Source organism: Vigna angularis, chromosome 1 (assembly GCF_016808095.1).
Source record: "Vigna angularis cultivar LongXiaoDou No.4 chromosome 1, ASM1680809v1, whole genome shotgun sequence".
Lineage (NCBI taxonomy): Eukaryota > Viridiplantae > Streptophyta > Magnoliopsida > Fabales > Fabaceae > Vigna > Vigna angularis.
In genome coordinates this window covers 61,024,759-61,155,634 of record NC_068970.1, presented here as the reverse complement: position 1 = coordinate 61,155,634, position 130,876 = coordinate 61,024,759, and the positions used below count along the sequence as shown (strand labels likewise).

General features: G+C 32.6%; 12 protein-coding genes and 3 long non-coding RNA genes across 39 annotated transcripts; 7 read left to right on the top strand and 8 right to left on the bottom strand.

The window, feature by feature from the left end:
• Positions 1-20,498: 20,498 nt before the first annotated feature.
• LOC128195023 (uncharacterized) lies at positions 20,499-27,755 on the bottom strand. Its single transcript, XR_008246571.1, has 3 exons — positions 27,693-27,755; positions 26,931-26,978; positions 20,499-22,967 (listed from the first exon to the last, which is right to left on the bottom strand). It is a non-coding gene; the product is annotated as an uncharacterized LOC128195023 (long non-coding RNA).
• Positions 27,756-28,055: 300 nt separating this feature from the next.
• LOC108346422 (uncharacterized) lies at positions 28,056-39,641 on the bottom strand. 18 transcript variants are annotated; one of them, XR_008246562.1, is made up of 6 exons: positions 33,709-38,307; positions 33,081-33,258; positions 29,165-32,512; positions 28,680-28,752; positions 28,438-28,542; positions 28,056-28,108 (listed from the first exon to the last, which is right to left on the bottom strand). It is a non-coding gene; the product is annotated as an uncharacterized LOC108346422 (long non-coding RNA). The 18 variants fall into 18 exon arrangements; XR_008246570.1 differs by having other exon boundaries at positions 28,057-28,108; positions 28,438-32,512; positions 33,709-34,343; positions 35,492-35,562; positions 36,392-38,307; XR_008246567.1 differs by having other exon boundaries at positions 28,057-28,108; positions 32,174-32,512; positions 33,709-38,298.
• Positions 39,642-47,100: 7,459 nt separating this feature from the next.
• Positions 47,101-50,186, top strand: LOC108346420 (remorin). Of its 2 annotated transcripts, XM_052869122.1 has the most exons (6): positions 47,101-47,343; positions 48,432-48,500; positions 49,316-49,360; positions 49,437-49,524; positions 49,630-49,711; positions 49,779-50,186. In XM_052869122.1, the coding sequence occupies exons 1-6, from the start codon at positions 47,253-47,255 to the stop codon at positions 49,977-49,979; spliced, it is 576 nt and encodes a 191-aa protein (XP_052725082.1). In that variant the 5' UTR covers positions 47,101-47,252; the 3' UTR covers positions 49,980-50,186. The 2 variants fall into 2 exon arrangements, with proteins under 2 accessions (XP_052725082.1, XP_052725084.1); XM_052869124.1 differs by lacking the exon at positions 48,432-48,500 and having other exon boundaries at positions 47,117-47,343.
• Positions 50,187-50,628: 442 nt separating this feature from the next.
• LOC108346419 (LIM domain-containing protein WLIM2a) lies at positions 50,629-52,489 on the top strand. The gene is made up of 5 exons (XM_017585502.2): positions 50,629-51,110; positions 51,260-51,359; positions 51,468-51,490; positions 51,611-51,700; positions 51,798-52,489. The coding sequence occupies exons 1-5, from the start codon at positions 50,976-50,978 to the stop codon at positions 52,164-52,166; spliced, it is 717 nt and encodes a 238-aa protein (XP_017440991.1). The 5' UTR covers positions 50,629-50,975; the 3' UTR covers positions 52,167-52,489.
• Positions 52,490-53,485: 996 nt separating this feature from the next.
• Positions 53,486-59,299, top strand: LOC108346203 (uncharacterized). The gene is made up of 14 exons (XM_017585210.2): positions 53,486-53,874; positions 53,986-54,606; positions 54,694-54,824; positions 54,904-55,021; positions 55,100-55,198; positions 55,303-55,602; positions 55,722-55,829; positions 55,935-56,006; positions 56,231-56,317; positions 57,188-57,259; positions 57,406-57,495; positions 58,123-58,230; positions 58,716-58,784; positions 58,971-59,299. The coding sequence occupies exons 1-14, from the start codon at positions 53,641-53,643 to the stop codon at positions 59,043-59,045; spliced, it is 2,184 nt and encodes a 727-aa protein (XP_017440699.1). The 5' UTR covers positions 53,486-53,640; the 3' UTR covers positions 59,046-59,299.
• A 2,258-nt stretch (positions 59,300-61,557) lies between these two features.
• On the top strand, positions 61,558-65,388 carry LOC108347067 (tetraspanin-10). The gene is made up of 11 exons (XM_017586183.2): positions 61,558-62,013; positions 62,678-62,790; positions 62,888-62,942; positions 63,052-63,107; positions 63,697-63,744; positions 63,866-63,914; positions 64,001-64,084; positions 64,180-64,247; positions 64,382-64,507; positions 64,599-64,674; positions 65,042-65,388. Exons 1-11 carry the CDS (start codon positions 61,960-61,962, stop codon positions 65,105-65,107), a joined length of 795 nt encoding a protein of 264 aa, XP_017441672.1. The 5' UTR covers positions 61,558-61,959; the 3' UTR covers positions 65,108-65,388.
• Positions 65,389-65,761: 373 nt separating this feature from the next.
• Positions 65,762-69,825, top strand: LOC108347734 (putative DEAD-box ATP-dependent RNA helicase 33). The gene is made up of 10 exons (XM_017587167.2): positions 65,762-66,590; positions 66,955-67,061; positions 67,272-67,327; positions 67,414-67,638; positions 67,834-68,040; positions 68,132-68,218; positions 68,410-68,505; positions 68,587-68,802; positions 69,076-69,258; positions 69,487-69,825. The coding sequence occupies exons 1-10, from the start codon at positions 65,833-65,835 to the stop codon at positions 69,715-69,717; spliced, it is 2,166 nt and encodes a 721-aa protein (XP_017442656.1). The 5' UTR covers positions 65,762-65,832; the 3' UTR covers positions 69,718-69,825.
• A 991-nt stretch (positions 69,826-70,816) lies between these two features.
• On the bottom strand, positions 70,817-88,499 carry LOC108347466 (uncharacterized). Of its 5 annotated transcripts, XM_052879156.1 has the most exons (13): positions 88,325-88,499; positions 88,137-88,215; positions 87,933-88,060; positions 87,665-87,804; positions 87,483-87,551; positions 87,122-87,260; positions 86,773-86,835; positions 86,645-86,688; positions 85,892-85,992; positions 85,761-85,813; positions 85,295-85,450; positions 85,158-85,210; positions 70,817-71,094 (listed from the first exon to the last, which is right to left on the bottom strand). In XM_052879156.1, the coding sequence occupies exons 1-9, from the start codon at positions 88,413-88,415 to the stop codon at positions 85,906-85,908; spliced, it is 840 nt and encodes a 279-aa protein (XP_052735116.1). In that variant the 5' UTR covers positions 88,416-88,499; the 3' UTR covers positions 70,817-71,094; positions 85,158-85,210; positions 85,295-85,450; positions 85,761-85,813; positions 85,892-85,905. The 5 variants fall into 5 exon arrangements, with proteins under 5 accessions (XP_052735116.1, XP_017442214.1, XP_052735121.1 ...); XM_017586725.2 differs by lacking the exon at positions 85,158-85,210; XM_052879161.1 differs by lacking the exon at positions 85,158-85,210 and having other exon boundaries at positions 70,817-71,085.
• Positions 88,500-89,272: 773 nt separating this feature from the next.
• LOC108346852 (uncharacterized) lies at positions 89,273-92,168 on the bottom strand. 2 transcript variants are annotated; one of them, XM_017585903.2, is made up of 5 exons: positions 92,049-92,168; positions 91,532-91,765; positions 90,797-90,928; positions 90,571-90,687; positions 89,273-89,862 (listed from the first exon to the last, which is right to left on the bottom strand). In XM_017585903.2, the coding sequence occupies exons 2-5, from the start codon at positions 91,763-91,765 to the stop codon at positions 89,521-89,523; spliced, it is 825 nt and encodes a 274-aa protein (XP_017441392.1). In that variant the 5' UTR covers positions 92,049-92,168; the 3' UTR covers positions 89,273-89,520. The 2 variants fall into 2 exon arrangements, with proteins under 2 accessions (XP_017441392.1, XP_017441393.1); XM_017585904.2 differs by having other exon boundaries at positions 91,896-92,055.
• Positions 92,169-95,120: 2,952 nt separating this feature from the next.
• On the top strand, positions 95,121-102,205 carry LOC108347408 (uncharacterized). Of its 2 annotated transcripts, XM_052875123.1 has the most exons (9): positions 95,121-95,274; positions 95,789-96,096; positions 96,198-96,299; positions 96,903-97,376; positions 98,031-98,126; positions 98,281-98,415; positions 98,802-98,865; positions 98,990-99,175; positions 99,236-102,205. In XM_052875123.1, exons 2-9 carry the CDS (start codon positions 96,016-96,018, stop codon positions 101,929-101,931), a joined length of 3,834 nt encoding a protein of 1,277 aa, XP_052731083.1. In that variant the 5' UTR covers positions 95,121-95,274; positions 95,789-96,015; the 3' UTR covers positions 101,932-102,205. The 2 variants fall into 2 exon arrangements, with proteins under 2 accessions (XP_052731083.1, XP_017442112.1); XM_017586623.2 differs by having other exon boundaries at positions 98,990-102,205.
• Positions 102,206-102,756: 551 nt separating this feature from the next.
• Positions 102,757-104,433, bottom strand: LOC108347327 (elicitor-responsive protein 3). The gene is made up of 5 exons (XM_017586496.2): positions 104,226-104,433; positions 104,026-104,091; positions 103,683-103,809; positions 103,422-103,536; positions 102,757-102,949 (listed from the first exon to the last, which is right to left on the bottom strand). Exons 1-5 carry the CDS (start codon positions 104,290-104,292, stop codon positions 102,884-102,886), a joined length of 441 nt encoding a protein of 146 aa, XP_017441985.1. The 5' UTR covers positions 104,293-104,433; the 3' UTR covers positions 102,757-102,883.
• Positions 104,434-112,068: 7,635 nt separating this feature from the next.
• Positions 112,069-114,948, top strand: LOC108346840 (bifunctional UDP-glucose 4-epimerase and UDP-xylose 4-epimerase 1). The gene is made up of 9 exons (XM_017585882.2): positions 112,069-112,367; positions 112,441-112,490; positions 112,583-112,718; positions 113,228-113,329; positions 113,509-113,736; positions 113,905-113,986; positions 114,118-114,200; positions 114,361-114,452; positions 114,665-114,948. The coding sequence occupies exons 1-9, from the start codon at positions 112,086-112,088 to the stop codon at positions 114,747-114,749; spliced, it is 1,140 nt and encodes a 379-aa protein (XP_017441371.1). The 5' UTR covers positions 112,069-112,085; the 3' UTR covers positions 114,750-114,948.
• A 1,812-nt stretch (positions 114,949-116,760) lies between these two features.
• On the bottom strand, positions 116,761-117,582 carry LOC108347118 (protein P21). The gene has a single exon (XM_017586251.2). The coding sequence runs from the start codon at positions 117,520-117,522 to the stop codon at positions 116,845-116,847; it is 678 nt and encodes a 225-aa protein (XP_017441740.1). The 5' UTR covers positions 117,523-117,582; the 3' UTR covers positions 116,761-116,844.
• A 5,199-nt stretch (positions 117,583-122,781) lies between these two features.
• LOC128194465 (uncharacterized) lies at positions 122,782-124,566 on the bottom strand. The gene is made up of 3 exons (XR_008245842.1): positions 124,481-124,566; positions 124,283-124,375; positions 122,782-122,806 (listed from the first exon to the last, which is right to left on the bottom strand). It is a non-coding gene; the product is annotated as an uncharacterized LOC128194465 (long non-coding RNA).
• A 2,586-nt stretch (positions 124,567-127,152) lies between these two features.
• LOC108346418 (uncharacterized) lies at positions 127,153-129,153 on the bottom strand. Its single transcript, XM_017585501.2, has 2 exons — positions 128,325-129,153; positions 127,153-128,015 (listed from the first exon to the last, which is right to left on the bottom strand). Exons 1-2 carry the CDS (start codon positions 129,151-129,153, stop codon positions 127,153-127,155), a joined length of 1,692 nt encoding a protein of 563 aa, XP_017440990.2.
• Between the last annotated feature and the right edge of the window lie 1,723 nt (positions 129,154-130,876).

Sequence of the window (130,876 nt, the reverse complement as noted above, 5' to 3'; positions counted from 1 at the left end):
CATAAATGAAAAAAAAGGAATAGTAGGAAATTAACATACAAATGAGAGACTGACCAACCAAAATGACATCACCACCCACGAACTTCAAAAAACTCACTCTAAACTTATATCCAGAAGGATAATATTGATATTTTAAAAGATATGGAGGTGGGGATAGAAAACATGTAGCTGCGAGAAGAATTTGTCTTGTTTTGGTTTCATTTGTATTTTTTGTTTGGGCTACTTAAATTTGATTCATCTCAAATTCTTTCTTCTCACACCTCTTTCTTATTTTTCATTTCTCCAACCGTCACAAAACCAAACCAATTTAATTTCTTTGGCTCTTTCTCTCTTCCAATGACAAACCACTAACATTATATGAAAAAAAAAAACTAAATGTACAATAATTTATTGATCTAATTCTCCAATCAAAATGAAATTTCATTTCATCATGTATAAATAAAGAGATATTCCAAACTCAATTAAAAAATATCTTAAATAATATTTACAATACCAAATCTGTCACTACTTTTTATTTAACAATCATCACCGAATTCAACAATGTACTATACAACAAATCTTCAAAAGGTAACACAAGACGTATTAGGAAATTATTTTTAGACCACATTGGATCATTATTTGCATTGTGGAAACAAATAAGTATAATACCTCCAAATTTATAAAGTCGATTCTTCAATATTTTAAGAATAAGAAAAATAAATTCTCTCTTGAGAAAAATTCTTCTGGATTAAACACACTAAAAAGTTTATTTTGACCTTTAAATTAAAGGTGAAACTGTTTTAACATTTTATTATAATAAATTTAAGTTTGTTTTTAATTTTATTATGATAGCTAACATGATAAATTTATGATAGTTATTTTTATCAAAAATTTAATTATAACGTAAATATATTGTATTTCTTAATTCAGTTTCCTAGAAAACAAATAATACACAATAAAATCATGAATAAATTTAGAACTAGAATTAATGTTAGTTGCTTTTATGATATTGAAAAAAAAAACAGACGGAAAGAAAATTTGTATAGTTGAAAAATTGAGGAAAAACAATTTTATTTATTATTACTTGATAATATTAATATGCTCTTAATTATTCACAATATGTAATTAGAACTCCTCTGTTTTTATAGTTTTCTAAATTACCATCAATTGTAACTATTTTTCTACAAACTATATAGTTATATAATGATGATTTTTTTATAATTTGCTTCGTTGAACTTTTATTATTTCCACATCACTTAATTCCAATGAACAGAGAAGGAAAACTAAGATACATTTTAAAATATTTATTTGTTATAATTTTCTACCTATAATATTTAATAAATTCACAAGAACATAACAAAATTTGTACTTTCATTAATTATCATAATTAAATATGGACAAAAAAATTATTATAAAAAACATGTATTTTTTTTTCCAGTTTTCCACACAAAATTCCCTTTCTTACATTTGTCAAGATATGTTTCTCACTTTGATCTTCATGCAGGAAACACATGTCATTGTGGACTCATAAGAAGGACATGGAACATTCAGCAAACTTTTTTGTTTTCTTAATAATATAAAATACAACCAAATATAATGTAATAAATAATTTTCCATTATTTAACTAAACTAATCTACCAACAAATATTTAAAATAATACAAGCTATTACTATAATCAAACAACAGTTAACATAAAATTAATTTATTCGGTCTAGAAGGAACTCATCACTTTTTCCAGGCAAAACAAAACTGCTGTTAACTCAAACAGAAACAGAGAAACAGAAAGAGGAGGAAAAAGTAGAACAGAAAGAAAGATGCAGCAATTAATTTGTCGGTTAATTAAGTTGAGGAATTAGAAGAAGTAATACAAGAAAAAGGTATGGTGATTAACTAAGCAGAGAGACAAGTGAAAACGAGGTTGTCGTCAACAAGAGAAAAGCCATTGGAGATTAAGGAAGAGTTAGGTGGATCAGAGACATTGGTGGTACTCCTATGCGAATGTGAGTTTAACCTTTTCCCATGGTCTGAAACCGAGGTGGTTCCTGCTTTTGCCTTTTTCTCGAGCCTTCGCTTTGTAACATAATCTTCTGGAATAAATACATCCATTGTTGACGAGGAGAAGGAATGAGGTTGCAGAAATTGGAAGAAGAAGTGCGAGGAATAAGGAATAAATGGTTGAAAGGGTTATTAATGTTGAGAGAGAAAGAGATACCATGGGCTATGGTCCCATGTTTTGAGTTAAACTGGCTTCTGCTTTTTTTCTGGGATTTTGGAAAGGGAGACAGGTGGAATTTCAGGGTTTCAAAAGAAGGGTTTTTTCACATGATTTTTCCTTTAATCCTCTCAATCTCTTATCACCCTTCATCTCATCACATTCTCATATCAACCATTATCTGATTTCAGATCAAAACAATCTCTACAATTTGTGTAGTTCCGACCACACCAATCCATCGGATCTGATCTAATTTACAAATTTTCTATTTTAAATTAATTGAAATTTGATCTGATTTATCTAATTTATGAATTTTAATTTCAAATAAACTATAATCAATTTTAGTTGCTTTGGTTTGATTTTATCGATTTCATTTAAAAGTTAAACATTTAAATTTATTTAATTATAGTAGGTGTTTAGGTCCAAGTCTTTATTACTGTCATTTTCTTAGATGAATTTCTAGGAGCCAGTTGTTTTCAAGGAATTCTTTTATTATATAACAATAATATCGCTTGAAGATTGTAAAAACAGTTTTTCAGATGTACTGTATTTTTATGAAAAGTACAGTACAATTTTTATTTCTATATTGGGAGGTAGATAAGTTATTTGCTACGAAAATGAAGAAAACTAATTTCTATTGTGAATTTTCATTTTTTTGTTCTTTTAGTTTCATAAAATTTAAAATTTAAAAATTATTTTAAAAAGTGGAATACCAACGTGTACTAGTAACCAAAAGCATCACAATTTTTTTACTTGTCATTTTTTTTAATCTTAGATAGTTTGTAATAAAAGTAAATTATATATGATTATAACAGTTTTTAATTAAAATAAACTATCCATAGTCAACGAAATAACGTTACAACTAAATATAATTTATGATCTTAGAAGACTTCTAATGATCCCATGACAAATTTGTAATTTTATATTATATTTTATGAAAGAATTATGATATTCCTTTATATTATTATTATTATAATAATTATTATTATTAAATTGTATTATAGAATAGTATAGTTTGTGCCCTTTATTATTATTATTATTATTATTATTATTATTATTATTATTTAAATTGTGAGATGGTTATGTGTGAGTTGTTAGGGTTAGATTGATAAAAAATCTTTACTTTTTACCCGTAGTATATAAAAATATATCCAAAATCATAGAGAAATAGAGTAATTATATGATATAACTTGTAATTTCTATCTTGGATAAAAAACTTATATTCACTTATAAGTTTTGGTAAACATTAAAATGGATTTTGTAAAATATATTTATACTCAATTCAATCTATAACTCTTAGAAAAATTATTGATTATAGAAAACAATCTAATATTTGACAGATTGGTTGGAAACCTGTGTTTTGGGGAGTGCATTCATAAGAATGAAACTAAAATAAATTAGAATCTGCACAAATAGTGAGCATGTAATTTAATCCGATGTAAAATAAATAATCTGGTTTCATATAACAACTATTATTTTTGTAATAATATGACATTATATAATTTTTTTTACACAAAACTACAAATATGCTCTATTTTGACATTAGGATGAAAGAAAATTCCTATACAGGACCAAATATGTTACAATCGACCACAAATGAAAGTTAAATAGATACATAAAAAGATGATAGCATGTTTGAGTTGTAAAAAATCACATGTTGGTCAAAAAATATAATCCTCATTTGTTAGTATGATGATACATATTTTTATTTTTATTTACAATTACTATAAAGAGAATTATCATATTAAAAAAGTTAAATTCTAAGTTTATTGGACCATTTTGGATCATTCAACATATTAGTCTAATAACTTACTACAAAAAATTTATAGAGTTATTGACGAAATTTTATTGACAAAAATAAATTCGTCAGTAAATTTAAATTATCAAATAAGTTTATCGATAAATTTTAAAATTTTAAATATTAGTGGATATTTTAAATTATTGATAGAATAATTTGTCGAAAAATCTATCGATAATACATATTTTATTTACTGGCAAATTTTATTGATAAATGAAATATGTATTATTGATAAAATAATCTTTTGATAAATTTATCCTACATAAGTTATTACTGACGGATTTACAAACAAAAAAATTCGTCAATAAAAGGAGTGACGAATTTCTCGCTCAAATCTCGTGTCACTGTCAACATATACTCTATTTTCTCCAACACGCATTCAATAACCATGACACCTGCATCTACTACGAATCTTGTAGGATCTTCTCTCACGACCACAACCCGCAACACCTCCAACCACCACCAGCAATGCAAACGAAGTTTTACCATACACTGACAACTCTTGCATCAAAACAAAAGCAACCCAGAACGTGATTAGATCGTACACCACACACTTGCCGAAAAAACCTCTATTACACAACTATTTAGTCATTATGGCGTAAACAAAAGCCACCACAAATTTGCTAGACCTAGAATCACGCCACCAACACAAATGCAGATCCAAGCATTTCACCATCGTTCGAACAACACCCATCTACATCTCCACCACTAGAACCAGTTCGCACACCACAAAACCTACACGAGGAAGAACCACAATGACTTGGCATATCTAATTTCATGTAGGTTTGGAATAGAAAATGGAACCATAGTCACCATGCACAAAGAAGAAGAAGAAGAAGTTGGCATATCTGATTTCATGTAGGCTTGGAATAGAAAATGGAACCATAGTCACCATGCACAAAGATAAATTTTATTGATAAACTAGATCACGGTATTTATCGATAAATTTTATTGACAAACTTTTTATCGTTAATTATCAACAATCGTCGATAATTATCAATGAATATTACCATAGATTTTTTTATCAATAATTATCGACAAACACAATCAAATTTTTTTATCGTTAATTATCAACAATAGTTGATAATTATCAATAACTATTATCGATAGATTTTTTTGTCAATAATTACCGACAAAACAATCAATAAATTTTACCAATATCAATTTATTGACATATTTTTTGTTGTTGATTTCGTCGATAATTTTAAGTTATCAAAATTTGTTTTAAAATAATTATTTTCTATTCTAAAATTTCTTTACCTTTTTTTAGTTATTATTTTGTAAGATTTGTGATAATGTTGTTGTTAACGCGATCAAATTAATAGTAATAAATTATAACAATTTTAGTATTACTAAAATAGTAATCGAGAAAATAGAAAAGGTGAAGTCAACACTATGTCGTCTTCCAATTAATAAATTAATTCTTATAAAATTTATACACTAAAAGAGTTGGTCAATTATAATAAAAATAATACAAGATAAAGATATACAAAACAAATAAGGGGTTAGATAACAAAATATTAAACGAAAGAAAGAAATACAATTAAAGAAAGGATAATAAAAAGAGATAAAAATAATAATAATAATAATAATAATAATAATAATAATAATAATAATAATAATAGATTAATTTTACTATGTTTTCAACATATAATTCCTTACTAGTTATTTAAATAATATTTTGTTATTGATTTCTTATCTAAGATTTCAAATTAATCAATATAACTTCTAAATTAATTTGTTGACATCTCCAAATCTAACTAAAGTAACTTCTCAAATTAAATATTACTATGTCTAATTATGTCTATTCCTTTATCTCTTATATATAGTAAAAAGCTAATTAACCAAAATAATTTTTTTATTAATTCTAATTAAGGTTTTCTTCTTTAATCAAGGTAATTTCTCAATTATTGGCAAAAACATATTCAATGATATGAAAATTTCTAACTTCAATAAAAGTAATTTCTCAATTAAAATTAAAAACCCTTGAACTCATATGATTGTTATGTTATGTAGTTTTAGCAGCGTGCTAACTAATTACAATATAAAAATCATTACTTTTACTTGATTAAAAAACAAAAGACATAGATAAAAATAAATCACAACAAGAAACAAAAAAACATAAATCACAAGAATCAAAAGAACAAACAAATTTATTCCATATAACCTTATAATTCATTTAAGAAATTATAGCATAATCGGTCTTTGGACTGACTTAACACTCCATAAAATGTATCAATAATATAAAAACAAAAGAGGAGAAGGTGGAGAACGTGAAAGTTGAGAGAGAGGATGAAATTAGACTCCCCTAAAGAGTTCCTAAGCTCTCTCAAGGTATTTTCTCAAGTCTCTTTATATGAAAATTGAGTTGGAATTTTTTTATTCTTGTAATCTTCTTTCTAATAATGTAATTTTTTTTATTGTTCTAGACGTCTACAAAGATTTGAGAAAATCTTGACATAAAAAAAATTGAAAAATATTATCTTTTGATATTTACTGATGTAGTTAAATAAGATAATTAGTTAAAAGTATCAAGTAAAATATCTAAAAGTATGTTTACTCCATATTATCTTTTATCATAAAGATTAATCAATTATCAAAACATTTTTATGAAAAAAGATAGAGAAAAATACAAGGTTCAATTTTTGTTATTCATTCCTTCTTCTTGGCTTAGCCAAATTTAGTTTGACGTAGCCAAATTTACTCACTTTTTTATGTTTTTTCTTGTCTTCTTCATACAATGTTTGACTTGAATTTTTTGTGATTTTGATAATTTGCTATTGTTGGCTTTATCTTTTAAGGTATCATTAAGATTTAACTAATTTATTTTCACACTTCCATGTAACTCAAAATATTCTAAGAATAATTATGTGAACCAAACTATAACCAATCCTAATTAAAACAATCTTTTAAAACATAAAATAATTAACAATCCAAAATTAAAGACTAAATGAAACATAAATAAATACTTATCAGTTCACATATTCAAACAATGAGAAATGTATCTTTCTTGTTAGTATTTTTATTACATTTTTAAACTTTTAGTAGTCAAATGGAGAATGAGTAAACTAGTGAAGAGGTTATTTGAAGAAAATAGTATAAATGGTAAATTAAAGATAGGTAGAATTGAATGTAGAGTTTATGACTTATTTTTAATTTTTTTAGTTTTAATTATTTCGGAGGTCTTTATTTCTGCAGAATCGTCTCAATGTCCTCGTATTTTCAAAGAGCTCAATTATGTTCCTGTTTTTGTAAAATTGGCTCAATTAGAACCTTGCCATTAATTAAAGTGGACAATGTTAAAATTTCTCTATCTTGACTTGCTGACTCTGCAATTTTTAATGATGTGGCATAGTGTTGTTGTCTTAGGTGGAATTTATGTTATTTTAAGTGTTAAATAAATTAAATTTAATCAAATCATAATGTTTTAACGTTTTATTAGGGACAACTTAGGATTTTGTGGTTTGATTGCTGAGTGTGTGCGAAATACAGTACAACTTCCCTTCGACCTACCTCAACTTCTTCCATTTTTCAACTCCACACAAAACCAAAACCTTCCTTCAGAATCAAACACTTCAATTTCTACCATATTTGAATCGATTACATTCCCAATAATGTCCCACACACCACTCCCTCGATTCCGAGGAGCCAACCCCTGCATCCACCGCTACTGCCGCCCAAACCCCCGACTCCCATGTCGTCACGCTTCTCCATCTTTCTTTCAACCAAGATTCAGGATGCTTCACCGCGACCACTAACCGCGACTTTCGCATCTACAATTGCGACCCTTTCTGGGAGATCTTCCGTCACGATTTCGGCCCCGACGGCGGTGTTGGCCTCGTCCACATGCTCTTTTGCTGCAACATACTCGCCTTTGTCAGTGGTCGTGCCGACCCATGCTAGCCCCTAACAAGGTTATGATCTAGGACGACTACCAGTCCCGCTGCATCTGCGAGCTATCCTTTCGCTCTGAGGTGAAGGGCGTCCGGCTCCGGCGCGACCGCATTGTGGTGGTCTTGGCGCACAAGATCTTTCTGTACAACTTCTCCGATCTCAAGGTGGTGCACCAAATTGAGACCATCACTAACCCTAAGGGCCTTTGGGACCTATCCCAAAATTTCCCTAAACACACTCAACAATCAAACCACAAAATCCCAAAGTTATCCTTAATAAAACATTGTGTTTTGATTAAATTTAACTTATTTAAAACTTAAAATAACATAAATTCCACCTAAGCCAACTACACTGCCACGTCATTAAAAATTGCACAGTCAGTAAGTCAAGATAGAGAAATTTTAACGTCGTCCACTCTAATTAACGTCAAGGTTCCAATTGAGTCAATTTTACAAAAACAGGGACCTAATTGAGCTCTTTAAAAATACGAGGACTTAATTGTGACGATTCTGCAGAAATAGAGACCTCCAAAATGATTAAACTATTTTTTTATTATTACCATTGAATTCAAATAAACTAATTTAGTGTTGTTTTAAATTGTTCTCAGTGTCAAATAGTCATAAATGACTTGAGGTGGTACACATGCACCTTAGAATGGAAAACTAGTTTATCTTGAGATTTAAAACTTGATAGGAGGGTTGAAAATGGTTATTTTGGATTATATGTATGTTGGTTGAATTTTTTAATTTTGCATGATTCATTTAATGTATGGAAATTTGCTCAATGAATCTAATTCATAAAGTACAAAATTAATTTCTAGACTTTTTATCTAACAAATTTCTTAAATTATCGTCCAACAAATCTCAATCGATGACAATTAAACAATTTATCAATTTGATTTGTTCAATGAAATTTGATTTACCCAATAAATCTACCTTTTAAAGAAAAAGAACTTATCTCTAATTTAAGATATCTACACATATTGCCTTTAATAGTTTTTATTTTGAAATTTAAATTCATTAGATTTGTTAAATATTAAATATGTTATTGTTCATTCTCATAAATCCAAGGATGTTATGATGTTATGGTAAATAATTATTAGAGTTATAATTTATGATAACTATATACTATATATAAGTATTGATAAAAACCAAAAACATACTACTAAGTTGATAGTTTTTGTGTGAATATTAAATTAGAAATTTTTATAGGATTTTAAGTTCTAATAATACATGAGTCAACCAGATAAATTACATGGTTAGAATTTATAAGATATTTTGACATTAAATTAGAGTGAATAATTACTAATATTTAAACTTTATAAGAAATTATTTTGTCATAATATAATAAATTATTAGGCGGGATGAATTTAAGAGTGATTAGATGGTTAGGTAGACAAAAATTAGTATATCTATCAGTCTCTAAATTTTAATAGAGTAGGTAATGGGAGTATTCTTAATGTAGTCAAACATGCTTTGTTATATTTTTTATGACCTTTAATAAATTCACATGTGATTAGAGCTCTCAAAATAGATCACAACCCAATTCGTGGGCTAATTCGGTCCATCACGGGTTTGAGCCGAGTTAGGTTTGAAAAAATTGTATTTTTTTTATGCGGGTTAGATTTCAATCCGGATCATTTAAATCCGACTCATGCGGATTGAACCCGTGGTGGATCGAGTTGGTCCACCAACCCACTTACCTAATTTTATTTTATTAAACTTTAATTTTAATTTTGTAAAAAAATATTTATTATTTTGTTTTTGTTTGAAATAATTATTTAAGTTTCTTATTTTCAAAATTAATTAAACATCCATGTTGAAAGTGAAATTTGTTTAGATTTGAATTATAGAAAGTTTGTAATTTTTTTTTATTTTAAAAAAATTGTAATTAAATGAGCTAGTGAGTCAACCCGTTTACCCATCAACCCATGGTGGGTCGGGCCGGGTTTGAATTTTTCTGACTCACTAATAAATGAGTCGGGTTGGATTGACTCACTAAAGGATCAACCCGTGCTGAGCCGGACCGGTAACCTGTTTTGATAGCTCTAATTGTGATTATCTATATTTTGATGTTATTTATTATATATTATTTAAATAATTAACTTGTTCCTATATTTTTTATATGTTTATAATTTACACACACACAGCAAAAGGCCAGTCCTTCTTTACCTGTAAGATAATAAATACATACGCACACATATTACATTAAACCTAATAGTTTTGAATGGTTACATGAAAGGAATTTTATATATTTTATTACTAATCCTTCTTTACCTGTAGGATAATAAATACATATGATTATTGTTTAATATATAATAAAAAGTATATACAATTGTTTAAAAATAACATTTTATAAAGAAAAGTAATATACATATCAAAATTTATAATTTTTTTATAGTAAAGTTATTAAATTATTTTATATTTTAAATAATTGTACACGATATATTAAAATTATATCTAATCTTTTTTTTTCTTTTTATCCTTACAAAAAAATCAAAAGGATGCAAAAATATTTCACTTATACATAATATATTAAATATATCTTATTATTAATTCTTCGTATAAAATAATACAGGCACATTTTTTTATTTTATTATTAGTCCTTCATGTAAAAAGAAACAACTATTTAAATTTATAGTATAAAAATCACAAATTATAATATGTTAAAAATTTATATAAAATTACAAATCTCAATTATTAGTTGGTACCATGGTTATATAAATTAGTAAATGTATCACTCAATTAAATTACATAATTAAAAATAATATAATTAAAATGATTTAAAATATATTTTTATTATTTAAGTACGTTTTCAAGTATAGATTTAAAGTCGTGTGGTGTATTTAAGTCTAAATTTAATATGATTCATTTATTACATATTTAAGAACGTAACGTTTAGTTGATTTCTTTTAATAACATCTAAAACTTGACGAAGTCATATGTGTGGTATATTTAAGCTTAAATTTAATATATGTTGAAGATAACTAGTGTTGATATAAATTAGAGACTTTGTTTTTCGAAGTTTTAAAAGAAATATATTTTAATTTACTTTAATTTACTTTTGTCTGTAATTATAAAATCACTATACTAAAGTTAGTGAAAACATGTTTATTTTTTTTATGATAATAAAATTTTTATCGTTGTTATTATTATAATTATATAATTAAATATAAATAATTTTTATAATTTTATTGTAAATAGTTTTTATAATTCTCATCATAAATTCAATATAAAAATCAAGTAATTCACAAATTTCATGAGAAATCAATTTCACAAACAGTCATATGCTAAAAAACAATATTTATTATCCATAAATTCAATATAAAGCCCACATTATAATTCATATTTCTAAACGAAATGAGTATCACAAACTGTCATACTATTCTCAAAAACAATTTTTGTTATCCATAAATTCAATATAAATCCGCACATTGTAATCCATCAAATCCACATGAAAGCCGTCAAACTACGCTCAAAAGCAATATTTGATATCCATTAAATAAATATAAAGCCCACATTTTATTCCATCAATTCCACATAAAATGAGTCTCACAAAACTTTACATTATACTCATAAGCAATCTTTGTTATCCATAAAATCAATATAAAACTCACATTGTAATATATCAATTCCACATGAATTGAGTCTCACAGACCATCACACTATGCTAAAAAACAATCTTTGTTATCCATAAATTCAATATAAAACCCACAATGTAATTCATATTTCCAAACGAAATGAGTCTCACAAATTGTCATACTATGCTCAAAAGCAGTCTTGTTATCCATAAATTCAATATAAAGCCCAAATTATAATCCATCAATTCCATACGAAATGAGCCACATAAACCGCCATATTATTCTCAAAAGCAATCTTTGTTATCCAACAATTCAATATAAATCTTACATTGTAATTCATCAATTTCACACGAAATAAGTCTCAGAAGCTGTCATACTAATCTCTAAAGCAATCTTTGTTATCTTTAAATTAATTATAAAACTCACATTGTAATCCACCAATTCCACACAAAATGAGCCTCATAAACTGTCATACTATGCCCAAAAAGAATCTTTGTTATCCATAAATTAAATATAAAGCTCACATTGTAAACCATAAATTTCACACGAAATGAGCCTCACAAACAACCATACTATGCTCATAAGCATATTTTGTTAATCATAAATTCAATATAAAGCTCATATTCTAATCCATCAATTTCACACGAAATGTTGGAAGTCCCACATCGACTAGAGATAAGGCCAAATGATAATATATAAGTGAGGTGCAAACCTCACCTTACAAGCCGGTTTTGTGGGGTTTGCACCTCACTTATATATTATCATTTGGCCTTATCTCTAGTCGATGTGGGACTTCCAACACACCCCCTTCACGCCGAGGTATAGACATCTCGTGCGTGATAGTAGAAATTGGGTGGTCCGATAGCGGCCCGATTGCGGGTGGAAGAGAAGAATAGAATGCCCACTTAGAACTCGCTAGGATAGGCTCTAACCATGGCTCTGATACCATATTAGAAAGTGAGTTTATGCCTAACTCATCCCCACAAAACCGGCTTGTAAGGTGAGGTTTGCACCTCAATTATATATTATCATTTGGCCTTATCTCTAGTCGATGTGGGACTTCCAACACGAAATGAGGCTCATAAACTGTCATATTATGCTGAAAAACAATTTTTGTTATCCAAAAATTAAATATAAAACCCTATTTCAATTCATCAATTCCACACGAAATGAGTCTCACAAACAGTTATACTATGCTCAAAATCAATCTTTGTTATCCATAAATTCAATATAAAGCCCATATTGTAATACATCAATTGCACACGACATGAGTCTCACAAATCGTCCTACTATGCTAAAAAATAATCTTTGTTATCCATAATTTCAACATAAAGTCCACCTTATAGTTCATATTGTCAAACGAAGTGAGCCTCTGTCATACTATGCTTAAAGACAATATTTGTTATTCATAAATTCAATATAAAACCCACATTCTAATGCATCAATTCTATACGAAATAAGCCTTACAAACCGTTATACTATACTTAAAATTAATCTTTGTTATCCACAAATTCAATATGAAGCCTACATTTTAATCCTTTAATTCCACCAAAATGAGCCTAACAAATCGTCATACTATGCTAAAAAATTATTTTTGTTATCCATAAATCCAATCTAAAACCCACATTGTAATCCATCAATTTCACACGAAATGAACCTCATAAATTGTCATACTATGTCCAAAAACAATCTTTGATATCCATAAATTCAATATAAAACCTACATTTTAATCCATTAATTATACATGAAATGAGACTCACAAAACACCATATTATTCTCATAAGCAATCTTTCTTATCCATAAATTCAATATAAAACCCACATTATAATTCATCAATTTCACCAGAAAGAAACCCCACGAACCGTCATACTATGGAAAAAACAATCTTTGTTATCCATAAATTCAATATAAAGCTCACATTGTAATTCATATTTTTTCGAAACAAAATGAGGATAAAAAACTCTCATACTATTCTCAAAAGCAATCCCTTTTATCCATAAAATAAATATAAAACCCACATTTTATTCCATCAATTCCACACTAAACGAGTCTCACAAACCGTCATACTATGTTTAAAAAGCAATCTTTGCTATCCATAAATTCAATATAAACCCACATTTTAATCCATTAATTCAACACGAAATAAGCCTCACAAAACTAAATATTATGCTCGTAAACAATCTTCATTATCCATAAATTGAATATAAAACTCACATTGTAATCCATCAATTCCACATGAAATGAGTCTCATAAACCATCATACTATGCTCAAAACCCTTCTTTGTTATTCATAAATTCAATATAAAACCCACATTTAATTCATATTTCCAAACAAAATGAGTCTCAAAATCTCATAATATGCTCAAAAACAATATTTGTTATCCATAAATTCAATATAAAAACCACATTGTAATAATTAATTCCACACGAAATGAGACTCCTAAATTGTCGTACTATGGTCAAAAATAATATTTGTTATCCATAAATTCAATCTAAAGCTCACATTGTAAACCATAAATTCCACACGAAGTGAGCCCCACAAACTGTCATATTATGCTCATAATCAATGCTTGTTATTTATAAATACAATATAAAATACACATTCTAATCCATCAATTTCACACGAAAGGAGGCTTATAAATTGGCATACTACGCTGAAAAACAATATTTGTTACCCATAAATTAAATATAAAACCCACATTGTATTCCATCAATTCCACACGACATGAGTCTCCTAAACTGTCATGCTACGCTCAAAACCAATCTTTGTTATTCATAAATTCAATATAAAACCCCCATTCTAACTCATCAATTCCACACGAAACTAGTCTTACAAATCGCCATTCTACACTCAAAAGAAATCTTTGTTATCCATACATTCAATATAAAGCCCATATTTTAATCCATTAATTCCACATTAAATGAGTCTCACAAAAGGTCATACTATGCTAAAAATTAATCTTTATTATCCATAATTTAAATATCAAGCCCACATTTTAATCCATTAATTGCACACAAAATCAATCTTTGTTATCCATAAATTCAATATAAAGTCCACAATGTAATCTATCAATTCCATACAAAATGAGCCACACAAACTGTCATATTGTGCTCAAAAGCAATTTTATTATCCATAAATTTAACATAAATCCTATGTTGTAATCCATCAATTCAACATCAAATAAAGCTCACAAACTGTCACACTATACTCAAAGCAATATTTGTTATGAATAAATTTAATATAAAACCCACATTGTAATCTATCAATTTCATACGAAATGAATCGCACAAACTGTCATATTATACTCAAAAGTAATCTTTGTTATCCATAAATTCAATATAAAGCCCCCATTCCATTTCATCAATTCCACACGAAATAAGCCTCGCAAACCGTCGTGTTATGTTCAAAAGCAATCTTTGTTAACCATGAATTGAATATAAAGCCCACGATTTAATCCATTAATTCCACATGAAATGAGCTTCACAAAACCTCATACTATGCTCATTGTTACCAAAAATTCAATGTAAAACCCACATTATAATCCATCAATTCCATACGAAATGAGTCACACAAACTGTCACACTATTCTTAAATCCATAAAATATATACAAAGCCCACATGATCAATTCCACACGAAACGAGTCTCACAACCCGTCATGCTTTGTTCAAAAATAATATTTATTATCTTAAATTCAATATAAAATGTACATTGTAATCCATTATTTCCACAGAAAATGAGTCTCACATAACTTCATCTTATTATTATAAATAATCATTGTTATCCATAAATTCAATATAAAATCTCAATTATAATTCGTCAATTCCACATAAAATGAGTCTCACAAACCATCATATTATGCTAAAAAATAATCTTTGTTATTCATAATTTCAATATAAAACCCACATTGTAATTCAAATTTCCAAACGAAATGAGCCTCACTATCATACTTTGTTCAAAAACAATTTTTGTTGTCTATAAATTCAAAATAAAACCAACACTGTAATTCATCAATTCCATACGAAATGAGCCACACAAACCGTCACAATACGCTTAAAAGCAATCTTTGTTATCCATAAATTCAATAAAAAAACCCATATTATAATCCATTAATTGCACATGAAATGAGCCACAAATCGTCATACTATGTTCAAAAACCATCTTTATTACCCACAATTTCAATATAAAGCGCACCTTATAATTCATATTGCCAATCGAAACGAGTCTCACAAACTGTCATATTATGCTCAATGTTAATCTTTGTTATCCATAAATTCGATATAAAGCCCACATTTTAATGCATCAATTTCATACAAAATTAACCTCACAATCAGTCATACTATGCTCAAAAAAAATCTTTGTAATCCATAAATTCAATATAAAGCTCACATTGTAATCCATTAATTCCACCCAAAATAAGTCTCCAGAACTGTCATTCTACGCTCATACACAACTTTTATTATCCATAAATTCAATATAAAGTTCATATTCTAATCAATCAATTTCACACGAAAAGAGTCTTATAAATCATCAAACTATGCACAAAAGCAATATTTGTTCGCCATAAATTATATATAAAGTCTACATTGTATTCCATCAACTCCACCCGAAATGAGCATTACATACCGTCATATTATGCTCAAAAACAATCTTTGTTATTCATAAATTAAATATAAAGCCCACATTCTAAATCATCAATTTCACACAAAATAAACCTCATAAACCGTCACACTATGCTCAGACATATTTTTTATCCATAACTTCTATATAAGCTTACATTTTAATCCATTTATTTCACACGAAAGAGCTTGACAAAATGTCATATTATGCTCACGAAATATTTCTTATCCATAAATATGAATTTCACATTGTAATTTATCAATTCTAAGAGAAATAAACCTCACAAACGGTCATTCTATGTTAAAAAGCAATCTTTATTATCCATAAATTGAAAATAAAGCCCATATTGTAATTCATATTTCCAAACGAAATAAGGACCACAAACTGTCATACCATTATTGTAATTCATATTTCCAAACGAAATAAGGACCACAAACTGTCATACCATTCTCAAAAGAAATCCTTGTTATCCATAAATTCAATATAAAGACTGTCAGAATATGTGAATTATTGTGCAATTAATATAGCAATTATGTGTAATCCCTAAAATTAAGGGATTAGGATTAGTAATTATTGGGCAGATTTTCTTTTATCAAGATCAGGTATTATTGGGTAGATATCTCCTAATTTAGAGACTTTATTTCAGGAGATATTTTACCTTAATTAGACAATAGTTTCTTTCTTTTTAAACACTTATGTATTGTTTCAAAAGCATGAATGAGAGAATAATTAATTCCAGCATCCTACTACTGTTTTACAACATGGTATCAGAGCTCTAGGTTTTTCCTAGAGTCCTGGTCTTTGTTTTTTGTCTCACGGCCTTCATTGTCGTTCCTCAACTATTGCTGGCCTTCATTGCCATTCTCGTCCAAAAAAAAAAAGGGGCAGCCTTAATTACTGCTGTTATTCTTTCCGCTGTGTTAACCTAACATCTGATTACAATGTCTGGTGCTACATCAAGTAGAGAAGTCTCCAGTCCTTCACACAAAAATGGAGAACTCCAAGGTCTCCGAGCGTCATACAGGTTGGATGGAAAAAATTTTCTCAAATGGTCCCAGTTTGTTTGAACCTATCTCAAGGAAAAAGGATGCCTGGTTTATCTCCTTGAAAATGGTCCAAGCATGGAGGATCCAGCTTTTGCAGCATGGGATGAAAAAGATTCTATGATTATGTCTTGGTTGTGGGACTCCATGGAAGCTACCATCAGCGACACTTGTATGTTTCTTAATACAGCTAAAGATATTTGGGACTCCATAAACCGCACATATTCTAAAGCCAATGATATTGCCCAAGTATATGAAATCAAAATAAAAACTGCAGCCACAAAACAGGGAAGCAAAGGAATCACAGAATATGCGACAATGTTGCAGAATCTATGGCAGGAATTTGATCACTACAGAGTTTTTGAAATGAAGTGTGCTGAAGATGCAATCCTCTTGAAGAATTTCATAGAGAAGGATCGTGTGTATGATTTTCTTGCAGGACTAAATCCTGAATTTGATCAAGTTAGAGTGCAAATTCTAGGGAGAAAGGATACTCCTTCTCTAGAAGAAACCATCTCTATTGTTCGTGCAAAAGAAAGTCAGAGGAGTGTAATGCTTGAGTCTCAACCAATAAATGGGTCTGCTCTACTTACCAAACCTGAACGAGTGGCAGAAAGGAAAAATGGGCATTTACTCAATATAACTCGGGCTCTTCTTTTTCAAGGGAATGTTCCAAAAAATTATTAGGGAGAAGTTGTTCTTACTGCATCATATCTTATTAATAGACTTCCCTCTCATGGCCTAAGTAATAAGAGTCCAATAGAAGTCCTAAATAATTTCTTTCCTCACTTTAAGAAATCAAATGGACTGATTCCTAGAATATTTGGATGTACAGCCTTTGCACATGTCCCTGTTCAAGCTAGAGATAAACTGGATCCCATGGCTGTCAAATGTATTTTTTTAGGATATTCAGCCACACAAAAAGGGTATAAATGTTATGAGCCTATCATTAAAAAATGGTATATCTCAGCTGATGTTACTTTTCTTGAAACTAAACCTTTTTTTAACAAAACCAATCCTACAAAACAATGTCTAGAAGACCCTCATGAAAATACTGAGTTCTTAACTCTGCCATATATCACAACCAACAGATCTGAGCCTCCAACTATGCAACATAATTCTGAACGAGGATAAGAAGCTATGGATACAAATTTCCCCATTGAAGCAACTCGAATAAAAGCTGACAATCCTCCGAGATTTAACAATGTTTACACCAGGAGAAAGCAAATTCCAAAGATGATGCAAGTCCATGAATCCAATCCAAGTTCTGCACCAGAAAATGAAGAAATACCTGAACCAGAAAATGAGATTGACCTTCCAATAGCCATCTGAAAAGGTACTAGAAATTGCACTAAAAAACCTCTCTATCCTCTCTCAAATTATGTTTCTTATGATAGATTATCAGCTAACCATAAAAGCTTTATTGTAAACTTGAATTATGTGGTTATACCAAATAATATTATTGAAGCACTAGCAAAGAAAGAGTGGAGAGATGCTATGCAAGTGGAAATGACAGCATTAGAGAAGAATAACACTTTGGAAATTGTGGATAAACCCAAAGAAAAGAATATTGTTGACTGTAAGTGGATATTCACAGTAAAATATAATGCTAATGGGTCACTTGAACGATACAAAGCAAGATTGGTGGCCAAAGGATACACTCAAGCATATGGAATAGACTATGAAGAAATGTTTGCACCAGTTGCTAAAATGAATACTCTAAGGATTCTTCTATCCTTAGCTGCTCATTTTGATTGGAAACAACTACAGTATGATGTTAAAAATGTCTTTCTTCATGGAGACCTAGAGGAAGAAATCTACATGAACATCCCACAGGGGGTTGAAGGAGATAGACAAAATAAGGTGTGCAGACTTAAGAAGGCACTATATGGACTGAAACAATCTCCTAGAGCATGGTTTGGGAGGTTCTCAAAAGTTATGAAGGGATTTGGCTACAAACAAAGCCAAGGAGACCACACGTTGTTCATAAAACATTCAGAAAAGGGGAAGGTAACAGTTCTTTTGGTGTATGTGGATGATATCATAGTAACTGGGAATGATGAGAAAAAGAAAAATTGAAACAAAGACTAGTCCAAGAATTTGATCTCAAAGAGCTTGAAAAACTGAAATATTTTCTAGGAATTGAAGTAGCATACTCTACCCAAGGAATCTTTATATCCCAACAAAAATACATAACTAATTTATTGGCTGAGACAAAGACTATTGGATGCAGACCCGCAATAACTCCAATGGACCCCAATCACAAACTGAGTAAATCTGAAGATGAACCAGAAGTAAAAAAAAGGATGTACCAGAGGCTGATGGAAAATTAATATATTTGGCGCATACCCGACCAGATATTGCCCATTCGATAAGTGTAATAAGTCAGTTTATACATGAACCAAAGGAGTCTCACCTTCAAGCTGCCTACAGGATTCTACATTACTTAAAAGGCACTCCTGAAAAGGGAATCCTATTCAAGAAGAATGAAAAATTGAACCTTGAAGCCTACACCGACACAGAATATGCAGGATCTCTAATTGATAAAAGATCGACTACTGGATATTGTACTTTCCTGAGTGGAAATTTAGTAACTTGGAGAAGTAAAAAACAGAATGTATGTCTAGATCATTAGCTGAATCAGAGTTCAGAGCACTTGCTCAAGGAATATGTGAATTATTATGGATAAAAATTATTCTGGATGATTTGAAAGTTGATTTGAAGGGTCCCATGAAACTGTACTGTGATAATAAATCAGCAATAGAAATTGCACATAATCCGGTTCAACATGACCGGACAAAACACGTTGAAATAGATAGACACTTCATCAAAGAAATATTAGACAAAGGTCTATAATGTATGGCATATGTCCGATCCAGGCAACAAGTAGTTGATGTGTTAACAAAAGGTCTCAATAGCCCTATCTTCCAAGATCTTATAAGCAAACTGGGAATGACCAATATCTATTCCTCAGCTTGAGGGGGGTGTCAGAATATGTGAATTATTGTGCAATTAATATAGCAATTATGTGTAATCCTGTAATTATGTGTAATCCCTAAAATTAAGGGATTAGGATTAGTAATTATTGGGCATATTTCCTTTTATTAAGATCAGGTATTATTGGGTAGATATCTCCTGATTTAGAGACTTTATTTCAGGAGATTTTTTACCTTAATTAGACAATAGTTTATTTCCTTTTAAACACTTATGTATTGTTTCAAAAGCATGAATGAGAGAATAATTAATTCCAGCATCCTACTAATGTTTTACAACAAAGGCCACATTATAATCCAACATCAAGTAATGGAAGAAATGACTAATCCCAACTGGTCAAAACAATGTTCTAGACTGATAAAAAAGTAACAGACCAATCTGATAAAAAATTATGCATTTAATTCATTCAGTCAGATAACCAGAATTGGCAGTTAAAACAATGTTGAGACAAAAATGGAAAAGCTCAAAACTCAATCCGAACAGCCTTTATAACTTCCTAGCTCTTGTACCAAGTTCATAGCTCTTCTACCAGTTTCAAAGAGATCTTATCAAATCAAAATAAGCAGGAACACACAACATCAATGATAATTTATTCATGAAGAAACCAATTAACACAGAGAAAAACCACAACCAAGAGTGTAGCATGGTCCAAGTCCGTCAACATTTAGTTTTTCAATTAGAAAAGCAAGTGCCCTTCCTTTTCTAGCAACTTGGGGTAATACATCCAAAGCAATACCATTGCTATAAATTATTTTCAATAAAATATTAGATCAAGACAAATCCAATCAACTAGATATCGATGTATACTTATCAGTTGTTTGTTTTTACAAATGAGAAAGGATGGCAAGAGAGTCTTACCAACCTATCAAAAAAATTATTTGCAGGCAAAGCTTTCAAATGAAGTAGACAAATTTCTACCATTATGAACTATAATCACACCCCATGTTTCTCTAGACATTTTGAGAGAGCTTTGACGACATTTGGGGCCTTCCTTTTCCCAAATAAAAGCTAACCTTTGTGAGGCCATTGTTCTGTTTCTGACTACAATTACTCCAGAAATTTCAAAGAAAACAAGTTGATAAAAGAATATCAACGCTTCTATATAATAGCTAATACCAAAATTCATTTAAGGCCATTCTCCTGAGCATGATTCAACATATAAAAATTCTGATAAGTATCTTATTTTTTAAAATTAAAAGATTACAAGGCAGTTACATACTTGCACAGTTAGTTCAGGAAACTTGGTTGTTTCCTCCAAAACCACGTCTGTGTCCCACCATGAGATGAAATTTTTTAATATAAAGCCCACATTTTAATCCATCAATTCCACAAGAAATGAGCTTCACAAACCGTCACACTATGCTCAAAAAAAATCTTTGTTATCAATAAATTCAATATAAAGCCCACATTTTAATCCATCAATTTCACACAAAATGAGTCTCACAAACCGTCATACTATGCTCAAAAGCAATCTTTGTAATCCGTAAATTCAATATAAAACTCACATTGTAATCCATCAATTCCACACGAAATGAGCCTTACAAACCGTCATTTTATGTTTAAAAGCAATCTTTGTTATCTATAAATTTAATATAAAGCCCACTTTTTGGTCCATCAATTCCACACGAAATGAGCCCCACAAAACGTCATATTATGCTCGTAAGCAATTTTTGTTATCCATAAAATCAATATAAAACCCACATTGTAATCCATCACAAACCGTCATACTATGCTCAAAAGCAATCTTTGTTATCCGTAAATTCAATATAAAACTCACATTGTAATCCATCAATTCCACACGAAATGAGCCTTACAAACCGTCATTTTATGTTTAAAAGCAATCTTTGTTATCTATAAATTTAATATAAAGCCCACTTTTTGATCCATCAATTCCACACGAAATGAGCCCCACAAAACGTCATATTATGCTCATAAGCAATTTTTGTTATCCATAAAATCAATATAAAACCCACATTGTAATCCATCACAAACCGTCATACTATGCTCAAAAGCAATCTTTGTTATCCATAAATTCAATATAAAGCCCACATTGTAATTCATCAATTCCACACGAAATGAACCTCACAAACCGTCATTTTATGCTCAAAAGCAATTTTTGTTATCCATAAATTCAATATAAAGCCCACTTTTTAATCCATCAATTCCACACAAAATGAGTCCCACAAAACGTCATATTATGCTCATAAGCAATTTTTTTATCCATAAAATCAATATAAAACCAACATTGTAATCCATCAATTCCACACGAACTGAGCCTCACAAACCGTCATACTATGCTCAAAAACAATCTTTGTTATCCATAAATTCAATATAAAGCCCACATTGAAATTCATATTTCCACACGAAATGAGCCTCACAAATTGTCATACTGTGCTCAAAAGCAATTTTTGTTTTTCATAAATTCAATATAAAGTCAACATTGAAATCCATCAATTCCACATGAATAAATTTCATAAGCATCTGAATTTTGTACTCTGAATAAAAGGAATTTTCTAGGGCTTTCAAAAATACAATATATTTATAGGTGGTCAAATCAATACAAGGTTCAAAAATATATTTGTAGGCAACAACTCATAAGCATCTAAAATTTGCATTGGGAATAAAAGAATCTTAAGGGATGCTAAAATCGGTGACCAAGCTCAATCACTAAAAGCCTATTGAAATCAAATAGGACAAATTTTCAATCTGATGTAAAATTTAAAAAAGAAAAAAGGCACATTGTTAAAAATAAGTGTGGCAAGAGGAGTCAATGTTACCTAGCTTGAAGATGATACAACAACAAGAAGAAGGCTACAACAACGGGACTGCAAATACAAGGAGTTTGGAACTGCAAAGAGGCGACATCATCAAGAAGGCCATAACAGAACAATAAACAACTAAAGTTTTAACATGCAAATGGTATAAAATGATAAGATTAACCAAAATACACAATTAAAAGTCAATTCGTTAAATGATTAATCTTGCACAAGTAAGAAACACTTATCATATCTCTCGCATTAAATTGACACGAGCAATGTAATGTAAAGATCAAACCATCAAAGTAGATTTTTCTTTATGAAAATCATATTTAAGCTAGGTACGTATATATTTAAGAAAATCAAATATAAACACTACATCCAAATATAACATAACCCAAGCAAGTTTATAGATTCTAACTAAGAAGTAAATTGATTCAGAGACAGATTAAGAAGTAAATTATATTTAAGAAAATCAAATATAAACACGACATCCAAATATAACATAACCCAAGCAAGTTTATAGATTCTAACTAAGAAGTAAATTGATTCAGAGACAGATTAAGAAGTAAATTTCTCAAAATCTGATTCGACCTAAAAAGATAACCTAATTTTTCCCTGCAAAGACAATCAAGTGCTATTCAATCACTATATATATTCCTCAACAAGCAAAAGAAACCAAAATATAAATTTCTTAAATCACTTATCACAAAAGCACTAATTTTTCAAGAAAACTTATTCATGACTAAAACTACATGTTAATGATAGAGCCAAAAAAATTGGACCAAAGTGATTAAGTGTAAAGAACCATACTGAAAAATGGAATCAACAACCCCTAATATGACAGGGAAAAGGATTTAAAGAATAAAAAAATACACAAATTCCCAACAAAAAATAAATAACATTTTCTTTTTCACAAACCTGCGTAAAAAATCAAGAAACACGAGATTTTCGAGAATAAAGCAAGACACAAGAACGAAAAACAGAAGACCCAGATGGATTAAAAGGCTTATCCAAGCAACAGAATCATCAAAAAAAAAACTTGTACAAGAGAAAGCAAGATGGTACTAGAGAGAGGAAAAGTTGTGCTCAGAAAGACTTGTGAAGAAAAAGAGAGTTTCTATAAGAAAAGCTTTATTAAAAATGAATGAGTCCGAAATGAATGTGAATTTTAGGGCTTTTATTTTTTTAGTGACGGAGAGAGAAAAAATTTTGAAGTTTTATTTTTACTTTTATTTTTTAATATTTAATTTTAAAAATTCGTATACAAGATGTGTACGTAATTTTTTAAATTACATTTAAAACGGATAATATTTTAAAAAAATCATTTTAACGCGCAAAAATTACATTTGAAAGAGTGTTGTAACGGGAGAAAATATTTATAGAATTTTTTTAATTAAAAAAATAAATATATGATTTTCTAGATTATTTTCTAGTACATTTTTTTTATTTTCCTTTTTTAGAAGATTAAATTACTACAAATAAAAATAAAAAAAATGTAATTGTTACGAATAAAATCATTTTCTTTTCAAGTAATATAATTTGCATGTAAATTATGGGTTGTTAATTATTCTATGCACCTAGGTGTTTTCTTTATTATCAATTCTTGATTCTCTGCACAATGAAACATGCAGCCAAAAAAAAAAAAACAGTTAGATGAAAACTGATTTTCTCTCTCAATTTACCAAAGGAAATAGGCCAAGTCAGCCTCACAAAGCTCTCACAACACTCAGGTTTCTCTCTAGAAGCTTTACACACTCAAAGGATAGGTTTAAAGAGAAATTTCAGTCTAGGCCAGAGAATCCTGTGGATCACCACTACCTAAGATGCTACATTCACACTTACCTTCTTTTCAAATCCCAAAATCCAGAGTGAAATCAGATTCTCAATCAGGAAATGGCTAGGCTAAACATGACCAGAAATCAGGATTCACTAGACTAATGATAAAGTGATGAATAAAACAGGACAGACATTAACCCAATCAAGCCTCAAGGTCATGACAATGACAGCACAACCGAGTAACTGACTCAAGATCAGATTAAGAAAGCAAAGAAAAGATCCAATAATCAACAGCAGAAATGATTTCACATGTGATGTAGACAAGACCAAGCAGCCAACAAGACAATCAAGAAACAAAGTTATTGATCAATGTAAGCACTCAAATAGAACCTAAGGAATAGAACTAGAACAGATTAATAAAGCAAGAAAAACCACAACAAGTCGAAACTGAAATCAAATTCAACTTCCACGACTGAATTTTCAAAACTGTTAAAGGACATGCCACAAAGAAACCAGTCTGTATGTTTAAATCTGATTTTCTATTTCGAAAACTGGTTTTAACTGGATTGTACAGGTCTGAAGCTTTTTACACTGAATATATCATCTTCATGTTGTTTTTTATTTTAACATCACAGATCCTAGCTTTTGCTACAATCAAATGCTTATGAAAAGATCCAGTTCGCAAAATTAAGCACTGTGTCTCCACTTGCACACACAAAATGAACTTAAGACGGTGGTTTCAAAAGGTGAAATTGCACAAAGGTTGATATAATTCGAATTAAACTATCTCAGCATATTTAAAACATCAAAACAAACTGGTTTTGTACTCAGATTGGATGCAAAGCACAGTAATTCGAAAATACAACTTGCAATATCCAATTATGCAATCAAACAGCTCAACCTCACCACCAATTTTAAGTTTTAATGATTCAATTGACAAATTAATGATGAGAATGGCTTTGAAACAGCAATTGAAACTTCATAAAGACTCTAAGAATGTACTACCAGAAGTCCAGCAATGATTCTAACGCTCAACCACATTAAAACAATTCAAATGACTCAACTAAGGTCGGGCAGATCGGTCAACTGCAAGTTTGATCACTGCTGGAGTTTTCAGTGCCACCAAGCTATTTGCTTCAGCAAATTCATGGCTCAGAAATCAAAAACAGCTTTGAACACAGAATTTATGACATTTGAAGCAATTAAACATGACTGTAAACATGACAGGACATGATTCATCAATTAAAATGACTCAAGACAAGAAATAGACCGAATAAAATGAGCAAAAATAATGAATCAAAGCACAGCTCACAAACACAGAAAAACCTAATAGTAAATGCAATGGAATCAACCAAAAACAGAATTAAACCACAAGACATTGAAGAACTTGTAACAAACAACCGGGAAGATTGAAGACGCAAAAATCAAAATAAGACTCGAGAATACTTATCTGTTGAAGACGCACAGACAAAACAAACCAAATCATGAAAGGAACCAGGCTCTAATACCACATGATGACCCCCTAGTTATGGCAGATTGGAGAAGGTGTCAATGTTAACTGGCTTGAAGATGGTACAACAACGAGAAGAAGCTACACCAAGGAAACGAAAATAAAAGGAGGATGGAACAGCAATGAGGTGACATCATCAAGAAGGCCGCAGCAAAAACAATAAACAAGTAAAATTTCAACAGGCCAATGGTTTAAACCGTTAAAAAGTCAATTCGTTAAAACGATTAATCCTGAATTTCTTGCACCTGTAATTAACATTTGCCATATGTCGAGCATTAAATTGACACAAACAAACTTAATATAAAGATCAAACAGTTAAAGAGAAAGATAGATGTGTATTAAAAACTAACTTGCTTGAAGAACACAATTGTTTGTTCCACTTCTCTTTCCTGTTTTATTCTTTGCATCACAATAATTCTACTCAATAATCCATTTCTAAGATCAAGAATTCATAATTAATTCATATAATTCGAGGCACAATATTTACTCAAATTTAAAATTGGAGGGACATTCTCATCTAAGTTTTATAGTATCCATAAGACTATATTTATAGGTTGTCAAATCAATATAAGGCTCAAAAACATATTTTTAAGCAATAACTCACATAAGCATCTAAAATTTACTTAAGAGATACCAAAATTGGTGACCAAGCTCAATCCCTGAAAGCCTATTATAATAAAATACGACAAATTTTCAAACTGATGTAAAATTGCAAAAAAACAGGCATATCACTGAAAAGAATTGTAGCAAAACGAGTCAATGTTACCTAGCTTAAAGATGGTACAACAATGAGAAGACGACTACACCAAGGGAACTGCAAATACAAGGAGTGTGGAACAACAATGAGGCGACATCATCAAGAAGGCCACATCAGAATAATAAACAACTAAAATTTCAACAAACAATTAGTATAAACAGTTAAAAATAAACCAAAATAAACAGTTAAAAAGTCAATTCGTTAAAATGATTAATCCTGAATTTCTAGCACATGTAATAAACATTTGTAATATCTTTGGCATTAAATTGACATGAGAAAACATAACATAAAGATCAATCTGTTAAAGAGATAGATAGATGTGTATTCAAAACTAACTTGCCAGAAGAACATAAATTTTTGTTCCACTTCTCTTAACTTTTCTATTCTTCTCACCACAATAATTCTTCTCAATAATTCATTTCTAATATCAAGAATGCATAATTAATTCATATAATTGGAGGCACACTATTTACTCAGATTTAAAATTGGAGGGATATTCTCATCTTAGTTTTATAGTATGCATAAAACAATATATTTGTAGGTTGTCAAATCAATACAGGGCTCAAAATATATTTCTAAGCAATAACTCACATAAGCATCCGTAATTTGTATTGTGAATAAATGGAATCTTAAGAGATACCAAAATTGGTGACCTATCTCAATCCCTAAATGCCAATTGTAATAAAATACGATAAATTTCCAAACTGATTTAAAATTACAAAAAATAGGCATGTCACTGAAAAGAATAGCGCCAAAAGAAGTCAATGTTACCTGGCTTGAAGATGGTGAAGATGGTACAACAATGAGAAGAAGGCTACCCCAAAGGTACTGCAAATACAAGGAGGATGGAATAGCAATGGAGTGACATCATCAAGAAGGTCGTAGCAAGAAGGTCGTAGCAAGAAGGTCGTAGCAGAACAATAAAACACTAAAATTTGAACAGACTAATGGTATAAACAGTTAAAAATAAACCAAAATAAACAGTTAAAAAGTCAATTCATTAAAATGATTAATCCTGAATTTCTAGCACATGTAATATACATTTATCATATTTAAGGCCTTAAATTGACTCGAACAACATAATATAAAGATCAAACAATAAAAGAGAAACATAAATGTGTTTTAAAAACTAACTTGCCTGAAGAACACGATTGTTTGTTCAACTTCTCTTTCCCTCTTGATTCTTCCTAATAGTCCAATGCCAAGATCAAGAATTCATTTAATTCAGAAAATTAGAGTCACAACATTTACAAAGATATAAATTGGACGAACATCCTCATCTCAGTTTTATAATGTCCATAAAACAATATATTTATAGTTTTTCTAATCAATATATGGCGCAAAAACATATTTGTAAGCCATAACTTATATAAGCATATGAAATTAGCATTGTGAATAAAAGGAATCTTAAGAGATACCAAAATTGGTGACCAAGCTCAATCCCTAAAAGCCTATTGTAATAAAATATGACAAATTTTCAAACTGATGTAAAATTACAAAAAAACACGCATGTTACCTGGCTGGAAGATGGTATAACAACAAGAAGAAGGCTACACCAAGGGGACTGCAAATACAAAGAAGTTGGAATGGCAAACTGCTGAAATCGTCAAGAAGACCGTGCCTGCACAATCAAACACTAAAATTTCAACCGGCTACGGTTGTAAATCATTAAAAACAAACCAAGAAAATCGTTCAAAAGCTCCCTCGTCTTTTGTGTATGCTACTGTGATGTTCTGTTATTTTGGAATTCGAAAATACCTGGAAGTCCCATGTCACTCCTCTAATCATGAGAGTAACTGGTGTCATCATCCGCAAGTTACTTTTAGTGGAACTACCAAGAAAGAAAGAGCAACACAAACAACAATTACTACCCAGATATTTCCATCATAAAGTCCCATACGCAAAAGCCAACTAAATTCTCTTAACAAGATATTTCTCTATTGCTTCATCACAAAGCTCAATTTCCCAGTTCCTTTCTTCATAGGTTACATCAATAAAAATATCATTTATCTCCTTTTTCTGCAACAAAGCCTCGAGTTCTCATCTCCTCAAATAGCTTCTTAGCTTGCACAATATTTCTTCCTCTTACAGAAACATTTATAAGAGCATTACAGGAAGCAACAGTTAGACTAAATCCCTATTCAACCATTTCTTTATGCAAAAAGAATGCCTCTTTCACATGTTATTTCGAATACAATACTGCTTCAAGAGAAAAATGAATGTTGTGGAATTCCGCCTTATACCTTTTTCGAAAATCCATTTAATTAGTCTTTCACCATCTTCAAACATTCCTTACCTGAAAACCCATTCATTAGCACATTGTATGTAACAATTGTAGGATGAAGTCTTTTACCAAGCATAACCCACGGCATTTCACAAGCCTTGGCCATTTCACCCATCTTACAATAAGCGTCCTTGAGCGTATATGTAATGGTGTCAGGATAAAACCCTGCCAGATCCGTTTCTTCCATAATCTTTATTGCTTGCTCTATATTTCCAACCGTACAAAGACCATTGATTAGTGCATTATATGTGCGGACATTTGGTTGAAGGCACAGGCCATCAACCAACGTTGTACAAGTGACAACATTAGGAGTCAAACCCTAATCAACCATCTGGTTGTGAAGAGAGAATGTATCTTTCATCTCTCCAGCCTTGCAATGACAATATAAGAGCAGTATAAGTAACTTCATTTGGTTCCAAACCTTTTCTAAATATTACACCAAATGTGTGCTCCCACAACCTTTCCAGCTTCCCAAAGCCCATTAATCATGGAAGTATAAGTCAGGAAATCAAGAACTATTTTCTTATGTCTCATTTCATCAAACAGTTTGTATGCAGCTGAAACATTCCAGACTTGCCGAATCCACAGATGAGAGTTGTATACACAACTTTATCAGGAAAAATCCTCTGGTTTATCATCTCCCTCAGGACTTGCTCGACTTCAACTACTCTACCAATCTTACAAAGAAGGGAAATTACGCTTGTGTATGTGTATTGATTTGGCTTACACCCCTTTCCCTTCAACTCTTCCAGGAGCTTCAAGACCTTTCTTACTTCAAGACCTTTCTTATCTTTTCAACCTGACAGTATCCATTAGTTATAACACTATAACTTACAACATAAGGAAAGCTCCCCACAAACTCCATTCGTAAGAGCAGATTATGCATTTCTTTTAACCTACCCAATTGACAAAGAGAATGGAGAATAATATTATATGACATGGTGTTCCAACAAACACCCACTTCCGGATACTCTCTCAACATATTAATTGTCATCTTTTTCCCATCAAAACTGTTGAATAGCCTAGCTAGAAACAAATTACAAGAATCTACAAAAACAAGAACGTCGTTGTTTACCAATTTATCAAATAGAATTTATGAACCTCTAGAAGCCACCCGCTTTATCAAGAACTTGGAACAACACATCAAACACAAAGGGATGTGCACCCGAGTCTTTGACCTCTTGGTAAATTGAGTAAACGAGTTACTAACATCCAAAAGAGGTTTTTCCCATAACTCGAAAAACCAGTCTATGAGGTGTCCTAAAGTCCTTAGAACCCACACCAATCTGAACAACAATGCAAAGGGCTTCCAAAGAAGGCTGCGCATCCAGTTGAAGAAATCCAACACCAGTTTATAACCATCATTGATGTTCATAAGAATGCACGCCAACTCATATTCATAAAATTAATATATATGAAGTCAAATTATAATCCGCAATCCTTCCAATTTGGCCCAACAAACCATCAAAAGATATACAAATAATTCATCAACTGTCTGAATAGGAGCAACTCAAAATTAAGAAAGTCAGACTACACTTTGACAACTCTATTTATGATGGGAGTGCTAAAAATATATCCATATGGAATTTGCAAAGTGAATCAAGAAAATTAAAGCGCAATTTGAGATTTCCGTGTGGGAAAACTCAAAATATTCCCTTATGGAACTTGCACTGTGAACCAAAAAAATCAATGTGTTATCCAATAGTTCCCTTAAGGGTGAATGCCCACCTCAAGTTATAGGGCTTTCAAAATTGCAACCACACCATCAACTCATACAAAGCTTATATGTAAGTAAGGGTGGGCAAAGTGCACTATACTGCACACTATACTGCACTGCACTATAAAATAATTTAGGAAAACTGAACTAAACTAAAAAATAGTTCAGAGTAACTGAACTGAACTATTTTTTTAGTTCACTTATAGTATAGTGCAGTCCAGTGAACTATTTTTTAATTTACTATTCAGTCCAGTGAACTATTTTTTAATTTACTATTAGTGCAGTTCAGTTAACTATAGTTCAGTTTCATGCAAAGCAAATCCAGTTACAAATGCATCTTGCTTTTCAAAAGCCTTAGTTCAAAGGTGCTCCAGAAGCAACTAAAGATCTGTCCAAAAAAAGTACAACAACGATATAAACAGTGATTAAATAAAATATTTATACAAGCTTCTTTCAAACTAGTAAGTTATGCTATGATCTCATACCCAGATGTAGAATAAACACATTTTCCATAGCCTAAAGAGAAAAGAAAAACAGAAGTTCAGGATGATTTCTCTTTCAACATCGGTATGAACAACATTATCAGCATACACTAATATTAAAATTCCGCTCATTTCAAAATTATTGATGTTTCCACATTCAAATATTCTACACTTAATTTCCCGAAAACATTCTGTAAAGCATTATGCAAATACTGCGTAACATGTACTCATTATGATGACATCAGGAATATAATCCAAAGTATGAAGCTACTTTACTATATATATACTATATATAACAACTTAGCATAATTGCTTATTCAAAAGTAAGCGTTCTGGTATCTTCTAAAAGAATATCACATCTCATAGTTACAAAAACCTGTAGCAGTTTTTCAAAGAAAACAAACTAATTTGATCTTATGCAAATGCATAAAAAGAAAGCACCCATACAAAAAGTAAATGGTTTGATTGGATGGAATTGCAGTTGCTTAAGTTAAGCACCTGTCTTTTCAACACCTCACAACATTCTCAGGCAAAAAGTTCCATAAATCTTTGACATTATTCATCAGCATATGAAAGTGTATTTATATTTATATATTTATATTTATCAATCACACAAGTACTGTTATTCATTATTACACTCTAAATCACTATGGTACCAAAAGTGAAAGGATGCTACGTAGATAATTAACCTGAAACACTCTAAATCACTATCAGAACATCTCAAAACACTTAACATAATTAACCTAACGAGATAAAAATTTTGACTTACTAGGGTCACGTTTGGTCAAAGCAGCAATGCCTCCAAAATTGTATGCAATATCGGAATTTCCATTTGTCTGATAGTAGCTATTGAAAGCATAGGAAGCATGAGAAACAAGTGTGCCTGGTTCAAAACATGGTCCACCTTGCTGGATAGCTTTGCAATTTGCCATTCCAAGTCCACAAGCCCAATCAAGAGCATTTTGCATGTCATTTTCAGAAGCACCAAGACGAGCCACACACCAAGTTGTGCCATCAATGAATGTAGTGTTTCCTTCAGGTGGTGACATTGTTGTCACTGGGATAGCAGCATCTGATTTCTGTTGCACCACGATTTCCCTTGCCATGGCTAAATATTTTTTCCAAAGTCATGGAATCAAGAAAAACATAATAGTATTAGTTATTAAATAAATAAATAAATCAGCAATGACTAAATATAGTGAAAATCATGTGGCAGCATCAACCTCTGATCCACCAATAACAACACAAGAAAAAGAACTACTGAATAAGAGAAAAAAGGGGCACCATAATCTAGGCCAAAAATATAAGTATAACTCTAAGCCACCAAATGACCTTTGTAACAATCAAATGTACCATCAAGTGTGATCTTCACAGTATAAACACAACAACTCCTAATGATGGTTTTGCTAGCATCCAAAGCAGCCATGTAGAATTAAGAATGGACACAAAGTTCAAAGACGAAATCAACTAAAAAATAGGAAGGGGATAAACCGGCACAATTTAGAGCAAAGGCACAAAGGTTAGAATAAAGAGTAGACATAATACCTTTGCAAATTCCAATGGGAGGTTCAACTATAGGCAACATTGGTGGAAGAGTGGTTTGAGCAAGAGAATTAAAGATGCCAATTGAAGAATAGAACTTAAGACTAATGAATTAAAGTTAAGAAAAATCTCACCAGATATCTCCCACTTGTCGAATTTGACCAGCCACAAACCCAAATTAACCTCCGCAACGTCAACCCACACTCGATATTATTGATCCTTCTTGTCACCAAAAGCCTTTTCTAAGGTACCTATAAATTGGTGTATAGGCTGATCAACTCCTGAATGATGGACACAGTTTCCTGTATAATGCTAAAAATAAACAAAAAAGAAAATTGAGAAAAGAATAGCATCAGATTCTCTTCAGATTAACAAATATACATAAAAAGCCCCTCGGGTTTCATATAAATGGACAGAAAATAAATGGCGATATGAAAGTCTAAATTTCATAGATCCTATATCAACAGAAACTTCATGTCTTGTGATTCTCCTTTCACTATTTATGATAAAACAACGTCTTTTCAAATCCACCATTTCTTTTCTCATGCAATTTAACCTTGTGTCTGGTTTCTTTTAATACTCTAACGGTTCTAGGTATTCCAATTCCAAATATCATTCATTGTTCATGTACTCAAAAGATTCAGCTCTGATTAAGCTTAGATATGGATTTGCAGCTGAGTAAAATTTTACAATTGGATCAAACTTACAAAGACTGCTTTAAAATTGTGCATATACTGCTTAAGATTCTAAACTTCACCACACCTCTCTCAAAATATGTAGAACATCACTACTTCATGGCTAGGATCAAGAACTTTTCCGCTCGACATGCAATCTCCAATATCTCTTGGAGACACATTCTTTCAGTTGGCTTGAGAGAAGTCACTGATGGCTTGCAGAATGCCAGCTGCACATCTTTCAGTTGCATGAATTATTTGGGGATTGCTCCTTGCATTTTCTGTATACCAATGAAGCAATTATTCCTGTGCATTGCTGACCTTCAAACTCAGGAAATGACGACATTTGGGGCCTTCCTTTTCCCAAATAAAAGCTAACCTTTGTGAGGCCATTGTTCTGTTTCTGACTGCAATTACTCCAGAAATTTCAAAGAAAACAAGTTGATAAAAGAATATCAACGCTTCTATATAATAGCTAATACCAAAATTCATTTAAGGCCATTCTCCTGAGCATGATTCAACATATAAAAATTCTGATAAGTATCTTATTTTTTAAAATTAAAAGATTACAAGGCAGTTACATACTTGCACAGTTAGTTCAGGAAACTTGGTTGTTTCCTCCAAAACCACGTCTGTGTCCCACCATGAGATGAAATTTTTTAATATAAAGTCCACATTTTAATCCATCAATTCCACAAGAAATGAGCTTCACAAACCGTCACACTATGCTCAAAAAAAATCTTTGTTATCAATAAATTCAATATAAAGCCCACATTTTAATCCATCAATTTCACACAAAATGAGTCTCACAAACCGTCATACTATGCTCAAAAGCAATCTTTGTTATCCGTAAATTCAATATAAAACTCACATTGTAATCCATCAATTCCACACGAAATGAGCCTTACAAACCGTCATTTTATGTTTAAAAGCAATCTTTGTTATCTATAAATTTAATATAAAGCCCACTTTTTGATCCATCAATTCCACACGAAATGAGCCCCACAAAACGTCATATTATGCTCATAAGCAATTTTTGTTATCCATAAAATCAATATAAAACCCACATTGTAATCCATCACAAACCGTCATACTATGCTCAAAAGCAATCTTTGTTATCCATAAATTCAATATAAAACCCACATTGTAATTCATCAATTCCACACGAAATGAACCTCACAAACCGTCATTTTATGCTCAAAAGCAATTTTTGTTATCCATAAATTCAATATAAAGCCCACTTTTTAATCCATCAATTCCACACAAAATGAGTCCCACAAAACGTCATATTATGCTCATAAGCAATTTTTTTATCCATAAAATCAATATAAAACCAACATTGTAATCCATCAATTCCACACGAACTGAGCCTCACAAACCGTCATACTATGCTCAAAAACAATCTTTGTTATCCATAAATTCAATATAAAGCCCACATTGAAATTCATATTTCCACACGAAATGAGCCTCACAAATTGTCATACTGTGCTCAAAAGCAATTTTTGTTTTTCATAAATTCAATATAAAGTCAACATTGAAATCCATCAATTCCACATGAATAAATTTCATAAGCATCTGAATTTTGTACTCTGAATAAAAGGAATTTTCTAGGGCTTTCAAAAATACAATATATTTATAGGTGGTCAAATCAATACAAGGTTCAAAAATATATTTGTAGGCAACAACTCATAAGCATCTAAAATTTGCATTGGGAATAAAAGAATCTTAAGGGATGCTAAAATCGGTGACCAAGCTCAATCACTAAAAGCCTATTGAAATCAAATAGGACAAATTTTCAATCTGATGTAAAATTTAAAAAAGAAAAAAGGCACATTGTTAAAAATAAGTGTGGCAAGAGGAGTCAATGTTACCTAGCTTGAAGATGATACAACAACAAGAAGAAGGCTACAACAACGGGACTGCAAATACAAGGAGTTTGGAACTGCAAAGAGGCGACATCATCAAGAAGGCCATAACAGAACAATAAACAACTAAAGTTTTAACATGCAAATGGTATAAAATGATAAGATTAACCAAAATACACAATTAAAAGTCAATTCGTTAAATGATTAATCTTGCACAAGTAAGAAACACTTATCATATCTCTCGCATTAAATTGACACGAGCAATGTAATGTAAAGATCAAACCATCAAAGTAGATTTTTCTTTATGAAAATCATATTTAAGCTAGGTACGTATATATTTAAGAAAATCAAATATAAACACTACATCCAAATATAACATAACCCAAGCAAGTTTATAGATTCTAACTAAGAAGTAAATTGATTCAGAGACAGATTAAGAAGTAAATTATATTTAAGAAAATCAAATATAAACACGACATCCAAATATAACATAACCCAAGCAAGTTTATAGATTCTAACTAAGAAGTAAATTGATTCAGAGACAGATTAAGAAGTAAATTTCTCAAAATCTGATTCGACCTAAAAAGATAACCTAATTTTTCCCTGCAAAGACAATCAAGTGCTATTCAATCACTATATATATTCCTCAACAAGCAAAAGAAACCAAAATATAAATTTCTTAAATCACTTATCACAAAAGCACTAATTTTTCAAGAAAACTTATTCATGACTAAAACTACATGTTAATGATAGAGCCAAAAAAATTGGACCAAAGTGATTAAGTGTAAAGAACCATACTGAAAAATGGAATCAACAACCCCTAATATGACAGGGAAAAGGATTTAAAGAATAAAAAAATACACAAATTCCCAACAAAAAATAAATAACATTTTCTTTTTCACAAACCTGCGTAAAAAATCAAGAAACACGAGATTTTCGAGAATAAAGCAAGACACAAGAACGAAAAACAGAAGACCCAGATGGATTAAAAGGCTTATCCAAGCAACAGAATCATCAAAAAAAAAACTTGTACAAGAGAAAGCAAGATGGTACTAGAGAGAGGAAAAGTTGTGCTCAGAAAGACTTGTGAAGAAAAAGAGAGTTTCTATAAGAAAAGCTTTATTAAAAATGAATGAGTCCGAAATGAATGTGAATTTTAGGGCTTTTATTTTTTTAGTGACGGAGAGAGAAAAAATTTTGAAGTTTTATTTTTACTTTTATTTTTTAATATTTAATTTTAAAAATTCGTATACAAGATGTGTACGTAATTTTTTAAATTACATTTAAAACGGATAATATTTTAAAAAAATCATTTTAACGCGCAAAAATTACATTTGAAAGAGTGTTGTAACGGGAGAAAATATTTATAGAATTTTTTTAATTAAAAAAATAAATATATGATTTTCTAGATTATTTTCTAGTACATTTTTTTTATTTTCCTTTTTTAGAAGATTAAATTACTACAAATAAAAATAAAAAAAATGTAATTGTTACGAATAAAATCATTTTCTTTTCAAGTAATATAATTTGCATGTAAATTATGGGTTGTTAATTATTCTATGCACCTAGGTGTTTTCTTTATTATCAATTCTTGATTCTCTGCACAATGAAACATGCAGCCAAAAAAAAAAAAACAGTTAGATGAAAACTGATTTTCTCTCTCAATTTACCAAAGGAAATAGGCCAAGTCAGCCTCACAAAGCTCTCACAACACTCAGGTTTCTCTCTAGAAGCTTTACACACTCAAAGGATAGGTTTAAAGAGAAATTTCAGTCTAGGCCAGAGAATCCTGTGGATCACCACTACCTAAGATGCTACATTCACACTTACCTTCTTTTCAAATCCCAAAATCCAGAGTGAAATCAGATTCTCAATCAGGAAATGGCTAGGCTAAACATGACCAGAAATCAGGATTCACTAGACTAATGATAAAGTGATGAATAAAACAGGACAGACATTAACCCAATCAAGCCTCAAGGTCATGACAATGACAGCACAACCGAGTAACTGACTCAAGATCAGATTAAGAAAGCAAAGAAAAGATCCAATAATCAACAGCAGAAATGATTTCACATGTGAAGTAGACAAGACCAAGCAGCCAACAAGACAATCAAGAAACAAAGTTATTGATCAATGTAAGCACTCAAATAGAACCTAAGGAATAGAACTAGAACAGATTAATAAAGCAAGAAAAACCACAACAAGTCGAAACTGAAATCAAATTCAACTTCCACGACTGAATTTTCAAAACTGTTAAAGGACATGACACAAAGAAACCAGTTTGTATGTTTAAATCTGATTTTCTATTTCGAAAACTGGTTTTAACTGGATTGTACAGGTCTGAAGCTTTTTACACTGAATATATCATCTTCATGTTGTTTTTTATTTTAACATCACAGATCCTAGCTTTTGCTACAATCAAATGCTTATGAAAAGATCCAGTTCGCAAAATTAAGCACTGTGTCTCCACTTGCACACACAAAATGAACTTAAGATGGTGGTTTCAAAAGGTGAAATTGCACAAAGGTTGATATAATTCGAATTAAACTATCTCAGCATATTTAAAACATCAAAACAAACTGGTTTTGTACTCAGATTGGATGCAAAGCACAGTAATTCGAAAATACAACTTGCAATATCCAATTATGCAATCAAACAGCTCAACCTCACCACCAATTTTAAGTTTTAATGATTCAATTGACAAATTAATGATGAGAATGGCTTTGAAACAGCAATTGAAACTTCATAAAGACTCTAAGAATGTACTACCAGAAGTCCAGCAATGATTCTAACGCTCAACCACATTAAAACAATTCAAATGACTCAACTAAGGTCGGGCAGATCAGTCAACTGCAAGTTTGATCACTGCTGGAGTTTTCAGTGCCACCAAGCTATTTGCTTCAGCAATTCATGGCTTAAGTGGTGTGCTCCTGTTACTAACTCACTCGTGCAGATGGCAGAATTAATGTATATTGATCTTGATAAGAAACTCAAAACAATTTATACTTCACGAGCACTTTAAATCTGAGATTAAGGTCACTATCATGCACCCGAGCTCACAATGAATGTGTCATAGCTTATATGGTGTGCATCAACTGAGCAATTTATCCAAAACTTCAAAAACCTCAGAGACATCAAAAACAGCTTTGAACACAGAATTTATGACATTTGAAGCAATTAAACATGACTGTAAACATGACAGGACATGATTCATCAATCACTACCAAAAAACTGAATTTTATTAGGGATTATTTTAGTCAATACCGGAGGTTTTAACTCCCAAAAAATTCACTTCCCACGGTTGAGAAAACCGATGGAAAATCCAGCATCGGTAGTGATTGTATGCGGTTTTCCGTCCCTAATCTAATCAAATCCTAAAAATAAATATAAAAACGTTTTTTTTCTTCCTGGAAAACTAGCAAGCATCCATTTTCCTCAAATCAAACCCTCAACACACGAATAAACATTCAATTAACAACTCCAAAAAATTGAATCCAGTGAAAAATACAAGCAATTTCATGGGAAGAGATTCGAGCGTGGATACAAAAAGGGAATCAAGGTGAGGGCTTTTGGGGCTCCACGAAACTTTTCGTGACTAACCAAATTGACAGGGAAGCATCGTAGGACTCTTATCGACATTCTCTTCATGGTCCTTTGCTCTCTTCCTGGCATGCAACACCGCCACCCTTTTCTTCCAAGTGCAGCAACATTTTTCCACAGCAAAAGCCAAACCTGAAGGCTTGGAGCAGCGAAGCTGAGCAGAGTCTTGGGCGACACTTTACCCATTCTCTCGTTCCGCACGTTCAACCCAGCCGGAAAAAAGAAAAATTGAAAAAAAATCAAGAAGAAGAAAAGAGAAAGAGAAAGGTTAGTAAATGGTGATGGTTGTGAGATGAAAGGTTAAAATAGAAATAGAAACAGAGAGAATGAAAGTCATTCCCTTCCGGCCAAAGTCAGCCGCCGTCACCCATTCCCATCCAGCAAGAGTTGTTGGTCGCAACGCAGGTCCTCTTTTCCTTCCTCGCCGCTTCCGCCGCCAGTAAACAGTGGTCTTCTCTTCGTCTGTGGGCACAATCTGAAAGCACGGGCTACCATCCCATTTCGACGAACCAAAGCGGCTAGGGATTTTTGCTTTGTTAGGAGATTTGGCGGTAAGTTAAAAACACAAAATTTTAAAATATGAATTAAAGATCACGGGATGCAATATTTATTATTTAAATAAATAATTAATAAATGTTAGTTGCGGTTTATAACAGTAAGAAAATTTTAAAAATAAAATAAAAATAATACATAACTGCAGATTTTCATCTGCCTAGAGTTATATGGGTTTTCAAATTCGGAAGAAAACCACTTCTATAATATATTATTCCTGTACTGAATTAAAATGACTCTAGACAAGAAATAGACCCAATAAAATGAGCAAAAATAATGACTCAAAGCACAGCTCACAAACACAGAAAAACCTAATCATAAAATGAAATGGAATCAACCAAAAACAGATTAGTTATTATAATAGAATAAAATGAAATTAGTACAATTTTGTTCTAATTGTACTACTTCTATTTTGTTTTCAATTTTAATCTGGTTTAGTTTTTACCACTGGTTGCTATATTAAGTCCAAAATATGGATATCATTTTATTTTTATAATAGAAAATATATATTAATATGGATATCATTTTATTAAAAACATAAATTAAGTAATTACCATTTAGTAAAAATATGATTATACTAAATATTTATTAAACCATGGTATGTCCTTTTATTAAAAAAAAATACAAGAAAAGTGGGTATTTATTTTAACACTGCAAAAAAATTATTAAATAGTAACTAATTTTAAAAATAAAAAATAATTAGTTATTATCAGGTTAAGTAATATTATATAAATTAAAAGTTATTGACATTTAAATTATAAATAAAAAATTATAATTGTTTTATGAATTAAAATTTAAGTTAGTGACTACAGTTTTAGTTACTAATCAATAATAATAAATATCAATAAATTAATGTTTAAATTAGTCTTTAATTTAAAATTAGATACTATTTTAAAATTAATAATAATAATTAGTTAAAACTTTGATAGTTAAATTAAAAATCAATTTACATTGTCATTCAGAAATTAATTATATATTTTTTATTTATAATAAAGATATTAAAAAACTCAGTTTTTATTTTATAAAATGATATTTAATATAATAATTAATTATTTCTTTTTATAAAATTTATTGCAATACATAAATTTTGAAGACACGTGACGTTAGTAAAAATGAAGAACTGGTGTGGAGTTTCTTATTGAAATTAAATTTTAAAATCAAGTCTTATTTAATTATGGTCTCAAACGAAAAAGAAGAAGAGAGTTTCTATAAGAAGTTGGTAAAGCCATGGTGGACGAATGGTGGCTTGCGGTGGCCTAAGATGGTTCCCGTTGGCTTGTGAGCAAGCAAATAATGGCTCACAGAGTCCTAAATCCCGTAAATGTTCAAGTTTCTTTTAAAATGAATGTGAGAGAGTCCAAAATGAATGTGATTTTTAGGGTTTTTATTTTTTTTAGGGACAGAAAGAGAACAAATTTGAAATTTTATTTTTACTTATATTTTTTAATAATTAATTTTAAAAATTCGTATACAAGTATGTAATTTTTTAAATTACATATAATATCCTTAAAAAAAATCCCATTTTAACGCACAAAAGTTACATATTTATATTCATATAATCTCTGAAGAATGTTAAGAGAGGAAATATTTATAGAATATTTTTAGTTAAAAAAAATATTTATAGAATTTTTTTATTTAAAAAAAATATTTATGGAATCTTTCTAATTAAAAATAAATAAATATATGATTTCTAGATTATTTTTTAATTCATATTTTTTTATTTTTCTTTATTAAAATATTAGATTGTTACACATAAAAATAAAGAGAATATAATTGTTTATGAATGAAAATCATTTTCTTTTTCTTCGACTGATATTATTTGCATGTAAATTATGGTTTGTTAATTATTCTATGCACCTAGGTTTTTTTCTTTATTATCATTTTTCTCTATCTTATCTTCCAACAATGTTACTATGCAAGAATAGTGACGAGAGGGGACAAACGAATTCATTGTGAGTGAGTCTTATATCAAGTTATAAATGTGCATGTAATCTTGTTAAGGATTTAGCGGAAAATCCAAGTTTAAATATTGTAAAATCCTATGAAATCAAGAAATTGGGAATCAGAAAAGTACAATATAGAGAGAGGAAGGGAGAGCAAATGTACAGTGCAGATTGTACAGTAAAACCATCAAAATCCAATCAAGCAAGTGATTGTGCTTTAAGTGTTTTATCCTTGTTGGCTTCCATTTAGAAATTATAACCTCATTTCCATGTCTATTACCAATTTTAGAACAAAGAAATCAAGTATTTTAATTTTAAAACTCAAATCACTTTCATCTAAAATCCAAATAACCCAACTCAAACATTTTAATGAAATTAAAAAGGCACAAACACCAATTAATTGAAACACAATTTTCAATTTATACAGACAAATATTGTTTCACTTTAGACCGATAGAAGTCGTATATTATGCGATTTAGGCTTCAGCGAGTTAGTAAATTCAAAATGTTACTATTCCACACATCTTTGCTAGTGGGCGTGCGAGTCGACTCGCTTGGATTGTCTTGCTTTATCATCTCTAATTTATATATATTAACATTTTTCTACATTATTATTGAAGTTTTCTTTGTATACATTTTGTGATTAATAATATAATTGAAAAAAAAATTGAGATTCACTAGATTATTTTTTTTGTTTGTGTTAATCTTATTCGAGATAATATTGTCTTTTTACTTTTGTTTCTTTGGTTGTATGCTAATAAAAACTTTCAAATTTTGTGAGGTTAATTAGTAAGAGCAACTCTTGAAATAAAGTAAACCCATATAAAAATTTATTTTTTTAATGTTTCTCTATGTTTATCATTCATTTATTGATATAATTTAGTATTGTTTTTATGCATAAATTTGAAAACAACTATATCTTAAGGCTTTATTCACTTGGATGAATTTGGGAAAGAGTGATTAAATGGATCTCAAAGAATTTGAAGGTAAATTTTTTGATATTTACCTTCAAATCCAGTCTCACTTACCTCCAAATCTACTTAAATAAATAACAAAAAGTTTACCTTCAAATCCTCTTAAATTCATTCAATCACTCTTTCCCAAATCGATTCAAGTATGTAAGTTCATAAATTTGACAAGATTCTTATTCTAAATTTTGAAAAAATTGGTGATAGTTCAACTCATTTTACCTTTTGAACTCAACCCTTTAAAACTAACATGACATCACAAATAAATTTTTGGTCCAACTCTCTAGCAGAATGAATGACAACCAATATGGTTTAATTTCCATTATAGTTTCAGATTGGGTTGACAAAAGTATTTCAGATAATAACTTTTAATAAATGTATATTGAGAAGAAAAAAAAAAGGACAATAAGAGGCAGCTCTTATAATTTGAGGCATGCATTTAATAGTTCAATGACACACAGAGAAAGGCCACATAATTTTAATGTTTAAATAAATAAACTAACTCTAAATAAATACATTTTATATCGTGAAGATTGTCATTTTTTTCCTTTGAGCCACTAATTTATTTTACTCTTTATTAGTATTTTATTAACAAAAATTGTATATTTTCAGGCTCTTTATGGTTACTGCAATATTACAAAATTTTAAAGACAATATAAAAGTAAACAGAGATGAACTTTAAAAGAAAATTCATATTTTCGTAAAGTGAAACATGTTTGAGTTGTGCTGAAATTACAGCTGCGTTAACTTCTTTTTCTTCTCTCCATTTCTTTTTCATTTTCAATTGTCTCAAATTACACATTCTGTGTTTATTTACGAATTTTAAAAAGAAAAACTTTCCAAGACTCTTCTTTTCTCACCTCCTCTATCAACCTCTTCTTCTCATCTTTTCCAAAGCTCCTCTAATGGATCTCACGGTTGGGTACAACTGCTCACGTAGTCACAAACTTCATAAGCTACACTTTTTTTTATCATACATTATTTCTTATGTCTAAAATAATAAAAATGAGTTAAACATTCATTCAATACAAAAAAAATTGTACTCAGCGTCTAGTTAATTATCACTATTCATTAAACATTCATCATTTTTACAAAAAAAAAAATCATGGAAACTTATTTGAAATTTACAAAAATGATTAAACTTGAAAAGAAATTTCATAAATTGGTAAGTTGCCTTTGGAAACATAAAACTGCATCACTTTTAAAAATAAATAGAGAGGAATGGCAAGGATTAAGAGAGTTATTATAGCGTTTAATCAACGTAGACGCTTCATAAACGAGGAATGGTGCGGTGATAAGCATAAGAAGGGATAATTAATGGGAGAGGTAGAGTGATGGAAATCTTCTTCAAGAAATTTGAAGGAGACTAAATGCATAGGAATATCTAGAAGTGGAAGCAAATGATGATAAAAGATATGAGGTGGGAAGAGTGATATGGAAATGCATCTAGAAGGAGATTTGACCAACCATAAAGGGAAAAGGGTTAGGAGAAGTTAAGTAGAAGAATGTTTCTCAAACTCGTTTTGACGATATAACACAAGTTCACGAAGAATGTTCGTTGTTGATTGGTTGAGTGTTGGAAGTTCAGTAAAAACGTTCCTCAAACTTGCTTCTGCGATGCAACAAGAGCTCACTAAGAATATCTTTCTTATTGATCGGTTTAGAGGTTGTTGGAAGTTCACCAAGAACGTTCCCCATGCAACCTCCATCGGACGGGCTTGACTTGATCACTTGCACACGAGAGAATAGCTGGAAATCCTGATTTTATTGATTTGCAAAAGGAGATTATGTTTGAGATTTCAACTAAAATAAAATTTAAGGTAGAAGGCGTTCCATGTATTAGGGAAGATTGTATCGTCCAAGTGTGTCAACGGTAAGCCCCATTCTTCAGATCTTCAACAATTTTGAATGGTCCTTCCCAATTTGTTGTCGATTTTCCATGGGCGGGCTTCTTATGAGCTTCACTTGTTTTTCTCCATACTAAGTCCCCTTCATGAAAGTTCCTCGACTTTACTTTAACGTTATACCTCCTTGCAATCACTCGTTTGTACGCCTTTATCCGCACAATCTACTTCTATTCTTTCTTGTAGGGTGTCCAACTCTACTATCAATTCAAGCTCGTTAACCTCCATGTCTTCTAGCTATCGCCTAAGAAAAGGTTCGCCCACTTTAACCGAGAGCATGACGTTAGTATCATACGTGAGGTTGAATGGTGTTTCACCCATGGTACCATGCGACGAAAAACGATAACCCCACAAGACCTTTGGTAGCTCATCTACCCAAACTCCCTTAGCGTCCCCTAGACGACGTTTGAGCTCGGCTACAATGGTCTTGTTGATAGCTTCGGCTTGATCGTTCGTTTGGAAGTGCTCCACCAAACTCGTCACATGCTTGATGTCCAAGTTTTTGTAAAACTCGGCTAATTTCTTATTGATGAACTATCGTTCACTATCAGTAATGACCATGGGGAGGCCGAAGTGGCAAATAAGTTTCCACATGAACTTTTGCATTTATTGTGTCGTTATTGTTGCTATAGGTTTTGCCTTCACCCACTTGGTAAAATAATTTATCACCACAAAGAGGAACTTCTTCTAAGTACGACCTATTGAGAAGGGACCTACAATGTCCATTCCCCACTAGGCGAATGGTCAGGGCCTGTGGGCCTCCATGATAATAGTGGTAAAAGGTAATAAACTGGTTGTCTGCACCGTTTGCATTTTAAGAGCTCCCTTGCTTGCTCCTGTATTGGCTTCTTGGACCATCTTGGTTGGTCCCTCTGTCGACTTGTTTGCATTTGACAGACCATTCTCGTCCAGTACAAAGTGTTGAGTAGCTTGCTCTTGACGCACAACTGTGTTCTCCACCCTCAACGCTATTAATTATATGCCTCGTGTTTCGCTTGAATCTCTAGCATTTTTCGTTGCATCTCCCTTATTAGCTCCATAGGGTCTTGTTGGTCGCCCATGTTCCTAATGGTCACTATTGGGTTTTCTTCATCCTCGAGCTCCACGGTAGGTGTCAAAATGTTTCGATTTATAGGATCCAGGTTATAAATCTCCCAAGTTCCGTTAGTCTAACCACTTATCCTAATCACCGTTTTGCCTTCACTTTGTTTGGTTGCACTGGGAGTTTACATGTAGAAGGCACTGTGATATTAGTCAGAAGAGATTCCACAATCTTAGCAATAAATGCTCATTAAATGGATCCAACTTACCTCGATACCTCAAACTTGTATTTATAGCTTTCGGAATAAGTTTCATATTAGCGTCGATCTAATTACAACCCAACTGATAATGATTGTGCTGTGACTTAAATTAATCATCATTAATCCTAATTGTTTAAGACTGACCACTCAATTCATATTGTTCGACCGACTGATTTACTATATATTCCTAATTGGTGGATTTGTCTAGTTCTAAACTGATGAGACAATTATACAATATATAATCCATCCGAAAAAGAGTTCTAAAAAATATTTTCTTGAAGTTTTCTTTTTGTACATTTTGTGATTAATAATATAATTGGAAAAAATAGAGGTTTGCTTGGTTATTTCTTTTTGTTTGTGTTAATCTTATTCGAGGTAATATTGTTTTCATTTTCTGACTTCAATTTTAGTTAATAGAATTTTTTAAGATAGTGTTTATAAGTATAGTTTAGTAATAGGGTTTCTTAGGGGAGTAATAAACTCTTACCCTGTTCAAAATTTAATTTATTGAATTCTTTACTTTTATTGTTTGGTCATATTGGGGGTTTACCTACAGAAGGTACTCTGATGTCAAAATCAGCAAAGATTCGACAATCTTAGCAATAAATGCGCATTAACATCCAATTTACCTCGATACTTCAAACTTGTGTTTATAGTTTTAAGAATGAGTCTTGAATTATCATCGGTCTAATTACGAACCAACTGGTAATGATTGTGTTTTAATTTAAGTTAATCATCATCAATCCTAATTATGTTTTATAGCTGAGCGCTTGATTCATATTGTCCAATCATCCGATTTACTGAATATTTCTGACTAATGAGATCGTGACCTGATGGTCATACAATACATAATCCATATGAAGTACATGCAATAAAACATATATATATATATATATATATATATATATATATATATATATATATATATATATATATATATATATACACAAAAAAGCATAATTGGTGGGTGCATCAACGTATTCAAATCCTCACATCTGTCTCTTCCAGAAGAGCCAAGGTTAACACCATCATCATTCATTCGAAAGTAAACACAGATAATTATAATAGTAACTTTTCACACCATATAATATATACAAGGGTTATTAATCCCGATTTAATTCTAGACTTGGGGGAGGAGATACCTTGCAGAAGCAGTTAAGTTTATTAACTATTATTTTCGTTTATTCCAGCTAACTTCACCATAACTTTTCATTAATCTCATATGCTATACAGTTCATTACAATAAGCTTTGGAAAATCTTCCACGAAAGCATTTCAGGTTCTGACCAAAATATGTGATTGGAACATAACACCAACGATGTTATAACAAGTAAAAATATGTGAGTGGACCCTACTTTTAAACTTCCCCATGTCTCTTGCATGCACCAACGAGGCCATCATCGTTGAACACCATAACAAAGAGTGTTGCTATATATTATAGTTTCGTAGGGTATATGTAGTGCATGCCATAACCTCTGCTATTATACTGAGTCTGAGGGTTATGGAAGAAACTGGGAAGCAACGTGGAAAAGAAGTGAACGAAGGCACCTCAAACACTTATAAAGAACGTCCCATTTCTCCACTTGATCTAGGTATGTCACTCAATTGGACTACAAAAAAAACTCATATATATGTATATATATAATCTGTAAGTATTCACCAAGAACATATCGCTTTTTATGTGCCTCACAAATTCTAATCTTCTCTGTTCTGTTGTAGTGAGTAAAAGTTTTATGATTGTAGAAACATAATTTCTTTGAAATTGAACATCTTTTATGTATTACTGTTTAAGAAAGATATTTTCGTATGTTATAGAACATTCACGTGAAACCTTTATGTAAATTGGATTATGTAAGCTCAACTTAGCTACTTTTAAAGTGATATTTCTTTTGATGAATTTCACATCTGGATAATCCTCGATATTTTTGGTTTAATTATATTTTGAATCCTTACTCTGTTTTGATATGATGCATTTATAGTTATGTTGACCCTTGGTAATGTTAAAAGATTTTCATATTTGTTTGAGAATAAAAAATTTCACCAAAAACAATTGAAAACCAACCATGAAAATCATGTTAGAGTGTGGTAGATATATAATAATGAATATGTTCAAATTATCACATGTTTATATAGGTTTAAAACGTCTAATAATGCTTAATTGTTTAAATATTATATTCTATAGGGGATATTTTTTGTTTTTTATATTTAGTCGTTTCGAATTAATAATATAGCTCTTTATTTTTTTTATTTATGATTAATAAAGACCGAAATATTTAAAGAACTAATGATTTTCATATTATTATGGTTATTAATTTATTAAAAACAATGAATTTTCTTAATATAAATGAGTAGGCTAGTAGTTAGTTTCTATAAGAAAATAATAAAGATTGTAAAAAATATGCTTAAAGAAAATTAAAATAATATCTCATTTTGATATTTTTCTGAAACTCTTTGACTCCCTCGTTAATAAGAACTTCTACAATACAACGGTGAATTGGTCTTTTAATATTTAAAGGCAAATCCAGTATTTTTATTTAATATAACATAAAATGCATCGTAATGTTAATTAATTCAAGAGTGAAAATTTTCTATTTACTCAGACAATCTCACTAAAATTTTTTCCTTTAATTTTTTTCCCTCACGAAACTTTGATTTTTTTGTCTATGTTTCTACTTTCTAGGTTTGTTCGACAAATGGAATCGATTTCGTAGTTTCTTAGTGATTTTGTCCAAAAGGGTCAAAAAGAAAGGTGAGTTATTTTTAGGTTTTAAGATCGAATTTGGTTAAATCAAGGGAAAGAGAGAAGAAGGAAACCAAACCCCAATTAAACCTTTTACTACTTTATAAATAAATAAAATAGCAAATGTATTTTATTTTCTGAAATTTAAATGTGGTTTTAACATATAGCTTGAATTAAAAAAATGTTTTGAAAATATAAAATATATTTAACAGTTATCACATAAAGAAAATATGATGATCAATAGAGAAACGTTTTGGGCGGATTTTTTTTTCTCCTAAAAAGTTTTAAACAAGAAGTTTCTTTTCCATGAAATCTCTCTCTCTCTCTCTCTTATTTTCTATTATCTTCCAATCTAAATATTATGTAAAAACTCAATTCAGTTGATAATTGTTAGTTACACTGAATAGATAAATTAAATTATTATCGACCCAAGCAATCATTATTCTTTTAGGTATTTTAATTTATAATGTTTAGAGATAACTATTTATAGTATGAAATATTAATACCAAAATACATTTAAAATATTTTCATTAGGATTTGGATAATAATTGGTTTAGGTTAACCTTCCTCCATATTTATTGCTATTACTTATTGATGAAAATTTTAATCATTACATGTATATCTAAAATAATAGTAAGTATATATATTCTTTTAATTGATGAATAAAATGACTTAATCTTTTATGTTAGTTGCTATTCAAATAATCTAGTTTTAAATTTTTATTATCTAGATGCAGAATTACATGAATAATACGTAAATGATTTTGCACACGTTTCGATCAATTGTACTTTATTTACTCAACCTTCATGTAATTGTGTTTGCAGTTCCCCCTTTTACTAGATCGGATACAAAGGATTCAATTGACAGAGGTTCTTTTCTAATTTTTTTTGTATTTATCGAACAACAAAAAAACATTTCAGATGAGTAACCTATGTTTTTCCACAGATGCTGTGCTTGCAAGGGTTGAATCAGAGAAAAGAGTAGCTTTAATCAAAGCCTGGGAAGAAAGTGAAAAAACAAAAGCAGAAAACAGGTGAACAAAAAACATGACTTATGTTTTAATAAATTGGTTAAATGATATGTCGAAGAGAGTGTATTGCAGAAAGTAAAATTGACTGATGTGGAAAATGTGAAACAGAGCATATAAAAGGCACAATGCCGTTGTGTTGTGGGAGAATAGTAAGAAAGCATCAGCGGAGGCACATCTGAAGAGAATTGAGGTACTGGTTTTTTGTGTTATACGATGAATGAGGTTAATGTTGTATTGAAAACCTTTGCATTGGACAGGAAAAATTGGACAGAAACAAGGCGAAGTGTGTGGAGAAGATGCAAAATAAAGTTGCAGAAATTCACCGAACAGCAGAAGAGAAAAGGGCAATGATAGAAGCGTACAAGGGAGAAGAATTTCTGGAAATAGAGGAGAAAGCTGCAAAGTTTCGAACTCGTGGATATTCTCCCAGGAAATTTCTTCCATGCTTTGGCAGTTAAAGCTCAACATCTTCTCCTTTTCTTGTTAAAGGTTCAAAATTCGCTCTTTGTTTGTTCTTCCTTTGTAATAAGAGCAGCAATTCGCTTGTTACACAAACAAGGGATCATGTTATCTGGTAAGGACGAGAGATCGAGTCATTCAAAAATATATAAAAACAATTTGAGCCATTATTTTAAAATAAAATTCATTTCAAAATTTTGTAAAAATATTGATTCCAAAAGGGATTCATCCTGTTAATGCTATAAGGATTTGAGGTCAACACAATGATCTCGTATATGAGATGAAAATGAGATTCTAAATCGATGAAAATGAAAATAAGATTATAAATATAAATCTGAGTATATATATATATATATATATATATATATATATATATATATATAAATTAATATTTGCATGCTATTTTAATTAAAAATTAGAATAAATTTTTTTAAAAATATATACACGAATAAAACTGTTGTTTTGACAAAAATCTTACACGTTTAAAATAAAAAAAAAATTATATAAAGGGAACTACCGAAACAAAATTTTCAAACGTACAATATATACAACAGTATATTAATAAAGTAAAAGAAAATGATATTTTGACCCGCTGAACCTCTTACTCATTTTTGACAAGGTGGCAGCCACGTGGAAATTAATTTTGGTTTTTGAAAAAACTTTCGGTCTGACACGTTGGCAGCATATATATAGAGTTTACTGTAATAGAGGTGTGATGTTCTCCAGAAATGGGTGGAGTTCTATAATTAGAAAACAAAATTTGTGTAGAAGCGTATTACAAAACGAAAAGATGTTTGATATCCACACATTGGATGTTTGTTACGCTAATTTCGCAGGGGACATCAACAATAAAAGGTGTTGTGTTCCTTTGGTGTTCAAGCTGAGCCCTCACCACTTCCATCTTTCGTGCTAGCTAGCTTATTTCCACCATTTCTTTCCCAGGTAATAATCTGACTAGCTAGTGCGACGAATAAATAAAAGACAAAAATAAAATAATGGCTTTCAGCGGTACCCAACAGAAGTGCAAGGCTTGCGATAAAATTGTTCACTTCGTCGAAAGCTTATCTGCCGATGGGATCTCCTATCACAAAAACTGCTTTAGATGCAGCCATTGCAATGGCCTTCTCGCGGTACATTCACTTGTTTCTTTTTACATTTTTTTATAATCACAAAACCACTTTTTCATAATAGATTATTCTACGAATTGAACAAATGTAGCATGTTGTCTGAAACCACAAGCTTTTGTTGTTTTAATACGTTGTGGTGTTTTTCGTTGCAGATAAGCAACTACTGCTCTGGCGATGGAATTTTATACTGCAAGGTGCATTATGAGCAGCTTTTCAAGGAAACTGGCTCCTACCCCAAGAAAGTCCAGTCCTGTAAAATCCTTATTTTTAACTCTGCTACCCAAATTTGTCATTAAAGGTTTTTTCTTTTTGTGATAATTCTGGGACTAATCATAATCTTGTTTCATTATTTTCAATCAGCTCCAAAGCCACCAACCGAGCTGGTATGTATTATTCTATGAAGCAATATCCTTTCTGTATATATATTTTGAAGTCGGTCATTTTATTACGGCTGCAAACAATGTCCATTTACATGGTTTTCATCGTTGTTTTATCTACCACAGAATAGGACACCAAGCAAAATTTCTGCCTTCTTCTCTGGGACTCAAGAAAAATGCTCAAAATGCAAGAAAACAGTCTATCCGTTGGAAAAGGTTTGAAAGACAAATCAATGGTGCTTTGTGAGGATTATACATGCTTCTGAGTTCTGAGTTGTGACCCTTAATTTGTTTGGTACTTTTTGTGAAACAGTTGACAGTGGAAGGTGAGTTTTACCACAAATCATGCTTCAGGTGCGCCCACGGAGGGTGTTTCCTGACTCCTTCAACCTATGCCGCTCTTGATGGCTACCTATACTGCAAGCCACACTTCTCTCAGTTGTTCAAGGAGAAGGGCAGCTACAGTTATCTGTCCAAGCAAGCTTCATTGAAGAGAACTGAAATGCTACAAGAGCAAGAGGCTGCGTCTGCGGAGAATAAGAAGACTGATGGTAATCGCTCAGAGTCGGAAGCAGAAACAGAGACAAAACCAGAGACAGAAACAGCAGAGGTAGAAGCAGAGACAGAGGCAGAGACAGAGAAAAACGAAGCTGATGAGGAACCAAACTCTGACAAAGAGTAGTAGATAAAGTGTCAGTTCAACTTGGGGACTTCACTGCTAAGTGTTTCTTTTCATGATTTGATCTTTCTGGCTATAACACAACCCCAAAACCCGAATATTTTGGGCATTTTGTTGATGCAAGGGGTTGGCTTGTCTGATTTGGGAACATTCCCACATAAGGGCTATTACAAAAGTATAATCACAAATTTGCAAACAGTTAGTGTAGACTGTAAATCGTTAAGCCTTCTGTTTTTTGGGGCATGTAGATGCCTTTATATTCGTGCCGCAGTCATTTCCTTTAATTCTGTGTTAAGAAACAGACACCAGAATAGACCAATATATTTTTATCATCTCAGTTGATCATCAATTACCATACCAATCTCTTTTTCTATACTTCATACACTACTCACCCTTTACGCTTTTACCTAATTAACCAAACCAACTATCTTTCATCAACAAACATTTCAACATTGATGTAAAAATAAGTTGCAATTTGAAGTTATCTAGTCTTAGATTATATAATATAATTTATATAATAAAAAATATTTATTATCATAGAAAAAAAAATACTTATTTCACAAGCTAGAATACAGGTTTATAATATTGAAGTAAAGTAACCTATTATATAAACACACATGATTTAAAGAACTTAATTTCATTCTCTAGTATATATTAAAATACATCATCCATAAAGTTTTATTTGCTCAATTAGACATTTTAAATAGTCTCTCTTCTCTCTTCTATTATTAAATAAATGATGGTGGGTAAAATGTTTCACTCTGCTTCTTTAAATGGTATATGTATTAAATTGGTTCATTTTATTTTATTTAAATCACTAATTCTTTTATTTTATTTTTAATTTAATTAAGTTTCAAATCTTGATAAACTTAATGTATTTAACTAAGTTTCAAATTTATTTCAAAATTCAAAATTTTCAATCAAATATTTCTTAAATTTTATTGAATGCATGTTGGCGTAATTATCATCATAACTTGTCATTTTTTTAGTAGTATTATTCACGTATTATGAAATTTAAAATTTTGTTATTAATATAAAATAATACTAATGTATGTAAAACAAGAAAAAAAACATTTTAATGCAAAAGATATTAATAAAATAATATAAATATCATATTTTTAATTTACAAGAATAATTAAATAAAATAATAAGATAAAAATTATAATCACATCATCTATTAAAAAAAATTAATAAAAAAGTATAAAAATATCGGTTCCATCGACTCACTTTAAAATACCAAATTTAAGAATATTTAAAAGTTAATTGTGGGTAAATTCATTTATTTTTAAAAATATCGTAGTATTTTATTTATTGTGTGTGGGATAACTCATTACTCCTCCTTGGCCGTTTATCCAAACCCAGTTTCCAGTGTCTCCAACTGTGAGAAGCCAAGAAGCGATTACTCATACCCTTTTCAATTCTGATGATAACAATAGTAACAGCAACCGCTGTGAACTGAAAATCAGAGCAAAATCAAATGGGTTCTCTTCCTCTCACCGGTAGTAAACCCTTCTTCACCAATCTTCATTGGTCTTCGTCACGCACAAGAACACCAACAAGAACCATTTCTCTGAAGCAGAGAATCAAGGTTTTCGCTTCACGGTCTCCAAATGAAGAAGAAAAACAATCCCCTAAACTTGACAGTTACGACCTCATGGAACTCAAGTTTGGTCGGTTAATGGGAGAAGACCCCAAGCTCACCCTTGCCAAGGTATCCTTCTTTTCAAATTTTATTTATTTTTGTATTATTATTGCGCGTAACAATGTTTATAGTTTAATCTTGTAATTGGTTCCGTGCACCATGTTATGCCTGTTGGTTTAGATAATGGGAAGAAAGGCGAATCCGGATGCTTCTTATCTTGATATTGAGAAAGCCTTTTATAAGAATGGTGGTAAAGTTGTGGAAGTAGAGGAAGTTCCATTTGAGGGCTCTAAGGGAGGGAAGTCATCAAGGAAACTGGATGACCTTGGTTTGGTGCGTCCTGTTCCTGTTAAGGGATTCCAGTTCAAATCGGATGATAACAAACCGGCATTGGAGATAAAGAAACCTGTCCGGACTGAAAATGTGGAGGGGAGTGATAGGAAGAGTAGTGTTCCCAATGTTATTCTGAGGAAGCCGACCGTGTTTAAAGATGATGACGATGCGGAAACGTTGACGTCAAGGTTGAGAATGAGGCCCAATCTGTCATTGAACATGCGGGATGAGCAAGTGAAGGAGAAGTTTAGCGACATGACGCTATTGAGGAAGCCTGAAGCACCGGTTGCCAAGAGTACTGATACGGTTGAAGAGCCTTCGTCTAATGTGGACCAAGGGAACGATGATGGTGAGTTAAATATGTTGAATGAAGAGCCGGGTTTTACATTGTTGGAGCGGCCTCACAAACCAAGCGTGAAAAAAGAAGAGGAGGAGTTTGGAGAATGGAATGCCATGGTACCAAATGATGTAGGTGTAACCTTTGTTGCTACTTGCAATATAAACTTTTTGTGATGTAAGCCTGGTTTTCTACTATTTTTTTGCTTGACTGATTAGGAATTGGAGCAGCATGAGCAGCTGGAGTTACATTGGGCGCCAAATGATTTAAATGAATCATTAGATGTAAAGTCAGTTGATTCTAGATTGGAGTTGCATGTGGATGCTGCACTGCAGGCAAAGCCAAAAAGGTATATCAAAATAGTTTAACGGTTAAGTTTATGGTTGTGATTTCAGTTTTGGTTAATTACTTGAATGCATTTTATATAGATTAGATCAATATGTTGAACAAACCTCGAAATTTGTTGAAGAGGGCACTTTCCTTGATCTTGGAGGTCAAACAAGCAATGATAATTTAGGGAATTCTGTTGATATGTCAGATTTCCAGGTCAGATTTTATGGATTATACGAGTTATTTACTTATTTCCTGACTTTGTGTTAACCTTTGTGCTCTTCAATTTTGTAGGAAAGTGAGGATGCTGATTGGACCAAGGCAGAAGGTTTGATTAAGACCGGAGACAGAGGAGATGTGGAACTAGTAAGCTGCAACACCAAAGGTTTCATTGTAAGTACTTAGGAAGCAGTATGACGGACTTTAATTTCTAAATAAAAAAACAGTTTCTTAGTCTTAGATTGGTTTTTTAATAACTCAGTGAAACCATTTTACAGGTTTCTTTTGGTTCCTTGGTAGGATTTCTGCCATACCGTAATCTTAGTTCGAAATGGAAGTTCTTAGCTTTTGAGACTTGGTTAAAACAGAAGGGCTTGGATCCATCAATATACAAGCAAAACTCAGGCACTATTACAAGTTTTGATACTGATATTAAGATTTTTTCTCCGGATTCTCCTCCATCTCTGGAGATTGATGGTAAAGTTGAAGATAAAATTTCACCAGATATGAAATTGGAAGATCTGCTAAGGATTTATGACCAGGAGAAAAATAGGTTCTTATCATCGTTTATTGGACAGGTTTGGTGTTTAAACATACATGCACTGCCCAAATATGTTCCTCAAATTTTATGTTAAGAGACGGAAGTTGAATGTTGCCTGATCTTATTTTTAAGATATCAATAGTTTGTGTTTTGCAGAAACTTAAGGCAAATGTGTTAGTGGCAGACAGAAAAATAAGAAAGCTCATATTCTCTCTAAGGCGGAAAGAGAGTGAAGAATTAGTTGAGAAGAAGAGAAATCTCATGGTAAATGCTTTAGTAAGAATAGCATTCTTAAATTAGCATGGAGCATGCTTGCTTATTCAATGAAATGAAGTGTTATTCTGATTTATTCTATGTTTCTTATGACAGGCTAGACTTCAAGTTGGGGATATAGTGAAATGCCGCATCCAGAAAATAGCTTACTTTGGAATTTTTGTTGAGGTATATACAACATTTAAAGTCGTTATGTTAGTATTTTGGAGTTCAGTTTCACTAGCATATTTAGCTTTACATCACTTATTCCAGTGGAATTGCCTTGTTTGGCCTGTTTATTGAGCCAAGCAGTAAGCACCTGGATACTCTTTTTAGCCCTTTCATAGAATCGGAGTTTATAATGGTGATGAAAAAATTCTAAATATTGATGTGATTATTACTTATTACTGTAGGTTGAAGGAGTTTCTGCACTAATTCATCAGTCTGAATTATCCTGGGATGCCACTGTGAACCCTGCATCGTATTTTAGGATTGGTCAGGTATTTTCCTTCCTACTTGACAATTTGACAAATTAATAAAGTAGGGAATGGTTTTCAACAACTAAATAATAATTATGTGTGCCTCCACCAACATGTTTACTTTTTTTCTTCCGGACATTGCAGTCTATTTTCAATGCTTTCAAAATAGATGCATGAATAAACTATTCAACGGTGCAAGTTGTTGGTGGATGTACAAAGATAATTTGATTGTATCTGTTTGCAGTGTTAATTAGCAGGTGGTATACTGGATTGGGTCTAGATATAATACAAACCCACCCCATCCCACCAATTGATCAAATATAATCCAACGCTATCGATGGTAGATTAGATCTAATAATAAAAAAGGCAGAAATCCAACCTAATTCAAACCGAGATTTTTTGTTGAATTGAGGGATTGGTCTGTCCAAACTCAACCCGGCATGATCCTTGTTGGGTTTACACGTGACTGACAAGTAATGCCAAGGAGAAAGAGGGTGGTAGTGATGTTGAATATACTTTTAAAGATAAACTCATGGTTATAATCTTTATGTACACACACACTACTCAAAAGAGAACATTTTTTTACAATGACAAGTTGTAAATATAAGTATTTATACTTACAATGTAAACATGCAATGTTATTAGAAATAACATAGCTAGAAAAAAAAAAACTAAATATAGATGGTGCTAACTTTTTCAACATTTTTCATCAACATCATCTCCCTTCTTTCTAACTTTGTTTAATTAAGAGCAGAACTTTCCAAATTTGCTAGCAAACAAACTACATGAATGGTTTTATATCTAATAGATGAAGTTGATAAAAGTACCCTTGATATTTGAACTGTTTATAGTTTTACTTTGTATTTATTTTAACCTTACTTTTTGTTCCAGGTTCTGGAGGCAAAAGTTCACCAATTAAACTTTTCTCTTGAGCGCATACTTTTATCATTAAAGGAGGTCACGGTAATTTTCTTTATCTATTTTGTTATTTACACAAGGTCTCCCTTGCATTAGGGAAAAATTATGGAGATTATTTTGACAAAGTCCTCTTAGATCAAACAGTATTTATACACTTTATTATTTATCAAATCATTGTCTTCTTATGACAGCCTGATCCATTAATCAATTCCTTAGAGGCTATAATTGGGGATCATGACCCCTTAGATGGGAGATTGGAAGCAGCTCAAACAGATGTAGAGGTAATCTTCATATGAAATAGTAGAAGTCATTTTAATTACCAAAGTATGCCCGTTATATTGATTGAATAGTTGCTGTGCTCTAGGACTTTATTTGTCAGTAGTTTAGCAGCTAACAACAGGCTTCAAATAATTCTATTTACAGGTGTTGATATTATAGTATCTTAAATCTCCTTGTTGGCTTTTGAAGTTTACTTTATGTCGATTGCTTGTGCTCTGGTCCTCATGTGACAAAACTCAAGTCAAAACTTCCTTCACAACAATGTGACAAAATAAATAATATAGAAGATAAGAATGAACTATATTGTTTTTCTTGTAGTAGGAATCATTCAGACATTCTTAGAGATTATATCTGCTGGCTAATAATAAGTATCCTACTATTCTTTTTCTGTTATGACATAATTCAATCAATCAAGCTGACGGTAGTGACTGTCCAAGGTTTTAAAATCTAGATTGAGTTCTTGCAATTATGTTTTATATGCATAATAATTTCATTTCAGTCACATGAGAGAAAGAATAATGCTTGCCATACAATGAAACTTAAATACGTATGTTATGTTTGTTTTATTGTCCAGATGGATTATTTGGCTTGACATGACTAATCATCAAATTATACTCATTTTTTGACAGTGGCCTGAAGTGGAATCCCTTGTTGAAGAATTGCAAAAGATTGAGGGAGTCCAGTCTGTTTCAAAAGGCCGTTTTTTCAGAAGCCCCGGTTTGGCTCCAACTTTTCAGGTATGGATACATATATTCGACCTTTGAATAATGTTCTTTATTATTTTCTTTAAAATGAGTTTTAGCTCAGTATTTGATCTGTCAGAACTCCACAGAAGTTACAATTTGCATTATGGATTTTGCATGTTGTTTGTGGAAGGCCAATAAAGATTCAAATTATCAATCAACAGACAGAATTTTCTTTTGGCTATATTATTAGGTTCTTTGTTGATAATGTAATAATGACGTCTGGTATTCAGCTAGAAGGTCGTTCTGGAAAAAAAGAAATCCCATTTAGTTTCCTTTTTCATTTTCCTTAGTCATGCGATTGCTTGTTATTGTTTTTGAGCAGCTGGTAGACATTCTTGTATACAGACAAGACAAATGCTTAGTTCTCCCAAACCTATTACCAGCTATATTTTTATTAATAGTTTGTTCTCGACGCTGTTTAATAATTTTTAGCTAACTCAAGTTGTTTATCTGTATGGAAACCAATACCGTACCAGGTTTATATGGCATCCATATTTGAGGATCAATACAAGTTACTAGCTCGATCGGGAAATAAAGTACAAGAGGTAATGAATGATGTCGGTTTTGTTTTAATATCTCGTTAAAAAGGTTTTTGCTGTATATGTTTCTTCTGGTCTCTCTTTTTCTTTCTTTTCTCTATATTGTTCTAGATGCAGATGAATTACTTAAGACACTCATCTAGACATATTCACAGTATAGTCTAACCCTGATCAACGAATAATTTTGGGCAGGTGATAGTTCAAACATCTTTGGATAAAGAAAGGATGAAATCAGCTGTTCTGACATGTGCAAACAGAGTGGAATAATTGTGGATTAATTTGTGACAGCAAGCCTTTTTTGGTTGCTTGCATTTTTATGATTGTACGTTCTTCTGGGGTGTGCAGGCTGCAATTTAAGGAGCATTTCAAGATACTACTCTATACAAAAGCATTGGTGGAAGGATAGTAATTTTATTTCTTGTAAAAAAGTAGTGATAAAGGCATATTCCTACCTTTTTGGTGGTGAGAAGAAGTGGTTGGTCAACGATAAAGGAAATATAAATCCTTTTTCTCTTGGCTCAGTGGTATCATTTCATGATTGCTTTTTGCTACCGCGACCACTTGAGAAATTGTTGATAATTGATTTAATTAAAAATTAAAATAAAAATTGATTTAAAAAATTAATGTTTTTGTATTTTATTTTTTAACTGGTAAATATGTAATAGTATTGGAACTTAAATTATTATATTTATAAATTAATTTTTGTTATTAATTATAATAAAACAATTTAACATATAAGTAAAATAATTATTATCATTTATATAATTAAAAAAATTAATTAATTAATTAAAAGTTTGTAAAATATTTACAGGATTAAATATATTTTTAATATTATTTATATATAAATAAATTAAAAATTAAGAAAAATTTGGGGCTTGTTTGTCACTTCGTCAACCTATCCTTTTGACCTGTTTTTTACGGATTAACGACTGATGGAACAAAATTGAGTTGGATTAGTTTGTTTTATCACTATTATAATTATTAAACATTATATTTTCATAAATTATATTTTTATAAATATGATAACCACTGTGTTATCATTAGATCATAAAATGATTTTAATATGTTTATGAGAAAATTATTTTCTTGTTCAAGATAAAAATAAAATAAAATGAGGTATTAATGCTTTTCTACATTGAAACCTAAAAATAATTTTGAAAACTCAACATTTGAATACCATATTTTTAAATATGCATTCTCAAAAAATGTTTTTTTAGAACTTTATTTTAACCTCATGAGATCAATAACTTACCGGATATTACTAATAGTCTTTATAAATTTTATTATTTAAAACAATTTCTATTAGTATTTTTAATGATACGGCACATGCTGGGTAATCTTAAAATCGTCAATAACACTTACCAAAAGCATAGTAAAAACAATAGTAATGGGACATAATTAAATACATGTTACAGCATAATGGAGTAAAAAATGGATATACCTTTTAAAAATTAAAATTTGTAAGTAATAAATTCAAAAGAATACACGCAGAAGCTAAATTAATTTTGATTATATTTAAAATTAGGTAAAGCGTAGTTTGATTCCTTTTTAATTCTTTTTAATTCCCGATTACGGTCTTTCTAATTTTAAGAAAAGTAACAATTTCAATCTAATCTTCCATTGATTATAGTTTACTTTGTTTTATGTTTAACTTAATTAAATGTTTTTTTATAGTATAACTAATAAAACATGTTACGTTTAAGTTCGATTGGATAAAAGTTAACAAAACAAAACAAGTGAAGTTATGAATTTGACAGGGTTGTAAATTTTCTAAAGCAAACTAAAATAATGAAAAAGAAAAACAGAAGGATCAAAATATGGGATAGAAAAAATTAAAGAGAGCCAAATCTGTAATTTCCCTTTTGCAAGAAAGAAAATGTTTAAATTCATTAGAAATATGAAATTCGGAAAATAGCTTTTGTGATGTTTGGTTTACTTTCCAAAACTAACAGTCCCTCAAAAATGGTATTTAGTCAAGTTTTTTCTCAACGGAGTTCTGTTCTAATTTTTTATAAATTAAAATGTAAATTTTATTGGAAATTATTAAATCACACGTGATGACAGTACTCTTAGGAATATTTTCCGGTAATGAAACAAATACTTTGTAATATTTAAGAATTTTCATTTTAAGATTTATAATTAGAAAAATCATGAAAAAATTTATATTAAAGAAAACTTATCTTTAAAGTATCTTTTTGCGGAAAGATAAAAAAATGAATGGAAACAGAAAAAATAAATACAAACATGTGAAAAATAAAATGAAAGTAAGAGTGCTTATTAAAAAAAAAAAGAAAAAGTAGATAAGTGAATAATAAGTAAGAGAAAAATGAAAATAAGATATAAAATCTATTTTTTTCCCTTTCAAGCAAATACATCAACATTTTCTTTCAACCAGTTTTTTTTTTATTATTTCTCTTCTAACAATTAATAATGGTTAACAAATTATGAAAAAAATTCATAGCAATTAAGAATTCTAATATTTATTTAAACTTAAATAAACAAGTGAAATTCAAATTTCCGACTTGCCAAATACTGGAACATGTCTGTCTTATTCCACTGAAGTAATCCTCGAGATTTTAACAATATTTTAACCACAGTCCCACAAATTTATCCTGGTTAGAACAATGATAATTTTATTAGTTTAGTTACTGGTCAACAAAACTGAATTATGTCTTGAAAAGAACGAATTAGACAGTGCCTTATATGCACCTGGTTCCAGGGTTTTGAACAAACAGCATGCATGGGTGACCGTTGTACTGGGAATGTGTGACCACAAGTTTGAATTCTCTCCATAACTATAGACAGCTTTCATTTCTTTTCATTTTTAATTAGAAAATAAAAAAGACAGCTTTTTTTGGTGTGGTTTGGGACAGCGTTGTGTTGTGTTTGGTGTGAATAACATAGCATCGGGTATCGTGTCGTAAAGTGTTGGGTTTCTTAGCGTACACCGTGTGCCGCATCTTCATCGCACATAATGCACCTGCTTCTCCATTATGCTTCATCATTTGAATGAACCCTTTTTCTCCATACCATTCGCTTCCCTTTTGTTACCCTTAGTGAATGATTTCTCTTTGTTTCCACAACTTGTAGAAACAAAAACTGAATTCTTTTGAATAAAGTACAAATTCTAAGATAGACCAAGAATATTCAGACACTCCAAGTTTTCCCTCTTCGGAAGAAAATGGGAATGGGAACTAGCACCTTTGTTACTAGATGGATCAACTTTCTCACCATGGTAATGCTGTTTGATTCCTACTGCGATTGAGTTTTCCTGTTCATTTTTTTTTCAGTTCAATTTTTGGGTTTGTCTGTTCCTTTTTTTCTCTTACTTTCACTTTGTGTACTGTCTTATATTCACGTGCTTTTTACTGTTGTTCTTGCATACCCTTCGTTAGTTTTCTCTTGAACTTGTTCCAAAGATACGATTTTTAGCTGTCGACTTTGCCTGCTGTTCACAGTTACTGCTTTATTTCCCTAGCTGTTTATTTGTGTACTGAAGATGAAAAACACAACTGAGACCCAAATGCAACTTATTTCTGTTTTATAAAAGCTGCTTTTAGTTTTCAAAATGCAACTAAATAATATTGTTTAACCAAATGGTGTAGGATGCAAGGCTCAAAGCAGTGTGTAATCGGGGAAGATGAAAACAGAAAAAGATGAGAAAACATCTCCAGCTGTTTTTATTTTCTGGTTTGCTAAAGAACTTGTTTTGGAAACAATTTTCAAAACATAATAGATTTTATATGAGAATCTGATTGATTTGTGGTATGGAAATGTTGTTGAAAACAATTTTCAAACCTAAAAAGTGAGAAGGGAATCAAACAGGCTGCAAGTATTTTATTATCATTGCTTTTACGATTTGTGATTGTTTATGCTGATTTCTTGTTCACCTTGCGCAGCTTTTGGCCATTGTTGTGATAATTTTTGGAGTGTGGATGAGCACTCATCATGATGGCTGCAGAAAGTCTCTCACTTTGCCTGTGATAGGCCTCGGAGCAGTTATTTTCTTGATGTCAGCTTTGCATTCTATATGATTTTGATGCCTTTATTTCTCTTTTGAATATTTTCTGCTAATGCGTTGTCTTCTCTCATGTTTCTTTGTTGTGCAGATCTGTAGTTGGCTTTTTGGGTGCCCTGAAAGACATTTCCATACTCTTATGGGTTGTATCCTTATTTCTTATTAGATGCACTATTTTTAAGATGGTTACATCAGATAATAATAATAGAAATAAATTTTGGATTCTGGGTAACATCCTTGACAATGTACTTGCAGTATCTGATTTCGCTGTTCATTGTCTTGGTGGGAATCCTGGTCTTCACAGTATTGGTGTAAGTATGCAGTTTGGTTGACAATGCGATTTTGTTCTCATTATCATTTGTCGTTTTTTTTTTGTTAAATATAAGCTGTCTTTGTCATGTTTATGTTTAGAGGCTCATATACTGGCCGTAAAAAGTCTTTAACATATTTGTATTTCAGCTCTTCTTTGCTTTATTGGTATGTTCATTAGGCCAATTTGTTCTTTGAATTTAATACCTTGGCAGTTCATGGTACATATATGCGACATTATCCTTATTGTTTTAGCAGCAGTAGGTTACTTAGAATCTGTGTAACATATCAGTATCATTTGCAATTAATTTTGTAAAAGAAACTGTGAAAACGCTCAAGGCTCATGCCTCCACTAACAAAATCTAACACATCAAGAACTAAGATTTGTTGATAGAAAAGACATTTGCTCTAGTAACTAAGTTTGTAGATGAGTTGTTTGATGTTTCATTGATGGTTATCCTTCTTTGTTTGTTCCACTGGTGACATGAGTGGCATTTCAAAACTTGCATTTTTCTTAAGCAAGCTTCACTGTCTCTTCTTGTGTGGATAGACGTTTAGATCTTATGTAACGCTCTGCCATTATTATGTCAGGTTCATCGTCACCAACAATGGATCAGGTCATAGCGTGACTGGCTTGAGGTAAGGAATCAAGTATTTCATTTATGTAGATATATTATGATCCTTGATATTTGAAATGGTGACAATTCCATGATATATGTGATGTGATGAAAGATCAATGACAACCTTCTTATCTGCTTAGGTATAAGGAGTATCAGCTTCAGGATTTTAGTTCTTGGTTTCTCAAAGAGGTAAACACTTTTGTCAACATGGAGAACTGTTGTGCACAGTAACACCTCAACATCCAAAAGCTTGAAGTTTCTATCTTTTGTTTTAGTTAAACAATTCTCATAATTGGGAGAGATTGAAGGTTTGTCTTGTCAAATCTGAAGACTGCAATAACCTATCCAAAAAATATAAGGTGTGACCTATACTATTCCATTGAATTTAAATCTTCTACAACAAAAAGAAAAAAAAAACTGTGATTAATACCTTTTCAATTTTCCTGTTATGCAGACTCTTAAACAATATAAATCAGCTAAATTGACGCCAATTGAAGCTGGTTGCTGCCGTCCACCTTCTCAGTAGGTTCTATTCTCGGACTGTTTGTTTCATAGCTTACTCAAATGCATTTCAATAGGGTATAGTTTATTTTTCAGATAAGAAAATGAGTGCATATTTCTGATATGGTTTTAAGTTGGGGTTTTTTCTAACTCAGGTGTGGATATCCTGCTGCAAATGCATCCTACTATGACTTGACTTTTCATCCAGTTAGCCCCAACAATGACTGCAAGCGATACAAAAATTCTCGAGCCATCAAATGCTATGACTGTGACTCTTGCAAGTAAGCATGACCATCCTCCATTTCTGCTTTTCTAGATCAGTAAAATATTGTCTCACTGCCATTTTTTGTTTGTCCTCAATCTTCAATCCAGGGCTGGTGTAGCACAATACATGAAAACCGAGTGGCGAGTTGTTGCTATATTTAATGTTGTTTTATTTGTTGTCTTGGTAAGGCAAACATTCTTACCCTTTTCTCTAATAACACGACAATCAGAGAAGGTGTTCAATTCGATCCACTTTTGTTATGTCATTTTTCAAACCTTGGATAAACTTTTCTATAAACATGTATGTTGAGTTTTTTTATAAATCAAAATAAACTTTTTAACTAACTTCACTTCTGGAAAAGTTAAATGAGAAAAAAAGAACTTATAACTTAATTGTTTTAGAAGTTAGTTTTAGTTTACGTTGGAAACTCGATTCATTTGACCTTGTTTTTCTTGTTTTAGGAATGTTAATAGAGAAAATTGTTCAGTTTTATACCTCAAATAAGGTAAACAATTTTGAAGTGTAATGGCGTTGTTTTGGTGCAATGCAGTCAATTGTATACTTTGTGGGATGCTGCGCGAGACGAAATGCAGCCAGAAGGCATTCTAAAGCTTGAATGGAACCCGCATGAAGCCATCATCATAATGCTTTTTCAATTTTGAAGGAGAAAATCAGTGAAACTTCCTAAATTCGTGTTATCTTTACAGGACCCCTTGATGGGATTCGTGTTAGCTTGAATGTGAACACCATCACTTCAATTGTTAATATCTTTGATGTTATTATTTGATTTGATGTGAATAGAAAATCCAAAATTATCAAACATTGAGGTGGTTACGATGTCTTGTTCGTTTGCTTATTAGATAATAAGAGAAGACAAATAACCTTTTATCTATTCAACGTATTTCACAGCAGCATAAGATTCGTGTTAAGGAAATTAAATTACGTTTAAATCCCATCTTACGATTGGTTGTATAAGATTAAATTACGTTTAAATCCCATCTTTCAAACGGTGATGGCTGATTCCTGCAACATTAGTTTTAGTTGTTAAAAAAATGAACATAAATATGGTAAAAATATAACAAGTGTGACTTATTTGTGTTTGTTTAAAACTTTATTCTGTTAATAATTTCCTATATTTATTTATCATATTGTATTATATTATTTAGAATATTAGGATTTTTTTTTATCTTGAAATTAATATAAATAATTCGATACCATGCTTGGTTTGATTTAGGATTTAATCATATTCTTTATAAACCCTTTATCAAAGAAATAAAACCCCAGTTTGGTTTGGCTGCTGAAACTAAAACCTTGTAGTGGTCGTGCTTGTTTCTTCCAGCGATGTGGGCTTGGATGCTTGGTGAAGGGCGTAGGGCGGTGTCCGAGGTGGCGTGCACCTACAACTGGGTGGCGCTCCGACACATGGGTGGCGGTCCGAGAACCTTTCCAGGCGGCGTGAACAAGTGGAAGTGGAAGCGCATGCACGCGAAACGCGCAGGAGACAAACAAAAGAGACTCATCGAGCAAGAGAAGCAGCTCTACGAGGCTCGCATTCGCTCCCACATCCGTTCCACCCTCTCCCCCGACCACCACTCTGCCGCCGCCGCCACCCATCGCCCTTTATCCCCTAACGACCACGTCAAAGCCCTCGCGGACCGCTTCGTCAAAGAAGGGGCCCAAGATCTCTGGAACACTAACGACGGTCCCCTGACTCCGAACCCGACACCGAACCCAACACCGAACCCAATATCGAACCCAAACCTTAATTTTCGCCCCAAACATTCTAGGGCCTACCGTTCAGTTCCCGAGGTTAGGAACAACCGTGTCGGGGCCCACAAGTATAGGTTTTGGCGGAAAGGTAGTGACGATTCTTCTTCCGGTGAGAGCGAGAGTGAGAATGAGAATGAATTGAGTTTGAAGACGGGTAGTAGTGCTTCTTTGGGGGAGTATGATGTGAAGAGAGAGAAGAGAGTGGTGCCTAAGAAATCTGAAGAAGTTGAGTTTATTAGACATGAACTTATTAAGCGGAAGTTGAGACAGATTGAGGAGCAAGAGATTGAGAAACAACACAGCTATGAAAGTATTCTAAGCAACACAAGGTGGTCTTACTTTGCTAGTATGGATTTTTCTTTACGCTGATAATAGAAAGCCAATTTTCTTTGAGTATTTATGATTGATTAGAGCATACACACCTATAGATTGTGGGACGGATGGTAATGCAAATTGAACAGGGTATTGATAGATGCATGCAAGTTTTAAAGTTTTAATTTAATTGTGATTATTGACATTGCTGGAAATTACGGATATAGCTACAATGGTGGTTTTAGACACCCCACAAACCTTGACATTGGGACAAAAACCAGGCCATTTTAAATCCTGGGATCGGTATAAAATGGTTGGTTGTTTTGTCGGACAGCAGTACTGCAATGGGTAATTTAGATGTTTTGTATTTTTTTTTTGTAGATTTGATGAGTGCGGTATATCACCGCAAACTGTCAAGGCACTTTCTTCAGCTGGTTATGTTCATATGACACGGGTACAAGAGGCTAGCCTCTCGATTTGCCTTGAGGGTATGTTGCCTTTTTCTTCCAGATTTGATTTTCGCAGCTGGGTGGTCAATCCACTTTCTATTTTCCATTTATAGTTGTTGTTATGACTATCTCTTGTTCATCTTACTAGAGTTGTGTACGTTAATGTTCCAGTTCGAGTCTTTTGCTTGTTATTGTAAGATGACTATTTTATTTGATTTCGATCATGATTTTAGCTATGTTGAACTGCAGGCCTGGATGCTTTAGTCAAATCTAAAACTGGCACAGGAAAAAGTGTAGCTTTTTTGGTATACCCTACATTTTTAATATTGTTTTATCATACTATGTTTTGTTTTGAATTTTTTTTTCTATCAATGATGTTGAGTGCAAACAGCTTCCTGCTATTGAAACAGTTCTGAAAGCTATGAGTAGCAGTACATCTCAACGGGTCCCCCCAATATATGTTCTTATTCTCTGCCCTACAAGAGAACTTGCTAGTCAAATTGCCGCTGTAGCGAAAGTTTTGCTGAAATATCAAGATGGCATTGGGGTGCAGACTCTTGTTGGAGGCATACGATTTAAAGTTGACCAAAAACGCCTCGAATCAGATCCATGCCAGGTTTTATGTTATATATAAAATTATTTATGTTTCCTATTATCTGGCTTCTGGCCTAGTGTAGGTGTTTTCTTGGTGGGCAAGGGTAGGGGGGAAAGGAAAAAACAGAAGAGAAGAGATGTTACTGATTGTGTAATAAAATCGTCATTCAAAGTACAAAAACAATGCATTTTACATTCCTTGTATCAATTTTTGCAGATACTTGTTGCTACACCTGGTAGGTTGCTGGATCATATTGAGAATAAGTCTGGAATATCTCTGCGATTAATGGGCTTGCGGATGCTTGTACTTGATGAAGCTGATCATTTACTCGACCTGGGATTTAGAAAGGATGTAGAAAAAATTGTGGATTGTCTGCCCCGTCAAAGGCAATCTTTACTGTTTTCTGCAACCATACCAAAGGAGGTTAGGTTAGATTTTTTTATTTTTATAATTAATCTTTAATCTTAGGTTCTTTGTTCTGTCAACAGTGATGCTGATGCTTAAAAATATTTAGGTACGTCGCATATCCCAGCTTGTTTTGAAAAGGGAACACAAGTATGTTGATACAGTTGGAATGGGTTGCGTGGAAACTCCTGTTAAGGCAAGTTACAACAACCATTGTCACACTCTAAAAATTGCACATGTAAATTAGATATTTAAATGACTTCAAGAGCCTCAGGTTATATACATTTTTTCTTGTTGGGGAAGAGGGGGTTACCATTATAATTTTTGAATTTTTTAAAACTGTTATTGATTTAATGATTGTATGGTTGTTCTGGTTTGCCATCACAGGTGAAGCAATCTTATCTCGTTGCTCCTCATGAGTCACATTTTCAATTAGTGCATCATATTCTGAAGGAGCATATCTTGCAAACACCTGATTATAAGGTTAGTAATACATATGCTGTTTCAGATTTTGAATTGTTTTGTTATATACTTTATGATTTTGACTCATAGATTTGCCTACAGGTTATTGTATTCTGTATAACTGGAATGGTGACCTCACTCATGTATAACCTTCTTCGGGAAATGAAAATGAATGTGAGGGAGATGCATTCTCGAAAACCTCAGCTCTATCGTACTCGTATATCAGATGAGTTCAAGGAATCCAAACAATTGATTCTTGTCTCATCTGATGTTTCATCACGGGGAATGAATTATCCTGATGTCACCTTAGTCATACAGGTATACTTACATACTTTACTCGCGTTTTTCTGTACTTGGGATGTTTGAAATTTTCTTCCTTTTTTTCTCATTTTTGATTTGTGAGGGTAAATTAACTACTGAAACAAAGTTCCTTATGAGACTGTCAATTGTTTCTTGCTGAAAATATCAAGCGAAAGGTAGATTTCTAGCCAATGATTCCATCAGGAACTACTTATTGGTTCATGTGTGAAATCTAGGTGGATGTAGTGCACACTTCACTTTTTATTAATAGTGTGTCTAAATGGAATCCAGGTGGGAATTCCTTCTGACCGTGAACAATACATACACCGCCTTGGAAGAACAGGTCGAGAAGACAAAGAAGGGGAAGGCATATTGTTGATTGCTCCATGGGAAAAGTACTTTTTAGAAGAAATTAAGGATCTACCTTTACAGGAATTTCCCTTACCTGACATACATCCACAGGCAAAACTTAAGGTACATTTCTTGCTGTTGTTCTCATTCTCATGTATACAAAATTTTGGTTTTTATGCCATATATATATACACACACACACACGCATATATATGTTTTGTTCCACAAAATTCATACTGTGTCCTGACATAATTTTGATTACTCCATGTTTATTTTGAGCATGGCTTTGCACGGGCACTATCTAGAATATGTACATAAGTTAACCGGAATTTTTGTCTATGATCGTTGCAGATTGAGAATTCGATGGCAAAGATTGATAATGACATCAAAGAAGCTGCTTATCATGCTTGGCTTGGTTATTACAACTCTATCAGGGAAATTGGGAGGGAAAAGAGCACTGTAGCTGAGCTGGCAAACCGATTTTCTGAATCAATTGGTTTACAGAGGCCTCCTGCTCTCTTCCGAAAAACTGCTATAAAAATGGGTTTGAAAGACATTCCTGGTATTAGAATTCGTAAATAGTTCAGCTGTCGGCATAAATTGGAAAGTTATAGAGATATACTAGCGGCATGGGACAATGTCGTTGAATTTTGTTTCCTGATTATTCAATTTGTACTAATTATTTAGTAATGGCTCGAAAGCTCATTTATCAACACACATCAGGCCTATGTGCAACTTTTTTTAAGTAAAAATAAAACGGATTCATAGATCTGAAGGTGAAAAAAAGTATAATTTTATATTCATTAATTTATAACTAAGAAAAAAATTTCAATTATGTAATTTAGAATGTATTTTTGGATTGTATAATTTAAAATTTCATATATAATTACATAACATTAAAAAAGCATTGAAAAAAAATTGAATTGTGTACTCTAGAATATAATTTTTTTTCATTATTGAATGTGTAATTTGAAGTCTTTTCAATAAAATTTATCAAATAATATTTGACATTTTTCACATCTATAAAAGTACATGAAAAAACTATAAAGACAAAGAAAACCAAGGACCTCATAAAGTGACTAGTTTGCAACAGAATGGAATAGAGTTCTGCGCATAAAACTAAAAACATTGGTGAAAAAGAGTTTAATGGCCATGTACGTCAATGTAAAACATGATAAATCAGAAATCGTACTTTATAAAAAGTAAACGAACTTATAATGTGATTGGATGATACTTCAAAATTTTCGTTATTAGTGCATGTGATTTATTCTAATAGTTTTTCATACTTAGACAGACTTAAAATTTTAATAACATTATAAACGACAAGTTTCACCTATTCTAGAATGATTTGTACAACATGACAGGAAAATTCTTCAGCAGAACATTATTAACAATTCCATTCTTGTTAGTTTACTTTACTATGTAAATTTACAGCTGAGTAGAATTAAATCTTTTTACATCGTGTGCAGTATTATATTATAAACTTGAATCTAGCAAGATAACTGTATTTACTCTTTTACACTTAATCATGTGTCTTTCTTAATTTGGCATATCTTCAAGTTTTTGCATTAAACCAATATTTTCCTTAATTGTTTATTTAATAAGCATCTTTTTAATATTTTATTTATATTTAAAATCCCCATTAGATTGATACTTGGTAGTTTGATACCTTGCCAGGGTGTGAAGTAGTTTTGTTCAAAATAGAGATTGTCAACATCAACAACAGAAAAAGAATGTTAAATTATCTGTTTTTGACGTTTGTCCTGCATCCCCACAAGTACTATTATGGGACCATTATATTGTTCCACACGAAATCACCTTGACCTTAATAACCGTGGCCATATTAAACGGATCCTGGGTCCACCGTGTTAATCAGGAGTCAAATTGGTATCCCGTCAGGATGCAACAAGAGACATGTAATAGCACAGCATAATCACAATCAAACTCCACCTGCAAGAACTAAAAACCCAGAGATGTGATCATGGTGATTGAGGAAAAGTTAACAGTAATCAAGAAGAATCAAATGGCCTTTTGTACAAATTGAGTATTTAAGTCATAAATCACGATAATTAAGCAAGATAATCAAGCTGCCTATTTATTCAGCACCAACCTAATGGAAGTGCCTGCTTGCTTTTCTATTAACCCAGAAAATGAGTCATTCAACTTGGGTCAATTGAAGTCTGAACAGGCAAAACTTGTTCGGACAAATATCTTGTCCTGTCCCAATATAAGTGCATTATATAGCTGAACTCAAGCATTAAAATTATAGTTAAAATAAAAGGAACCCTTAGAACTGGAGTAACAAAGATAGAAGCAGCTTATTGAGCACATAGGTCTGGGTTCCGTCCAAAAAGAGTGAGTACTAAGATATATCATCATTCATCATGACCTTTAAACTTGAACATATATGTGTGTAACGTCTAAGTCCTAACCACTGGCTGGCAAGATTCAACTTCTACCGTCGGTGCATGTTTATACTTGTACACCCATCAAAGAGACAGATGATTGAGAATGACCCTAGTTTTATTTATTTATTTGTTTAATGCACAATGAAATTCCAGCCCCAATAAGTTTAGTCAATTAGAACAGGCGCCAAACGGGCCCTCATTCATGTGGTTTTATCCACGACCTTCTGTGCAAAACAGTTGCTACACTCATAAGCATTAACTTATGACACAACCCATTTATCTCTTTCATTGACACGAAGGTAGCCAACTTTACAAGTAATGGGGTTCGAAAGAATACCTACTAGAGATATAACAGATGAGGATAAAAAGATTGAGACAAGGAATTCAACAGTTCGCTCATAATGGAGACCACGAAATGACTTGGAAGGGCAAGAGCAAGCAGACAGCTGCTTTTGCATCAGTACCATGATTTTGGTATTGACTGAATGAGGTAACTGAGAAAACCAATAGAAGGGTCACGAATTAAAAAGTAGATAAATATCGCATCAGATTACCAATAAGACTAGATTAGTGGCCAGGGCAGACGAGGAAAGACAAAATTTAAATCGGAAAATAGGCACCAACACTACTTGTCATTCTGATCCAAGGACAGGGTGTATATGAAAGCATGCACAAGTCTTCTCAATTATTATCACACGATTAAATTATCAAAACTCTGAATGAGCGGCATAATACAAACCCAATTGATAGAAAAGTCAACTGTCTCATCCTTTTTCTAAGCAGTATTTTTATTTGGCACTCCACCAGAGTAAAAGGACCAAAGAGGACTCCTGCTTTCTTCAACAATAATTTAAAAGCGCAGCTTTTATTCATCATGAGTTCAAGTTTAATGCAGTAATATCTAATTATATCCTTCCGGCTATTATCAAAGTTATTTGAATAATCAGAGTAACATTCCAACAAAACGACCTGAATCAAAATAAGTGAACACCAGCAACTGTGCCTAAACAAGCACAACTGCTTAATCCTCATTCTGTTTCGTCATCTAGTCAAGCCAATGGTCGACAGCAAATCCATTTATGATCAGTGGGCAGTTCGGCCATTTCACTAATATTAATTTAGTTTTGGCTCTATCTTCTCTAATTCTTCCCTGACCTCGTATAAAGGGACAACAAACTGTCCCGCATAAGAGAATAAACTAAATTCAGCCTTTAGTATTTTTAAGTTTCTCACAAGACTGCAGTGATGGCAGTTCAATATTCAAGGCTCTCACTTCTGATCTTAATGACGATACTGATGCTTAGCCAGCTCTCAAGTTGCTGCAAGGCCGGCAGATGGATGAGTAAGGAAATCAAGCAAAAAGAAAAAAGCACCTCTTCTCAACGGCTATCAATCTCATGGCATCTCTATGCAAAGACACAACAGGGACCTAGCACAGAAAAGGTCCACCCAATTTATGGAGTTTCTCTACGAGATGTTCCAGGGGGTCCAAACCCCCTTCATAACTGATCAACTATCTATCACTCTGCTGCTTGTCAAGTTATACAAGTTTTTGCAGGCTTCTGGTGTAAAACATTTTAGTTTCCCATTAAAGATGTAGAATGAATAGTTCGTGAGGATCATCGTCCATGTCTTCTAATGACAGAAATTGTACTTTGATTCAATGGAAAAATAATGAAATATGCAGACATTTACCCGAAGAATAAAGTTTGTTCTTGAAAATTTGCAAACAAAAATTATGCTTAATATCTTTATGACCTGTGTAATTCTCGGGTTGGGTATCTGAATAATTTATACTAGAAGGTATGCTAAAAGGAACTTCTGACTAAAATGTGAACAATGAAAGAAAGAGAAATAATAAGGTGACTGTAAAAGGGATGATGACTAGATCTCATTTTTCTTTCATGCTTGATATTTTATCAAAACTTAGATTTCAGTAATTTCCCTCATTTTCTTTCACTCACATGCTTGTAAATAATATTAAAAGAAGTCTCCGTAATAAGATTGTAGGACTTTGACAATAAAGGTTTCACATACACTGTCCATATGTAACAGAAGTAAAACTATTATATTTAATTATTTAGTCAACAGATAGAAGATCGTTGTTGTAAAAGTAATAAAATCCCCAAAACAAGTCAAATTCTAGTATGTCTACACATTACTTACTTAGTTGGCTTAATTATACCATTAGTGACAGGAATAATGGTGTAGATGTGATCCTTTTATTAAATTTAGGTAAACAATATGGAGTAACTTTGTTTGTGTTTTTAAACAGCTACAAGATAGATGATACCCTGATGTGGGAAATGTGATTAATGCCTGTTATACCTACATATTATAGAATTATCATAAACTTTGTTTTAATAAAATATTAAGGTAACCTAAATATTAATTAGCAGTAGATTCTTTAACTTCTTAAGCATATTACTACACATTGATATTCTTTTTGTAGAAAAAAAAGGAAGAATTCAAAAAATTAAAAGTAAAGCTTTTGAAAGGTAAAGTCAAACTCACAGAGGAAACAAATTAAGTTTTCAAAGTCATCCTTAAGTGTTAGCATTCTAAAGCTCAATCTGGACAACTCAGGCTGATAAACCTTTTGAAGTGTATGTTACGAAAAAAGTTAAAAATTAGAAGTTATAGAACAGTTGTCAGGGGTTGGACGGTTTATGAGTAGTTAGAGGAGGTTAGAGGGAGTGATTTCGTTTAGTATGGGTTTCTTTTAAGGGGGAAACAGTGTTGAAAACAGAAGTAGGATGCTGGAAATAATAATTCTCTCGTTCATACTTTTGAAACAATACATAGGTGTTTAAAAAGAAACAAACCATTGTCTAAATAAGGTAAAAAATCTCCTGAAATAAAGTCTATAAATCAGGAGATATCTACCCAATAATACCTAATCTTAATAAAAGGAAATCTGCCCAATAATTACTAATCCTAATCCCTTAATTTTAGGGATTACACATAATTGCTATATTAATTGTTATATTTATTGTGTAATAAATTCACATATTCTGACATACCCCTCAAGCTGATGAATAGATATTGGTCATTCCCAGCTTGCTTATAAGATCTTGGAAGATAGGGCTATTGAGACCTTTTGTTAACACATCAGCTACTTGTTGCCTGGATGGGACATATGCCATGCATATTAAACCTTCGTCTACTTTTTCTTTGATGAAGTGTTTATCTATTTCAACGTGTTTTTTCCGGTCATATTGAATGGGATTATGTGCAATTTCTATTGCTGATTTATTATCACAGTACAGTTTCATGGGACCCTTCAAATCAACTTTCAAATCATCCAAAATATTTTTTATCCATAATAATTCACATATTCCTTGAGCAAGTGCTCTGAACTCTGATTCGGCTGAGGATCTAGACACTACATTTTGTTTTTTACTTCTCCACATTACTAAATTTCCACCCAGGAAAGTACAATATCCAGTAGTCGATCTTCTATCAATTAGAGATCTTGCATAGTCTGCGTCGATGTAGGCTTCAAGGTTCAATCTTTCATTCTTCTTGAACAGGATTCCCTTCCGGGAGTGCCTTTTAAGTAATGTAGAATCATGTAGGCAGCTTGAAGGTGAGACTCCTTTGGTTCATGCATAAATTGACTTATTACACTTACCGAATGAGCAATATTTGGTCCGGTATGCGCCAAATATATTAATTTTCCAACCAGCCTGTGGTACATCCTTTTTTCTACTTTAGGTTCATCTCCAGATTTACTCAGTTTGTGATTAGGGTCCATTGGAGTGGTTGCAGGTCTGCATCCAATAGTCTTTGTCTCAGCCAACAAATCGGTTATGTATTTTTGTTGGGATATAAAGATTCCTTGGTTAGAGTATGCTACTTCAATTCCTAGAAAATATTTCAGTGTTCCAAGCTCTTTGAGATCAAATTCTTGGACTAGTCTTTGTTTCAAGTTTTCCTTTTCTTTTTCATCATTCCCAGTTACTATGATACCATCCACATACACCAAAAGAACTGTTACCTTCCCCTTTTCTGAATGTTCTACGAACAACGTGTGGTCTCCTTGGCTTTGTTTGTAGCCAAATCCCTTCATAACTTTTTAGAACCTCCCAAACCATGCTCTAGGAGATTGTTTCAGTCCATATAGTGCCTTCTTAAGTCTGCACACCTTATTTTGTCTATCTCCTTCAACCCCCTGTGGGATATTCATGTAGATTTCTTTCTCTAGGTCTCCATGAAGAAAGGCATTTTTAACATTATACTATAGTAGTTTCCAATCAAAATGAGCAGCTAAGGATAGAAGAATCCTTAGAGTATTCATTTTAGCAACTGGTGCAAACGTCTCTTCATAGTGTATTCCATATGCTTGAGTGTATCCTTTGGCCACCAATCTTGCTTTGTATCGTTCAAGTGACCCACAACATTATATATTACTGTGAATAACCACTTAAAGTCAACAATATTCTTTTCTTTGGGTTTATCCACAATTTCCCAAGTGTTATTCTTCTCTAATGTTGTCATTTCCACTTGCATAGCATCTCTCCACTCTTTCTTTGCTAGTGCTTTAGTAATATTATTTGGTATAACCACAGAATTCAAGTTTACAATAAAGCTTTTATGGTTAGCTGATAATCTATCATAAGAAACATAATTTGAGAGAGGATAGAGAGGTTTTTTAGTGCAATTTCTAGTACCTTTTCGGATGGCTATTGGAAGGTCAATCTCATTTTTTGGTTTAGGTATTTCTACATTTTCTGGTGCGGAACTTGGATTGGATTCATGGACTTGCATCATATCTGGAATTTTCTTTCTCCAGGTGTACACCTTGTTAAATTTCGGAGGATTGTCAACTTCTATTCAAGTTGCTTCAATGGGGAAATATGTATCCATTTCAGCTTCTGATCCTCGTTCAAAATTATGTTGTGTAGTTGTAGGCTCAGATCTGTTGGTTGTGATATATGGCAGAGTTAAGAACTCAGTATTTTCATGAGGGTCTTCTAGACATTGTTCTGTAGGATTGGTTTTGTTAAAAAAAGGTTTAGTTTCAAGAAAAGTAACATCAGTTGAGATATACCATTTTTTAATGATAGGATCATAACATTTATACCCTTTTTGTGTGGCTGAATATCCTAAAAAAATACATTTAACAGCCCTGGGATCCAGTTTATCTCTAGCTTGAACAGGGACATGTGCAAAGGATGTACATTCAAATATTCTAGGAATCAGTCCATTTGATTTCTTAAAGTGAGGAAAGAAATTATTTAGGACTTCTATTGGACTCTTATTACTTAGGCCATGTGAGGGAAGTCTATTAATAAGATATGATGCAATAAGAACAGCTTCTCCCCAATAATTTTTTGGAACATTCCCTTGAAAAAGAAGTGTCCGAGTTATATTGAGTAAATGCTCATTTTTCCTTTCTGCCACTCCATTTTGTTGTGCGGTATAAACACATGAAGAATCATGGATGATCCCATTAGATTGGAAATACGAGGATATGGTTTGGTTGAAATAATCTTTAGCATTATTGGTCCTAAACTTCTTAATATTAACTCCAAATTGAGTTCTAATCATTGAGTGAAATATGGGAATGATAGTGCTTACATCAGATTATTATTTAAGCCAATATGGCCAAGTAACCCTAGTGCAATCATCAATAAATGTTACAAACCAACGGGCCCCATAAATATTAGGTACCATAGATGGTCCCCATATATCATTATGAATCAATTGAAAAGGTTGAGAGCTTCTATTATTGTTGTTAGGAAAAGATGCACGAGTATGCTTGGCTAACTCACAAGTTTCACAATGAAGTTTTGAGATATCTAAGTTTTCATAAAAATGTGGAAACATAAACTGTAGCACCTTAAATGATAGATATCCTAGACGATAGTGATACAACCATAGTTCATCCTTATTTGTTATACTGTGAAGGGATTTTGCTTGGTTGGTTTGGGATTCTTGAGATACTTCCAAGTAGTAAAGACCATCTTTTTCTTTAGCAAGTCCAGTCCTCCTCTATGAGTCTTGTTCCTGAAAAACACATAGAGATGGGAAAAAATTGCAGAGCAATTGAGATCGGAGGTTAGTTTCTCTATGGAGAGAAGACTGGCTGAGAGTTTGGGAACATGGAGGAAATTTTTAAGCATAAGGTTGGGATTTACTTGGATATTACCATATCCTGCAAGAGTAGCTACTAACCCATTGGCAACAATAATTTTTCTATTACTTGGTGAGGGTGTATAAGAATGAAACAAGTGGAATAAGTGTGTCATATGATATGTAGCTCCCGAATCCACAATCCAAGAGTTCACATTATATGAGGTATTCATAGAAGAAGTTTTTTCTCTTTATAAGAGAACATGATCTAGAGGGTTCCTCCATATTCTCTAATAGCTTCTTCAGTTTCTCTATTTCTTCCATATTGAAACTGTCTACTGCTGGAGATTCTTTAATCTCTATTTGTGTTACATGCACTTGGGACTTTTGTTGTCCTCCACGATTCACCCACTCCTTTCCTGGAGGTTTGCCATGCAATTTCCAACATTTCTCCCTTGTGTGTCTCGGTTTCTGACAATAGGTGCACCATAAATCATCTTTGTTTCCTTTCCATAGAGAATTAGTATTTTGCTCATTTCCTTTCTGCACCAGTTCAAGTTTGGTAAGTAGAGCAGACCCATCTATTGGTTGAGACTCAAGCATTACACTCCTTCGACTCTCTTCTGCACGAACAATAGAGATGGTTTCTTCTAGTGAAGGAGTATCCTTTCTCCCTAGAATTTGCACTCTAACCTGATCAAATTCAGGATTTAGTCCTGCTAGAAAATCATACACACAATCCTTCTCTATGAAATTCTTCTAGAGGATTGCATCCTCAGCACACTTCATTTCAAAAATTTTGTAGTGATCAAGTTTCTGCAATAGATTCTGCAACAGTGCCGCATATTCTGTGATTCCTCTGCTCCCTGTTTTGTGGCTGCAATTTTTATTTTGATTTCATATACTTGGCAGCGTCATTGGCTTTAGAATATGTGTGGTTTATGGAGTCCCTAATATCTTTAGCTGTATTAAGAAACATACAAGTGTCACTGATGGTAGCTTCCATGGGGTCCCACAACCAAGACATAATCATGGAATCTTTTTCATCCCATGTTGCGAATGCTGGATCCTCCATGCTTGAACCATTTTCAAGGAGATGAACCAAGCATCCTTTTCCCTTGAGATAGGTTCTAACAAACTAGGACCATTTGAGAAATTTTTTTCCATCCAGCCTATATGAAGCTCGGAGACCTTGGAGTTCTCCATTTTTGTGTGAAGAACTAGAGATTTCTCTACTTGATGTAGCAATTGTAATCGGAGGTTAGGTTAACACAACGGAAAGAATAACAACAACAATTAAGGCTGCCCCTTTTTTTTTTACGATAATGGCAATGAAGGCCAGCAATAGTTGAGGAACGACAATGAAGGCCGTGAGACAAAAAAATAAAGACCAAGGCTCCAGGAAAAAACTTAGAGCTATGATACCATGTTGAAAACAGAAGTAGGATGCTGGAAATAATAATTCTCTCGTTCATACTTTTGAACCAATACATAGGTGTTTAAAAAGAAACAAACCATTGTCTACATAAGGTAAAAAATCTCCTGAAATAAAGTCTCTAAATTGGGAGATATCTACCCAATAATACCTAATCTTAATAAAAGGAAATTTGCCCAATAATTACTAATCCTAATCACTTAATTTTAGGGATTACACATAATTGCTATATTAATTGTTATATTTATTGTGTAATAAATTCACATATTCTGAGAAACGGTTCCTTCTATAGGGGTGGTTTTTTTATTGTTGTTTCAGAACAGGTGCTAACCTGTGTGAAGGGAACTCTTCCCTTGGACGCTATTGAATGTTTTTAGACTTGTAATCTTGTAAATCTATCTATGTAATTGTTGAATGTTTAGTTTGAGTGTTACTGCAGTATTAATCATATAATTTGAATTCTTGAACTCAAGAATTTCTAACAATTTGGTTCGACCTGCCGGATCAGTCAAACACCATGGAGAGTAGAATGAGTACATTAGAGAGAGCTTTTGAGGAGAATAGAGAGGAAACTAGGGCCAACTTTCAAAGGTTTGGAGAAAGGAAGGAGGATATCTTGCAAAGACTCAAGAACACGGAAAGAGAGTTAGATGGAAGTAGAGTTCTGTGTATGGAGATAGAGTGGGAAGAAGAGAAGAGGTTGAGGAGGAATGGGAGGAAGATAAAAGGGAGAGCCAGCAAGGATGGATGAAAAGGGTGGAACTTCCTTCTTTTGAAAGAGGGGATCCCATTGGGTGGATAAGTAGGGCTGAAATTTTTTTTTAAGTGCAGGAGGTTTCACCTCGGGAGAGAATCAAGTTGGCCTTTATCGGTATGGAAGGCAAAGCTAATCATTCGTTCAGTTTTTGGAGGAAGAAAACCAAAACACCGACGTGGGAAGAATTGAAGGAAGCATTGATAAGAAGGTTTGGAGGAAGGGATAGATCTTCAGTATTTGAACAATTGGCTGCTGTCAGACAACAAGGAGAAGTGGAAGACTATATACAGGAATTTGAGATGTTAGCAGGCCAAGCAACAGACCTGACAGATGAACAATTGTTGGGGTATTTTTTTGCAAGCTTGCATATTAATATTCGAAATCAGATCCAGCCACACAATCCCAAGGATTTATTGAGAGCCATGAAGATCGCTAGAGATGTGGAAGGAGTTTCTAGTGAGATAAGGTCAAGGGAGAGAACTACAACTAGAGGTAATTTGTATCCTAGCCGTTTTCAAGGGATTGGAGGAATAGTTTCTCGGGTAGAAACGGTGAAGGAAAACCGGACTGAACCAGGAACTTCCAGTCATGTTAGCACGGCTAAAAGAAATGGCGGGGGAGTAACCATGGAGTCTAAGGTGGGCGGTACACATACAGGAGAAAACAAAACTAGGGGATGGCGAAATTTACCTTATCCTAAATATGTCAAGCGACGGGAAGAGGGCAGATGCTTTCAATGTGGAGGACCATACAGTCCTAGCCATAAATGTCCTGACAAGAATCTACGAGTGTTAATTTTGGGAGAGAATGACAAAGAGGAGCTTGAAGAAGGAGAAGATGAAGACCAGAAACAAATGGAGTTATCTGTTTTTTCGGCAGGAGGTTTGTCACAGACAAACACTATGAAGTTACAAGGATGGTTTGCAAGGAAGAAAGGTCCTGATTTTGATTGACAGTGGTGCTAGTCATAATTTTATTTCAGATCAATTAGTGGCAGAATTGGGTTTGGCAGTGGACAAAACTATTCCTTAGAAAGTTAGTTTGGGAGATGGCCATCAAAAGACCACTAGTGGGATGTGTAAAAATTTACATTTACAATTGGAGGGGTTGGAGGTGCAGGAAGGTTTTTACCTCTTTGAATTAGGCGGAGTGGATTTAATTTTAGGAATTGCTTGGTTAGCTACATTGGGGGAAGTCAAAATTAACTGGAAGGATTTAACTATGCGCTTCATTCAAGCAGGGAAGGAAGTTTCTGTAAAGGGGGATCCTTCTTTAACCAAGAGGGTGATTACTCCAGCAACCTTATTCAAAGAAACAGAAATTGCAGTGGCGACTTTGGCTTGGGAAATGGGTTGTACTGAATTGAAGGCAGAAATTGAGGGACAGAATCAGTTATCAACAAGACAAAATAAAGAGTTATAGGAAATTCTGGGGATTTTGAGGAAATATTCAATATGCCACAGGAATTTCCACCCAAAAGGCATTTAAACCATCAAATTCCAATTAAAGCTGGAGTAGATCCAATTAATGTGAGACCTTATAGGTACCCACATCTACTAAAGGTAGAAATTGAGAAACAAGTTACTGAGATGTTGAAAACAGGAATTATCAGGCCCAGTAATAGCCCCTACTCAAGTCCGGTGATTTTGGTTAAGAAGAAAGATGGAAGTTGGCGTTTCTGCATTGATTATCGAGCTTTAAATAAGGCTACAATTCCAAATAAATTTCCTATCCTAGTGATAGAGGAGTTGTTGGATGAACTGTATGGTGCTAGTTACTTCTCCAAAATCGATTTGCGGGCAGGGTATCATCAGATAAGGATGGAGGAGACTGATATCCCTAAAACGGCGTTTAGAACACATCAAGGGCACTATGAATTTTTGGTGATGCCCTTTGGGCTGTCGAATGTTGCTACATTTCAGAGTGTCATAAATACCATTCTTAAGGAATTTCTACGAAAGAGTGTGCTTGTTTTTTTTTATGATATATTGGTTTATAGCAAAACTTAGGAGGAACATAAAGAACATCTGCACCAAGTTCTTAATACCTTATGGCAGCAACAGTTGTTTGCCAACTGAAAAAAATGTGATTTTGGAAAGAAGCAGATCAAGTATTTGGGTCATGTTTCAAGTCAGGGGGTAGAGATGGACCCATAGAAGGTGATTGTTGTTTGGGACTGGCCTGTTCCACGATCTATTAAGGCGCTAAGAGGTTTCTTAGGTCTTACGAGGCATTATAGACGCTTTATTAAAGATTACGGGAAAATAGCGAGGCCTTTGACTGATTTATTAAAAAAAGGGCAATTTGCATGGTCCTTTCAAAGCACAGAAGCTATGAATCTGTTACGGTATAAGGTAGGGGGTAATAATAAGGTTTAGAAAGTATATGAGAAGGAGAAGAAAGGTAGGAGGGAAGTGAGGCCGAACGGTATTGACGGTTTAGGCCGAACGGTGGAAGGCGTGGAGAGGTCTAGCCGAACGATGGTGAAGAGCGGGAGCCGAACGGTAGGAGGCATGGGGGAAGCAAGCCGAACAGAGGAAGGCGAGGAGCGAGCAGGCCGAACGGTGGAAGGCAAGAAGCGAGTAGGCCGAACGGTGGACAAGGGAGAGCAACAAGGACGAACGGTGGAAAGCAACGAAGGACCTGAGTCGAGCGGTTGAAGAGCTACCATCCTAACTGTCATAGCGGTTAGGATGAGCGGAAACTAATTACAGTAAAGGAAGTTATATTTGAGGAGAATATTTAGTATAAGATAATTAGAGTAAATAAATATATGCTCCAGGGAAATATACAATATAAGATATTTATAATTAATGATATATGCTAGGGAAATATTTACATTAAATATAAGGATATTTATATTAAATATAGATATATTCTAGGGAGATATTTAGTATGTGATGAGGGGGAAATAATTAGTATAAATAAAGCTAGAGTCTAGGGTTAAGGATATGCTTTTGATTATTGAGTTTGGTTGACAGGCGACTATGTGTCCTGTGAGAGAGGTTATGCTCCCAAGTAATTGAAGGAGGTTATGCTCCCAATTATTGTTTACTTTTGTTATTCAGATATCACCATCAATAAAAGAAATTCTTTAGTTCAGTTCCATTCTTTCATTATTATTTTGCTTACTTTGAGTGTGTGAGGGATTGTTCTGGTTACGTTTCCTACTCAGATACTTAACAACATAGGTTAGCACATGTTCTGCAACAATAAAAAAACCACCCCTGTTCTGCAACAATACTTTGAGTGGTTTTTTTATTGTTGCAGAACAGGTGCTAACCTATGTTGTTACATATTCGAGTAGAAAACGTAACCAGAACAATCCCTCACACACTCAAAGTAAGCAAAATAATAATGAAAGAATGGAACTGAACTAAAGAATTTCTTTTATTGATAGTGATATCTGAATAACAAAAGTAAACAATAATTGGGAGCATAACCTCCTTCAATTACTTGGGAGCATAACCTCTCTCTAAGGACACATAGTCGCCGGTCAACCAAACTCAATAATCAAAAGCATATCCTTACCCCTAGACTCTAGCTTTATTTATACTAATTATTTCCCCCTCATCACATACTAAATATCTCCCTAGAATATATCTATATTTAATATAAATATCCCTATATTTAATGTAAATATTCCCCGTATATTTCCCTAGCATATATCATTAATTATAAATATCTTATATTGTATATTTCCCTGAACATATATTTATTTACTCTAATTATCTTATACTAAATATTCTCCTCAAATATAGCTTCCTTTACTGTAATTAGTTCCTACCCATCCTAACCGCTATGACAGTTAGGATGGTAGCTCTTCAACCGCTCGGCTCAGGTCCTTCGCTGCTTCCCACTGTTCGTCCTAGTCGCTCCCCCTTGTCCACCGTTCGGCCTACTCGCTCTTTGCCTTCCACCGTTCGACCTACTCGCTCCTCGCCTTCCTCTGTTCGGCTTGCTTCCCCCTGCCTCCTACCGTTTGGCTCCCGCTCTTCACCACCTTCCATTGTTCGGCCTTTACCGTCAATATCGTTCGGCCTCACTTCCCTCTCCTTCTCATATACTTTCCAAACCTTATTATTACCCCTACCTTATACCGTAACATATGTGAAGGGAACTCTTCCCTTGGACACTGTTGAATGTTTTTAGACTTGTAATCCCGTAAATCTATCCATGTAATTGTTGAATGTCTAATTTGAGTGTTACTGCAGTATTAATCCTATTTTAGTGCTTAGACAGGTGGGTCCCGTCACTTTTCGCCTTCAACTGCCAGAGACGGCCCGGATTCATCCTGTTTTTCATGTCTCCCAACTTAAGCTAGCTATTGGCAGTCATCCAGTCAAACAGAACCTTCCAACTGAACTTCACATACTAGAACTCAATTGTTTTCCCTTTAAAGTCTTAGATCACAGGGTGCAGCAGTATCATGGTATCTCAATTCCTCAACTCCTTATTTAGTGGCAAACAGGAGGACCTGAAGGTTCTACATGGAAAGATGAAGGAACCATTCGTGATCAATATCCAGATTTCCACCATGAGGACAAGGTTGTTCAGAATCCGGGGAGTATTGATAAGCCTTTTAAAGTGTATGTTAGGAAAAAAGTTAAAAATTAGAAGGTATAGAACAGTTGTCAGGGGTTGGACGATTTATGGGTAGTTAGAGGAGGTTAGAGAGAGTGATTTCGTTTAGTATGGTTGTCTTTTAAGGGGGAAACGGTTCCTTCTACAGGGGTGGTTTTTTGATTGTTGTTTCATAACAGGTGTTAACCTGTGTGAAGGGAACTCTTCCCTTGGACACTGTTGAATGTTTTTAGACTTGTAATCCCGTAAATCTATCCATGTAATTGTTGAATGTTTAATTTGAGTGTTACTGCAGTATTAATCCTATAATTTGAATTCTTGAACTCAAGAATTCCTAACACAGGCGTTGAGAGCAAGCTAGCATGAGCTTGAGATTTCCTGAGGTTGAATGTAGAAGTCCAGATTACAACCCAAATTCTCATTCCTTTTAAGCTCAACATGGAGAAATGCAAGAGTATGGTGTTCAGTGAAATCCAACCCAACATTTCCATATTTTTTGCAGGAGCCTCGCTATTACTTGTCTTTATTATTTTAGCTCTTAGTGACTCTTGAAAAGTCATTAATCTCTATTATAACAACCTTTCATAAATGAATTAGTCTAGGTAGTCAGAAATTGTAAATTTTGCTAATTATTGAGCAAGTCTCCTAACAAAAGGATACTAGAACTTTTCATTTTAGTGCTTATTAGATTTGATGTGATTGCCAAGGATGTAAAAAAATGATAAGTGCTACCAGCGAAGGTAAAAGTAGGTAGACATACATGAATACTAGCTCAATCTTTGCCAACAACTTAATCTCGCTAGATTAGATTGACTACACGGATTACACAATATTATTAGCTCGGTTGAAAATCAAACCTTGTCAACAATAATGAAAAAAATTGAAATCGAGAAGTACCATATAGTTATAAATTGATAAAAAGGACATCTTTTAGTGCGGTTGCAGGCGAAAAATAAAGCATCTCCTGCATAGACTCTTATCTCAAGATCACCCATCCAAGTCCTCTCCTCACAGGGAGGTTCATTACTGTTGTCTTTGACCGTTGTGGTTGAACTGATAGATAGCTATTAGTTTAGCATATGTCCATAAATCAGTATTGAAAAATTATGCAACACTCTTTTTACCGGGGAAAAAGATGTACTATGTAGGGCTAATTTTGACATTAACTTACAGCAATATTTTACCAAAGTAATATAAAGATGGAAGGTCCAGGAAAAATGTACAATTTCACATGCAAATGTATAAGTAAACAAAAAACTGAGGCAATTATGTTTTAGAATGTCACAGATCACAAAACAAGTGTACTATTGTACTCAATTCATGGCAAAAAAACAAAGGGAAAAATAACAAAGCAGGAAATAACCTTCTTCCTTGTTTCTAAAAAGAGGAAACCGAGTCGCGTCTCTTGTTGACAACCTGCAAACATTTGGCATAAAATATGTTAAATATGTATCCCTTCCACATAAGCCAAGTGAGTGAATTGTAAGAACTTACCATAAACATCCTCACTACATAATTTCAGTTCCCACAGGATCAACAGAAAAATGAAGAGACAACGATTTGTGAGCAATAGGCTGGAACTTAGAATGCCATACCTATTTTTCAATACAAAGATAACTTAGAACCTTGCTGTACATGTTCCCAAGATATGGTTACAGTGGTAATAGTTTAGATTTGTAAAGATACTTATATCATGAGTTATATGAAAATTTGCTCATTAGAAGTTCATCTTAATAAGTTGATATGATAAAAATGGAAAAACTCAAAGGACATATTTAGCATGGGGTTTTGGAAGAAAAAGGAGGAGCAGGATAATTTTTCATTTTTAAATTAAGAGAAATACATAATGTTTACTAAAATAAGCGAATGGTAAAAGAAAAATTACACTAATCTATCATTTTATGTCTTTTACCTTAAAAAGAGTACTAAATTAGAAATGAAAATTTTAACCTCTTCCTCTCCCCCACAAGAAAACCCATTCTCATAGAAACCTAAAAATGACCGCCACCCAACAAATTAGAATTAACATTTATCCAGAGAAAACGACAACACAAACCCAAATAAAATTTAGAATTATATTGTTTACAGAAAAAGGACACATTCAGAAACGTTTTCCATTAAAAATGTGGCAAGGAGATGAAATTATAATCGTCAATAAAATACAATACACACTACTGTAGACCAAAATTTGTAAGAAAAATAACAGCCAAAATTCCATTGTGCAAGAAACAATAAAAGGTTTCTTACATTTTTGTACTCTTTGCTGTTTATAAATATCTCAAATGCCTCAACTGCAATAGAAATACCATCATCAACCAGTACCAGTGTTACAGTGAAAGGAAATCAGATGCTAAAGATAACGAGACTTAGGTTACCTGATCGAAATCGTATGACAATTCCATGAGTATACTCCTTAGAGCTTGGACTAAAATTCAAACCTGGGAATATAGTAATAACCCAGTTAGGCAGTTACAAAATAAAAAATCAGTGAAAAGGATATGCTTCATAACCTACTGCACTCCCACCAAGTGAGGTCAACCACACAGGTTGTTTTCAATATTTGAACTCGTGATCTCCTAGTTATTAGGCAGCAACCTTTCCATTGTGCCAAAAGCTCACCCTAACTTCCATACTATTCTTTTGTGAAAATTTTCAACTTTTGATGAGACAGCAGACCCAGAAAAATAAGGAAACAATTGTATAAGTGATGGTGGAACTGGATACCTTGAGTGAATTGGACTATCAAGGAAGGAGATTCCGACATCATCAATGCCAGAGAGGCCAATGCATCCTCTGCCTGGTTTCTCAGTGCAGACTCATTAAATGATATCAGAAGCAGAAACTCCACTCCATGGTTGAACTCCTGGCATATACATTGCAAGAATCAGAAACAGGACGTGACATACGTAATGAGATATGAAGAAAAAAGTGACATCTAAATCTAAAATGTACAAGAACAAATATTGAGAGCATTGATGCATTAATGCCCGTTTTCTTTCAAAGTTTCTAATGTGAATAGAATTCGTGGCCCTGGCTTATGGTCAAATGAACATGTAATGAGCAAGTCTTCAATTTATAGTCCAACCTCTCCTTTGCGAAATATAGAAAGCATCTCATCATCCACTTCCGATTCAAAATCCACATTGACCAATCCCTGAAACAGAAATCAAATGAAAACCAAGTTAAACTGCTCACACGCAGAGGTTCACGCAGCAACAGCCGAAGAATAAAGAAACAGAGAATCGGTGTTTACATGTTGGTGCATACATGGCAGTAAGTCAGTACATGGTCCTTGAGAACCTTCAAGTAAAAGGGATTCTCATAAAACTTTTCAAGATTTTGCTTCTTCTGAAACCGCATAAACAGCGCATGCGTGTAACGCTCTGGATTTGGGGCAGAAACGCGCCCTAAAGAATCAACAAGGTCAATGGCAACAAAAGGAACTAACACTAGATTACATGTAGGGGAATTAATTTAAAGCACCGATAGATAAAGGTACGTAATTAGGGAATGCATATGATGAAGGCCGCTCCACCTAATGAAATTGCAATAACACCACCCATCTGGTACTGCGTAGTGTACAAGTAATCGAGCATGTCGTTCTCTTCCTCTTCTGATAAATCCTGCTTTGCTTTGAGAAGACAAACGTGTTCCACGATTTTTCTACAAGAAATTGAAACAGTCATATTCATATTTAAGAGATGAAAATCGGAAATGCAACAATAAAAAGAACAGAGACCTTTTCTTATCAGAACCTAGGTTGGAACTTCGCCGGTCCGACCCACAAAGAACCGTTATCCTCTGATTCTTTCGCGCAGCTGGAAGGGAAATTCGAATTGATGTGAAAACGGTGATGTTACGTTAAAGAAAATGTAGATGAATGAATTTGGATAAGGAGTTGAGAGTTGAAGGAGTAAACTCAAAGACCGTGAAAAGATAGAGGGGCTTGGGGGAACCGATGAGGGGCAGAAATAGAAATACAAGAGCAATAGCTTGAGCATTGCATCGCGAAACCCATTTTCTGCAGCTTTGCGCTTCTCTTCTCCGATGAAAGCGAGAGTGAGTTTTATTTTATCACAAAAGCAAGAAATTTGCTGGAAAAAGAAAATGGGTGGACTGGGAAAAACCAACGCCTTTCATTTAAATACCACGCAAAATTGGCGCCTTACATTTTAAGTGAACTACACTTACAGCTGTTCACTCCACGCACATTTATTATTCACTACTGCATATTTAAGATATTTTAAAATCACTTTTGATCCAAAAATTTAAAAATTAGTTTATGAATTTTTATACATTTTTTTATCTCACTTGACTCCATTCAAATATTTCACAAACACGAGCCTTCTACTTATATAAAACACTTTACAGACATTATTATCATTGTACATAAAACCTTTCAAGATCAAAAAAAATATTTCCTTTTAATTTCATACTTGTATTTTCTTTCAATTACTACTATGGAGCAATAACTTTTTTTAATGATAATATTTACAATCATTGTTATTATTATTATTGTAGTTATTTTACACATAACTTCACTACCATTATTCTATCATAATTCACCATCCATTTTTTTAATTAATCTCCCTCCTTTTTCTCTTAATTCAACGGCGGAGTTTACTTCTGCGAGCACATAAATTAGCATTCATAGTCTATATTTCCATTCATTTCTACGTGGGCTGACACGAAAAAAATAATAATAAACAGAATACATATTTTGTTGGTTTGTTTTGGTACCGGTGTTTAAGTATTTACACGTTTTGAAACACTGGCTAGGTTACTGTCTCAAGTTGATCGAAGCGATGCTTTGTTTCACTTGTTGAGTTGAATAAAGGAATTGAACTTTCGATCTACTAATTAATGTACAGAAAGTTACAAGACTAAGAAAATTAATATAACATGGTTTAATATACAAGGATTCACAAATTATTACGAGTTGTTACAGATCACAACAGACCATTAGCTACAGCCTTGATGTATAAAATAAAAAATAAAAATTGTAAACAAATAAGACTAGGACAGAGCAGCAAGAACCTCCTGACTATTTCAGTCTACTAATCTAGTTTAGTCTGTCTGATACATTATCTATTTGAACTAATCCAACACTAGTTGAGAGCTAATCAGGAATTGTTCAGGTTTTGAAAAAGCTCTGGAAGATGAGCATTGGTCAGCTTCGTTCTCTTGTTGATTTCACTCTTCTTCTTCTTAGGCTTGGGCTTGGAAGAAATGCCTTGAATTTGTGCTGCACTCCTCCTCTTTGCAGTGTTGGTGGCGGGCTTCATTCCATTCTTTTGAAGATCCTTCTCTATATCAATCATATCACGAGGCAATTCAATACTCCGGAAAAGCTGTTTTAGATCATCATCCACCTTAATGTGCAATTTGGGGTCGTTAGGGTAGGCAATGTCTTCCTGTGAATCAAAGTTGGACAGTAGCCAAATCTGCCCCGCAGCTTTCAAAGCCTAGAAACCGAAAACTCTATAAGGTCCTATTCCATGAGAAAAACATTTATTTGCATTATTTTTACTCTGCAATTTGTGCAAAAACATTAACTAGCACTACAAGTTATCTAACTGAAGTCATTTTAATTCAACTTCATCAGATGGATGTATTCTTATTTACATATTTCAGCATCATTTAAACCTCAATAAGAAAATAAGCAAAGTAGGTCTTGGAAAGGAGGAAAGACCAAACAGATGCAGATAAGTGAAAGGAGGAAAATTTCAATGGACTTTCTTCTACTACTAGGCAGGATGCCCTTCAAATTGAACTCATGCAGTAAGAACACTTGAAATTCTGCCCGTTAATACAGCTCCAAAGTCCAACTCGATTATGTGTATCAGGAAAGGCTGAACTGCACTGAAGCTAGCAGCACCTTAACAGCAAGATTTTCTAATGACTGCTTAATAAAGTGTTTTGATTTCCTCGGTGCTAACCTAAATGCTATAGTGTAAATGTTAGGAGAAAATGGCAAAAAATATTTTCAAAACAGACCAATGTGCACTCATGTTTCTCCAAAAACAAACATTATGTAGACATGAGTCCAATGTAAAAGAAATTATTACATACATCTAGTCTAGGAACAAAACAACCAATGTCCCGGAAAATCAATGCCAAGAAATGCTCAATATTGGGGGGGCGGGGGGGATGGCTAATAAAAGTAATCTTACCTGCAAGTCTTCCATCACAGTGGGGTAAGCATCCTTTAAGTCAATAACAGCAAGGCCCTCAGGATACTTACGTATCAGTTGAAGAAGTTCTGTTTTGTCCTTAAGCCCGTACTTTGACTATAGACCAAAAGCAAACAAAAAATGTAGAACGTGTTATTTTCTAAAGAACCATCCGCATAAATGAATGTTAAGAACTACAGATATATCATGTGGTATGAATAAAAACCTTGTAAGAGAATCGTTGGCCATCATAATTCACTTTCGGGTTTTTCCTAAGATTCTCAAAGACATCTTTGTTAGCCTTTATGTCAACATAGCACGACTGGTTTATCTGCTCCGGTGTTAAAGCTTGTCTTGTCTGTCGCAAACACATGAAGATAAGAGTATGATAAAACAAATCGATCAATCTTACACTATATCAATCACCATTTCATTTCAGATTCATTAGCCACAAATTAACTTCAACAAGGCTGAAACAAAAGCATGGTTATACATGTTGTGTGGATTTTTATGGTTATATTATACACACCCCGTAGACTATTACAGAAAAAAAAAAAAATCTACCCTCGGTGATTTAGGAACACAGTTTTGTTATTTAAAACTGAAACCTTATTTAGATAAATTTCTTAATGAACACTAGTAGACATTATAAAGAAAAAGATAAAATTGGACAATAAGTTAAAATCAACTTGTACGTTTTTAAATTTATCCAAGCAAGACCTAAGTGTTAGTGTTTTTTGAGAAGCTTAATTGAACATGCCCAAATGTCTGTTGAAATCTTTATCCAAACAGGAGTTAAGATGCTGACAACCCAAAGCATGTAAGTGACAAGCAAAACTCCATTCTTAATTCTTCTACCATGCTGGTGACTATCTATCACTGGTACCATAAAAAAATGAGAATAAAATTCAAACCCGATGAAACAAAGACTAATATAGTTGAAGGCAATTTGGATAGGTACCTCTAGTAGGAGATCAATAACACGCTTCATCTGAGCACCCACGGGGGCTTTACGTATGCTGTTAATATGCTGGAGCCTCTCCGTGTCGTTCGAAAACTTAACCGCAGAGGGCACGTTTTTTCCATTGGCCGAACCATGTGAGGCAGATTTTTGGCTTGCTGCAATGCTTGACAGTGTCGCTTGGCACTTCTCTTGCTGTTTCTTGAACTTGTCTAACCTATCCTGCAACGCCATCTGAAAAGCGGAACATAAGAACTGTGATTAAGTTACTCCCTTTGAAATTCCCAGTACTGAAAGTGTAAAACTGGAGTTGAGTGTGCAAATTGAGAGGGACAAATTTGGGATTTCGGAAGAAAAAACAAACCCTAATAACGAGAAAGTAATAGCCTCCGGTGAAGGAAGTGGGAAAGAAGCCAGAGACTTTGGAGGATTAGTAAGTATTGAGTTTTGAATGCCCTAATCTTGCAAGGAAAGTCGAAAATTGAGAAAATTGAGAGATAAAGAGAGAGAAGCTAACCGTGAATGGAAGCAAACAACTTTTTGCTTACTGACTGGGCTTTGGTTTGGTTGGACTGGATTAGAGTCTGTACTCTTTAGAACTACTGTACTGTCTAGAACTACCACATATACCACTTGTAGTGAATATGTTAAGAATAGCAATTTTCAGAAAATAATTTCATTTTTTTATTAAAACTAATGAGAATCACGTGCAATTTTGTGTCCGAATTAGTTACCTACTATTTTTATATTAATATTAATATCGTTATTAATTTTAAGTTTATTTAAATTAATTTCTCTTTGTTATCTATATTATTATTACATATATAGATACCTAATTTAAGTAAATTTTTAGAATTATTTAACTGTTGATTTTATCATTTTTTTTTTAAATTTAATCATTTTTTTAAATTAAAATATTTTTTTAAGTTAAAAAATTATCACAACAAATAAAAATTATCTATAAAAAAATTATATAAAAATTATATATATTTATTTTTATAACTATAATAATAATAATTTTATTACTTTTTGTTATAATAAAAAAAAAACGAATACTTGTAATGCATGTGTTTTTCCTAGTACTATATCTAAAGTGATTTTTTTTTCACATTTGTCTTTTTTCAAACTTAACTACTTTTTTAATTAAAAAATTGTTTACAAAGAATATTTCTCTCTCACTTTTATTTTTCAATTTTACACTTTAAATAATTTTTAAAATTAAAATAAATATTTTATAAATACTACCTTTCAAGTCACCCTTTGTTTAATTTAAATCATTTTTTTATTTGACCTTTTTTCAAACTTAAATAATAATCGTATTTTTTATTATCATAAAAAATAAACACACAGCCGTAGTGCTTATATTTTCACTAATACATTATAACATTATTTTTTTATTTTAGTGTCATTTATAATTATTTTGATGCAAAAGAAGTAATGTAAATGTATAATTATTTTAATATATCTAATTATAATTTTAGAAAATATTTTATAGGATTAAATATATTTGTAATGTTATATAAACAAATTTCTAAAAACATATATTTGATAAATTGAAAATTAATTAAAATAAACTAAAAATAAAAAAGGTAATGGACAAACCCAATCGAATACATTGTGAGTAGGACAAATTATCAATATCAAATCGATTTTGTTCCATAAGTTAGTCTGACGCACATTTTTTAGAACTAACAATGGATTAGACTAGTACGTTTTACCCCTTCTATATTAATTTATGAGAAAAAAAATATGCATATACTATAGAGTAATAGAAATAAATATTTATTTTAATTAAAAAAATATCTTTAGTGTTGCAATGCATACCTAAAAGACTACAGATACTATTTTATGTAAGAAAGAGTAATTTTTTTTTTCATCAATTAACTCAAAGAGAGAAAAATAATACTTCTTAATATACTTTTGTATTAGTGCTTACATTTATTTGTGATTTTACTTTTAAAAATGTAAAAAATATTTTTGTGTTTAATTACTATTTTCTAATATAGTGTGTTATTTAGTAAAGGAGTGAAGAGAAAATATTCACTTTATATGAAATTGGATAGTATGTGATTGAATTTCATATAAAAATTAGATAAAAAATTAAAAAATAACTAATTTTAATTTTAACATGACATATTATTAAAATTATAAATTAGAATTTATATTCAATTTATATATTAGTTTTAAATTTAATTTAATCACACAAAATAATTTATATAATAAATTTACTTTTATTTTTTATTATGAATTCATTTTATATTTAATTAAGATGAGACTTCAAACATAAATTATTTAGTTGAGCATAAAAAAAGTTAAATAAAAGTTAAATAAAGATAAATTATTAACATCATACCTGTACTTTTCTTTCCTGACAAAAAAAACATATAAATGTTTTCTTTTTTGTTCACATTATCTCATCTTGCAAAACAAGCACGCAACCTTCTCTTAATTAATTTCATACAGGTCAACAATCAATCCAAAAAACAAACACAATCCAAATATCTCTTTCGAAACATAATTCAAAATATTTAAATATTTAATATATGTCATTAGGTATTTTTATACCTATGTTTTAACCCTTGAAAATATTTTTTACTAAATAAAACAAAGAGGACTTGTTATTGAATCAATGTACTATCTTTCTCATCATTTAGGACAAACTTCAAGTGAAGTTTTTTCTTCATATTATTGAAATTTTCATATGTTAATCTCTGTGATTTTTTTTTTAAACTTTAAAATATAATTTAGAACTCTTATTTACTTTTTAGTCAAATTTTAAATATAAAAACTAAATTGAACAGAAAATATCAATACATGACACTCATAATCTATCAAATACTAGTATTATTTTACTACAAAAGATTAACAAAATACTTTCTTTATTATTGTTTATACAAAAAAATAATAATAAAAAGTATGATCAAATTTGAATTTTTGTATAATATTAATAATAAAAGGAAAGAAGTGTAAATTTATTTATTTATGCATAGTAAGAGAGTAAATATTACTGAAAAAGTTAACTTCGATGAAAGAAAAAAATTGTTTCTGTATTCCAACTAAAAATAAATGCAACAAGTTTTATTTATTAGAACCATCCCATCTTTTATTACCTCAATCTTCTCTGTCATTTACACCATTTCATATAAATTATGTCATAGATATTTTATGTTATAGAATTAATTATATTTTAAGTACTATTATAGACAATAATAAATAAATACACGTAATTATTATTTAATTTAAGTAATTTTTTTTACTTACCTTTTATCACTCAATCAATAAACTAATACTTTTTTTTTCTTTTGTTATGATTTTAAAGTATTTCTGAAAGTCAGTATGATGAATTTATTTTGGAAAATGAGATTAAAAAGAAGAGAAAGAAGAATGTGAAAGTGGAAGGATGCATGGAAGTAAAAGGAAGATGCGTGAGTGAGCGAGTAACTGACCTAACCCATACTGTGTTATGGAAGCCAATTTTATTTAATTTAAGTAAAATAAAAATATTTTTTGGAAGAAACAAGAAGTGTGTTGCATTTCAATCTTTCATTAGAACACGTGGGTTGGAAGGCCAATTCGTGGACTCAGATTAAATATTCTCAGACTCAAATAAAAGCATCAAAAGCAATCTTCAAAACTCTCAATACCCTCTCTTATCATACCCTCGCCTCTCTTTCCACAACCCGCAATTTTACATCCACTCTTTCCAAAAATCGTCGGATCCAGCAATTCCCCTTTCTCTTACTGTAACTACTACCTAATCCGACAACTAATTTTGTTTTTTTAGCTTAATTTTTACTATATGTACTGTCATAAGTTTTGCTTCAGCTGCGTCCAAGTAATTTATACTTTTGATTTCTGTTCTTAGTTTATTCATGTATGTTAATGATTTGTTGGGGGAAGATGCGCGGAGGCCAGGAGGTGGGCGGTTGGATGAGGTTTTAGTCAAAATCAATGCATCTGTTTTGTCTAGATTCATTTATATTATTTTTTGTACTTTGCCTTTGTGTTTTCCAACCATGGACCAAACATTATGGTTTGCTAAAGCATGTTCTTGCTTCTTCTTTTTTTCTTCGTATGAAAAATTCGATCTTTAGTTTGGTGAGGAGGGAGATAGTGAAATTCATTGTGACCAGGTGATCCTCATTTCGTGATGTGTTGAATCCGTTTAGTGTTCAGATGTTATTCTTGACATAGCATATGCATGTCCATTGAAGTTGTATCTTTCTGATGATTCATGAGAGTTGTTTTGTGTTTCAGGGGTTCTGTGCGGTGATGGGAAAAATACAGCTTAGTTTACATTGGAGGGCAAGTTGTGATCCCTAATATGTGTTGCATGTTACTTCTGCCTCTTGACTAAATTAGACGAGTCAGACTGCAAGTTTTTTGGCAGTGGAAACAGATTATTGGAATAAAGGAGATGTACAGAGCTTTGAGGGCTTTTATCAATTTGTTTTATCTTTAATAACATAACCCACGATCTGAAAATGGAAGATCCTGATATTGAAAAGTCTGAAGCAACCAATAAACAGATTAACAGTAGCACAAACTGTAATTCCAAACAGCAGGTGGGTATGAATTTTGAAGATTTTTTATGTTGGGGGTTTTCCTATCAACATTGTGAACAAACTTTATCACTTTTTATTTAGTTCATTTGTAATAATTTCAGAGTGCAGAAAATGCTAACGAACGTCCTGAATGGTTACCTGATGGCTGGAACTTGGAAGTCAGAATCCGTAAAAGTGGTGTACACATGGGATCTGGATACAAGGTGGGAGATAGATTCTCTTAATTTGGATGTTACTGTTTAGATTGTCAGCGAGCTCATTTAGATTGTTATGTTTCCTTTAGTCTATGTTATTCACGTAGCAACTTAATATCATATTCCTTAAACATCGGCTTGATGTAGTCATGTAGTTACTGCTGCCACTAATATATGGTAGACATTATTAGTGCATAACTTGCACTGTTCTTAGGTTTCTGGCCTTGAATCATGAATATTTTTTTGGAGATTTGTGTGTAGCAGAAGTTTATTTGAAAATCTTAAACTCAATTCTTAATAACACTCGTGACTTAAATGTACGGTGGTTACAACATTACTATTGTTTTCCCCCATTTGGCTGACTTCTGACAGTTGTCCTAAATTTGATGAGCTGGATTTTAGGTTAGTTCTTTTAAGATCATGCTCAATTAATTTTACAATGGTAATCATATTTGCTCTTAAAGACTAAACTCTATACTCTTTAATTGATGTGTTCATGTGATTCTGTAATCTTTGGTGGTATTTTATGTTTTTTTCAGGCATCTTAACATCAATAGTGATACATTATTAAAGCTGCTTATCTCTCACTATAAACATGTTTTCTTGTTTCAGTGTTACATCGAACCATTAAAAGGATACAAATTCTTCTCCAAACCAGAGGTATTACGGTATCTCGAAACTGTGAAGGACAGCAGTTGCACTTCCAAGAAGGGGAATAAAAGTAGTAAGATAAATACTCCAAATGACAAGAGCTGCACTTCCAAGGAGAAGAAATGCAGTAAAATGCAGACTCCAAACAACAAGAGCAGCAGTTCCAAGAAGGAGAAAAAATGTGCTAGCATGGAGTTTCCAAATGACGACAGTTGCACTCCCAAGGAGGAGAAGAAGGGCAATAACATGGATTTTCCAAACAACAACAGTTGTGCTCCCAAGAAGGAGAAGAATGGGAATAACTTGGATTCTCCCAACGACAGCAGTTGCCTGTCCAAGAAGGAGAAGATAGGCACTAACATGGATTCTCCAAAGGACAGCAGTTGCACTCCGAAGAAGGAGAAGAATTGCACTAACATGGATTCTCCAATTGATGTTTGTATCACTTTTTCCTTGAATCTTTTTCTCTTTATTATTAATGAATTATGAATGCTATCATTAGACTGAAGATTGATTCTTATTATCATCTTACGCATATGATTGATGATTTAGAATTATTCATGGCATACGAACCTAAAATCACGCCAAATGGCAGGACTGTTGATTATTTAATGTGCAAAAAGGACCATGGTTTGTAAGTTAACTTGAAAATACAACCGCAAAGATTAAATCATGAAAGAATGTTGCCCCCATAAGAAAAAGGGCCCATTCATGAAACTTAAATGGCTGCCTCATCTTATTGCCTGATGTTTATGTATTTGTTTATTTGCACTTCTACTTCAACAATTTGGCTTGTGTTTCTTTTGTTGAACACTATGGATGGGAAGAATTTTGAGTCGTAGTTTGTCTCTGTCTTTCAGGTTGAATAAACTATTCATGTTTTGCGACTTTTGGGTTGTGTGCTGCTAACACATTTACATTTTTACAAACAAAAGGCATAGAAAGTTTACAAATAAAATGTTATAACCTAGCTTTTATAAAATTGATTATTTATGGGCCTTTATTTAATCCATTGAATATTTTTATGAATTATAACTTATATTGGTAACATTGTTCATGTTTAATTTTCAAAGTTTTTCGGTGTTTTAGGTTGTGGTTGAGAAGTCTATTCCGGAGGATTTACCACATGGGTGGTTAAAAGAATTGAAGATTTCGAAGAATGGCAAGGGCATTAGGAAAGATCCGGTATGAAAAAATTTCAGCCAAAATTCTCTTCTCCTATTTAGAGAAGTGGGCTGCAAATAAAACTGTTGTTTGGTTTATTGAGTAACATGCTACATTTACAGTTTTTCAAAAGTTGATGCTTATATAAATTATAATTGGGTTACACTTCCGACAGTTTTATATTGATCCAGTGAGTGGATATGTATTCCGCTCTAAGAAGGATGTACTGCGGTATCTTGCATCTGGTGATATACGGTCATGTGCCTTTAAGCCAAGTAGAAGACAAATCCAAGACGAAGACAACATAACTGTAAGATATTTTTGCATGACTACCATCTTACCATTGTTGTTTTGTGGAGTATTCTTATTTTTCATTAGTTCTTACTCCAAGCTGTTAGTAAGTGATTGAAATCTGGGGATTTTTTAATCACACCAGATTTGAGACTCACGGAAAATTCTAGCATTTTAAGAATTTTCCTAATATTAAGATTTGCATACTTGCATTGTTGTAGCCTTTATAGATTTTGGTTGATTTAGTTGTCTAAAATTGTAGAATGCTATATGATGAGTAGTCCAAACTCTGAATGATTAACAAAGAACAATCCTATAGCATCAGGAGAATCATTATTTTTTTTTATGTATGCATCTAAGAAATCTAACAGAATATTTTATATGCTTTCATGTTTTTCAATCTAGTCACCACCTGCTGCCAAGCGGCAGAAACTGAAGCAGTCTGCACCCACACAACAGCTTTCTGCAGGTAAGAAACTATTTATGACTAAAGTATATTCAATTTTACTACAAGTTCATCCAACTCTGTGAATGAAGAATATACCATTCACACCTGATGCCCATTCCTGCCTATTTTTAACTTTTTACTGCAGCCACAGAAATACTTGATAAAAGCAGCTTAGAACCTAGTGCTAATAGCCCAAGGAAAAAGCAAAATGCAAATGTTTCGGCTAGAACGAAGGTTGCTTCTGTTCCTAAAGGTGATTCTGTTGCAAATATGCATTCACTAGAAGATGGAGCTGCAAACTCATCTGAAGTGAAGAAATCATCTGACCCAGGTAGGTCAGCACTTTTGAAAAATGAATCCTTGAAGGAATCAGCAAAAGCACTTTTTGCAGATGATTTGCAAGAAGAGGAACGTGCTGTGAATGCAGTGGAGAATGGTAATGAGAAAAATCACGGTAACCAAAGCATATCCAAAATCAGGAAGGAGTTCAATGTACCGCAGCGGTCATCACCGAGACTTGCTGGAAGTAAATCTGTACAGTTGGTAAACAATGTGGTCAATGCACAGACACTTCAGGTTCCAAAAAGAAACTTGAGGAAAAGTAGAAACACTCTAGATGTTGATATTTCTGTGGACCAAGCAGCTCCTAAAGAACAACCACATGAGCAAGAAAGAGATAAAATAGAAGACAAAAAGCCAGAAATCCAAATCAGCTCAAACAAATCAGGTAAAAAGAAAGAGCACCACCTTCCTCGTCGTGCTTCAAAACGATTAGCTGCTATTGAGCATGAGTCAATGAACTCTAAAGTGGAATTGCAGCAAAGTGAGTGTGGGCCAGCTACAGTGCTTGCTAATCAAGCCCCAATAAATGGAAAGTCAACAAATAAAAGGAAAAAGTCAGCAGCACCTCATCTGGAGAAAAGGGGAAAAGAAGAGATGGATGATGAGAAAACAGAACCTCAGCTGTCCTTTGCATATCACTATTCGTGGTCCGACCCAAGCTTGGAATATGCAATCAATGCCCTCACTGGTGTGTTACCACCAGCTGATAATATACCCAGTACTGTTGCCGAAACTGATATTCAAAAAGCTTCAATTGATAATGGTACGGGAAGGAGCACCACTGAAGTCCCTGAAACCGATATTCGAAAAGCTTCAGTTGACAGTGGTATGGGAAGGAGCACCACTGCAGTCCCGGATACTCATATACAAAAAGCTCCAATTGATAATGGTACGGGAAGTAGCACCACTGCAGTCCCTGATACTGATATTCAAAAAGCTCCAGTTGATAATGGTACGGGAAGTAGCACCACTGCAGTCCCTGATACTGATATTCAAAAAGCTTCGGTTGACAATGGTAGGGCAAGTAGTACCACTGCAGTCCCTGATACTGATATTCAAAAAGCTTCTGTTGACAATGGTAGGGCAAGTAGTACCACTGCAGTCCTTGATACTGATATTCAAAAAGCTTCAGTTGACAATGGTACGGCAAGTAGTACCACTGCAGTCCTTGATACTGATATTAAAAAAGCTTCAGTTGACAATGGTACGGGAAGGAGCCCCGCTGCAGTCCCTGAAACTGATATTCAAAACACTTCAGTAAACATTGGCAGAAGTGCCACTAATATTCTTGAAACTGATCTTCAAAAAACTTTGATTGACAGTGTTAAGGGGAGTAGCGCCACTACAATCCCTGAAAACAATGTTCAGAAAACGGTGGTTGAAATGGAATCGGGAAGTACCGGACCTGAAACTGATATTCAAAAGTCTTTGATTGACAGTGTTACAAGATGCAGGGATAGTGAAAACAATTTACATGACACTGTTACAGGAAGCAAGTATAGAAAATCCCAGGTGCGTTCTAATAAACCCAAGAGAACGAAAGAGCTCAAAGTACCTGTGCGGTTATCAAAGCGACTTGCTGGCCTGGAACCTGAGTTACCGCCTGCTGAAAGAGCTCTTGAATATTCCACTAGAAAATCATGTAAAGAAGAGCCAACAGCCACTGCTACTCTAACTAATGGAGTGTCTGATCATCACAACGCTGGGGAAGAAACCAAGCCTACTCTTCTTCAAGCTTCTGACAGTTTGAAAACAGAAGTGCTTGGAGAATCATTAAAACGGAGTGAGAACTCATATGATACCCAAACCGATCACAAGGAACAATTGGAGAAAGTTGAAATTGAAAATGTTGGTGATGTGAGATCAGAGCCTAAGCTCCCCTTACCGTTTGGGGACTCTTGGTCAGATCCATGCTTAGAATTTGCCATCAAGACTCTCACTGGTGTTTTTCCAGTTGATGCTGGTGGAGACATAATGCCTGCTTTGCCTCCTGGCTTTGATAATCCCCCATATAGGCAAGTGCATCGAACTGTGGTGACAGACATTAATCAAGAAGTCCATGATTACTCGAACCAACCCTCGCTCAATAAGGAGCTTAATATGGTTAGTCAACCTGAGTTGAGGACCGGCTCCATCTCTTATGAAAATGCTTCTAACTTTACAACTAGGGAATCTTATCTTGATCAAGATAACATTCTTAAGAATTTTGATGTGGAACCCAGTCTCACTGGAAACATAACACAACCTGTGCATCATTCTTGGAATATAAACACACTAACACATGAAGAGCCATTAAAGCAAAATGGACAGGCTGTTGAGGGTGGAATTATTACAACGGAGCAGCAACTAATTGAAACTGGAGCTGTAAACCATGACAATTCCGAGTTACAGTATTGTGCACCGTTTATGAATTCTTGGTCAGACCCATGCTTAGAATTTGCATTTAAGACTCTTACAGGGGCGATACCAGTAGAGGAAAATTTAACACTCCAAGGATGTTTCCCGGAAACTGCTAACTATCATGAACGGAGGGATGGTGTCTCATTGTTGCCAGATTTCAGATCATCTAGCTTTTCACAAAGCGATTTCTCGTTTTTCCATGATACAGGGGTTAAGTCCATGCCAGGGCAGCAGTCATCAGTAAGCTCTCCATTCCTACCCTTGGAGAAAACAGGTCTTCAAGGTTTTGCTGGAGTTGATCCTCAAACACACTTTTCTCAGTGCAACAATAATTTTCAAAGGTAAGCTAGTTAGATGTTTGTTGCTACCTCCAGGATAACTACTGTTGGTATGTAGTTATACTTTTGTAGACTGCAAAAATGTTCATCGTTTAGTATCCTTTTATTTTCCCTGTCACATTTGTAAATACATTGTGAACATAAGGTCTCGGTTAGTGTTTTTGCCTTTTGTTTGTTGAGAAGATCTAGGTGAGCAAAGTAAGGAGGTACACAAGTCCAACTGTTGTTGTCACCACTATCTAACTACTCTACTCTCTATGTCAACTTATTAATTGGTTTAATTCCTAGTATTTAAGGCATATGCTAACAATTGCGTGTTTAAGTTTACTTTTTTTGAGATTTTTTTTGTTTATTTTCTTGATTTTAAAGAAAATATTATACGAGCTCATAACCAAACTGCCGTAAAAACACCAATATTGGGTAACACAACTGGTGGCAACGACTTGTGTTCTCTTTTTGAAGTGACTCTGGTTCGAATTATAAAGAAATGATTGTACCCTCTTTCAAATATCTTTTAGGAATTGGGATTTGGAACTATTGTCTGCTTTTTTCCAATTGATTCAGTGTTATAATCAACTAGAAAATGTGGGCGTTTGATACAAAGCAGTGATTAAATAAATGCCCCCATTTTTATACCTAATTTGTTTTTCGTGTTTTACATCCACCAGTATCATAATCTTTAAGTTAACTTAAGGATTCTACACTTTTTCACTTATATCCTTATTAGCAAATTACTCTTATATCCTTTATCTCAATTATAAGATTGGTTTGAAAAGTTTGAAAGAAAAAAATGTTAGAAGTTATAAATTCAACTCTTCTTATTAACAAAATATAAACAACTAATAATTGTCAATAAATAAATAAACAAATATATTTTACATAACTTTATCTCTTATTAATGCTAATGTCTCCTCACACAACAAATAATACTCAAACACTCAGAAGTGCAGTAAATACATTTAGTCTATGCAACGAGACTCCTTCCATCCCCCAAAATCTTCCTCCATGCCGCGTTCTCTGCGTTCCTTCATTAACAAACCCAAAGAAAAAATGTAGCGAATTTCATATATTTCAAGAGTCTACTTAACATCAATCTTATGCACCCATCTCAATGACATTAAAGAATTTTAAAATTAATATACATTTTAAACATGATCTATATGATAAAAATATAATTAAAAGATTTCTTGTATATAACTTTCATTTATAAATATTCCTCCAATTTATTCGGACTCAAAGATACGTTCTTTAAGATGATTCTTATAAAAATTACTCAACTTAATTATTCATTTCCTACTAGATAAAATTTATAAAAAAAAACTACAAAAATTAAGAGACACTCAATAAATAAAATGTAGTACTCATCAAAATTTATGATTCACAACAAATTTTAACTATGAATAAAAAGTATGTTGGAGAATTTATAGCAGTTTTCACGTACAATTATGTATCTATATATAAACATGATAAACAAAGTAAGAAAATAAAAATTAATACCTGACGCTTAAAAATGAGGCCAACTCTAATCTCCCCACAATAACGGTCATCCTTCACAACATTGTATGAAGTTGGTGGAATGCTCCCTGCCTTGAACAAGTCATCCAACGTAATGCTATCATACATAAACATAATTCAATTTAAATTAGTCTATTTAAGAATAGTTATTTCTAAAAAACTTAATTAACACAATAATAAAGTTTTTCTTAAGCATGATTTAATTTTTTATGCTGAGACAAAAATCAGGGAGAAAAGACTCACGTAACTTCTCCCACGATATCATCTGCAGACATGGAATCACTGTCCATGATCTTTAATCTCAGTTCGTTAACGCCTTCAGAAACGTTGAATATGAAATTTTCATTCCACTTTGGATTACTTCCTTTATCTGCATTCACAAGTTTCATTATAATACCAAATAAAACATCTAAAAAATTAGTTGAATACAGGTAAATTCGTGAACTTCTAACTGCATAAATCATTTTTAAGTTGAAAACTCCATTTGGGACGTTAAGATAACATCGTTAGGGTTAATCATCGTATTCATTCGATATTTGAATTTGAGTTTATAGTAAAATCAGATTTACAAATAATTAATATGTACCTGTTTGAACACTGCTTTTTTGTTCTTGGGTGCGACATGTGAGGATCACATAAGGGTCCATGTTAGCTGCTCCATCAGATCGTGCATGAGTGAAAATATCAAAGAAAAAAAATTACAAAAGTTCAGATCAGATTAACGAGAGATTATGAAGGGTGGAACTTATAAGATTGTTATATATTTGTGTATAAATAAGAACTTACAGAGAAAATCTGTGTTCTCAAGGCCTTTGGCATATTCAAGAAAAACTTCAAGGGTTCCCTGAGGCATCTTGAATGAAGGATAATGAAATATGGAAGAATCTGAAAGAGCTTTGAGAGAAAGCTCTTAGAGAGAGGCACGATTGGTTTTTATATTTCATGGTAGTTAATTAGAGGAATGAAACAGCACAATCACCGGTTTTCAGATAAATGTAAGCCATAACTATTTTTACTCTGTTTTTTTCTAATATTCTTTTCATACTTAACATTTACTTTTTTGTTTTTTTTTTTAATGAGTAAATCATTGTATTTCAAACCGTGCTGAGATTTCTTTTCTCCTCAGGTATTTTCCCTGTTCAAATTAATTATTAGTTTTATTTTCGACACTTTGATTAATAAATGTAAAGTTTTCTTTTAAAATATACGATGATCGATTATCATTTTACTATAATTAATTATTCAAAAAAAATTTGCACTTAAACATATCTTGAAAAACAATGACAATAATTCATTCTTGTTTGTAATAATTAATTGTTGTAATAATCAATTATTGATGACAATTGTGACTTGATTCTTCATTTTTCAAACTTAATTTTGAAAGCAGCTTTTATAAATTAAGTGAGATTTACTTTTATATATACTAGAAGGATAACTTTGGGTCAAGTGTGATCTTGAATGATTAAGTGTTGCTATTTTTTCTAGGAAAAACTATTAATCTTTTGTGTGATTCAAAGGAGATGTTCATCTCTTGTGGATTTAATGAAGGTCTCTTTCATCTTTTGTAGCTTCAGGTTGTTCTCTTTTCTAGATTGTTTTATTGTGTTTGTAAACTTCATCTATTTCAATGATTAGTTTATCTCTCTTTTAAGAATGATTGACAATTGGATATAAGATCTTTTAGTCTGAACCACTATAAAAATACCTTGCAATTTTGTCTTTTTTTTCTGAACTTTCTTTAAATATTTTAAAGGAATCAATTTTATTGCTAAATCATATCTTTAAAAAGAAAAACATTTAAAACACAACTTTAATTCTAATTTTCTCCCCTTTCTTGGTTTTGTTCAAATGCAATTATTCCATTTTATGGTTTTAATAATTGGTATCAGAGTTATTCACATCTTTCAAAAATGGTTGGACAAACCCAAACCTTTGTTGAGGGTACTTCAATTAATAAACCACCATTTGGAGGAAATTATCCATTTTAGAAAGTAAAAATGTAAATATTTTTAAAATTTGTTGATAGAGGTGTTTGAGATGCAATTTTAAAAGATCCATTTTTACCTACTGTCTGTGTTGATAATGTGCAAGAAGCCTAACCTTCTTCACAATGGACTACCAATGAAAATAGAAGGGTTCAATATGATGTTATGGCTATAAATATAATTTCATCTGTTTTAATCCTTGACATGATATATGTTAGTAAGAGTGCTTAAGAAATGTGAGAGATTTTAAGAGTAACCCATAAAGGCACAAATGATGTTAAACATGCAAGAAAAAACTCATTTACTCAACAATATGAATTATTTTGGATGTAACAAGGCAAAACTATTTATGACCTGCAAATTATAAATCTCCGGTTTAGGTAAAAAAATTGATACTCATAAATGAAATATTAAAATTATAAATCTTTGAACAATGCATGAAAACCGAAAGTCACAACCATCACCAAGTCATAAAACCTTGCAATCATGTATGTGGTGATTCTTTTTGGTAAATTAAGAGAGCACGAGCTTGAACTTGGAAGGTTGAATGAAGAAGAGGATCAGGAAGGAAAAAAAATATTGCTTTTAAAACCAAGGGCGTCAAAAGCAAAAGCCTCAAAGAAGATTATGACTCTGATGATGAGAACATGAGTCTCATGATAAAGAAGTTTACCAAGTTCATGAAAGCCAAAGGTAATGGACAATTCAAAGGAAGCAAAGAAAAGAATTAAGGATTATCCTCAAATTTTAAGTGCTACAGGTGTGGAGAATCGGGACAAGTCAAGACAGAATTTCTACATGTTAAAAAGAGTGAAGATAAGAAAGGAAGAAGATTTTTCAAGAAAAATGGTTATATCACTTTGGAAGATAATGATTCAAACTCATCAAACTGACTCAGTTGAAGAAGCAAATACTTAATGGCTTATGATGATTCTTTTAGAAAGTGTTTGTGGTGATAATGAGAATTATGATAAGCTATATAATGCTTTTCAAGAATTATTTTTGTGAATCAGAAAACATGTTTGTTGCATATAGTAAATTAAAATCTAAATATGAAATCTTGTAAAAGAATAAAATCATTGGAGGAAGTAGGAACTTTAAATAGTAAATTTTCAATTTTAGAAGAATGTAGAAATGTAGCTATTGAGTGTCCATCTTGTAAAAATCATACGTTTGACATTGACATGATTGAAAAATTACTTGAAAATGCAAATAAAAATAATTTTTTTGAAAAACCAATGTTTTAAAAAAATATTTTTAATAAAAATAAATAAGTTCCTAAGAACAAAAATAAAAATAAAAGAACTCGTAAGGTGTGAGAAGAGAAAAGAACAACTCATTATAGATTATATGTTTCTATTGCGTAAAAATGAGTCATACTTAAAATAAGTGTACATTAAACATTATAGTGTTCAAAATTGAAAGTATGCACAAGTGTATGTTGTTAAGTGAAAATAAAGATAATATATCTAACAATAATATTGGATCTTAAAAAAATAATTTAATTAATAATTGTAATTAACAGTTTAGAACAATTGTGTGATTAATATTTACAAGTGTATGTTGTTAAGTGAAAATAAAGATAATATATCTAACAATAATATTGGATCTTAAAAAAATAATTTAATTAATAATTGTAATTAACAGTTTAGAATAATTGTGTGATTAATATTTTGTAGGTAACCAATAGATAAAATTAGGCCCAATCATCTATTTCTGGTTCGTCCTATGATTAAAATGTGTTAGTGAGAAAAATTATGAGTTCACTCACAAGAGACTACAAACCAAATTGGGCCTTAAAAGCCTTTTTTTTTTCTTCTTGTCTTTCGGCATTTTAATATACACCCAAAGGTGACTAGATTTTTGTTGTGATCTTTAATATTTTTAACAAATAAAAATATTAATTAAGTATTTATTTTTTTCAACATGCCATTGTTAAATTTTTATTTTGGTTATTTTGAAGCATGGGTTAACAACTAATACTACTATAAACACTTTTCTTAAAAGTGTTTAATTGGTATAATATATTGGTATTCTTTGATTTTACTTTGGTAACATTTTTTAATAATCCAATTTACTCTAAATAGAAATAATAATTGTACATTTGAGTACTCGTTTGATTGATTATAGTGACTATTTTTGTTCCAAACTCTAAGATTAGAGGATTATATTATTATTGATATAGATGGATGGATCTCATTTCCTATATAATGAAGTTTTTTCTCTTTAAAAAGCTTATACAAATATAAATTATTCTACTCTCTAGTAGGATAAATCACTACACTAAATAAAATAGTTTGACCTAAAAATCGAATGAATATTAAAACTCATTACTATAAAAAAAAGTATTTTAACTTCATTGATGATCTAAATTATATAAACTGATAATAAAAATATATAAAAAAATTTACACAAGAATTTTTGAAGTACCATTGAGCTAATGCTAATATTTTTTTTAGTAAACTTTAATATAAAATGTTATTTATTTTTTTAATTCATTAATGCGTCTTTTGAAAGTAGTCAAAATTCTTGAATCCCTTATTTAGATAAGGAATGAATTGTGATGTATATAATTTATTGATCTTTTATTAAGGAATAAGTGATTGACTTCTCCAATTGAATAGAGGTGTTTGTGTCTCCACATTTTTTAATATTCAAATGTGTTTATTATTTATGTTTGCTTATCTTTTGAAGTTTGAAAGGTGATTATAAATAATAATATTGTTATAAAATGGGGCACGTTTTGATTGATAATTAGGATGTGAATAAAAATGGTGTCATAAAATATGAATATTAAATCTTAAACAGTCAACGGAATAAATTTTCTATAAATTACTTAACTATAATTTTCCTTAAAAATATATAGAAAGAAACCGTGAAGAACATGACGCGGTTGCCTCTCATCAATCAAGTACCGTTGTCTCCAGCAGAATCGTGTAGGCCCATGGGCTTTTCAAATTGTCGGTTGGGTATATGCTGCCCATGGGCTCTTCTCATTTCACTAATCACTATACGAAATTTTAGATTGCATCCAACTGCGATGTATCATTATCACAATCAGGGCAAAACACCATAAAGAAAAACTATAATTATTATTCCATTCGACATCACAATTGTAGAAGTCTGAATTTTGAAGCTCTGAGGATGAAGACAAACGTAGTTGCTTATCTAACTTGTTTCTAATCCGGTGGGAAAGGCTTGCGTTCACGGAACAACCACTATGGAAGACAGAGTGGGTGCAGTTCATAAATGAATGTTTTGGATAACCACATTTTAATCAACTACAGTGATTACAATGAAGCTTCATAAAGTCCATTTTTATTTTTAATTTTTTTATTGTTATGAATAAATCAACTTTTTTTTCTTAAATTTTATTTTGTTTTATCTTTAAGTTTAGTTTTATACTTTTTCTTAATTTTAATCATTTTGTTTAAGTGTGTGAAATAAATTAATAGAGAATATTTTTAGTACAGAAAAACAAGTTAAAACTCATGGAAAAACATGTTTTGGACAAAAAATATCAATTTAAAGCAAATATTAGTGTTAGGCATCATTAGGATCATGTCGAATGCTTCAATTACAAAGTGTTGTCAAACTCCATGAAACTGAACGCTACATTTGTGGGTTTGAGTGTCAACCACCCTCTATGTTGAGCGATGGAAAAGTGATGATGACACATCAAAAATGTGTATTAATACATGCTTCTTGTGAGTGTTTTATAATTCTCTCCTCTCACACTTCATTCTTCACCTAGAGCAACTGGGAGAGGTCTTCAGAGTCTGTTTGGAGAAGCTCTCCCTTCTCCTCCTTGGGCTTCAATCTTCATCATAGTGATTTTGCCCTTTTTATGTGGAAGAGGAAGATGAGTCACAAATTCGATATGAAAATGCAAAGAGGAAACACAATTTGAGCATGGAGTAGAGACTAACAACATTGGGGGAAGGACGTGCATCTCTCTTTAGTTTCAATTTCTTCTTTATCTTTTCAATTTATAAAACCTAGGTTCTCAATTAGGGAGAGCAAAATCTATTGTTGGGATTAAATGTAAACTAATTTTTTTGTGTATTGTGTGATGTTAATACATATGCATTTCCATGTCTATGTTAGTATTTCATTTTTATGTTTAATTTTTGTTTTGGTTTTGTCATCCATAGCTTCATATTTAGTTCATCAGGTGTTGGAAGATGTCGTTTGAACTTAGAACTGAAATTAAGTATCTAATGAAACTTTCATCTAGGGATAACACATGATTCATTAGTAATTTTAAGACTCTTAAACTTAATGCATAATTACTTGTTGATGATTTAAGGAATTTAAACTTGATGAGTTATCATAGGCTCAAAAGGTCACTAAGAATAAAATTTAAGTATTTTTGTGAGTTGATTTTAACATAAAATTGGAATTGAGATATTTTTGAGTGCATAAGAAATAAAGGGATGAAACCTAATATTGACAATTGTAAATATGTTAAATCTTTTGTTTCACATCATTTGTTTGATAAAATATCCACAAAAGTTTCTTAGTTTTTTGTGAACTTTGTTGTCTATTTGAGTTATGAATTATGAGAATTGTCATATGTTGTATAAGTCTATAAAGAGATAACAATATTTATTATTTATTACATACGAGCAGTGCATTTATTCTTTTGCCATAACAAATGTTTTAGATATCATAATGAATTTATGAATATGATTGTTTATCTTGATAGAAAACTTTCAATACAAAAATCATATAATCTCAGAGTCTCAGATGATTGACTCACTAGTTTTACAATATCATAAAATTAAACTTAAAATTCACACTTCTTAACGTAGTACTTGTCAATAAACCATCTATTTTACAAAGAACATGTAATACTAGTTATTTAACTTTATCACAATAATTAATCATTGGTTATAGTATTTTAGATGATTTTTTGAAAAAAAAAATACTAATAAAACATTAATACAATCCAGATATAAGATATTGATGCCATATTTCTTATATCATGGTTAACTTTCTAATTAAAATTTTGACTTACAAGTACATCTTCGACACAAATTAATCACATTACTTTTAAATTGAACTCATTTCAAATAAAAACTCTTAATTCTTTACATTTGTCTGTATAAACAATTGTGAACAAAAGTTTTGAATAATAGATTTATTAATATTGACGAAATTTTTTTTTAGGTTAAAACAAATATACATGTTTGGATGGTAGTGTTTTGTATATGAGTATATGTTTTGGATGATTGATTACATGTTTTGAATTTCAAAAATGGATTGCTTGCATATTAATCAATTGCTCTACTCCCTTAACATTCACTACATTCTCTGCTTTATTATTTCTGGTATTTGTTTCATTCCAAACATGACAGATTATAGTCATTTAAAAAAAATACTATTATCTATTAATAAATATTATTAACGACAGAATTCTATTTAAATTAAAACTCAGAAAACAAATAATCAGAATTCTATTTGAAATTCTGATCCACAAATAAAACCTACCAAATATTAAAAAAAAAATCAAAAAGTACAAATTAGCTTATCAATCTGCAAAGTAAATACGGATCTTTTAAGGTGAGAGACCAACCCATTTTAAATAAAAAAAAGTCAAATCAAATTTAAACGGATCGGACTTACATTTTTTTATCATCTCCTAATAAGAAGACCATATTGCACTTAGTATGGAACTAAAACTAATTGGCCTACGTCTTTCTCAAATCCCCATACAATCTAGAAGATGAAATAACAACAAATCTAAAATAATTTGTGAAAGAAAACAAAGCAAATTTAATTTTTATATTAATTGTTTTTTAATAGAAAAATAAGTGGAATACAGAACCATCAGTACCTATAGAACCCATACTTACGTACAGAGAACACAACCACATGTAACACTGAAATAACTTAATATCAATGACAGTCAAATTGATTACCAACTCACACTATCAATCATAATGCATATCATATTTTCTTAGTCAGATTACCCAAAAAATGTAATGCGTTTTGTTAGATAAAAAATTATATAACAGCTAATTAATAACTAATTATAGTGTACCAAAATTAATGATCAATTATTTTTTACCTAGAACTAATTATCAATTATGTTGACGAAATTAATAGTCAAACTTAAAAACATTAATTAATTTTTTATTATAAAAACAATGGCTGTTTTTTTATTAAATAATAAATTTATAATAGACTAATCAATAAACCAATCTATATATTTTTGACTAAAAATTATAACGAATTTTGAAAAAAAAAATATATTAATATATTATTTGTTAAGTAATAAACACAAGACAAAAGTAACGACCAATGTTACAACTAAATTATTGAATAATAAAGTATTAAATATACAGTAAACAAGAACGTCCGTGATATTATTATCCGATGAGATGAGACGAGTAAGTATATCAAAACTGAAAAAGATTGGGTGATAATGCCACGCGCATCAGGTATCGTTGCGTGACGAACCAATACAATCCCGTTGGGACCCACACGCAAAACACCGCACAATAATAGAACACCAATAACAATGATTATTATTAGTTAATAGTTAATTAATTAATCACTTAATTAAAAAAGGAGAATGGCGCGCGAAAGTAACAAATCTAAATGGATTAGAAAGAAAGCGAAAGGAAGTAAAGTAAACATTCCCAAATCTAATTCTATGTTCTCTCTCACTCTCCATAAATTCTCACCGCACCACTTACTTTTCTCTCTCACTTTCCATTATCTCCTTCTTGCTTTCTTCAAAATGGTCTCACCCTCCCAAAAGATTCTGGTAACCGGTGGTGCCGGTTTCATAGGCACCCACACCGTTGTGCAGCTCCTCAAAGGAGGCTTCACCGTTTCAATAATCGACAATTTTGACAACTCCGTCATGGAGGCCGTCGACCGGGTACGCCAAGTGGTGGGCCCTCATCTTTCTCAGAACCTCGAATTCACCCAGGTCTGCACTCTCTTCCTATTTCACTTCACTCTCTAACTTTTCTATATTGCAAATTCACCTCTTCCTTTTGCAGGGCGATCTCAGAAACAGGGATGACTTGGAGAGACTCTTCTCCAGAACCAAGTAAGCTCGATATTGCTTCTTCTTGTTTTCCTATTCTGGTCTATTGTACGCTTTCTTAGTTTTTCAGTTAATGTGATAATACGCTGAAACAGATTCGATGCCGTGATCCACTTTGCTGGCCTCAAAGCGGTTGCGGAAAGCGTGGCCAAGCCACGTCGTTATTTTGATTTCAATTTGATCGGCACCATCAATCTCTATGAAGTTATGGCCAAGTATAACTGTAAAAAGGTTTTCACTTCATCTTTTTTTTTTCTTTTTCTTTTTATCGCGTCGCCTGCTGTCACAATTTATTATGAAAATGACATGTTAGATTGAATTTAATTTTTAAGTAACAAATTCTTTTAAATATATATATATATATATATATATATATGTATATATATATATATATATATATGTATATATATATATGTATGTATAGTATATACAGGTGATCTGTTGGGCAAAATATGTGCCTTGAAAAAGTTAGCTAAGCTTCTTTCTAAGGTAGATTCTAAAGTATATTTATGTGTAAACTAATTTAACTTTTTGTAGAAACTTAATTTTTTTTTTCTTTTTATTTATTTTATAAGGGCTTGGTCCATCATTGTCTTTAACTTTCGTGTCATTCATGGAAGGGATATTTTATGCTTTACGTTATGTTCCAAACAAGGAAACAGTATCAGATTCTTGCCCTTTTCTTTTTTTCTTTTGTGATGGTGTAGAATATTACTTGACATGATCATGTTTCTATGTAGATGGTTTTTTCATCTTCTGCTACCGTTTATGGCCAACCTGAAAAGATACCGTGCGAGGAGGATTTCAAGTTGCAAGCTATGAATCCCTATGGACGGACCAAAGTAACTTTGTTCTGAGTAACCTTTCACTTTTACTTTCTTTTTCTAAGTTATCAATAATGAGTTATTTAATGGAAAAGGAAATAAAAAAGATAAGATGAATTAAAATGTATTTTCGGAATGAGTTGGCATTTTCAAAAACTGATTTTAACTCTGTTTACTCTCCCTTCAATTCATTGAAGCTTTTCCTTGAAGAAATTGCCCGAGATATTCAGAAAGCTGAGCCAGAATGGAAGATCATATTACTGAGATACTTCAATCCAGTTGGGGCTCATGAAAGTGGTCAACTCGGTGAAGATCCCAAGGGCATCCCGAATAATCTCATGCCTTACATTCAGCAAGTAGCTGTTGGAAGGTTGCCTGAACTCAATGTATACGGTCATGATTATCCAACTAGGGATGGCTCAGCGGTTCGTAAAATACACCAACTTATTTGTTTTTTTACATCATATAGACCTATTGAACAGGACGTCAGGGAAAACGGTGTGCTAGTTGGACAAAGTAAATAATATTATAAACATATTTTTTTACCCCTGCAAAGTACTAATCCTCCATTCCTTCTCTTTATTCAAAATAAGATCCGGGACTATATCCATGTGATGGACTTAGCAGATGGTCATATTGCTGCCTTGAGAAAGCTCTTCACATCGGAGAACATAGGTGAATTGTTCTTTTTCTTCCCTTGTAGATCTACGTGGACAAATTTGTGTGTTATTGTGTCAGCCTTATGATATTTATCGGGTTTTTCTTTTCACTAATGCTAAAGTAAAAGATGATATATTTTTGTTCAGGTTGTACCGCTTACAACCTGGGAACCGGTCGTGGAACATCTGTGCTTGAAATGGTTGCAGCATTTGAAAAGGCTTCTGGCAAGGTAAATTATACTTCTTCAGGGAATGAAAAAGTTGTTGAATGGTGTAAGACTTTTAAAATTTATATCGTGTAAATCAAACGCTTTTCATGCCTAAACACAAATGAATGAAATAATTGCGTCTGAAGGCTTCTCTTTTTCCCATTGGATATGAAATCTTCAGAAAATTCCAGTGAAGTTATGTCCAAGAAGACCAGGAGATGCCACGGAGGTTTATGCATCTACACAGAGAGCTGAGACAGAACTTAGTTGGAAGTAAGTACTTTAGTCCTCTGCGTCATGGTTAAAATGGTAATCATTCGAGTTTTTGACAAGCAGATTTTGATGGCTGAAAAATATGGATTCTCAAAATTCAAATACTACCATACTAAACTTCTTAAACTTGTATATTTGACAAATAAGATGTAGGGATCTTTCGTTTTATCTTTGTTTTTTGTTAGTTAATATTAATTTTGCCCTTCCTTCAGGGCAAAATATGGTGTGGAGGAGATGTGCAGGGACCAGTGGAATTGGGCAAAGAACAATCCCTGGGGTTACACGGGGAAGCCTTGAATTAGCTTGAGAAATATTACTGCACATCAATGAATGTTTTCCTCACAAATAGGCATCACTTTACAGAATACTATGTTGGTTGATTTGTTTAGGCAGTTCAATGTATAATCTTTGAGAATAAAAATTTGGCCGCATTTGAAGAAGTAAAATCTATATGTATTCAAGCAATATTTCTAAATCTGATTAGCAATTGATTTGATATTGGTAAAAGTTTTCCCAGTCGGCCATGTCTTCAGAAGTTAGAGTTCAAATCGAATCTTATATGTTGGATGCATAAAAATATGGAATTGATTAAACTATTAGTCGAAAATATTAAAAATAAAAAGTATTTTTTAATATGTTTTTTTTTCTTTCTAAAAGTGAATTAAATTAAATTAAGTTGCATTTATATTATTTTTCTTATTGATTCACCTTTGGGTAATTGTTAAGAAAAATAAATATTTATGAATATCGTTTTTCTATTTTGAAAAAAAAAATTGTAGGTATTGAATTGTTAGTGTGCGTGGTAGGCAGGAAACAACCAATACTTATTTATTTGTAATTAATTGACTAAGTAATAAAAAATTAATTACCATCACATAAGAATGGAAATAGTGTGAATATAATATTTGAAATAAAATTAGCATCTGAAAAAAATAAAAGATAAGTAACTTATATAACCTAGTTGAATTCAATTGGACTATATCTGATTTTGATGTTATATTTAAATTAAATGGTATGAAACTATGAAATTTTTATTTTTATTGGAATGACTTAAAACTTGATGTGAACTAAACGAGCTACGCACTTTTTTTGTTTTTTTTTTTGTTTTTACTAGAATAGGTAATTTAATTTTTAAAATTATCAAAATTGTGTAAATTTAAAAAGAATGTTGTGATTGGAGAAGTTGTATCACACTGAAATGATTTTGTTGTAATAAAAATGAAGTATGATTTCTTTGAAAAAGTTAAAGTTGTTCCAACTTAAGAAGACTTTTGACTGAGCAAAATTGTGACATATTGTCAAGACTTTATGTGTTATTAAATGTACTGAAATCGTGAAATGTTGCAATAACTTATGTGTTAATAGAACGTTACTACATTCACAACACAATTAAAGTCGTGTCACGTAACTTTGTTTTTGGTTTAATTAAAATTACATTAATCTATAACGACTTTAACTTTTTCAAAGATGTTGTCCTAAGTCAGTACAATTACATTTCAGCTGCAATGAAATTATATTAACATGATAACTTTTTTGTTATAATATTGTATCAACTTGGCACAACTGGTCCAACCTCAATTTAAAAAAAAAAAAAAGAACTTACACCATTTTTGTATTTTCTAAATGAACTTACCCCATTCTGATATATATATATATATATATATATATATATATATATATATATATATATATATATATATATATATATATATATATATATATAAAACACTTATTTTTTTAAGAAAGCTCATCGATTGTCCTTTTCCTGGTCCGGAGATTGAATGGGAGTTTAAAAATGGTATATGACTCTGGGCTGCCGTAATTTATTGAGTCGATAATGATCCAATATATACTTAAAGGGCCTAGCACTCACTAGAAATGTGGACTTGTTACAAATTCTAGAGTGAATGCTAAGTCATAATATACTTCTTGTTTTGTATTTCAGATATATAATTTTAAATAAAAAAATTTATATTCTATACAAAATGCAAAAACTTATGGAGGTGTAGGTTAAAGTCATGGAAATACAGTAAGAAATTACCTATTATGAATACTATAATGAAAGCCATGGGATTTCTTTTTCCATAACCTTATCCAATATGGGATTTTTGAGTAAGGAGGTTATAGAGGAATAATTTGATTTAATGTAAATTGAGTTAAAAATAGGTATAGAGAGAATCCATTATTAATAATTATTTAAGTATAAAATAAATCCATCTCTCAGTACTTTTAACTTAAACTTAAAAGATAATAATAGAAATACGTAAAATAGAAAACAAAAATAGAAGTGGAAGCACATTTACTTAGATGATAGAAGGGTACGCAAAGTACTCCTTTTTTATTTAATAATTTTGTTTATTCTGAGTGCATACATATATGCAAAGTGGGTGGTTCAAGGGCAAAAGACAACCTTATAGTTAGTTCCGCCGGGGCAAGTGAAGGTGCTGGTCTGATCATCTTTGGGATAACTATAAGCATTGGGGCACCTATCCTTGAAGAATTTGGACAGAGCAGTAGGAGAACAGCTTCCGGAATTGCAACAGTATTCGTTGGTTCTGAAGACGGTGCATGGGTTGTTGCAACCGCCTTGAGCCTTCAGCTGAGAGGGACACTGTCCGTTAATGTCAGCAGTGCATGATATGCCACGTGAGCATCCGTTCGACGTTGGACTAAACTCCATGGGAACGTTGAAACCGTCGACCAGGGAGATGTCGAAGAAGTCCAAATTGTTGAACTGGTTCAGCGCGAATTCCGCTAGGGTGTTGGGAGGAGCACCGTATGCTCTGCATTGCAGGACTCCACCACAGTCTCCGGTCTGACATCCACCCCGACCCGACCCGTCGAAGTTGCAACCGGTTCGGGCCCAAATGCGGGCCGCTGTGGTTCCTGCCGGCACGTCAACGGACCAGGTATCCCCGGGGTTTAATTGTCTGCCACCGCCAACAGGCACAGACGCCGCCCACACAGTGTTGCGGCATCTGTTTGTGATATCAAACCTTGCAGCATATGCAGCAGTGGTGAAGGTGAATAACAGAGCCACGAGGAAGAAGAATCCTCTTGGGAGACTCATTTTTGGAAGTGCTGTAAGAGGAGAGGTTAGAAGAGAATGTTTATTTTTGTGTGTAGAAATGGGACTGAAACAAGCCCTTTTTATAGAACACTCTATCCAACCATTATTAATGTTAGCAAACAGATATTTTTACAACCATTTTTTCATTTTATCTATATTTATTAAGAAAGTTTTAATAATTTTTTTACAATGTGTCCATTTTAAATATAAGAACTAATTAAATAATCACACATAATCTATTAAAAAAAATTGTTAAAATATCATAATCCATTTATTATATATCTTTTTTTGTCTGTTTGTCTATTAATTTATTGTTTTTATTATTTAAATATATATATAAATATAATTTTAATATATATCAATAATTTTTTTTATAGTTATATGTGAAATAATATTTAGAATATTATATTTTCGAGAAAAAATTGTACTTGATAATGTTTTTATACGTATAAAAAAAATAAAAGTTTATTTAGTAATTCAAAATAATAATATATTAATTATATTTATTTCATTTTTAGTTTACAATTTTAATTATTATATTATTAATATAACTTGTAAAAGTAAGTATATTCTTTTTAGAAGTGTAAAGTATATTATTTTTCATATTTTAAACATTGCGATTCAGAGATTTTTTTTTCTTAGCTATTTTTATTGTCTCTATATATCTTTATTTTTTCTATAAATTTTAACAAACAAATACGTTTAATTTTTACTTCATTTTTCACCTATTTTCATATATTCATTTCTCAATTTTCATTCATTTTATTCATCTCAAACTAGGTTGTATATTAAGTAAATATGAATTTGTTAAATTAATGAGTGAATTTAGTAATTTAATTTAAAAGGAAAATTAGTATATGGACTCTCTTCTTCTTTTGTAGTATATTATGTGGATGTGTTGATGTTGATAAACCCTTTCTTAGTGTACATCTATTCCTTTTTTTGATTAATATTATTTAAATACTTTTGCTTTACACTTTTATCTTATTTTTCTTATTGTGATATAATACCTTTTTCAACAATTAATAGTCCTTTCTTAATACAGGATTAGATCGTAAGGTCTATAACATATAATTAATATTATTTAGAATACTTACTTAATATCAATTATTTCTCACATGTATAACTAAATATTAGAGTTTAATGGAGAGAAATATAGCTGCTGTGGGAAAGTATTGAATGCTCATTTTTCTTTATTCTTCTTTTTCATGAACCATCCTTCCTTATTCTTTCCTCCATCATCGTCAAACCAATACGTATTTGCTAACGTTAACTTTGACGTCACATACATTATAAATTATTGTATTAAATGTTATTATACTAAATATTATTATAAATTCTTAAAAATGAAATCCAGACTGTCTAAAAGAATCGGATGGGTATATTTATTATTAGCACTCAAGAGAAGAACAATTAATTTCAGCGAAAATGTCAAAACCATATACATATTTTTTACTCTTTTCACTCTCATTTCTATAAATTGATTTTTTTTGGCTATTTATTTATTCTTCAAAATTGAAGAGTTTTGAACTTTGAAAAACATCTCTCACAATAATCTTGTAAGCTACAAGTCAATGGTACAGAAAAAAAAAGTTGAATTTTTCGTTATTAACAAAGCTCAATTTATTACAATAGTGTATAGTTAAAATATTTGACTGTAAACGGAATCCTGTGATTCACATTTAATTTTTCCTAAGAAATTGATACCATATAGATACTGAAAAAGTCTAAACCTACACTTAAATTGAGCTGGGCGAGAATTTATTCTCATAACATTTCAAGAAAGAAATGTCATTTTATTTTGTAGAAAATCAATTCGAAAGTAGTATACAGTATAAAATATAAAGGGTGATTCCTTTTGTTCTTATTTTTCTAAGATTTTTTATATATGTGATATTAATTTTAAAATAATTTTATTTTCTTCTAAAATAAGTTATTATTTTAAAATATTTATTTTACTATTAAAGAAGAATATATGAGAGAAAAACCATGCCCAGTGGTACTTCGAAAAATCGAAGTGCCCCACGTACGTAGACGACGAAGACCTTGACTTTTACGTATTCCACAAAAATTGTAATAAATTTACTTAGATAATTTCTGGAATTGATATTATATTATTTTTATATTATAACAAATATTATTTAGTGTCATCGAAATCGAGGTATAATAATAGCCAGGATGGTTCTTTTTGTTCTTATTTTTTTAAAATTGTTTATATATATGTGATATTAATTTTAAATAATTTTTATATTCTTCTAAAATAAATTATTATTTTAAAAAATTTATTGGTACTTTGGAAAATTGGTAGACGACGAAGACCTTGACTTTTCTTTTTCCACAACAAGTGTGATAAATTCAGTTATATATTTTCTGAAACTGACATTATATTATTTTTATAATATAAAAAATATTACTTAGTGCCATAGAGACAGAAAATTTTATCACGAGCCTTTCCGTATTTCAATTTCTAATTATAACTTGAAGCACTGGCTTTGTCTTTGACCCTAACAACAAATGTGTTTTAAACAAGACTTTAACAATTGAAAAAACAGTCAGGATGACAATGAAGAATATGCGAGTCTTGGTACTAAATCCTAATTTTTAACTAAAATAAATTAAATATTAATTTGATCTTTATTTCTATTAAAAAAATTTAAACGTGGTTCTAGTTTTATTTTATTTTTTAATTAAATTTTACTTTTCATTAATTTTATTTTATTTTATTTTTTTATCGTTTAAATAATTAACAAAATATAAATAATATTATAGATCACATGTCATTTGTTGTTGTTTTTTAATTGTTTATTAGGTTTTTATAGTTAAAGAGAGAAAAAATTGTCTATGAAGTCAATATCATAGTATATTATTATATTATGTGGTAGTAGTAATGTTATGTGTCAAATGTCTTATATTTCATTTATTTTATATATTTTTTATTTTAATTTAATTTAGTTTCAATATTTTTTAAATGGAATAATTTTGTCTCTTTACAAATTTAGACCAAAAGTGATTTCTATATAAATATCATATTTTTATTTTTATTAAAATTTATATTTTTTAAATTATTTTCAAATCAACTTTTACTTTAATTATTAGAATATTAGTATTTTTAAACCAAATTTTTAAATTATATTATTAGAATATAAATATTAAATTTATGTTTAATTTTTACTAACAGTAAAAAATTAGATTAGAATTGGTTTAACATTTGATTTAAAATAGAGATTAGATGTTAAAAAAATAAAGTTTGATTTTTTATACCTATAATAGGGCAAGAATATACAAACAGTAAAGACTTTATTTTATAGTTTTAAATTAATTCTAACCCTATTTAATAACATAGTTGGAATTGGTTTAAAAGTAATTAAATATTTTTTAATAAAAATATTAATATAATATTTATATACAAATTAAATTTGATTTAAATATAGAAAGAAACAAAATTATCTAAGTAAAATTTAAACTAAATTGAATTTCACGACATTGCTACGGTCACACAACAATATACTAATTTGATATATGAGTAATTTTTTTTAATTAAGAACAAATAAATAATAAAAAAATTACGAAATAACACGTATATATCATTTAAATCGAGTTAATTATTTAAAGGCAGTTAACAAAAATTACTAAATTAAATAAAATTAACAGTGTAATTTAATTTATATAAAAATAGAACTGCATGAAAAAAAACTTCATTAAAATAACAACCAAATTAGTATTTAAGAAAAAATTATGTTTATTTTTGTTTCATGTTGTAATAAGCATGTAAAATTTGTTTAATTTTCATTTTTAAATATTAGTTATTTTTTTATGGAATTAAAAGATACATACTTTATAAGCATGACATTAGCATGTGTATAATATCACAAAATAAACATTTCTTGTTTTGAATGTTAAATACTGTTAAAAAAAATTATGCAAATATTAAATCAGAATACCAAATAATAATTAAATATTTTTTATTTATTAAAAATGTTTAAATGTGTTTATTAAATTAAAGTGCAGATTGTATTTCTTGAAATTCAATTCATGAAACTACACTATACAAAACGTAATGAAAGTTGTGATAACAGGAAAAAAAAATTAGAGGTCTTAGTAAATTTTGTAAATATCAAACAGTTAAACTCTTGAAAAATAACATAATATATTTTATAGTTATTAAGAAGAAGGAGGATAAACTTTTTATGTTAGCCACTGAATTACTTAAACAATTAAACACTTAAAACAGAGGATTAAACATTTGTATGTGAAAAGAAAAATCAAAATTATTAAAAATATAAAAGCAATTAAATGTGTATCGTAAAAATTATTTAATTAAATAAAATTGATTTTTTGTATTTTTTCAAACATAATACACAGAAAATAAAATATGTAATCTAGAGTGTTATAAAAGAAAAAATCCCTTAAAGAGAAAACAGTTTTATGAATTTTAAACAAATTAAACCGAAACAAATTTATTCAACACCGACAGAAAAAGAATTTGGACAATATTAAGAAAAACATATTTTAAATGCATAATAATGAATTCTTCTTTGTTTATAGACAAAAAGGTAGTTAATTTTCAATTTAAAAATAAAGTTTACTCATTATCTTAGTAAAATGTTCAATAGCTTGATTAGTGAATATGTCTGCCAATTTAATGTGCCAAAATGGAATTTAGTAATGATCTTAATCTTGTTATTTTGAACAAGTATTTTAGTTTCTACACAGATTAATATTCATACAATGTTGTTGATTATTGTTAAATCTATTCATAATTATGTATCAACAGAGTTACGAATAACTTACTAAATCAATAAATTATTTTTTCACATATTTACCATTTTGTTAACTATCACATTTTTCGTATAATTACTATTATTTTAACAATCATGTTTTAACAACAAACCGTTAATAATAAAAATGTAATACAGTAATAATAAAACAAAACCAACGCTCAGGTCTCAGACGAGTTGTAACATCCCAAAATACAGTAATAACTATAATTCAGAATTAATTACAATTAACAGTTAACCATGCAGTCTTACACTAAACAGGGTTCAAAGGTCGAACGACTTTAATATACAGAGCCAAGATACGGAACGACAGAAAAAAAAAAAAAAACATTAGAAGAGTCGAGGACGAACGGTTTTACAAAACCAAATAACCGATCGTCCACTATTCATGAAAACAAAACTAAACAAACGAGCGCGCTAGGGCTCGACCTTGACCTCCACATCTACGAGGCTCGCATCTTCTAAAACTTCTTCTTCCAGCGCATCTTCCAGCAGCTCACTTCCATCTGCTCCCATCCACACGGATGATCATCGCATAGACAAGACGAACGTACAAAGACAATCGACAACGCAAAGAAAGGAACACAGGGTAAGCTTATGTAATTTAATTCATACATTAAAACATCAATTCAATTAAGTCAAACATACCAGAATAATTCAACATAAATAAGTATCCAACAACTATTTCTAGACGGACCGTCCGGACTGTATGAATCTGTGTAGCTACAGGCGTCCTTGCACCCGAGTGATGTAGTAACTGTATTATACTCGACAGCTGCCACTCGAGGTTAGTCCGTTTCTTACGTCGCCCATGTTAACTTATGGACTAAGGACCTCCTGCCATTCCCACACATGAACTACTCTCCTCTACATGAAGATGAGCATCACGGAATATCAGGATGGACCAAGCCAGCACTAGCATGCCCACAGTCATACTTTACAAAATTCCATATTCAACCATGAGTCGTTCCTCCCTGGAACGCTCGTCCAAAATTCACAACCGTAGTTCACCTCATATAATGTTCATCATTTATAATCTTTCACTTTTATTTTCATTTTTGTCGTTCTGTCCAAGTACATAAAATCACGACCTCTTTATAACGAGAACGAATGTGAGGAATGAGACCGAAGAACTTGCCCCGTTCCAAAATAAAGTAATACCGGCTTCAAGATAAATGGACGACCTATTTTTCAAGATGGCTCGACACGGTCGGTCGACCCGGTTGGACGACCTACATCAAGAAGGGTGCTCGACACAGATGGATGATCTGTATTAACAAAGGTACTCAACACTGTCGGTCGACACAGATGGATGATCTGTATTAACAAAGGTACTCGACACTGTCGGTCGGCACAGATGGGTGATCTGTATTAACAAAGGTACTCGACACTGTCGGTCGACACAGATGGATGATCTGTATTAACAAAGGTACTCGACACTGTCGGTCGACACAGATGGATGATCTGTATTAACAAAGGTACTCGACACTGTCGGTCGACACAGATGGATGATCTGTATTAACAAAGATTTTTTTTTTCCAGAAAAGAGTAAGAGCGCTTGGTGTAAGACCGAGCACTGCCCAATACGATTACTATGTGTAAGATCGACACTGCTCATTATGAGCTCTAAGTAAAAGACCTACATAGCTCATGCTCGACCAGAATCCTTCCCAAATGAAAGTATTCCAATTCAAAGAAGTTTACTGGAACATCAAACGGTCGAAAACCGTTTAATGTCGGACATACGTTATCATAGGGAAGTTGATATTCAAGTTTCACTTATGTTCACTGCTTCTAAGCATGTATATTTCATATTCACACGTATCACCCATATCATACATTTCAACCAACATATATCATATTCATTCAGTACAGCGACGTTCGATCATGCATATTCAACCAGCATACATCTCATACATTCAGTTCATATCAGGTTTACATATAATATACAGGTATAAATTAAATTACTAAGCTTCCCTTACTTGGATAGTAGTGTTCGTCTAACAGTATAACTTGGACTTGCCCAACTATGGCTTTCTACCCTCCACGATCTTTCTTACGTTCTTCAACTAAGTCTAACCAAAAGAAAAACTCAGAGAACTCAGTTTATACCCTTGCATGCGACTGAATCTTAGTTTGCATGTAATACAGAAATAAGCGTCCAGAGTCGAGCGACTTACCGGTTACAGAACTTGGATCTGTTCGGTTCAGATTGAAGCTCACGGCGCAGGGAACGTTCCTACGGTTCTGAAATTTGATCGGATGAAAAAGGTGGTGAGTTACAGTAGAGAGAAGGAGGAAGCTTTCTAGAGAGAAGGTGAAGAAAATGAAGAGTTGAGTTCTAGGGAAGAAGAAGAGTGCGTGCAGGGTAGTGGAAGAGTTTTTCAAAAATTTGTTTTGCTCAACCCACGTCTGAACGGACGGGCGTCTCACCCTCCGACACCTGCACACCCACTTTTGACTTCGGAGGCTTCTTTCGTGACAAGTGGCATTCATGCATGCAGTGCTTAGTGGGTTTTTAATTTCCCTGAGCAGTGATGTGGCGTGTATTAATGGTGATGCGACAAGGATTTGCAGTACTGGTTTTCTAGGGTCTCACATTCTCCCTAACTACAAAAATTTTCGTCCTCGAAAATTAAGACTTACCCGAGAATAAGTGAGGGTACAAATCCTTTATGGCGCTCTCGACTTCCCACGTAGTGTCGCCCGTCTTTTCATTCCATACTACCTTTACCATTCGGACAGCTTTCCGCTTGTAATATCTGGTATCACTCTCTACAATGCGCACCGGCTGCATCTCCAACGTTCGGTCTGGACGAAGCTGAATGTCTTCCAACTCCAGTACATGTGATGGATTCGCTATATACTTCCGAAGTTGGGAAACGTGGAAAACTGGGTGAAGGTTCGACAGTTGAGGAGGCAATGCTAGTTCGTACGCTACTGGGCCAATCTTCCTCAGTATTTGATAGGGTCCGACGAACTTCGGGGATAATTTCTTTGGTCGCATAGCTCTGCCGACTCCTGTGGTTGGATGCAGTCTAAGGAATACGTGATCGCCAGCTTGGAACTCTAACGGCCTTCTTCTCTTGTCGACATAGGACTTCTGCCTGCTCCTCGACGTCTTCAACCTCTCCTGGATTAACTTCACTTTCTCAGTCGTCTGCTGGATAAGTTCGGGTCCAGTTAGCACGTTCTCTCCTTCCTGGAACCAACAGAGTGGCGTTCGACATCTTCTACCATAGAGAGCTTCAAACGGTGCCATTCCAATGCTCGCCTGGAAACTGTTGTTATACGTGAACTCCACTAGCGGCAAAACTTCATCCCAAGCTCCTAAGTGATCTAGGACACACGTCCTCAGTAAGTCTTCAAGCGTCTGGATTGTCCTCTCAGATTGGCCGTCCGTCTGAGGGTGATAGGCTGAACTCATCTGCAATTTGCTTCCCAACTCTCCTTGTAAAGATTGCCAAAACCGAGATGTGAACCTCGTGTCTCGGTCAGAAATTATGCTCGACGGCACTCCATGCAGACGAACAATTTCCTGAATGTAGAGCTTGGCCAGATTGGTCATCGACATCTTCAAATTTACCGCCAGGAAATGGGCGCTCTTTGTTAGTCGATCCACGATCACCCAGATTGAGTCATGATTTCTGACCGTGCGTGGTAGATGGGTCACGAAATCCATGGATATGCTATCCCATTTCCATTCGGGAATTTCTAACTGCTGAAGTAATCCGCCAGGTCTTTGATGCTCCGCCTTCGCTCGTTGACAGGTTAGACATGATGCCACAAAACAAGCAATGTCACTCTTCATTCCTGGCCACCAGAAGGAACTCCGGAGATCCTGATACATCTTAGTCATACCAGGATGTATGCTAAGACGGCTATGATGTGCTTCCTCCAATATGATTCGCTTCAACTCGCCATCATTAGGGACGCACGTTCTTCCCAGGTAACGCAACATGCCGTCCGTTCCCGCATTAAACTGCTTAGCTTGATCCGTACCAAGCGCATTTAAAATCTTCACCAACTCATCATCCTCACGTTGCTTCATCCAGATTCGGTCGAACACATCACTTGTTATTCTAAAGGTGCAGCATTTAATACTGTTCGGCTCCAACTCGAACTGCAACCTTAGATCTCTAAAGCTTTCCACCAGATTGAGTTCTCTCACCATCATAACTGAAATGTGAACAGATTTCCTGCTCAGGGCGTCCGCCACTACATTAGCCTTCCCTGGATGGTAGAGTAACTCAAACTCATAATCCTTTAGAAACTCAAGCCACCTCCTCTGCCTCATGTTTAACTCCTTTTGATCGAAGAGGTACTTGAGACTCTTGTGATCGCTGAAGACCTGAAAGGTGGCTCCGTACAGATGATGTCTCCAAATCTTCAAAGCAAAGACAACCGCCGCCAGCTCCAGGTCGTGTGTCGGATAGTTTCTCTCGTGAATCTTCAATTGTCGAGAGGCGTACGCCACTGCTCGTCTCTCTTGCATCAGCACACAACCTAAACCTTGATGAGAGGCATCACAGTAGACTTCAAATGGTTTGGCTGTGTCGGGAATGACCAACACTGGGGCGCTCGTCAATTTCACTTTCAACTCCTGAAAGCTTGCTTCACACTTATCAGTCCAAGCGAACGGCTGATCTTTACGAGTCAACTGAGTTAACGGAGCTACTATCTTGGCAAAACCTTCAATAAAACGTCTGTAGTAGCCCGCAAGTCCCACGAAGCTACGCACCTCAGTGACCGAACGCGGACTCTCCCATTCTAGTACCGCTCGCACTTTCGCTGGATCTACCGAGATACCTCCAGCCGACACCACATGCCCCAGAAACTGAATTTCCTTCATCTAGAATTCACATTTAGTTAATTTGGCATATAACTCCTTCTCTCGTAACACTCCAAGTACGATTCTAAGATGTTCCTCATGTTCGTCCAAGGTCTTGGAATAGATGAGAATATCATCTATGAAGACGACCACAAACTTGTCCAAATAAAGTCTGAATATCCGATTCATATAATCCATGAAGATTGCTGGTGCGTTCGTCACACCGAACGGCATCACTACGTACTCGTAGTGTCCGTAACGAGACCTGAAAGCAGTCTTCTGGATGTCTTCTTCTTTGACTCGAATCTGGTGGTAACCTGATCTCAAATCTATCTTTGAAAACACGCTCGCACCATGTAACTGATCTAACAGGTCGTCAATTCGAGGCAGGGGATATTTGTTCTTGATGGTCAGCTTGTTCAATTGTCTATAGTCAATGCATAGTCGAGAGCTGCCATCTTTCTTCTTTACCAACAGAACAGGCGCTCCCCAGGGTGATACGCTCGGCCTGATGAACTGTTTGTCCATCAGCTCTTCAATCTGCGTCTTAAGCTCAGTCAATTCCGCAGGCGACATCCTATAAGGCTGAACTGAGATGGGCGCTGCCGTCGTCACCAAATCAATGGTGAATTCAACTTCACGAGGAGGGGGAAGCCCAGGTATTTCTTCCGGAAAAACGTCCAGGAATTCATCTACTACCGATCGTCCTTTAGTGTAGCTACTGGACGACCGTTCTTGTTCCAAACTTCTGAATTCCTGATCTTCGTGTGTCATAATCAGGAAACAGCTGGCCCCTTCCATTATGTCTTCCTTCAACTGACCGAGCGTTACAGACAATTCTTCTTCACCATCTTCAGGGAAAACTAACCTCTTATCACCACAATCTAAGAGGATGTGATTGGTATTCAGCCAATCCATTCCTAAAATCACCTCCAAACCTTGAAGAGGTAGGCAGATGAGATTGACTTTAAACCTACGCCCTTCCACTTCTAGGGGACATCTGACGCATATAGTGGACGTCCTAACCTTGCCAGCCGCTGGGGTTGACACCACCAGGTCGAACTGCATCTCTCTCACTTCTAAACCCAACTTTTCAACACACGCCTTCGAGATGAAGGAGTGGGTCGCCCCCGAATCATACAGCACATAGCAATCTTTACCAAACAGCAAGCAATCACCAAATATTAGATTACCTGAGCTTGCTGCCTCCGCACCAGTCAAAGCATACACACGCCCGACAGCTTGGGCTCGTCCACCTCCTCTTGTTTGATTCCTCCCAGCATTCGGTGGTCTCATCACAGCGCGCCCACCCATGTTACACTCACTCTCCAAATGCACATTTCTTCTACATCGAGTGCAGAATTTACCTCCCATCAGCTGTGGGCAAGATGAACGGTAGTGTGGTCCTCCACACTGGAAACAAGTAACGTTTCCTTGCTGCCCAGACTGTCCGGTAGTGACCAGCGCTCGAGATCCACTTGCATTGGATGATTGACCTGGACGAGTGTAAGGAGTGCTTCTCACATTAGCATTTCCCCTGGATACGATCGGTCCTCTAACTCCCTGTTGCTGCTTCTTTTGTCGTTCCACCTCTGCCATGTTCTTCTCCAGTACTTTGGCTCTCTCCACCATGGCAGGAAATGACCGAATACACAAACTGGAGATCAACACCTTCAGGTCGCTCCTTAACCCATTTTCAAACTTCCTACACTGCCACTCTTCACTCGTGGCCATAGTGTTGAACCGCAATAACTGCTTGAAAGTGTTGGTGTATTCCGATACTGACTTTCCCCCTTGTACCAACTGAAGAAACTCCACTTCCTTGGCGTAGCGAACACTGTCTGGGAAATACTCTTCGTAAAATTTGTTCCTGAAAACTTCCCAAGTGATGGGGGCATGAGCGTCGGTCAGGATGGTCTTCATGCTCGCCCACCAGTGGCTGGCCTCCCCAGTCAACAAATATTCCGTGAATGCCAACCTGTTCTCATCTGGACACCTCTTGGCGTTGAAGATCCTTTCCATGTCCCTCAACCACTGGTCTGCCTCGTCAGGGAGGCCCTTTCCACTGAATTTAGTCGGATGATGTTGGAGAAAGCTTTCTAAACTCCATTCAGCAGTAGGCGGGGCAGCGTTAGAAGAGGACGCTCCTGCCGCGCCCCTAGTTGCAGCCAATATCTCCATTAACTGCCGCTGCGTCGCCTCAGAGTTGGATCGAGAGGCTTCCAGACTCTGCATAGCTGCCTGATTTTGCTGCATCAGTGTAGCGTTCTGCTCCATAAGGGTGGTATTTTGCTGTTGAAGTCTGTCGATCACCGTCTCCAACAACCTAGCGCTGTTGGACGTATCCGGTTCATTGGGTTGAGGTGGCGGAGGAAGTCTAGGTGCCATGTATTCTATGGACACAGAGAAAACGAACTTTAGTAGTGTTCAAAGACTTGGGAATTAACCCATTCAAACACATATTAAGCACACAGCAAAACGTAGTGCACTCATAATCCTACAGTGTCCTTCAAAAGAACAAAACTGCTCTGATACCACTAATGAAACATCCCAAAATACAGTAATAACTATAATTCAGAATTAATTACAATTAACAGTTAACCATGCAGTCTTACACTAAACAGGGTTCAAAGGTCGAACGACTTTAATATACAGAGCCAAGATACGGAACGACAGAAAAAAAAAAAAACATTAGAAGAGTCGAGGACGAACGGTTTTACAAAACAAAATAATCGATCGTCCACTATTCATGAAAACAAAACTAAACAAACGAGTGCGCTAGGGCTCGACCTTGACCTCCACATCTACGAGGCTCGCATCTTCTAAAACTTCTTCTTCCAGCGCATCTTCCAGCAGCTCACTTCCATCTGCTCCCATCCACACGGATGATCATCGCATAGACAAGACGGACGTACAAAGACAATCGACAACGCAAAGAAAGGAACACAGGGTAAGCTTATGTAATTTAATTCATACATTAAAACATCAATTCAATTAAGTCAAACATACCAGAATAATTCAACATAAATAAGTATCCAACAACTATTTCTAGACGGACCGTCCGAACTGTATGAATCTGTGTAGCTACAGGCGTCCTTGCACCCGAGTGATGTAGTAACTGTATTATACTCGACAGCTGCCACTCGAGGTTAGTCCGTTTCTTACGTCGCCCATGTTAACTTATGCACTAAGGACCTCCTGCCATTCCCACACATGAACTACTCTCCTCTACATGAAGATGAGCATCACGGAATATCAGGATGGACCAAGCCAGCACTAGCATGCCCACAGTCATACTTTACAAAATTCCATATTCAACCATGAGTCGTTCCTCCCTGGAACGCTCGTCCAAAATTCACAACCGTAGTTCACCTCATATAATGTTCATCATTTATAATCTTTCACTTTTATTTTCATTTTTGTCGTTCTGTCCAAGTACATAAAATCACGACCTCTTTATAACGAGAACGAATGTGAGGAATGAGACCGAAGAACTTGCCCCGTTCCAAAATAAAGTAATACCGGCTTCAAGATAAATGGACGACCTATTTTTCAAGATGGCTCGACACGGTCGGTCGACCCGGTTGGACGACCTACATCAAGAAGGGTGCTCGACACAGATGGATGATCTGTATTAACAAAGGTACTCAACACTGTCGGTCGACACAGATGGATGATCTGTATTAACAAAGGTACTCGACACTGTCGGTCGGCACAGATGGGTGATCTGTATTAACAAAGGTAC

What these genes read in the sequence shown, in the direction of transcription:
- LOC108346420 (XM_052869122.1), top strand. Translation starts at nt 47,253, where the DNA reads ATGGAAGAAACTGGGAAGCAACGTGGAAAAGAAGTGAACGAAGGCACC. An exon ending in CATTTCTCCACTTGATCTAG is followed by an intron (nt 47,344 to 48,431) that starts GTATGTCACTCA and finishes TCTACTTTCTAG; the next exon opens with GTTTGTTCGACAAATGGAAT. An exon ending in AAAACAAAAGCAGAAAACAG is followed by an intron (nt 49,525 to 49,629) that starts GTGAACAAAAAA and finishes AATGTGAAACAG; the next exon opens with AGCATATAAAAGGCACAATG.
- LOC108346419 (XM_017585502.2), top strand. Translation starts at nt 50,976, where the DNA reads ATGGCTTTCAGCGGTACCCAACAGAAGTGCAAGGCTTGCGATAAAATT. An exon ending in CAAAGCCACCAACCGAGCTG is followed by an intron (nt 51,491 to 51,610) that starts GTATGTATTATT and finishes TATCTACCACAG; the next exon opens with AATAGGACACCAAGCAAAAT. An exon ending in CAGTCTATCCGTTGGAAAAG is followed by an intron (nt 51,701 to 51,797) that starts GTTTGAAAGACA and finishes TTTGTGAAACAG; the next exon opens with TTGACAGTGGAAGGTGAGTT.
- LOC108346203 (XM_017585210.2), top strand. Translation starts at nt 53,641, where the DNA reads ATGGGTTCTCTTCCTCTCACCGGTAGTAAACCCTTCTTCACCAATCTT. An exon ending in TTGATATGTCAGATTTCCAG is followed by an intron (nt 55,022 to 55,099) that starts GTCAGATTTTAT and finishes TCAATTTTGTAG; the next exon opens with GAAAGTGAGGATGCTGATTG. An exon ending in TATCATTAAAGGAGGTCACG is followed by an intron (nt 57,260 to 57,405) that starts GTAATTTTCTTT and finishes TTCTTATGACAG; the next exon opens with CCTGATCCATTAATCAATTC.
- LOC108347067 (XM_017586183.2), top strand. Translation starts at nt 61,960, where the DNA reads ATGGGAATGGGAACTAGCACCTTTGTTACTAGATGGATCAACTTTCTC. An exon ending in GGATCAACTTTCTCACCATG is followed by an intron (nt 62,014 to 62,677) that starts GTAATGCTGTTT and finishes CACCTTGCGCAG; the next exon opens with CTTTTGGCCATTGTTGTGAT. An exon ending in GTTCTTGGTTTCTCAAAGAG is followed by an intron (nt 63,915 to 64,000) that starts GTAAACACTTTT and finishes CTTTTGTTTTAG; the next exon opens with TTAAACAATTCTCATAATTG.
- LOC108347734 (XM_017587167.2), top strand. Translation starts at nt 65,833, where the DNA reads ATGTGGGCTTGGATGCTTGGTGAAGGGCGTAGGGCGGTGTCCGAGGTG. An exon ending in GCGTGGAAACTCCTGTTAAG is followed by an intron (nt 68,219 to 68,409) that starts GCAAGTTACAAC and finishes TTGCCATCACAG; the next exon opens with GTGAAGCAATCTTATCTCGT. An exon ending in ATGTCACCTTAGTCATACAG is followed by an intron (nt 68,803 to 69,075) that starts GTATACTTACAT and finishes AATGGAATCCAG; the next exon opens with GTGGGAATTCCTTCTGACCG.
- LOC108347466 (XM_052879156.1), bottom strand. Translation starts at nt 88,415, where the DNA reads ATGGGTTTCGCGATGCAATGCTCAAGCTATTGCTCTTGTATTTCTATT. An exon ending in ATGTACTGACTTACTGCCAT is followed by an intron (nt 87,552 to 87,664) that starts GTATGCACCAAC and finishes TTTCTGTTTCAG; the next exon opens with GGATTGGTCAATGTGGATTT. An exon ending in CTATATTTCGCAAAGGAGAG is followed by an intron (nt 87,261 to 87,482) that starts GTTGGACTATAA and finishes TGTATATGCCAG; the next exon opens with GAGTTCAACCATGGAGTGGA.
- LOC108346852 (XM_017585903.2), bottom strand. Translation starts at nt 91,765, where the DNA reads ATGGCGTTGCAGGATAGGTTAGACAAGTTCAAGAAACAGCAAGAGAAG. An exon ending in GCCAACGATTCTCTTACAAG is followed by an intron (nt 90,688 to 90,796) that starts GTTTTTATTCAT and finishes TTTGGTCTATAG; the next exon opens with TCAAAGTACGGGCTTAAGGA. An exon ending in CTGTGATGGAAGACTTGCAG is followed by an intron (nt 89,863 to 90,570) that starts GTAAGATTACTT and finishes TTCGGTTTCTAG; the next exon opens with GCTTTGAAAGCTGCGGGGCA.
- LOC108347408 (XM_017586623.2), top strand. Translation starts at nt 96,016, where the DNA reads ATGGAAGATCCTGATATTGAAAAGTCTGAAGCAACCAATAAACAGATT. An exon ending in ACATGGGATCTGGATACAAG is followed by an intron (nt 96,300 to 96,902) that starts GTGGGAGATAGA and finishes TTCTTGTTTCAG; the next exon opens with TGTTACATCGAACCATTAAA. An exon ending in CACACAACAGCTTTCTGCAG is followed by an intron (nt 98,866 to 98,989) that starts GTAAGAAACTAT and finishes TTTTTACTGCAG; the next exon opens with CCACAGAAATACTTGATAAA.
- LOC108347327 (XM_017586496.2), bottom strand. Translation starts at nt 104,292, where the DNA reads ATGCCTCAGGGAACCCTTGAAGTTTTTCTTGAATATGCCAAAGGCCTT. An exon ending in AAAAAGCAGTGTTCAAACAG is followed by an intron (nt 103,810 to 104,025) that starts GTACATATTAAT and finishes TTGTGAATGCAG; the next exon opens with ATAAAGGAAGTAATCCAAAG. An exon ending in GATATCGTGGGAGAAGTTAC is followed by an intron (nt 103,537 to 103,682) that starts GTGAGTCTTTTC and finishes TATGTATGATAG; the next exon opens with CATTACGTTGGATGACTTGT.
- LOC108346840 (XM_017585882.2), top strand. Translation starts at nt 112,086, where the DNA reads ATGTTCTCTCTCACTCTCCATAAATTCTCACCGCACCACTTACTTTTC. An exon ending in CCAAGTATAACTGTAAAAAG is followed by an intron (nt 112,719 to 113,227) that starts GTTTTCACTTCA and finishes GTTTCTATGTAG; the next exon opens with ATGGTTTTTTCATCTTCTGC. An exon ending in GAGACAGAACTTAGTTGGAA is followed by an intron (nt 114,453 to 114,664) that starts GTAAGTACTTTA and finishes CCCTTCCTTCAG; the next exon opens with GGCAAAATATGGTGTGGAGG.
- LOC108347118 (XM_017586251.2), bottom strand. Translation starts at nt 117,522, where the DNA reads ATGAGTCTCCCAAGAGGATTCTTCTTCCTCGTGGCTCTGTTATTCACC.
- LOC108346418 (XM_017585501.2), bottom strand. Translation starts at nt 129,153, where the DNA reads ATGGAAAGGATCTTCAACGCCAAGAGGTGTCCAGATGAGAACAGGTTG. An exon ending in TGCGGAGGCAGCAAGCTCAG is followed by an intron (nt 128,016 to 128,324) that starts GTAATCTAATAT and finishes ACATCCTCTTAG; the next exon opens with ATTGTGGTGATAAGAGGTTA.